Below are 142,712 nucleotides of genomic sequence, written 5' to 3' on the forward strand. Positions count from 1 at the left end.
GGGAACGGCTGCCTTTGGCTCTTCCGTGCCTGCATTTCAGGTCTTGTTCTGCGGCTCTTCTGTTCCACGCTGCCGGCCTTTCCCTCCTTATGTCTAGTTTTTGTCACGTGACTGTCTTCTTATTTGGGCAACTCCAGTCTTTCTGGGGAACATCGGTGTCCTGCGTGGAGGCCGGTGGGTGCGGTGCCACGCTGCGGCCGTGGCCTCAGAGGAGAGAGTGCTGTGCGTGGAGATGGCTCCAGGCTCTGCCCGCCCCCCCCGGCCTGGGAGGAGCTGTGCAGACGCCCTGCACTGCGCCTGCGTCCCAGGAGAGCCGCAGACGGGCTCCTGGCTGAGGTGTTCCCAACGCAGCCACCCGGGGCCTGCGGGGCGGGGACCGGCTGGACATGGGCCTGCAGAGGCCGCCGCGGTGGGCGGGCAGCTGGGGACACTGGGGGGGAGGGTCAGCAATGTGCTGCCGAGGACCCAGGCGGAGAGAGACCCGCGGGGCCGTGCCGCGGCCGTGAATCCTTACCCGAGTCACGCGACGCCGCCTCCAGCAGCCAGGCGTCCTCTGCACTTTGCGGTGGCCGTGAGGACAGGCGAGGATCGGTGGGCAGAGGGCGCTGACTTGGGGGCCGGGACCGTGACGGCGGCAAGCTTCGGGGGGGGGGGCGGGCCTTGTGCTGCCGTCCACACAGCCGGCCAGCTCGGGGCGTCAGAGTCCACACGGCCAGCCCAGCTCAGGGCGTCAGAGTCCACATGGCCAGCTCGGGGCGTCAGAGTCCACACGGCCAGCCCAGCTCGGGGCGTCAGAGTCCACACGGCCAGCCCAGCTCGGGGCGTCAGAGTCCACACGGCCAGCCCAGGAGCGTCAGAGTCCACACGGCCAGCCCAGGAGCGTCAGAGTCCACATGACCAGCTTGGGGCATCAGAGTCCACATGACCAGCTCGGGGCGTCAGAGTCCACACGGCCAGCCCAGCTCAGCTCGGGGCGTCAGAGTCCACATGGCCAGCCCAGCTCAGGGCATCAGAGTCCACATGACCAGCTCGGGGCGTCAGAGTCCACACGGCCAGCCCAGCTCAGCTCGGGGCGTCAGAGTCCACACGGCCAGCCCAGCTCGGGGCGTCAGAGTCCACACGGCCAGCCCAGCTCGGGGCGTCAGAGTCCACACGGCCAGCCCAGCTCGGGGCGTCAGAGTCCACACGGCCAGCTCAGGGCATCAGAGTCCACACGGCCAGCTCGGGACGTCAGAGTCCACATGGCCAGCTCGGGGCGTCAGAGTCCACATGGCCAGCTCGGGGCGTCAGAGTCCACACGGCCAGCTTGGGGCGTCAGAGTCCACATGGCCAGCTCGGGACGTCAGAGTCCACATGGCCAGCTCGGGACGTCAGAGTCCACATGGCCAGCTCGGGGCGTCAGAGTCCACATGGCCAGCTTGGGGCGTCAGAGTCCACACAACCAGCTCGGGACGTCAGAGTCCACATGGCCAGCTCGGGGCGTCAGAGTCCACACGGCCAGCCCAGCTCGGGGCGTCAGAGTCCACACGGCCAGCTCGGGGCGTCAGAGTCCACATGGCCAGCCCAGCTCAGGGCATCAGAGTCCACACGGCCAGCCCAGCTCGGGGGCATCTAGAGTCAGGTCTCTGAAAATGATCCACACAGAAACTGCCATTTCATTCAACAAATAGGTTGTTTTTTCTTCCTTTTTAGTGACTGAAAACCAAAACATTTTTTCAGTCCCCCTCCCTCCCTCTCTCACACACACACCTAATTCAAAATGAGCACCTTGCTGCTCTCTGACTAGTATTGTGTTAACTAAATGAACCACGAGGGCGGACTTACTTCACGGTCAGCCGAGTCCTCCAAGAGCCGATGGTTGAAGGCGTGAAGTCTGACAGGGTTGTGTTTAGAGGGTTCCTACGTTAGCCTCGAGGGGGAGCCCTCCTCGGCAGGTCTGTGGCTCTGGGAGTTCACGTGGGTCCCACAGCCCACACCAGCCCTGCTTCTACTGGAGTCCAGTCCACAGCACTGAAAGAGAGCAGTCCGGACACTCAGGCTGCCGAGGGAGTCAGGTGTGGTGTGAAGCAGCAAACAGCCAGTGTGTGCCCTGCCCCTTCCCGGGGCCAGTGTGTCCACCTGCTGCCCACGTCCCCACCCTGTGCCCAGTGTGTCCACCTGCTGCCCACATCCCCACCCCATGCCCTGTGTGTCCACCTGCTGTCCACGCCCTCACCCTGTGCCCAGTGTGTCCACCTGCTGTCCACGCCCTCACCCTGTGCCCAGTGTATCCACCTGCTGTCCACGTCCCCACCCTGTGCCCAGTGTGTCCACCTGCTGTCCACATCCTCACCCCATGCCCAGTGTGTCCACCTGCTGTCCACGTCCCCACCCCGTGCCCAGTGTGTTCACCTGCTGCCCATGTCCCCACCCTGTGCCCAGTGTGTCCACCTGCTGCCCACGTCCTCACCCCACGTCCAGTGTGTCCACCTGCTGTCCACGCCCTCACCCTGTGCCCAGTGTGTCCACCTGCTGCCCACATCCTCACCCCATGCCCAGTGTGTCCACCTGCTGCCCATGTCCTCACCCCATGCCCAGTGTGTCCACCTGCTGCCCATGTCCCCACCCCATGTCCAGTGTGTCCACCTGCTGCCCACGTCCTCACCCCATGTCCAGTGTGTCCACCTGCTGCCCACGTCCTCACCCCACGTCCAGTGTGTCCACCTGCTGCCCACGTCCCCACCCCACATCCAGTGTGTCCACCTGCTGCCCACGTCCCCACCCCATGTCCAGTGTGTCCACCTGCTGCCCACATCCTCACCCCATGCCCAGTGTGTCCACCTGCTGCCCACATTCCCACCCCGTGTCCAGTGTGTCCACCTGCTGCCCACATCCTCACCCTGTGCCCAGTGTGTCCACCTGCTGCCCACGTCCTCACCCCATGCCCAGTGTGTCCACCTGCTGCCCACATCCTCACCCTGTGCCCAGTGTGTCCACCTGCTGCCCACGTCCTCACCCCACGTCCAGTGTGTCCACCTCCTGCCCACATCTTCACCCCGTGCCCAGTGTGTCCACCTGCTGCCCATATCCTCACCCCCATGTCCAGCATGTCCACCTGCTGCCCACGTCCAGCGTGTCCACCTGCTGCGGTGGCCATTGTCACACTGCGTGCCTGTGCCCTCTCCTCCTGCAGTATTTGCTCCAGGGGTCTCATCTCTAAGTTGACTCTATCATCTCTTGCTTTTGAATGAACTTTGTGGTCTAAATAGAGAACCTGCTGGAGACCAAATTGTGTCCCCAAACATGTAGGTGGAAGACGACCCCAGGGGTTGGTGTTTGGAGATAACACCCATGGGAGTACTGAGGTCAGATGGAGTCAGAGGCCAAGGTTCCCGAAAGGAAGCAAGGCCTGGCCCCGCTTGCTGCCATGCTGTGTGTGCTGGGCCACCACACTGGGCCCAGGCCCCAGAACGTAGCATGATTGATACCAGGGTTTGATCCGGTCTGTTATACCTGCCAAGACCAAGACAGGCCAAGGAAAGAACAATGGCAGCATTTTCCTAGCAATGATAACGGCAGTGCTGGAGAGGATGATGCCGGTGGCGGTGCACACCGGAAATCTCAGCCCTCGGTCTGCGAGCAGAGGGCTGCCCGACGGAGCACAGTGAAAGTCCTGTGAGCAAGGACGATACCGTGTGGATCTGCCGCAACGCACGGACAATCGCGGATGGAGGTGATTCTACATCTGTCCAAAAGGCCTGAAGGGAAAGCTCTACACGTGTCCCGAGAGGCTGGGTAGGAAAGTCTGCAAGACTCAGTCTCCAAAACACCAGCACAACGGTCCAGAGTGAAAACCTGCTAGCCTTGAGCAAAAAAACGCAGCAGGCACAGTGCCCAGGACTTGTGTTCAAGTCCCAGTACTGGAACACACACACATACACACACACACACACACACACACACACACACACACGTTTCAAAAAGTCTGGAAAGGACTAAATACACTTTTGATAGCATATTTTAATCTAAGAAAAACGATTAAATTTGAAGTTCAAAAATAGAAAAGATTATCCAAAACATTTAGGATGGTAAGAGTTACCTAGACAATGCTGGCATGTGTTTAACCGTTGCATAGCTTAAACAAGCAAAAGGCTCATGAACTATCTGCACACACAACTAGACACCAGCATTCGTAACTGGCGGGAGACGCAGGCCAGGAAGGACTGTCTGCCAGAGTCTGAGCTGAGGCTTCACGGGCTGCTCCGGCTCCCGCCCATGCTCCACACAGGTCCTCGGGGCCAGCAGGCCGGGACTGCCCCCTGCCCCCAGGGTGAGCGTCCAGCTCCGGGTCCCCTCTCGCTGGAACATCAGGACGCCCTTAGCATGTCTCCTCTCCCCTGAGGCGGTAGGAAAGAGGGGAGCCACAACCATGGGCGGTGGGTGTTCAGGTCTGCGGCCGGTCCACCCCTCCACATCGCCTGCTGTGCCTTCGGCCGGAGCCCGTTCGTGGTCTGTGCGGGGTGGTCTTCCCTTCCCCGGGGCCCGGGGCGGGGCCACAGGAGCCTGGGACAGCCATGTGGAAGAGAGGAGCAGGCCGACACGGAGCTGAGCTGGTGGGCAGGGCTGGTGGCTGGAACCAGGCCTGTGTTTGAAGCGGGGCTCTGTGGCTGCGAGCTTCTGACAGCACGGGCGTGACGGCAAACTTTGCCACATGTGACTGGGGGCATGAGCCAGATTCCGAAACCCGACCAGGCAACACAAGACCCCAGGGACAGGCTGCGGTGTGTATTCAGGGCCGGCACAGACGCCTCGGAGACGGCATCTCCGCACGTGGGCCACCGGTGCTGGGCACCCGAGGGCTGCAGAGAGGCGGGGCGGCCCGAGTGCCGCTGGCGCCTTCTGCACCCTCTGCGCAGACCAAGAACCGAAGCACAGACGCTCCGTGCCCGGCGGCCCGTCCACAGCCAAGAACGGACACGATGCTGCACGCGACGGCGTTGCCAACGCCAGCCTCCGCGTCACAGGTTAAACGGTCCGTTTAAATATCTCCTTTCTACAGGGTGAATTTACATGTAAAGTACAAAGTGCAAATACTATGTGTTTTGGTTCTTATCTTTAATTGCGCTTTGGTGAGGGAGAGTCTCACATGTCTAGAAACTGCCAGGGGTAGGCACGCCATTCACCCTTGCTTCCGTGGCTGGAAAAAAAAAAGACAGACATATGAAGAAGGCTGCGTTCTTCACCTACCTGGAGAGCACGCCTGGCCCCAGTGCCCCGGCCCGAGGCCCCGCGCAGCCACAGCCCTCCTGGGAAGGGCTGGGGGCGGTACACACACTCAGGAGCCACAGAAAACACTGCGGAGACCAGGCAAGCTGCATTTTGCTGGGAAAACACCAGTGAGACTGTTTGGAGTTTAAGACCGAGTGGGGCACACATCCACAGTAATCGCCATCATCTGGTCTTCGGAGTGTGGTTGGGTAATTGCTTTCAGACCGGCCCTAGTTTCAAGTACAAGTGATTTGAGGTGGATTTGAAAAGCTAAAACCATAAACATTTGCTACACAAAGGAAAATGAGTCACACGTCTTTGCTAACGAAGCGGTTTTAAATTACAAGCAAGGTGTGTGCTGGAGGTCCCCACTTAAAAGCCACAGCCCGTGAAGAGGCCGGCGGGGGAGCCAGCCCAGGTCACACAGGTGTGGGGAGTGTAAACAGCCCGCTCCGGTGGTCCTCCAGGGAGCAGGCGCACCTGGCCGCCAGGGGCCAGGCCCACTCGCCATCACGCAGGCTGGGTGTGGATTCACAAGAGCAAACACACACGCGCACACACTGGGAAACCCAGAGCCCGGGCCTGATCTGCTCCCTCCTCAAAACCCAGGACGCTGTATGTCCCCAAATTCAGCACTCAGGAGTACTCCTTAAAATGCGGAGGTACCGGACATTTCAGACAACTGAAAACCAGGGCAGAACTTTAAAGATCTGAAAAATCAAGTTTGTGATTCCAGGTGGAATTGGAGGCCGGCCACACCCCTCCCCGGCCACGCCCCTCGCTGGCCCCTCCCTGGGCCTCTCCCCCCACAGCCCTTTCCCAGACCACGCCTCACCCCTCCCTCCCTGGCCACGCCCCTCCAAGCCACGCCCACAGGGCCTGCAGCAGCCTGCATTTCTGCGGCCTACCTGCTGCAGAAATGGGAAGGTAAGCCTGAACTATAGACACACTCACCTGTCTATTAGAAGCGCTGTCGGCGTTGGCTCTGGGGGCTAGCAGGAAAGAAATGATTAAACATTAAATACTCTTCACTTGATATATAATTTCAGACAAACATCAACTGGCGGGGTTAATCACATGAAGCCATACATAGTTGTAGACGCTATACATTATACATGAGCACACATCGGGGGCAGTGGGTTCGAACTCACCATAAACATTCTCTAGCAATTCAAATTTTCCAGTCCTTGTTTTTGCCTTAAATTAATCAATTAATTAATTTTCTGGGACTGGAATTCAGGGCCCGGACCCTGTCCCTGAGCTATTTTGCTCAAGGTTAGTGCTCTACCACTTGAGCCGCAGCTCCACCTCTGGCTTTTTTGGGGTGGTTAATTGGAAATAAAGCATATCCAAGACTTTCCTGCCTGGGCTGGCTTCAAACCATGATCCTCAGATCTCAGCTTTCTGAGTAGCTGGGATGACAGGCGTGAGCCATTGGCATCTGGCCTCTTAAATTATTTTTAAAGCATTTTGTTTTCAATATAAGCCATCAATTGATGAGTACAGACATCTTCATCAGAGCCACGTCTTCCATTGTGCTCCCTTGTCCACTGTTAGAAGAATGCTTCTCCATTCCTCAAATCCTGAGAATTCTGCCCACTCACCAGATGATGACCTTCCTGCACCTTCTCCAAGGAGAGTGGATTCTAGGGCGGAAGCTTCAGCCACACACTGGCACACAGTTCTTGAAATCTTTCAGGCTTTTATATTACCTCATGAAACACTGTTAGCAGAAGGGAACTGGAGCTGGAAGATGTGCTGTCGGTTCCGTGGTTCCAACCCCAGTATATTGGGATGTCCAGGTTTCAGTGCCAATGGGGACGGCATTGGTCAGCCCTGGTCCATCCGTGGCTGATGTCTATCTACTTACTACAAGTATACGGAGTGGAAGGGCTCCTATTGTCCACCTCCGTCTCCTCTGTGTGCTGAGAAAATGCAAACATTCTCCGAGGATCCTCGGACACCACCTCCACCTGCTCTAAGCCGATGGCTATTTGACCATGGACAGCTTGTGTCACTTTGTTTTATGGCTAACGCCAATCTCTTAAAATGTGGCTGCAAATTACAGATAATTCACAGTAAGAAAAGAATTGATATTCTTAAGTACAAGAACAACTTGCTATATCCATTTGAGAATCAGTGGGGGGAAATGATATGGAAATGCATGAAGGGCTGGCAAACGTCATCGGTCAGTCATCTCAAAACAAGGCTCAGCGCTGCCTCGCGAGCAGGAGTGTTTTACAGAGACACCAAGGCCAGGGAGGCCTGGCAGACTGCCCGGCCGCCTGCCAAGCAGTCGGGGTAGGCAGGTTCAACGTCGCGATGGAGACGTAATTACTCCCAGCTGCCCACAACACAAACCCGGCTGGAGGCGATTCACCTGTGAGATTGCAGCTAGCATGGCTGTCGGGTTGAAAAGATAATTTGATCAGAAATCGGCATTTCTGAGGTTCAGTTCTGCGTAATTGCTGCGGTTCCTCGCAATGCGCGCTTTTGGATAATTATGAAATCACGTAATCTTTTCTGAACCATTATTCCCCCAGGTCTTTATAAACTCATGCTTTCTTGTCTTTATAACTTCTTGATTGCTTTCAGATAATCATCTATTTTTTATATTTTATGAGAGTGATAATTTAGATGGTGCTTTCCAACATGTCTCAATTGCAATAGCTTGAAGATAAAATCTTTTGTAATTGCTTAAAATCAGTGTGACTAATTTGGAAGGTATCTATACTATGATTCCATTCCATATAGGAAATGCTGTCTGTATATATAGACATATGCATTAGAATACTTTTTGCAACTGAGAATGAAGGCATTTTCTATGCTCTTACTCATTTCCTATATCTGTCAGACTATAAATGCACCCTGAACCGTTAGAAAAAACAACAAAAACAGCAGAAACCAAAAAAAAAAAATTCCAAAAACCAGGAAACAAAGATCTAGTGACATTCTGAGTACCTGGAGTGTGCAAGCGAATGCATGCCGGAGGGAGGCGGGAGTTCTGACTTTTCAGTCTTTCAAACTGTCTGCATAGGAGAAAATAAGTCTAAATAGAATTGAGGGGGAAATGCGAGGGAAAACGTCAAAACCTTTATGGGAAAATGAAAAGGTTATGTGGTCAACTAAATGAGAACGAGGACACGGGAAGGCAGATCCCAGGCTCATTTCTGAGCGCGGTTCTCCTGTTTCCAGAGCATCGCTCGTGTTGGCTGGCGAGTGAGAGGTGCTGGTGCGGATCCGGGCTGTCTGAGGAGACGACAAGCCTCGGCGCATCCATTTGTCGAAGGACCTGCAGAAGGTCAGTGCGTCCTCCACAATGGAACATTCCCACACAGGACGGACACCAACCCTTGGGGGGACAGCCGCCCCCGGTCCAGGGCCTGCGCGGCCTGACTGGCCGCTGCCCGCGCGTGGCTGAGGGGTTCCTTGTCCTCCTTGTGTGAGCGCATTGTCTCCGTGGGGTGCGGGGTCCGGAACCCTCTTCCTGTGGCCGTGCCGTGCGTGTGACACGGATCCTGCCTGCCTGGGGCGGCGTCCGTCCCGCCTCCCCACGGCTATTTCCCCCGGGGGCGTCCGCTTCTTCTCGGCGTGTCCCCTCGGCCAGGTCGGCGCGGTCTTGGAAAGACGCCGTCACCTTGCTGGGGACACAGCGCACCGCTGGCCCCTGCATCTGACCGGGCAGAGCCCGTGCAAGCAGACTGTCCTCACACTGCCAGACCTCCACGAAGGCTGCCCTTCCGGGGCTTTCGCGTCCTCGGTGCTCCCGGGGGTGAGGCTGAACGGAGGCTGTGCCCGTGACAGCTGGCCGCGGGGCCTGCGCGGCTGCTCGGAGTGGGTGACCTGGGCTCTGGTGGATCTCCCTGGTGAGTTTGTGCTTGGACCTCCTATGCCGGAGGCTTCCGGGGCCCAGGCCAGGGCACAAAGCCTGTTCCCCTGTCCCGAGCTTTAGTGCTGCCTTGTGGGAGAGGGCATGTGGATGTGCAGCTGCTTCAAACACCGCAGCCAGGCTTTGCCTAACAAAAGGCTCAGCAGAGCCAGGGCGGGAGTGAGGATGGGCCTGCGGCGCTCGCTGCTTGGGAGGAGGAGCTTGGGAGTGTCAGGCTGCAGCCATTGGGAGAAAAAGGTTTCCAAAAGCCAGTCTTAGCCGAGAGCCGGGCCCTGTGCCATTTGCCTATCGTTCCAGCTACGGCAGGAGGTATAAGTCGCAGAAGCATGGTCTAGCCAGGCCAGGCCAAACAAGAGCCGATCTCACAGACTGGAGCAGCCTAAGAGCGGCACCCAGCTGTGCCCTCGCAACCTGGGAGCCTGGGGGCAGTCGAGACACGGCGCACGGTCACTTCTGCAGGCAGAAAGGTCCTGCAGCCACACGCACAGCCTAGAACCCCACGGTGACTGTTCAGACACAGCAGCCTACGAAGGCAACACACAGACAGAGCAGCCTACGGAAGACAACACACAGACACAGTCAGCACGCCAACACAACAGCCTACAAAGACAACACACAGACATAATCAACACACAGACAGAGTCAACACACAGACCCAGTCAGTCAGCACACAGACCCCGTCAGCACACAGGCCCCGTCAGTCAGCACACAGACCCCGTCAGTCAGCACACAGACCCCGTCAGCACACAGGCCCCGTCAGTCAGCACATAGACCCCGTCAGCACACAGACCCCGTCAGCACACAGGCCCCGTCAGTCAGCACACAGACCCCGTCAGTCAGCACACAGACCCCGTCAGTCAGCACACAGACCCCGTCAGTCAGCACACAGACCCCGTCAGCACACAGGCCCCGTCAGCACACAGACCCCGTCAGTCAGCACACAGACCCCGTCAGTCAGCACACAGACCCCGTCAGTCAGCACACAGACCCCGTCAGCACACAGACCCCGTCAGCACACAGACCCCGTCAGTCAGCACACAGACCCAGTCAGCACACAGACCCCGTCAGTCAGCACACAGACCCAGTCAGTCAGCACACAGACCCCGTCAGTCAGCACACAGACCCAGTCAGTCAGCACACAGACCCCGTCAGTCAGCACACAGACCCCGTCAGTCAGCACACAGACCCCGTCAGTCAGCACACAGACCCAGTCAGCACACAGACCCCGTCAGTCAGCACACAGACCCCGTCAGCACACAGGCCCCGTCAGTCAGCACACAGACCCCGTCAGTCAGCACACAGGCTCCGTCAGTCAGCACACAGACCCCGTCAGTCAGCACACAGACCCAGTCAGCACACAGGCCCCGTCAGTCAGCACACAGACCCCGTCAGCACACAGACCCCGTCAGTCAGCACACAGACCCCGTCAGTCAGCACACAGACCCCGTCAGTCAGCACACAGACCCCGTCAGTCAGCACACAGACCCCGTCAGCACACAGGCCCCGTCAGCACACAGGTCCCGTCAGCACACAGGCCGCGCCCGGCAGGTGGCGTGGGGCGGTGGCTCTTACTGGGGCGCTCCCTGGTGCCTGCCTCACCTGCCTCCTTGGAGGCGCCCAGGCAGCCCAGGAGCTCCAGCACAGAGATGGCCTTGTCGTTGTTCACATCGCAGTACTCAACAAACTTCTTCACACATTTCTTGGGCTTGGATTTCTTCCGAAGGAATCTCTTGAAAGGCTTGATTTCTTTCTTCCCGATGTCTCCGCTGGAGTTTTTATCGAGTAGCTTGAAGTACCAGTGTACCACGCGCTCTTCCAGGGTGTGGCTGGGGTCTGGTTCCGAGAGCCTGGAAGGAACACACCCGAGTCAAGACGGGGAGGCCCACGCCGGGGCCCGGGGCCCTGCCGGCTGCCTCTCCACGCCGGGGAGGCCCACGCTGGGGAGGCCCACGCCAGGGAGGCCCACGCCGGGGCCCAGGGCCCTGCCAGCCACCTCTCCACGCTGGGGAGGCCCACGCCAGGGAGGCCCACGCCGGGGCCCAGGGCCCTGCCAGCCACTTCTCCACGCCAGGGAGGCCCACGCTGGGGAGGCCCACGCCAGGGAGGCCCACGCCGGGGCCCGGGGCCCTGCCAGCCACCTCTCCACACTACCATCTGCATCTGCTGGAGATCTGCTTTCCAGGCTTACTGAGGAAAGGCTGTTTAGCAGCAGCGTTTCAAGTGGGTTTGGAGTAGTGAGGGTCAGGGAGGAGGCCTTGAGGACCAGTCCTGCATCCCAGACCCCACACAGCCAGCAGCGGGCTCGGCCACCGGCCGCCACCACTGACTGAGCTCCACGCGCGCGGAGTTTCTACACAGGAACACATTTATTGCTTTCAGACGAGAACTGTGCTTCCCAAAAACGTGATATGTAAATTTAAAATTTGGGTCGTTAAAAAAAATTAACTTAGTACCCAATTGTCCTGTTTCCCATTAACCTCACCTCATTTGACCCCACGTCGTCTTTTAGCAAAGATCCGAGGAGAGGAGGTTTCGTGCAAGACTTTAGTCTTTAGACCATTGGACAAGCAAGCGCTTGGGGACAGGACCGGGACCCGTGTGGAGTGCAGCAAGTCTGAACTCTGCACAGGGAAATTCTTTAGAGTGTACAGACCAATGACTGAGCAATAATGGTCTCCAGGGAACGCTGATGGCTGAGGTGCCACTGCCGTTTCCCCAGAGAGCCCCGTGCCCTGGCGTCCCGGGGGAGCCCCGTCCCCTGGCGTCCCGGGGGAGCCCCGTCCCCTGGCGTCCCGGGATCCCCGTCCCCTGGCGTCCCGGGGGAGCCCCGTCCCCTGGCGTCCCGGGGGAGCCCCGTGCCCTGGTGTCCCGGGGGCCCCGTCCCCTGGCGTCCCGGGGAGCCCCGTCCCCTGGTGTCCCGGGGGAGCCCCGTGCCCTGGTGTCCCGGGGGAGCCCCGTGCCCTGGCGTCCCGGGGGAGCCCCGTCCCCTGGCGTCCCGGGATCCCCGTCCCCTGGCGTCCTGGGGGAGCCCCGTCCCCTGGCGTCCCGGGGGAGCCCCGTGCCCTGGTGTCCCGGGGGCCCCGTCCCCTGGCGTCCCGGGGAGCCCCGTCCCCTGGCGTCCCGGGGAGCCCCGTCCCCTGGCGTCCCGGGAGCCCCGTCCCCTGGTGTCCCGGGGGAGCCCCGTGCCCTGGCGTCCCGGGGGAGCCCCGTCCCCTGGCGTCCCGGGGGAGCCCCGTCCCCTGGCGTCCCAGGGAAGCCCCATGCCCTGGTGTCCCGGGGAGCCCCGTCCCCTGGTGTCCTGGGGAGCCTCGTCCCCTGGTGTCCCGGGGAGCCCTGTCCCCTGGTGTCCCGGGGAGCCCCGTCCCCTGGTGTCCTGGGGAGCCTCATCCCCTGGTGTCTTGTGGGGAGCCCCATTTCCTGGTTCCGCTGGAGACAGAGGACTCTGAGTGCCCACTGGGTGCCAAACCCACAGGGCACCTGGGCTCCATCTCCTGTGCATGCAGGAAAGCCACGCTCACATGGAAAGCAATGTTATTGTCACGCATGCCCTGACCCACGTGCCTGAAGACAGGCCAGGCCATGCCCTTTGATGAATAGAAGCCTCCTTCTATTCACTTCCACTTGGTCTTCCCGTGGTCCTCCGGCTCCGTCCCGCGGTTCCCTCACAGGGCGCACGGAGCGGGGGGCTCCAGCTGGGGCCCGCGCCTTTCCTCCGGTCCCTCCTGCACCCCGCACGGTGCGTGCCGCCGGCCCCGCACAGCCCACGGCCTCCCAGCTTTCCAGGGCCTGCGGCTGCCGGGCTCCTCGCCGCTCACGGCTCCGCAGCACGCGTCGGCTTACCGGCCGGAGGAGGTGGATGGGTCCGAGACCGCGTGGACCATGTCTGTGGACAGCGCATCCAGGATGCTCGTCAGAAACTCGTGCTTTTTGGCACCAGGACAGCCTGAAAAAATGTGCATGTTTTCCCGTTATTCACAGATTCACAAGGGACACCGAGGAGGGGGGACAGACTCCCCCCGGGATGGGGGGAGGGCGTTGGTGTGTGGACGCTGGCACACTGGGAGCCCTTCACCAGGGCGCCCGCCCACAGGGCTGTGCAGCCCACGCCCGCAGTGCCGCCTAGGACGCTCAGACACGTGCACTCCGCGGAGGTGGCAGAGAAGATTCTAGAGAAGGACTGCTCCGGAACCACGTTGCCAAGTGAGTGTCCCAGTAAGACCTGGCCCCTGAGCTGTGCCCGCGGCCGGGCTTGGTGGGAAGCGGTGGTTCCGAGGCCGAGAGGTCAGGGGAGGCCACCCCGTGAAATCAGCCTGGCGCCTGCTTCACTGAGACCCCGAGTCACGTCCAGGGCCGTGTGCCCATACCCTGAGCAGCACCTCCACGGACACCGTCTTATCCACCCCTCCCGCAGCCCAAGGCTGCCCTTCTCTCTCCAGTGAGGACACAGAGCCTCGGATGGGGTCCAGAGCGTTAACTGACAAATCCCTAATGCACTGCAAACCCGTGGGCAAACCGGCACGCGCACACACACACCTCCCTCACAGCCAGGAGCCATCGCACCAACCCTTGAGCCCCGACTTCCCTCCCTCCTCCAGGGGCCCCGTGTTCTGGTAGCTTCCACAGTCTTTGCTTGGGGAGTCTTGTCTCTGCTCTCCATGCGTGTGCAGGCCCTGGGGTGCCTCGGGGGCTCCCAGCCCACATCGCCGAGCAGATGGGCGCTGGAAGTGGCACGCAAGACTCGCTTGCCCGATTTCATCCTGCGGCTGCAGCCCTGGCCCCTAGGCCTCCTGGCTCCCCAGCTGTGGGGATCTGACCCCTAAGATTAAGAGACGGGGCAGGAGCTCATGTGATAGTTTCTGAAGGTCCTCATTAACAAACTCCACGGGGGATGATCGGCACCTCTGGATACAGCGCGCTTTCCCACGGGGCTCTTCCAGCAGCTAGCCCGGCAGCACGGAGCGGAGGCCCGCCGTTGAAGCTGCATATCCCCCCAGAGAAACACGAGGGTCTGCCTTCCCATCCCCACACTCAGAGGAAGGAGGGGAGGGCCGGGGACGGAGCCGGAGCCGAGGCTGGGCACCCAGGGATCTTCCGGGGTCACCTGGGAGTCCCTGTCAGACGCCCCGGCCCAGGCCCCACCCGGACCCTCTTGCAGTGAGCCACGTTCTCCTTGGGCTTGCGTCTTCTGGGGAAGGCTCACGTGAGCTGCCGTGGGGACAGACATAAAATCTGTGCTGACACTTCTTTATGGAAAACAAAACCTTCACTGGGACGCCGACCACAGCATCTGCATGTCCAATCAGAACCAGAGGTGAGGAGCACAGAGAGGAGGGTCACGTGACACAGCTCCCATTGCTGACTTCTTACAAAATCTCCATTAACGCAATACCACAATGAGCCGACACCACCAGCACGGAATGGCGTGGAGCTAATGTCCTGCCTGGGGTGGCAGAAGTCTGACACGCTCCCCACTGACTGCAAACTACTCAGTAGAACCCGGAAGCCCAGACAGCCTCATCTACCTTGAGCAGAAGCGAAGGTTCCTTCACGAGCAACAGGGATGATTGTCATAACTGGTTTGGCAAAAATAACTGTCTCACAAAAACATTGTCAAGGACAGAAACGCGGGTGGTGCCAGGGACAGGGTCTGCTGGAGAGCCCGCCCCTTGGCGTGCATGGCCAAACGCACGTGAAGATCCTGTAGCGAAGGACATGCCCGGGCAGGAAGGGGACATGGGGCCCCGCTGGGCTCCCCCGGCAGTGAATACCAGCTCAGCCCACGGGCCGCCAGCCCATCTCCTGGCATTCACATCCAGACTAAGATGGGAAGTTACACTGTGCCATATTAGACGTCCACCCCACAGACCCCAGGGAGGGGAGGGTGGAGTCACACTGTCTGACGCACCCTGTACCTCCTAATGGGCCACACAGAGCTCAGGACAGCCGTGACCCAACCACAAAACAACGGGAGCTGTGTGGGTGTGAAGACCTGAGCAGTGGCTTAGAGAGGAGCAAAGGCCACACAGGAAGTCTCCACCACACATGATATACCATGCACCTCACACCACGCAGCTCACACCACGCAGCTCACACCACATACCATGCACCTCACACCACCCACCTCACACCACATATCATGCACCTCACACCACCCACCTCACACCACATATCATGCACCTCACACCACGCAGCTCACACCACACACCTCACACCACATACCATGCACCTCACACCACCCACCTCACACCATGCACCTCACACCACGCACCTCACACCACATATCATGCACCTCACACCACCCACCTCACACCACCCACCTCACCACGCAGTTCACACCACCCACCTCACACCATGCACCTCACACCACCCACCTCACACCACATACCATGCACCTCACACCACACACCTCACACCACCCACCTCACACCACATACCATGCACCTCACACCATGCAGCTCACACCACGCAGCTCACACCACACACCTCATACCACGCACCTCACACCACCCACCTCACACCACATATCATGCCCCTCACACCACGTACCTCACACCACCCACCTCACACCACGCAGCTCACACCACGCAGCTCACACCACACACCTCATACCACGCACCTCACACCACGCAGCTCACACCACACACCTCACACCACCCACCTCACACCACACACCTCACACCACCCACCTCACACCACACACCTCACACCACCCACCTCACACCATCTCACACCACCCACCTCACACCACCTCACACCACACACCTCACACCACGCACCTCACACCACCCACCTCACACCACATTCCATGCACCTCACACCACCCACCTCACACCATGTATCATGCACCTCACACCACGCACTTCACACCACCCACCTCACACCACGCAGCTCACACCACACACCTCACACCATGCACCTCACACCACCCACCTCACACCACACACCTCACACCACATACCATGCACCTCACACCACCCACCTCACACCATGTATCATGCACCTCACACCACGCACTTCACACCATGCACTTCACACCACACACCTCACACCACACACCTCACACCACCCACCTCACACCACACACCTCACACCATGCACCTCACACCACACACCTCACACCACACACCTCACACCACACACCTCACACCACCCACCTCACACCATCTCACACCACCCACCTCACACCACCTCACACCACCCACCTCACACCACCTCACACCACCCACCTCACACCACATATCATGTACCTCACACCACACACCTCACACCACACACCTCACACCACACACCTCACACCACCCACCTCACACCATGCACCTCACACCACATATCATGCACCTCACACCACCCACCTCACACCACCCACCTCACACCACGCAGCTCACACCACGCACCTCACACCACATATCATGCACCTCACACCATGCACCTCACACCACGCACCTCACACCATGCACCTCACACCACCCACCTCACACCACATACCATGCACCTCACACCACCCACCTCACACCATGTATCATGCACCTCACACCACGCACTTCACACCATGCACTTCACACCACACCTCACACCACACACCTCACACCACGCAGCTCACACCACACACCTCACACCATGCACCTCACACCACCCACCTCACACCACACACCTCACACCACCCACCTCACACCACACACCTCACACCATCTCACACCACCCACCTCACACCACCCACCTCACACCACCTCACACCACCCACCTCACACCACCTCACACCACCCACCTCACACCACCCACCTCACACCACGCACCTCACACCACCTACCTCACACCACCTCACACCACGCAGCTCACACCACACACCTCACATCACCCACCTCACACCGTGCTGCTCACACCACGCACCTCACACCAACCTCACACCACCCACCTCACACCACGCACCTCACACCACACACCTCACACCACCCACCTCACACCACGCACCTCACACCACACACCTCACACCACCCACCTCACACCACGCACCTCACACCACCTCACACCACCTCACACCACCCACCTCACACCATGTACCTTTCGCTATGCACCTCACACCACGCACCTCACACCATCTCACACCACCCACCTCACACCATGCACCTCACACCACGCACCTCACACCAACCTCACACCACGCAGCTCACACCACACACCTCACATCACCCACCTCACACCGTGCTGCTCACACCACGCACCTCACACCAACCTCACACCACCCACCTCACACCACGCACCTCACACCATCCACCTCACACCACACACCTCACACCACCCACCTCACACCACCCACCTCATACCACCCACCTCACACCACCCACCTCACACCACCCACCTCACATCACCCACCTCACACCGTGCTGCTCACACCACGCACCTCACACCATCCACCTCACACCACCCACCTCACACCACCTCACACCACCCACCTCACACCACGCACCTCACACCACACACCTCACACCATGTACCTTTCGCTATGCACCTCACACCACGCACCTCATACTGCCTCACTTAGCTCTGCAGGCCATGAAGACTCATCCTCCCTAAAGCACAGGCAAGGATGCTGGATGAAAAACAGCAACATAGAAGAGAAAACCTGGCATTTCAGTTTCCTTGAGTCTGAACTTCCTCCCACCACGTGACATTTTGTGCTCTGGGTGTCCAGGACTCTTCCCTGTGTGAGTGGAGGTGCTCCCTGTGTGAGTGGAGGTGCTCCCTGTGTGAGTGGAGGTGCTCCCTCTGTAGTGGAGGTGCTCCCTCTGTGAGTGGAGGTGCTCCCCGTGTGAGTGGAGGTGCTCCCCGTGTGAGTGGAGGTGCTCCCTGTGTGAGTGGAGGTGCTCCCTGTGTGAGTGGAGGTGTTCCCTCTGTGAGTGGAGGTGCTCCCCGTGTGAGTGGAGGTGCTCCCCGTGTGAGTGGAGGTGCTCCCCTGTGTGAGTGGAGGTGCTCCCTGTGTTAGTGGAGGTGCTCCCTGTGTTAGTGGATGTGTTCCCTCTGTGAGTGGAGGTGCTCCCTGTGTGAGTGGAGGTGCTCCCTGTGTGAGTGGAGGTGCTCCCTGTGTGAGTGGAGGTGCTCCCTCTGTGAGTGGAGGTGCTCCCTGTGTGAGTGGAGGTGCTCCCTGTGTGAGTGGAGGTGCTCCCTCTGTGAGTGGAGGTGCTCCCTGTGTGAGTGGAGGTGCTCCCTCTGTGAGTGGAGGTGCTCCCTGTGAGTGGAGGTGCTCCCTGTGTGAGTGGAGGTGCTCCCTGCGTGAGTGGAGGTGCTCCCTCTGTAGTGGAGGTGCTCCCTGTGTGAGTGGAGGTGCTCCCTGTGTGAGTGGAGGTGCTCCCTGTGTGAGTGGAGGTGTTCCCTCTGTGAGTGGAGGTGCTCCCCGTGTGAGTGGAGGTGCTCCCTGTGTGAGTGGAGGTGTTCCCTCTGTGAGTGGAGGTGCTCCCTGTGTGAGTGGAGGTGTTCCCTCTGTGAGTGGAGGTGCTCCCCGTGTGAGTGGAGGTGCTCCCTGTGTGAGTGGAGGTGCTCCCCGTGTGAGTGGAGGTGCTCCCCTGTGTGAGTGGAGGTGCTCCCTGTGTTAGTGGAGGTGCTCCCTGTGTTAGTGGATGTGTTCCCTCTGTGAGTGGAGGTGCTCCCTGTGTGAGTGGAGGTGCTCCCTGTGTGAGTGGAGGTGCTCCCTGTGTGAGTGGAGGTGCTCCCTGTGTGAGTGGAGGTGCTCCCTCTGTGAGTGGAGGTGCTCCCTGTGTGAGTGGAGGTGCTCCCTGTGTGAGTGGAGGTGCTCCCTCTGTGAGTGGAGGTGCTCCCTGTGTGAGTGGAGGTGCTCCCTGTGTGAGTGGAGGTGCTCCCTGTGTGAGTGGAGGTGCTCCCTGTGTGAGTGGAGGTGCTCCCTCTGTGAGTGGAGGTGCTCCCTGTGTGAGTGGAGGTGCTCCCTGTGTGAGTGGAGGTGCTCCCTGTGTTAGTGGATGTGTTCCCTCTGTGAGTGGAGGTGCTCCCTCTGTGAGTGGAGGTGCTCCCTTGTGTGAGTGGAGGTGCTCCCTTGGCATCAAACCCCTCCTCCACACGGAGCCCCTCCCCCCGGCAGCAAACTCCGGGCAGGAAGACCTCTGCGGCACAGCCGTGCCCAGTGGTCCAAGCGGAGGGCAGAGGCGCTCAGAGGGGAGGGTCTGTTGGCAGTAGCTGCTGGGAACCCCACCCATGGCAAGTTCCGGAAGCCACCCAACATGTGGGGGGGTGAGGATGCGCGTGTGTGCGGGGGTGCGGCGCGGGCAGGGCGGTTACACGCTAGACCCCACTGCTCTTGCGTTCCATCAGACCACCGCTTGAGTTCCAGCTCTGCCCCCAGAGCCCTGAAGTCTCCTCCAACTGTTCCCAGCGCGGGAGCAGACGCCGGGCTCACCTGGGAATGTGGGGCTTGCTTATCCTTTGAGGCCACAGAACGTCCGGAGCATTCTCTACGCTCCTAGATTTGTAGCTGGGCGTTCCACGGAAAGGCTGACTTTTCTCTCCAGGGGACCTGGATGCTGTTGCTTGTTTTTCACGAGGCGGCCCTTCGTTTTCAACAAACGGGCAGCCCAGCTCCCTGGACAGGTCTGCCTGGATGCCACCAGCCTGGATGTAAGAGTGTGGCTGTGTCCCAGATTCCACGGACCAGCTCTGTGCCTGGCACTTACTCCATGGGGAGCGAGGCTGAGGCCCCAGGTAGCCCAGGCCACGGGGCCATGCGTCAGGCGTCATGACCCCAGCATCCTGACAAGCACCGGCTCCACGGACCCTGAGCATGGGCAGGGAGTGGGTGCCGGCACTGCGGGGCTCTGAGGACTGGGCTGTGTCTGTGTGCCGCCCAGGGCACGGGGGACTGGGAAGGCCAAGGTCCTCCAGACCTGAGGCGCTCTGATCACAGGCGGATCCTGGCACTGCCCCTATCCCAGGCCCACACATTGTTGTTGGGGAGACTACTGGACCCGTCTCTGCAGGGACTCAGTCGCACACTGCTGCATCCGTCCTCCAACAACGCCTTCACCACTGTGGCAGGAAAGCCAGAGGCAGCTGGTGGAGGAGGCCTGTGGTGGCCATTCAGGGAACAGCAGGGCTTGGCCCTCCTCCGGGCCCATGCCATCAATGCTGGGGAACTCCAGAGCCTGTTGTCCTGGGTCTGGGCTGGCCTCTTGGTGGAGGGGGGAAGGGTGGTGCAGAGGGTGGTGTGGATGCACCAGTCTCATTTGCTGCCCAGGGCCGTGTGGCAGGCCCGTCTCCACCGAGCACACAGCCCCTTGGAAGTAAGCCCTCCTGAGATCTAAGCTGCTGCTGTCCTGCTCAGGGCTGAAGGTGCCACGGGCAGAGGGGAATCTGCTCCCGGGCATTGCTGTCCAGTGCATCTGCCCTGCCAAGCGATGGCAGGTCTCACAGTAAACGGACACTCGGCATCCTACCTGCCCGCACCTCTGCGTCCAGAGGGACAAAGCCCCAGCAGGAGCCCTGGAGGAGGGAGGGTTAACATGGGAGCAAGAGGCACAAATCGCTGCGTGCACACTGGCATCTGAGCCTCCTTCAGTGAGACGCAGATGGGGTGAATGTGTGTGTGTGGCATGTGTGTGGCATCTGTGTGTGTATGGCTGTGTCTGCATGCATGGTGCATTTGTGTGAGTGTATGTGTCTACATGTGTACATTGATCTCTGTGTGTGGATGTGTGTGCATGCATGTGTGTGCGAGTGTGTGTGTGTCTGTGCTGTCCTGAACCTTCAAGGGATGGTCTCTGCTTCCTGGGCATCATCCCCATCGCTAAGATGCCAGGACAGACAGCACCAGCTGCTGTGTAAAACACCTGCACGTCTCCCAGAGCCAAGCGGGCTCCTGGGAGCATTCAGAGGAACAAGGTTACAGAGCAGAGAGGGCGGCTGACTGATGATGGAAAGACAGGTCACAGCCCGGGGACCTTGCGGCCCCTCCTGACGTAGGACGGCCCCTCCTGACGTAGGACGGCCCCTCCTGATGTAGGATGGCCCCTCCTGACGTAGGACGGCCCCTCCTGATGTAGGACGGCCCCTCCTGACGTAGGACGGCCCCTCCTGACGTAGGAAGGCCTATGTGTTGGAAGGTAAGTAGCCACCCAGAAGCCATGAAGTGGATGACAGTATGCGTGCGTTCTGGTACTGTAAACAATCTAGTGCAAAGTCAACAAATGACGCTAAGGCAGTCCCGGAGCGCAGGCTTCTGAGCCCCTTGATGCCCACTCTCTTCCTCTCTGCCTTGGGAAGATTTCTCCAATGTGGAGATTATTGTTGCATTTGAATAACCCACCTTATCCTGGCCAAACGGATGAGTGGTTACTATCTAACAACATGAGTGCCCAGGCAAGTTGACTCACAGTAGCATGCAGAGATAGTAAACGGTGCCCAAAGCTGTGACTTTCCAGCCAGGACGGAAGGTTCCCAGGAGGGCCAAGTCCTTCCTTCCCGAGGGGCCTGGTGACGCCACCCTTCCACTGCCCAGACAGCTGAGAGGGACACAAGGTGGCCGACCCCCCAGCAATGAGGACATGGAGCTTGGTAAGTATGCTAACAAAACCAGCAAGAACATGGACAGGACGGATTCATGGGACAAGGACTTAAAACTCCAAGCTCACCTACAGGAAACCCTTCTCCCACAACACATCTCAGGGGCCCTCTGACCACGCAGCTCAGGGGCCCTCTGACCACGCAGCTCAGGAGTCCTCTGACCACGCATCATCTCAGGAGTCCTCTGATCACGCAGCTCAGGAGCCCTCTGACCATGCAGCTCAGCATCTCAGGAGCCCTCTGACCATGCATCTCAGCATCTCAGGAGCCCTCTGACCACGCAGCTCAGGAGCCCTCTGACCACGCAGCTCAGGGGCCCTCTGACCATGCAGCTCAGGAGCCCTCTGACCACGCATCTCAGGAGTCCTCTGACCACGCAGCTCAGGAGCCCTCTGACCACGCAGCTCAGGAGTCCTCTGACCACGCAGCTCAGGAGTCCTCTGACCACGCATCTCAGCATCTCAGGAGTCCTCTGACCACGCAGCTCAGGAGCCCTCTAACCACGCATCTCAGGAGCCCTCTGACCACACATCATCTCAGGAGTCCTCTGACCACGCAGCTCAGGAGTCCTCTGACCACGCAGCTCAGGAGCCCTCTGACCACGCAGCTCAGGAGTCCTCTGACCACGCAGCTCAGGAGTCCTCTGACCACGCAGCTCAGCATCTCAGGAGTCCTCTGACCACGCATCTCAGGAGTCCTCTGACCACGCAGCTCAGGAGTCCTCTGACCACGCATCTCAGCATCTCAGGAGTCCTCTGACCACGCATCTCAGCATCTCAGGAGCCCTCTGACCATGCAGCTCAGGAGTCCTCTGACCACGCAGCTCAGCATCTCAGGAGTCCTCTGACCACACATCTCAGGAGCCCTCTGACCACACATCATCTCAGGAGTCCTCTGACCACGCATCTCAGGAGCCCTCTGACCACGCAGCTCAGGAGTCCTCTGACCACACATCTCAGGAGTCCTCTGACCACGCATCTCAGGGGCCCTCTGACCACGCATCTCAGGGGCCCTCTGACCACGCAGCTCAGGAGTCCTCTGACCACGCAGCTCAGGAGTCCTCTGACCACGCAGCTCAGGAGTCCTCTGACCACGCAGCTCAGGAGTCCTCTGACCACGCATCTAAGCATCTCAGGAGTCCTCTGACCACGCATCTCAGCATCTCAGGAGCCCTCTGACCATGCAGCTCAGGAGTCCTCTGACCACGCAGCTCAGCATCTCAGGAGTCCTCTGACCACGCATCTCAGGAGCCCTCTGACCACACATCATCTCAGGAGTCCTCTGACCACGCATCTCAGGAGCCCTCTGACCACGCAGCTCAGCATCTCAGGAGTCCTCTGACCACGCAGCTCAGCATCTCAGGAGTCCTCTGACCACGCAGCTCAGCATCTCAGGAGTCCTCTGACCATGCAGCTCAGGAGCCCTCTGACCACGCATCATCTCAGGAGCCCTCTGACCACGCAGCTCAGGAGCCCTCTGACCACGCAGCTCAGGAGTCCTCTGACCACGCAGCTCAGGAGTCCTCTGACCACGCAGCTCAGGAGTCCTCTGACCACGCATCTCAGGAGTCCTCTGACCACGCATCTCAGCATCTCAGGAGTCCTCTGACCACGCAGCTCAGGAGTCCTCTGACCACGCATCTCAGGAGTCCTCTGACCACACATCTCAGGAGTCCTCTGACCACGCAGCTCAGGAGTCCTCTGACCACGCAGCTCAGGAGTCCTCTGACCACGCAGCTCAGCATCTCAGGAGTCCTCTGACCACGCAGCTCAGCATCTCAGGAGTCCTCTGACCACGCATCTCAGCAGCTCAGGAGTCCTCTGACCACGCAGCTCAGGAGTCCTCTGACCACGCATCTCAGCATCTCAGGAGTCCTCTGACCACGCAGCTCAGGAGTCCTCTGACCACGCAGCTCAGGAAGTTAATTAGCAGCTAAGGGGCAGGTGGTTGAACCTTCTCTGAGAGAGGACTGGCCATTTTCCTGAAAGACTGCCCTTGATTTGACAAGTGAGAAGAGAACCAGGAAAAAACAAACCCAATCACGCTGGTAGGGATGAAACATTCTAGCTGCTTGCGGAGCCCGCCGTTGCTATCAACAGGGTCTAAGCACTTTCTCGCCATCAGAGGTCACCTGGCACAGCCTTCCTGTGTGGGTACTCTGGCCTTGGAATGACCAATTAAGTTCCTCCAGAATTAAGCCGCCAGGGAGAAAAATGACTCCATTTTATCACTGGCGATCATCTTCTCTAGCTCCGTCGCCACTTCCAGAGGCAGCCCTGTGCCCGCCCAGGCTTGCTCTGCTCTGTGCTTTGGCAAAGCTGCAGCTCACGCAGCCCCGGGACAGCCCAGCCTCCTGCCAAACACTGCACCGGGCACCACGTCCCCCACGGATGTGAGGGAAATCCACACAGAAAAATCTGGAGGAGAGTGAGTAAGAATTCCACCAAGACGTTTACAGAAATCAGGGGACTTTCAATGTACACCAGTATCCCTCCTCTCGGCTTTCCAGCTGCTCTGAGGTTGGTTTCTCACCCACAGTCTTCAGTCATGGGGATGTGGCTGGCATCTCTGCCAGGGTCCCAGAGCCGGGGTAGCAGACTTCCGCAGCCTGTGTGCTGCCACGAACCCGCACCATAGAATCTCACCCACAAAACCCGCAAAGCACAGCTGGCTACGACAGGGAGGACATGGTGTGGTGGATGCTGACGCGAGTGCTGGGCTCAAATCCCTGGAGCACCAGAGGTACGCGTTCAAAAGAACGGCTCAACAGAGGCTGAAGAAGAGGCAGCGGAAGCCAGCGTCCACATTGCTTCATTTGGGGAGGGGAGGGCAGCACGAGGATGGGCAGCTTGTAGGAAAGCACAGATGCAAACGAGGCCGGTCCTCACAGCCACGCCACTCAGCACCGCCACGCCAGTTCACAGCCACGCCACCCACCACAGCCACGCCGGCTCACCACGGCCACGCCAGATCATCTTAGCCATGCCACTCAGCACCGCCACGCCAGTTCACAGCCACGCCACCCACCACAGCCACGCCGGCTTACCACGGCCATGCCACTCAGGCTCACCACGGCCACACCAGATCACCTTAGCCACACCAGATCACCACAGCCACCAGCCACGCTTGCTCACCACAGCCATACCAGATCACCACAGCCATACCAGATCACCTTAGCCACGCCAGATCACCATGGCCATACCACTCACCACAGCCACACCAGATCACCTTAGTCACGCCAGCTCACCATGGCCACGCTGGCTCACCACGGCCATACGGGCTCACCGTGGCCATACAGGCTCACCGTGGCCACGCCAGCTCACCACGGCCATGCCGGCTTGCTATGTGTGGGTCCCCTGCTCTCCTGACTTAGGGCTGTGTCCTGTGCAAGGGCAGCAGGGGTGATATGACTAATGAAACAGTCGCTCCACTTGACAGGCTGGAATGAGGCTGGGGTATGGCAACTAGGGCTCGGTCAACTACAACTGCATCTGAGAACAAGGATGAGTAAACAAACCCCTGCTCAGGACAGGCAAGCATGGGGTAAGAACAATGGTACTGCTTTCCCCTAACGTTTCTTGACATCGTTTTGACCAACACTGCTCAGAGCTGGCATGGGCGCCCGTGGAGGTGCGGCCGGCGGCCGGTGCATCTCACTGTGCCTGGTCTTTGCCCGTACTCCGGCTCAGCAAAGGAACAAGAATCCCCGGATGAGGTGGTGAGCGCCTGGGCTCTGCGACGCACAGTCAGAAGGAGGAGACAGCTGAGCTCAGAGGTGCAGGGCCAGCCTGTGACACAGCAAAACCCCGTCTCCATAACGAGAACCAGATGCACCCTGAAGTGTACCCACCTGCCAGCCTCTGCTGCTGCATGCAGTCTCCTCTGAAACCACTAAGCAGAGCTAAGATCCTGTCACTCTCCTGAACTTGAGGTTCAGCACTGAGCCCATCTCCTCTCTGCACGGCTGAGGGTCTGGTGACCCTCCCCACACTAGACACCCTTGTATTTATGAATGACAGGTGCTGCGGGTGCTCAGCATGAAGAAAACCATGTGACTAGCCAATCAGCCAATCAGAGGCACGATGAGGAGATGAGGCAGGTTCACTCGTACTGCGCCTCAGAGGGCGTCTGCGCCGAGAGCTCGAGGCCCCTTCTCACCTCCGAGGGGACCCTGGGCGACATGGGAGAGCCAGGGGGCAGTGGCGGGGACCGTGTCCCTGAGGAGGCAGATCCTGAAGACAGCAGGAGAGCCTCGGGGTAGGGAGGAGGCCACGGAGAAGGACGTAGCCCTGCTCAGACAGACCACAGTGCTGCTGCAAGAGGCTGCTCAGACACAAAAGACCTGGACATGAGGGGCCAGGATGCTGGAGAGAGAGATGCTGGGATGCTGGAGACAGAGACTGAAATGCTGGAGACAGAGGCCGGGATGCTGGAGAGAGAGATGCTGGGATGCTGGAGAGAGAGAGGCTGGGATGCTGGAGAGAGAGATGCTGGGATGCTGGAGACAGAGGCTGGGATGCTGGAGACAGACAGAGGCCGGGATGCTGGAGAGAGAGACCGGGATGCTGGAGAGAGAGGTGCTGGGATGCTGGAGAGAGAGATGCTGGGATGCTGGAGAGAGAGAGGCTGGGATGCTGGAGACAGAGGCTGGGATGCTGGAGAGAGAGTCTGGGATGCTGGAGACAGAGGCCGGGATGCTGGAGACAGAGGCTGGGATGCTGGAGAGAGAGATGCTGGGATGCTGGAGAGAGAGAGGCTGGGATGCTGGAGAGAGAGATGCTGGGATGCTGGAGAGAGAGAGGCTGGGATGCTGGAGAGAGAGAGGCTGGGATGCTGGAGAGAGAGATGCTGGGATGCTGGAGAGAGAGATGCTGGGATGCTGGAGAGAGAGAGGCTGGGATGCTGGAGAGAGAGATGCTGGGATGCTGGAGAGAGAGATGCTGGGATGCTGGAGCGAGAGAGACCGGGATGCTGGAGACAGAGAGGCTGGGATGCTGGAGAGAGAGAGGCTGGGATGCTGGAGACAGAGGCTGGGATGCTGGAGAGAGAGTCTGGGATGCTGGAGACAGAGGCTGGGATGCTGGAGAGAGAGGCTGGGATGCTGGAGAGAGAGGCTGGGATGCTGGAGACAGAGGCTGGGATGCTGGAGAGAGAGTCTGGGATGCTGGAGACAGAGGCTGGGATGCTGGAGACAGAGGCTGGGATGCTGGAGACAGAGATGCTGGGATGCTGGAGACAGAGATGCTGGGATGCTGGAGCGAGAGAGGCCAGGATGCTGGAGGGAGCAGAGCTGAAGAATTATCTACAATACTAACTAGAAAGTAATCAAGAGAGACCAGACCTTCGTAAGAAGGCACACTTTCAGAGGAACTGCTGCTCAATGTCTTCTGTCGGGATGTCTCTCTGCAGGTTTTCTACTTTTCTCAAGACACAGCGCAGCCTCCAGAGAGCTCCAGAGCCGCTCTCACTGCAGAGCTCTGGAGCAGAGCCTGGCTTGTGCTCCATAGGCTCATTGTTGGCTGACCAAGACTGAGTGATCGCTTCCTGTCAACCGGTCTGGCTAGAACACCTGCTGCCTGTCCAGTGTGGGCTGAGGATGAACGTTCAGCCCTGCAGCACTTTTAAAAGAACACAACACTGAACGTGACCGTTCTGTGGGGTCTACACAGGCACCGCATGGGCCAGGAAGGGCCTGGTGTGCCAAGAGAAGATGGGGGCTGAACCCTCAGCCCTACACGGCTGAGCTATGCGCCTGTTGCTGTTTATTTATGGAAATAACATTCTCCTCCTCCCGGGGGAATGGTCTGTGTCCTGGAGCTAAAACTGCCTTGGGCTTTTCTTTCCTAATAAGGCAAATTATCCCCAATAACGCAAGCGATGAGGTGGCCATAACAGCACTCTCCCAAGATGTTTGTGCGCGTGGGGTAAGCTGACCCGGCTCCAGGGCCTGCAGCCTGGCCGTCGCTTGGGGATGGTGCAAAGGCCCATCTGCTGTGACCCCACAGGAGGCCCGTGCTGCCCGCCAGCCCTTCCTCCTCCCGCTGAGGGAGATTAGAGCTGTGTGGGCAAACAGGGAGAGAAAGCCCGGGAGGAGGCGACCCCCAGCCCAGGGAACCAGGAAAGCAGAGCTGCCGGAGCCCGCAGCCCCCTGCCCGGGGCCCTGGGACAGCAGAGACTCTGCGGGACCCATGGCCTTCCTCTCTGGGGAGAGTTAAGATAACAAGTCTGAGCAAGCAAAGCCCTGGACGGCGGGTGAAGACCTGGGCAGGGGAGAGCCGGGCCGCCCCTGGCATGAGGGTGTGACTCGACCAGATGCCAGAGCAGCCGCCTGGACAAAAGGTCCATAAAAGAGGAACCCCACCCAGGAGCCTGGAGCCTCTGGGGCTGCGGGTCACCAGGGCCAGTGTCTGGTTCTCTTAGACCAAGCCGTCTGGGCACGGCCCCCTCGCCCGGGAAGCAGGTGCACGGCCTCGCCTGGCCTCACGTGGCCTCACGTGGCTGGAAGGCGCCCCTCTGGGCCACCTGGCGTCTCTAACGCTCCACGAAACTTCGCCTCTGCTCTGCTCCTACTCTGGCTCAGAATTCTCCCCTTCAGAGAAACCCTGTCTGTCATAAAGCTCCTTCTTCCCCTGGCTGTTGGTGTCTTTTCTTCCAGTTTCTGTCACACGAGACACTTGGTACAGGGACCGCATCCCTCTGGTAGGAGGCTGACAGTGGTAGAGGGCGGGCTGGGTGCGGTGCCCTCTGGGTAGACCCGGCCGAGTGCCTTCCAGACCCATGGGGGTCCTGACCTCACAGCCCCGTGTGGCTGGCGCTGGGCATCTGCCGCTGCCCCGCCAGCAGAGCGACATGGCTCCAGGCTCACCCTCGCTCCGGAGGGCGGCGTGTGAACAGTCTCGTGTGCTGATAGGTGGGGCCAACGCGGTACTCACCCTGCAGCTGCCGGCCTCTGTACGCGTCCCTGGCCTTGGCTGGGTGTGCCCGGGCTGTGCTGTCACACTTGGGCTGCTCGTACCTGCGGGAGGGGCGGGGAGAGGGGAGGGAAGAGAAAGCGGCTGCCTGAGACCTGGAGACGCATTTGCATCCCCTCCCTGTGCGTCCTGACTCCAGGCCCCAGCAGGAGCACCGGCTTCCACCCAGGACTCAGCGCAGCCCCAGCACCGCCTGCACCTCTCAGTTTACCCCACTCTGTCCCCCTTGACCATGCCAACAAATCCATTCTCCCGACGAGCCCGGGGTCCCGCCTGGGTGGGGGTGACCCACAGGGAGGGGCCAAGGGTGGGCGGGAGCCAGGCCAGGCCGGACCCTCGGCACTGAGTGGGTGTCTGAGCTTCCGGGCGCCGCTCCAGCCCTGGCCGTTCTGATGCTAAAAGCGAGCAGCTGGTTGGAACTTCTGGAAGCATACCACCCTTCTCACAGGGCACCTGTGGCACACACACGTCTCAGAGACACATTTGTTTTTGGAGTTCAATCTGGTCTTGGACCCGTGATCTCCCTTCCTGAACCTTCCGTGTGCTGGGATTACAGGTCTGTGCCACCACGCCAGCCTGAGACAGAGTTTCACACTTAATCTTCTGACTTGGAAGGTACCTTATGACCATGTGGGTTTTGTTCCAAATGGGCCTGACGTAGCTCCAGAATGCTAGCACTGGTTCTGAACATCTAAAATCTATATTTAAGAATTCCGTCCCTTCTAAGGAGTGGTGTGAGATGTCATCTGCAGAAGACACGCTCAACGTCTTAGGGACTGAATCCAGTCTCTGAATCCAGTCTCTGGCATGCATCATCCCTCCTCCTAACAGTGTCTGTTTAAATGTCCTTCTAAGGGTCAAGGGAACCCCCAGCCTGACTGCCCACCGGACAAGGGCTAGCTGCCATGGGGAAGCGTATGTCAAGGTGCACACGGCCCACGTGAAGGAGCAGGGGTCGGAGAAAGGTGCTGCCCGGTCGGAGCGGGGTCGGACAAGGGCGCTGCCCGGTCGGAGGGAGCAGCAGGTGCAGAGAGCCACCGTGCCTTCCAGAGGGGGAAGGGCTGCCTCTGTGTGGCCCCAACGAAGGGCTGGCAGCCGGCCTGGAGCTTGCTAGCCTGCTTCTCCTCTGGCCTCATCACTGGCCGGTGCCAAGTCCAGACCTGCCCTCCCCCCACCCCAGGCTGCACCAGGCCTGAGAGGAGGCCGTGTGGGGCCCCGCCTCCCGGCTCAGGCCCCGCCTCCCGGCTCAGGGCCCCGCCTCCCGGCTCAGGCCCCGCCTCCCGGCTCAGGCCCCGCCTCCAGGCTCGGGCCCCGCCTCCGGCTCTGGGCCCGCCTCCCGGCTCAGGGCCACGCCTCCCGGCTCAGGCCCCGCCTCCCGGCTCAGGCCCCGCCTCCCGGCTCAGGCCCCGCCTCCGGCTCAGGCCCCGCCTCCCGGCTCAGGCCCCGCCTCCGGCTCAGGCCCCGCCTCCCGGCTCAGGCCCCGCCTCCGGCTCAGGCCCCGCCTCCGGCTCAGGCCCCGCCTCCGGCTCAGGCCCCGCCTCCCGGCTCAGGGCCACGCCTCCCGGCTCAGGCCCCGCCTCCCGGCTCGGGGCCCCGCCTCCGGCTCAGGCCCCGGCTCAGGCCCCGCCTCCGGCTCAGGCCCCGCCTCCCGGCTCAGGCCCCGCCTCCCGGCTCAGGCCCCGCCTCCGGCTCGGGACCCGCCTCCCGGCTCAGGCCCCGCCTCCGGCTCAGGCCCCGCCTCAGGCCCCGCCTCCGGCTCAGACTCCGCCTCCCGGCTCAGGCCCCGCCTCCCAGCTCAGGCCCCGCCTCCGGCTCGGCCCCGCCTCCGGCTCAGGCCCCGCCTCCCGGCTCAGGGCCCGCCTCCCGGCTCAGGGCCCGCCTCCCGGCTCGGGGCCCCGCCTCCCGGCTCAGGGCCTGCCTCCCGGCTCGGGGCCCCGCCTCCCGGCTCAGGGCCTGCCTCCTGGCTCGGGGCCCCGCCTCCCGGCTCGGGCCCCGCCTCCGGCTCAGGCCCCGCCTCCGGCTCAGGCCCCGCCTCCGGCTCAGGCCCCGCCTCCCGGCTCAGGCCCCGCCTCCCAGCTCAGGCCCCGCCTCCCGGCTCAGGCCCCGCCTCCCGGCTCAGGGCCCCGCCTCCCGGCTCAGGCCCCGCCTCCCGGCTCAGGCCCCGCCTCCGGCTCAGGCCCCGCCTCCGGCTCAGGCCCCGCCTCCGGCTCAGGCCCCGCCTCCGGCTCAGGCCCCGCCTCCGGCTCAGGCCCCGCCTCCGGCTCAGGCCCCGCCTCCGGCTCAGGCCCCGCCTCCCGGCTCAGGGCCCCGCCTCCCGGCTCGGGCCCCGCCTCCCGGCTCGGGCCCCACCTCCCGGCTCGGGCCCCGCCTCCGGCTCAGGGCCCGGCTCAGGCCCCGCCTCCCGGCTCAGGCCCCGCCTCCGGCTCAGGCCCCGCCTCCGGCTCAGGCCCCGCCTCCGGCTCAGGCCCCGCCTCCCGGCTCAGGCCCCGCCTCCCGGCTCAGGCCCCGCCTCCCGGCTCAGGCCCCGGCTCAGGCCCCGCCTCCGGCTCAGGCCCCGCCTCCGGCTCAGGCCCCGCCTCCCGGCTCAGGCCCCGCCTCCCGGCTCAGGCCCCGCCTCCAGCTCAGGCCCCGCCTCCGGCTCAGGCCCCGCCTCCGGCTCGGCCCCCCCAGGACCACGGCAGGACCCCCATCTGCCCCCACAGCCATGAGCATGGCCACTTCTCTCAGTCTTGTGGTCCCAGCAGCATTTGGCTCTGGGAAGAACCAGCTTCGGTCTCTGTCTGGGACTCTGACTGGGGTCTCAGGCAAGACCGACCACCATTCTTCTGCGGGGGGCGCGAGGGGGCAGCACCCGTCGCCGCAGCCTCTACCGCGGCTGTCCCGGTAGCCACGGAGCGCACGCAAGCCACCGAGCCGCTCCCGCAGCTGCGCGGCTCAGGGAAGCGGGAAGGAGAGGGTGCAGCAGAGGGCACTGGAGGCCGCCCCACCAAGCGCCCGTCCTCCTGGGGCGGACACCGCAGGGGGACAGGGCTGGGAAGCCGTGGGGCGGAGCGGGGGGGGGGGCGGAGCGGGGGGGGGCGGAGGGGGGGGTGGAGCGGGGGGGGTGGAGCGGGGGGGGTGGAGCGGGGGGGGGTGGAGCAGGGGGGGGTGGAGCGGGGGGGTGGAGGGGGGGGGTGGAGCGGGGGGGGGTGGAGCAGGGGGGGGTGGAGCGGGGGGGGGGTGGAGGGGGGGGGTGGAGCGGGGGGATGGAGCGGGGGGGGGCGGAGCGGGGGGGGGGCGGAGCGGGGGGGGGCGGAGCGGGGGGTGGAGCGGGGGCGAGTGGGGGGGGCCGGAGCGGGGGTGGTGGAGGGGGGGACCAGAGTGGGGGGGGCCGGAGTGGGGAGGGGCTGGAGCGGCGTGGGGGGACAGAGGGGGGGTGGGGCGGAGGGGGGGTGGGGCGGAGGGGGGGTGGGGCGGAGGGGGGTGGGGCGGCACTGAACTGACACCAGCGCTTTCCACGATTGCCCAGCAGTGCGGCCTCTTAGATGGCAATCAAACTGATCTAATATTTAAGTTAAACCCGTTCCAGAGAAGGGTTTATCTACGAGCATATGATCCAAAGCCAGCCAATGGTTCATTATATAAATGGGTCGGGGGTCTCGCAGGAAAGGGTTTTAGTGTCTATGAGAGAGACGGGCCTGAGGAGCTCTGGGTGGGGAAGCTCTTACTGGCTGTCAAAGAAAGGACGTCTCTTCTTCTAAAACATGGTGTTATGCTGCAAACAGAGATCCTAACCTGGGTGCGTGGAAACCCAGGGCCACCAGGAGCAGCCCTGGCCAGGGGCAGGTTGAGGAATCTCAAACAGGAAGGGAGGCAAGGCTCATTGTAATGGTGACAACCTCCTGAGGTCTGGGAATGGCCCAGCCTCCCACTGCTGTGCCTCAGTGTGCCCGGAGGCCAGCAGAGAATGGGACAGAGTCAGCCACAGAGCCCGAGGAGCCCCACCAGACCACCGGGGCCTCCCCCAGCCCGAGGAGCCCCACCAGACCACCGGGGCCTCCCCCAGCCCGAGGAGCCCCACCAGACCACCGGGGCCTCCCCCAGCCCGAGGAGCCGCACCAGACCACTGGGGCCTCCCCCAGCCCAAGGAGCAGCACTGAACCACCCGGGCCTCCCCCAGCCCGAGGAGCCCCACCAGACCACCGGGGCCTCCCCCAGCCCAAGGAGCAGCACTGAACCACCCGGGGCCTCCCCCAGCCCGAGGAGCCCCACCAGACCACCGGGGCCTCCCCCAGCCCGAGGAGCCCCACGGACCACCCGGGCCTCCCCCCCAGCCCAAGAGTCCCAACAGACCATCCCGGGCCTCCCCCAGCCCGAGGAGCCGCACTGAACCACCCGGGCCTCCCCCAGCCTGAGGAGCCCCACGGGACCATCTGGGCCTCCCCCCCAGCCCTGGAGCATCTGCCAGCCAGCCCCCCTGTGGTGTGTGCAGCCTTGCAGTGCCGAAGGTCAGGGCATCTGAGGAGCCGGTTCTGTCTGATGTTCCTTCCCAAAGCTCAGGAAAGGGGCAGCTACTCCCTCCTGTGATCGGGAGCAGGGAAGGTGACCACCGTGGCCTCTCCTTTGGAGCATGAAACCCAAACCAATTCTTTGCTGGAGGAAATCAGGATGGGGAGAGGACAGGAGGGTTCGTTTTGTGTCTGCTGGGTTATAATGTAAAACGTCTCTCCGATTCCTCAGGGATAAAATTCTAAATGCTGACCTCAGATTTCATGGCCAGTTGAGGGGTTCTGGCCTTGACGGCTAAAGGATTTCATGGCCAGTTGAGGGGTTCTGGCCTTGACGGCTAAAGGATTTCATAGCCAGAGCCGAGAGGGCGTCTGCCAAGGATGCTTCACCTCCATCCCAAACGTGGCAGAGCCGGGGCTGCGGCTGGCAGGAGCTGGTGGGCAGCAAGTGCCGACGTAGCTGGGGAGGAGCGTGTGGGATGCCGGGGCCAAAGAAAGGCTCTGGTCCACCCACAGGGGCAAAAAGATGTCCAGGCTGAGCCCGGGAACGCCACACTGCAAGCTGTGCACGAGGCAGTTGAATCCAAGCCTGTCTAGCCGGCAGAGGGCCCTGTGCCAGCGTGCTGGTTCAGACAAGGTAGAGGCCACACCGGCCTTCCGGAACCCTGCATGGGGCTGTCGGACATGCACCCGGCGCCAGGCTGCACGGTATGGTTTCTAAAGCACAACTGCAGCCGGCACTAGCTGTGCTCAGGGGCATGGAGGGCAGCTGGCTGGACTTGACCTGGATGGGGCATGTCTTGTTTCCTGTTCTGGGGTCTACACAGCCCACTCCTCACTGAGAGCCATGATCTACACAGCCCACTCCTCACTGAGAGCCGTGATCTACACAGCCCACTCCCCACCCAGAGCCGTGATCTACACAGCCCAATCCTCACCCAGAGCCGTGATCTACACAGCCCACTCCTCACTGAGAGCCATGATCTACACAGCCCACTCCCTAACCAGAGCCATGATCTACACAGACCACTCCTTACTGAGAGCCAGGGTAAAACTTGAAACATTGGGGAACACAACTTAGGAAATACGGCCACGGCCATGTCCAGATGATTAGAGATGAAAGCAGAAATCAGCCTAAAACCTGGGAGAGATAATACGCTTGTCTATTAGTAGACTCCTCTCCTCACATTCAGGATAAAACAAAGAGCCATGCATGTGTCCTGTGTCGGGACAAGGCTGCCAGGCTGCTCAGACAACATCCTTGTAGTGCATTCTCGCTCTTTGAAAAAGATAATGTCAGAACACCAGCATTTCTATTCTATGCACAACTAGTCCGGGGTCATGTTCCTCTGCTTCTGAAACACTTGGCCTTTGTGGTCAAAGCCAGCAGCCTGAGAAGGACTGCGCCTGGCCCCCAGCGAGGCCTGGCCTTCTCCCTGCTGGGGGCTCTGTGGCTCTCCTCCCCATATTTGGCACCTGGCGACCCTCAGAAATGTGCTTTTCCTGACTTGTGGCTGGCCAGAGCTTCCAAGGCATCCTGGGCCCGCAAGCTGGGGCAGGGGGGGATTGTCCCAGAGCCAGGGGGCTTGCCCCAGGAGCCGGGGGGGGGCTCACCCCAGAAGTTGGGGGGGCTCATCTCAGAGTCAGGGGGCTTGTACCGAAGCCAGGGGAGGGGCTCATCCCGGAGCCACGGGGGGCTTGTACCGGAGTTGGGGGGGCTCACCCCGGGAACCAAGGGGGGCTTGCCCCAGGAGCTAGGGGGGGCCTCATTCTGGGAGTTGGGGGGGCTTTGCCCCGGAGCCTCTGTGGCCCCAGCCTGGCGGTGTCCCTGCTGGGGCAGGCTCTGTGACCCCCTCACCCCACAGCCCCCCTCGGTGTCCCAGGCACGTACCTGGTGGAGGTGCCGGGGATGGGCCGCCCCGTGTCCACCAGCACGCACCAGCAGTAGCCGGTGGACGGGTGGCACTGCACCGGCTTGTAGAGACCGCCGTGGGCGCACTCCGGGATCACCACGTTGTCATTCTTGGGGTGCTTGGCCTCCTCCAGGGCCGACTGCTGCTCCTGGTCACAGGAGGATGCTGGGAGAAGAGGGGGAGAGGAGGGGTCAGCGGGGGGCTGGGGGTTCAGTGGGGGGTGGAAAAACGAGCAATAAGCTTAAAATCCCACACGTGCATTCAGCATCATTTGTGTAGTTCGTTGTTGTAACGCTCCATTTCTGGCATCCGGTGTTTCTGTGGCTCTGCTGTTCTCCACCGGTGACCAGCACCTGTTCCCACCCATCACTGACCAACCCTGACAAGAATTCAAAGGCGCCATTCAGATGCAGACAGATTATCCTGTAATACAGTCGCCAGTTTGATTTCCCAACCAACACAGGCGTCTGTAACGTGCCAGCAAGCACTTCTTATCCCTCTGCTACCAAGGGCTGAGCGTGTGACCCAGGCCGTCACTGGAAATACGTCTGGGCTTCCTCTTTAAGACGCAACCCCCCTGGCTTATCGGCAGGAGAGACTACTTGGTAGGAACGGAGGCAGGGAGCGAAGGTGTTCCGTGGAGGAAGAGGCCTGTGGAGCGGAGCGGAGGCTGGCTGCGGCTGGTCAGCAGGACCGCCTTCTCCTGGCGTCCCAGCCCACGGCAAGCCCTGTTCTCTGCCACGTTTCCCTCCCAGTGACGCCCCCATTGCTCTTGCCATGTTCCCATCTGGCCTGGCCCAAGGACGGAGGCCCAGACTCCCAGCCTCCACGCCCAGGCCTTCCTTTCCACGCGGGACAGTCCGAGGACAGCCGGCTCCTCCGGCCAGGGGCTGCGCGGTAATGAGGAAGACCGTGACCGGCCTGGCAACGCTTCCTGGAATGTCTGCGCCTCCCTCCCTTCGGTCTCTCTGAACGACCCTCAACCTCTCATTTCCTTGAAGACTTTATTCTGGCCGCCCTGATGCTATCCTCACTGAGCTCTTACCCAGGGACGAGTTCTGGACATTTTAAATCTCAAAACTGGTCCAGGCCAAGAGAACGGGCCGCACAGATCCAGCCAGCTGGTCTCCCAAGGGAGGCCGCGAGCGAGCGCAGGCGTCCTGCAGGCCGCGGTGGCCCCAGACCTCCACCGGGAAGAGGACCTAGACAGCAACCTCACAGCATCACAGAATTGACCCAGCCAGACGAAAGGCCTAAATGTAAGACACAAAGCCTCACAGGCCTGGAAGTAACATTCCAGAACACCTAGACGCCGGGTGAGGGGATGGCTGGGCATGCACAGAGTCCCTGAAAGAACGGAGATGGGGACGGGAGGACGGGGACGGGGGAACGGGAGGACGGAGGACGGGGATGGGGACGGGAGGACGGGAGGATGGGGGGACGGGAGGATGGGGGGACAGGAGGACGGGGGACAGGAGGACGGGGTACAGGAGGACGGGGGGACGGGGATGGGAGGACGGGAGGACGGGAGGACGGGGGACGGGAGGACGGAGGATGGGAGGACAGGTGGATGGGAGGACAGGGGATGGGAGGACAGGGGGACAGGAGGATGGGAGGACGGGGGGATGGGGGGACGGGGGACAGGAGGATGGGGATGGAAGGACGGGAGGACAGGAGGATGGGAGGACAGGGACGGGGGGACGGGAGGACGGGAGGACGGGGGGACGGGAGGATGGGGGGACGGGGACGGGAGGATGAGAGGACAGGAGGATGGGGGGACGGGGGACGGGGTGACGGGAGGACGGGAGGACGAGAGGACAGGAGGATGGGGGGACGGGGGACAGGAGGACGGGGATGGGAGGACAGGAGGACAGGAGGACAGGGGGACGGGGGGATGGGAGGACAGATGCACACTCATCATCACACACAGACACACACTCATCATCCCACACACAGACGCACTCATCATCCCACACACAGACACACACTCATCATCCCACACACAGACGCACTCATCATCCCCACACACAGACACACACTCATCATCACACACACAGACAGATGCACACTCATCATCCCACACACAGACACACTCATCATCCCACACAGACACACACTCATCATCACACACAGACGCACACTCATCATCACACACAGATGCACACTCATCATCCCACACACAGATGCACACTCATCCCACACGGATACACACTCACCATCCCACACACAGATGCACACTCATCCACACACAGATGCACACTCATCCACACACAGACGCACACTCATCATCCCGCACAGACACATGCTGCATGGTGTCTCCTGCGCGGTGTCCACAGACACCCCAACTCACAGCCGCATCTCCGCATGGACCCTCTCCATCCTCCAATGGCCCTGGCTGGCCCTGGCGTTGGGAGGCCATTCACCAACTACACCAGTGATCACCAGCCTAAGCAACATGGCAGGCAGTGTGAAGCCTCCTCCTCCTCCTCCTCCTCCTCCCCCCCTTGTCCTCCTCCTCCTCCTCCTCCTCCCCCCTTGTCCTCCTCCTCCCCCCCTTGTCCTCCTCCTCCTCCTCCTCCTCCCCCCTTGTCCTCCTCCTCCTCCCCCTTGTCCTCCTCCTCCTCCTCCCCCCTCCCCCCTTGTCCTCCTCATCCTCCTCCTTCTCCCCCTTGTCCTCCTCCTCCTCCCCCTTGTCCTCCTCCTCCTCCTCCTTCTCCCCCTTGTCCTCCTCCTCCTCCTCCTTCTCCCCCTTGTCCTCCTCCTCCTCCTCCTTCTCCCCCTTGTCCTCCTCCTCCTCCTCCTTCTCCCCCTTGTCCTCCTCCTCCTCCTCCCCCCTCCCCCCTTGTCCTCCTCCTCCTCCTCCTTCTTCCCCTTGTCCTCCTCCTCCCCCCTTGTCCTCCTCCTCCTCCTCCTTCTCCCCCCTTGTCCTCCTCCTCCTCCCCCTTGTCCTCCTCCTCCTCCTCCTTCTCCCCCTTGTCCTCGTCCTCCTTCCTTCTCCTCCTCCCTCCTCCTCCTCCCCCCCTTGTCCTCCTCCTCCTCCTCCTCCTCCCCCCTTGTCCTCCTCCTCCTCCCCCTTGTCCTCCTCCTCCTCCTCCCCCTCCCCCCCTTGTCCTCCTCATCCTCCTCCTTCTCCCCCTTGTCCTCCTCCTCCTCCCCCTTGTCCTCCTCCTCCTCCTCCTTCTCCCCCTTGTCCTCCTCCTCCTCCTCCTTCTCCCCCTTGTCCTCCTCCTCCTCCTCCTCCCCCTCCCCCCTTGTCCTCCTCCTCCTCCTCCCCCTCCCCCCTTGTCCTCCTCCTCCTCCTCCTTCTCCCCCTTGTCCTCCTCCTCCCCCCTTGTCCTCCTCCTCCTCCTCCTTCTCCCCCTTGTCCTCCTCCTCCTCCTCCTTCTCCCCCTTGTCCTCCTCCTCCCCCCTTGTCCTCCTCCTCCTCCTCCTCCTCCCCCTTGTCCTCCTCCTCCTCCTCCTTCTCCCCCTTGTCCTCCTCCTCCTTCCTTCTCCTCCTCCTCCTCCCCTTTGTCCTCCTCCTCCTCCTCCTCTTCTTCCTCCTCCTCCTCCTCTCCTCCTACAACTAAGTCTTCACTCCATCACTTCCACAAGAGGGCAAGCACATGACAAGAAGCCGCAGGAAACTTTAAAGGGTGTAAAGGAGGGAAAGCACACATGGGAAAGAGAAGACCCCACGTGTGTACCGCGAGGCACAAGCGGGCTTCTTCAGTACTACGTTAACTGCCGATGCAACCTAGGACTTCTTCCAGCCTTTGGTGTACTGTGTCGGCACTTCAAAATGAAAGAAATAAATTTAAAGAACACAGCTTAGCACCTAGGAGAAAAAAATTAATCGATAATGCTTAAATTGGGAAACGTTCTTGAACGAATAAAGAGCTCTCTTCCCAGTGAGACATGGTGAAGGAATTACTCTATTCTTTTCTAGTTTTAAGTTCTAAAATAAAGTATCATTTTTGTCTTGAAGAGCCACATCATAACAGAAAACAAAATTATTTCCAAGTGTCCAAACAAAAGAGAAAAGTGCCTTTTAGTTGGAAGTTATCTTGGAAAGTTGCATTTCTTAGGCTGAGCTCAGGGGAGGGCGTGGCAGCTCAGGATTCACATCAACCACAGGAAGAAAGACCCTGACCGCGGACTCCGCGCCCACCCTGGGAGGGTCTGGGCCCGGTCCACGTGCCCGGACGCACCACCCAGCCAGCACACCACACACGCTGTACCAGATGTGATAAAAAGCTCATGATAAAGACTGGAAGCCGCTTTGATGCTTTCCCATTAACTGAGCGGCTGATGTGTGCCAAATGCGTGGGCGTGGAAATGGAAGGCCCGGCACCGCCCGCAGGGCTTCGAGTTTTGTTTCCTATGCCCGGCAGGGCTGGAGGCCGTGCTGGGGTCTGCCCCTCGCTGGAGGCTCGAGGCGTGCCCGGGGCACGCAGCTCTCCTGGCAGAGCCCAAAGGCCATTGCTGTGCTTTCATAAAAGACACGTCTCTGCTGTCAACTTGAACTGTACTTGTTTTTCATAAAAATGATTTAAAAACACTGCTGAAAATAACTCCATTGCATAATGTACCTGTGGCCATGAAACAATGCTTAGATTTGGGAGAAACTTCTACTTGCAGCCAGCATTTGATATGGGAAAACAAAGAACTTTTGTTCTAGCCCAGAAGGGGTTTGTATCCACGGCTGATAAATCCCGAGTGGCTGTGGCGGCTGCTCCTTGCTAGACAGGGACCGGTCAGGGCCCAAACCGCCCCGGGGCTGTGGGAGGAAGGCCAGGGGGCTGGCGGCAGGCTGAGCAGGTAGTGATGAGCAAGAGAGAGAAAGAGTGTGTGTATATGAGAGAGAGAGACGGAGACAGAGAGAGAGACGGAGCAAGAGAGTGAGAGTACAGTGGCCACATTGGACCTGCCGGCCATGGACTGAGTGTGGGCTTGGGGGGTGGGGGTGATGGTCATAACGAAGGCGGAGCTCGGGTTAGACGGGAAGAGGATGGACAGCAAGCCGGCAGGACGGGTCAGCTGGAGGCTGTGGCTGAGGACCCTGCCCCGCCCGCCAGGGCACGGCAGGGGAGCTCAGCCCTCCGGCCCGGGGCCACTTGGCGCAAGTCCCCCAAAGCAGACAGATACTTTCTATTCACCTGTTTAGGAAGAGGACACAAGCACTTTTTTCCCTAACTGAAGATGAGTTAAGCCAAGGTCACAGGCAGTGAATTATTCACCAGATGCCAGGTTGAATCTGAATTTCAGATAAACAAGAAATGGTTTGGGGTATAAATACCCCCCGTGCAGAATCTATATCTTAAATAAAAGCCAGTTTGCCAGTGTGCGCGTCTTCCGAGCCGCCGCAGCAGATGCAGCGCTGCCCTCTGCACGGTGGCCTGCCGGCCTTCCCCCGGCTAAGCAAGGCCGGGGGAGCTGTGGCTCCACGGCCAGCCCCTGCGTGGCGAGGGGAAGAGCCCCCTCTGCCCCCCTCTGCCCCCCCCACCCCCCCCCGCCCCCCCGTCCCCCTCTGCCCCCTCCACCCCCCCATCCCCCGCCCCCCGCCCCCTCCGCCCCCTCTGCCCCCTCCGCCCCCCGTCCCCCGCCCCCCGCCCCCTCTGCCCCCCGGCCCTCCCACCCCCCCGCCCCCTCCGCCCCCCCGCCCCCTCCGCCCCCCCGCCCCCCGCCCCCTCCGCCCCCCCGCCCCCTCCGCCCCCCCTGCCCTCCCGCCCCCCCGCCCTCCCGCCCCCCCCCGCCCTCCCGCCCCCCCGCCCTCCCACCCCCCCGCCCCCCCGCCCCCTCTGCCCCCCTCCGCCCCCCCGCCCTCCCGCCCCCCGCCCCCCCGCCCTCCCGCCCCCTCCGCCCCCCTGCCCCCTCTGCCCCCCCTGCCCCCTCTGCCCCCCCTGCCCCCCTGCCCCCTCTGCCCCCCCACCCTCTGCCCCCTCTGCCCCCCCTGCCCCCCCTGCCCCCTCTGTCCCCCCTGCCCCCTCTGCCCCCCCTGCCCCCCTGCCCCCTGCCCCCCCTGCCCCCTCTGTCCCCCCTGCCCCCCCGCCCTCTGCCCCCCTGCCCCCTGCCCCCTCTGCCCCCCCTGCCCCCCTGCCCCCTCTGCCCCCCCGCCCTCTGCCCCCTCTGCCCCCCCTGCCCCCTCTGCCCCCCCTGCCCTCTGCCCCCCCTGCCCTCTGTCCCCCCTGCCCCCTCTGCCCCCTCTGCCCCCCCTGCCCTCTGTCCCCCCTGCCCCCTCTGCCCCCTCTGCCCCCCCCGCCCTCTGCGCCCTCTGCCCCCCCTGCCCCCTCTGCCCCCCCCCCGCCCTCTGCACCCTCTGCCCCCCCTGCCCCCTCTGCCCCCCCGCCCTCTGCCCCCCCCGCCCTCTGCCCCCTCTGCCCCCCCGCCCTCTGCCCCCTCTGCCCTCCCTGCCCCCTCTGCCCCCTCTGCCCGTGGCACCGGCCTGGCAAGGCAGAGCCTCCAGCTCCCAGTCACCCAGGACCAGAAGCAGGAGCCGTGAGAGCCCTGTGCGCAATCCAAGCCTCTGGACAGCCAGCGACGCCCCCAGAGGAGGTTGGAGGAGGCCAGGACGGGCCAGGCGTGGAGTCCACACACAGACCTTTGCGCACAGCGCCGGGGATGGGGACAGAGGTTTGAGTGAAGCCCTGTCGGCCACTTAGGATTCTGAACTTGCTATTAAGAACCATGTGCAGCTGGACGCTGGCGGCTCACGCCTGTGTCCCAGCTCCTCAAGGGACTGAGATCTGAGGATCACGGTTCAAAGGCAGCCTAGGCAGCAATAGCCGTGAGACTCTTATCTCCAAATAACCAACAGAAAACCAGAAGTGGTGCTGTAGCTCAAATGGTAGAGCGCTCACCTTGAGCTGAAGAGCTGAGGGACAGCACCCAGGCCCTGAGTTCAAGCCCCATGACCAACAACCGCAAAAGAACCATGCTGCAGACGCATAGCATGGTCGATAGAATGAGCTCAGGATGCACAGCACTGGCCATGGAATGAGCTGCTGATGCACAGCACTCTGCTGATGGATTGAGCTGGATTCTCACATCAGACCTCATTGATTTGGGGGACAGGCACAAATCTCACTCTAGTGGGAGGTCAGGCCAGGCACCTTCTTCACATGGCTGAACAGTGTGTGCTGGCACACAGTGAAGCCGTCATTTGCTGCTTTTGTCCCCAATTTCTGTCATTTCTGTATTTGACATTCTTTACCCTGATTATTTAACCAGTTTGCTCAAATGTTGAAATCTGAAAAGTAAATATGACTGGGATTAAAGCTGCCTTCTACTATTAGGAAAGTTAGACAGACTTGGTTATGCATATTTTAAAGAAGGATAATTAATGCTTTAAAATAAAAATATTTTTACAGTCCACACTTATAAGGGACTATTAATTTATGGATCTGTTTACCTTTTCAAATGATCAAAACTTTATAACTTAGAGTCTGGTATTTTTCTGTTTTGGTAATGTTATGTGAGATAAACAGAATGGAAAGGAAAATGTTAGAAACAGAAAAGAAAATATAGTTTATTTTATTTCCCACTGAGGAATGCAATTTAGCCTGATTTAAGGCAGAAGTAGAAGATAATTATCTTTTGGCACTAATTTTAATATTTGCAATAAAACAAAAATGATGAACCCTGCATACAGCAGAAAACATTTCCACTGAGGGACCTCGCAGACCTTGGATACACCACACACACGCTGAGCACATCTTCCTGGACATAAAACAGACCCGTGTTTAATGGCCAAGGGAGGAAGACGGATTTCTCCCCGAGGAGGAAGGCAATTTGCACTGCTGACAAAACTGGGACTCCTATGTTTTCTCTAGTTCTCCCGCAGTCTAGAAAGACAATAAACACAAAGGCTGGCGTGCAGAGGAGGGGGGCCAGGCCAGGAGTGTCTCCCCAGGTCTGCAGAGCCCCGCCGGGGACCCCGTCCGGCCAGCGGGAGAGCTGCGCTCCGACTCTGCATCTCCAGCTTTGCATTCTGCGTCCTAAGTACACAGCTCAGGGAGACATCGCACGCAGGCTGCCCTCCATGTAATCCAGGAGGACGGAGCCCAGCCAGGCTGGCTGCACGGCATGCTGGTGACCACCGGCCAGCCAGGGCCAGGAAGCAGAGGGCCAGCTCCCGGCCAGGGCCAGGACGGCCTGTGATGGCCGGGCTGGCGAGGAGAGCCATGCCTGGAGAGGAACCAGAGACCCTGCAGCCCACCACCGCTGCAGAAGCTGCCAGCAGTGCAGGTGTCCCCTCCCCAGGCCTGCGTGTGACCACCTGCCCTGTGTGATCACCACCCTGTGTGTGACCACCTGCCCTGTGTGATCACCTCCCTGTGTGTAATCACCTCCCCTGTGTGTGATCACCTCCCTGTGTGTGACCACCTGCCCTGTGTGATCACCTCCCTGTGTGTGACCACCTCCCCTGCATGTGACCACCTCCCCTGCGTGTGACCACCTGCCCTGTGTGATCACCTCCCCTGCATGTGACCACCTCCCCTGCGTGTGACCACCTGCCCTGTGTGATCACCTCCCCTGCATGTGACCACCTCCCCTGCGTGTGACCACCTGCCCTGTGTGATCACCTCCCTGTGTGTGACCACCTGCCCTGTGTGATCACCTCCCCTGCGTGTGACCACCTCCCCTGCGTGTGACCACCTGCCCTGTGTGATCACCTCCCTGTGTGTGATCACCTCCCCTGTGTGATCACCTCCCTTGCGTGTGACCACCTCCCCTGCGTGTGACCACCTGCCCTGTGTGATCACCTCCCTGTGTGTGATCACCTCCCCTGTGTGATCACCTCCCCTGCGTGTGACCACCTGCCCTGTGTGATCACCTCCCTGTGTGTGATCACCTCCCTGTGTGTGATCACCTCCCTGTGTGATCACCTCCCTGTGTGATCACCTCCCCTGTGTGATCACCTCCCCTGCATGTGACCACCTCCCCTGCGTGTGACCACCTCCCCTGCGTGTGACCACCTCCCCTGCGTGTGACCACCTCCCTGTGTGTGATCACCTCCCCTGCGTGTGACCACCTGCCCTGTGTGATCACCTCCCCTGCATGTGACCACCTCCCCTGCGTGTGACCACCTCCCTGTGTGTGATCACCTCCCTGTGTGATCACCTCCTATGTGTGATCACCTCCCCTGCATGTGACCACCTCCCCTGCGTGTGACCACCTCCCCTGCATGTGATCACCTCCCTGTGTGTGACCACCTCCCCTGCGTGTGACCACCTCCCCTGCATGTGATCACCTCCCTGTGTGTGACCACCTGCCCTGTGTGATCACCTTCCTGTGTGTGATCACCTCCCCTGCGTGTGACCACCTGCCCTGTGTGATCACCTCCCTGTGTGTGACCACCTGCCCTGTGTGATCACCTCCCGTGTGTGATCACCTCCCTGTGTGTGACCACCTGCCCTGTGTGATCACCTCCCTGTGTGTGATCACCTCCCCTGTGTGATCACCTCCCCTGCGTGTGACCACCTGCCCTGTGTGATCACCTCCCCTGTGTGTGACCACCTGCCCTGTGTGATCACCTCCCCTGCATGTGACCACCTCCCCTGCGTGTGACCACCTGCCCTGTGTGATCACCTCCCTGTGTGTGATCACCTGCCCTGTGTGATCACCTCCCCTGCATGTGACCACCTCCCCTGCGTGTGACCACCTGCCCTGTGTGATCACCTCCCTGTGTGTGATCACCTCCCCTGTGTGATCACCTCCCCTGCGTGTGACCACCTGCCCTGTGTGTGATCCCCTACCCTGTGTGTGATCACCTCCCCTGTGTGTGATCACCTCCCCCTCCCCTGTGTGTGATCACCTCCCCTGTGTATGATCACCTCCCCTGTGTGATCACCTCCCTGAGATGCTCCACTGTGGTTATTATGACACATGCCTATGTATTCTTTGGATTTCAACTAGTCATACCATATTATCACAATGCAAATTTGCAAATTAAAGGGAAATGAGACTCAACTGGTGTCTGAAATTCCATGGATCGCAGTGGCCAGAGTGCGAATCCTGCGGGTGCTTGCCATTTCTGCGTGAACACTGAACACAGGATCAAGCTGCACCATTCTTCTTCCAGTTCCACCCCGGTGTGGGGCGCAGATCACATCACAAGGCGGGCAGCTGGAGTGCACTGGGGTTTCCCGAGCGCTCCGAGCGCCTGCCGGGCATGAGGTGAGTCAGCGCGGCCAAGCCAGGCCGGGCTCAGCCTGAGTCTGCATGGGTGAGGGAAGCCCAGCTACAAAGGCACCCTGTTCCTGAGCTGCGGGGTGGCCCGGGCCAGTGGGGCCAGCATGGGGCCAGCACGGGGCCAGCGTGGGGCCAGCGCGGGGCCAGCACGGGGCCAGTGGGGCCAGCGTGGGGCCAGCATGGAGCCAGCGTGGGCCAGCACGGGGCCAGCGTGGGGCCAGCGGGGCCAGCGTGGGGCCAGCATGGAGCCAGCGTGGGCCAGCACGGGGCCAGCGTGGGGCCAGTGGGGCCAGCGTGGGGCCAGCACGGGGCCAGCGGGGCTAGCACAGGGCCACCAGGGCCAGCACAGGGCCACCAGGGCCAGCACGGGGCCAGCACGGGGCCAGCGGGGCTAGCACAGGGCCAGCAGGGCCAGCACGGGGCCAGCACGGGGCCAGCGCGGGGCCAGCACGGGACCAGCGGGGCCAGCGGGGCCAGCACGGGGCCAGCGGGGCCAGCACGGGGCCAGCATGGGACCAGCAGGGCCAGCGGGGCCAGCACGGGGCCAGCATGGGGCCAGCGGGGCCAGCGCGGGGCCAGCGCGGGGCCAGCCCGGGCCGGCACGGGGCCAGCGCGGGGCTGGTGTGGGGCCGGCGCGGGGCCGGCGTGGGACACTCCCACACTAGCCGCTCAAGGTGCTCTAAAAAGGCACCTTTCCAGCGGCGGAATGCACAGACCTGTTTCTTTCCCAAATTAAGTTCAGGTGCTGCCTAGCTGCGGCTCCCACGAAAAGTGTCCTAGAGCCAGCAGCCCGCCTAGAGCACAGGCCCCTTGGCTCCCCGCCCCCAGGCGCGGGCAGAGCTACTCCGGTCTCCAACAGCACCCCAGACCCCCTTTACGCCATGCCTGCCCCTGGGTAACCCAGTCCTCCGAACTCTGATGGACCTCTGACCTTCTCCTAAGGGGGTGTGAAAACGCACCTCAAAGAAAACACAGGGACGGTAGGAGAGCGATGCTCGATGCTCGTGCTTCTAGGCCTCTGCCCTATTTCTCTTCTCTGTGGGAATTTCTTGTAGCCCCTGAGCCAACCTGCCTCAGCAACTGACCACCGAGCTCAGAAGTTCCACGAGATCACAGGAAACGTGCAGGCCAGCCACAGAGCACGAAAGCAAAGGTTACAGAAGAAGCTGGCTTCCTGAGACCACCCAACCCCCAGCGGACTCAGAGCAAGCCCACCGTCCACAGAACCAGGGGTCCAGTTCACCCGCATGAAGCCCTGACAAACATTGTTTTGTAGCAAACACAATATATACAAGTGGGAGGAATAAATTAGCCAAAAATATAGATGTATGGGAAATTAGGGTAAAGGCAAATTCTTACTAACAAAACATAACACACATTCACACTTCACCTCTAGAATTGTAGTTTGTGGCATCAACAGACTATTCCAAATAATGTAGAAAATTCAATAAAAGATACCAAATTGTAAACCTATTCTGTTGACTGAGAGATGACCCAGCCTGAGCTGGGTCACTGTGCACAGCACTTCCGGGACTCAGGACCAGGGTAAGGACACAGCAATGCGCTCAGGGGTTCAGAGTGACAGGGCACCTCTTTTACCTGAATTTTTATTGGTCTTGTTCTGCCGACTTTTCACTTGCTCTGTCCAAAGTGTTGGGTACCGAGACGCGATGTCTGTGAACGAGGTAGAAGGGTTATGTTACATCCCCAGTGCAAAGCTCCTTCTTCAGCTGACAGCTCAGCAGCTGGTCTAAAAGTCAACAAATTAATCTGGTAGAGAAACACACACCTCACTTTCTGAAGGAAAGGAGACCAAAGGAAACAATAATCCACTCCCTACTCCCATTTCTAATCTTAGCATCAGTTTTCCTCATTGGAAAGTGCAATGAAAAGCTGTTTGGATGCAGCTCCGTGTTGAAAGAGCTGGGTTCTACAGAAAGATGCTCAGATAAACCCTGCAAAACAAAGATAGTTACTCCCTTTTTTCCCAATGACTATTTATGACTTTCTCTCCTTCCTTTTTCTTTTATTACTGTCCTTTGGTAGTTGTACCTAGGAGTTGCCATTTAACATAGCACTTTATGAATACAATATACCTTGGTCCTTGTCACCCACCCCTGCTCATCCCCTCTGCCCCCATCTTAATTGGATTGCTGGCTGCATTCCCCCCAATTCTCTTCATCATCCACCTCCTCATTCATCTACCCCTCAGCCCTACCCTGCCCCTTTTCAATACTTGGTTCCTGGTGTTTTATTCTGCTGAACTTTGATTTTGTCTTTCCAAGGAAAGCAATACTTGAGTGAACTATTTGTTAAATGCACTAACACATGTGGCATGCGTCACAATCCTGTCCTGGGAATACAGGCTCCGAAGCCTGTTCGGGGGTCTGGGATGCGTCCTGGCTGTGGAATGGGGTGGGAGGGTGTGGAGTGGCGGAGGAGAGCGCACACAGTGCTCTACCGCGGTGACAGGAGCCACGCGCCCTCCACACCCCGATGCCTTTGCCGTGGGGATCCCCTGCAAATGCTCTCCAGACCATGACACCACTTGGCCTGAGCAGGGAACCAAGGCCCAAGACAACTACGACGGCAAAATGTAGGAAGTCTGTACTCATGCCCAGCACTGACAAGACGTGAACGGGGAGACGGCGTGGCTCCACACCCCCAGAATATGCCTTTATATCGCTCAAACTGGAATTCTCAACCCAGACATTTCTCCATGCAAATGAACAGGCAGTGCAGTACCACTGGAAACGCCAAAACAGCAAACTCGAGGGGCCACGATGCGGGGGACGGGGGTTCTGCCTTCATAATTAGACACAGGGCAGTGAGAAGGCCCTGCGGCCCGGCAGGTTCACACCTGCGTCGACACACTCCAGGAAGGTTTGTGCACACTTGTGGTTAAGAACCCGATATCTTGCTGGGCACCGGTGGCTCACACCTGTCATCCTAGCTACTCAGGAGGCTCAGATCTGAGGATCGAGGTTTGAAGCCAGCCCCAGCTAAGACTCTATTTCCAATTAACCAATAAAATGACCTGGAAATGAAGCCAAGTGCCAGTGGCTCACACCTGTCATCCTAGCTACTCAGGAGGCTGAGATCTGAGGATTGTGGTTCAAAGGCAGCCAGAGGAAGGAAAGTTTGTAAGATTCTGGCTCCAGAAAGCCTGAAGTGGAGCTGTGGCTCAAGTGGTAGAGTGCCAGGCTTGAGTGCAAAAGCTCAGGGATGGCGCCCAGGCCCCGAGTTCAAGCCCAGGGCTGACCAGATCCTCTCTCTACATGTGGGCCTCATGCTGGTCTTGAGCACTACACTTCATGACCTGACCTGACCTAAGTGCAATTTGGTGTCTTTTGGCCTAATGTTTTTTTCCTCTCACCTACTTCTGTAAACGCTTTCCACTTCCTTGCTGTGTGAGTTTAGGTAAGGGGTTTTCCTTTCTGTATTTTACATAACAGTGAGACCACATTGACTCTTCTTTGAATGTCTGAGCGCTGAGTGACGTCTTTGTCAGGATGGCCTGTCTCTACTCCTGGCCCCACGACTGTCCACCCTCCCCCCCTACCGCCCACCCTCCCCCCTGACCACACTCCCCCCGACCATCCACCCTCCCCCGACCATCCACCCTCCCCCCGACCGTCCACCCTCCCCCCTGACCACACTCCCCCCGACCATCCACCCTCCCCCCTGACCATCCACCCTCCCCCCTGACCGTCCACCCTCCCCCCGACCGTCCACCCTCCCCCCAGCCATCCACCCTCCCCCCAGCCATCCACCCTCCCCCCGACCATCCACCCTCCCTGACTGTCCACCTTCCCCCCCGACCATACACCCTCCCCCGACCGTCCACGCTCTCCTCCTGACCGTCCACCCTCCCCCCAACCATCCACCCCCCGACCGTCCACGCTCTCCCCGACCGTCCACCCTCTCCCCGACTGTCACCCTCCCCCCGACTGTCCACCCTCCCCCCCAACCGTCCACCCTCCTCCCCTCCATGCCCCGTCCCCCACCCTGGCTCACCTTCTTCGTCTCCTTGAGGCTGAGTCTCCAACGCTGGGGCTGCGGCATCATCTGAATTCAGAACGGAAAAGATTTGCAAGGAGACTACAATTATGAGAGTAAGCTAAGTAAGTGTGCATACAGGTGCTGGGAAAGCCCCCACGTAGCCAACCACCCAGTACCCAGGCTGGGGCTGCCCAGCCACCCAGGAATGAGCAAAGGCTGGGGCGGAGGGGCGGGACTGAGACCCCGCACCGAAGCCCTCCAAGCTCGACTGAGGCCCAGCACCAGCCCAGGAGGGAAATGCCGGGTCTGGTTCTGAGCACGGGGCCAGTGTTTGGCAGTAAGATGGTGATGGGCAAGAAAGAGCTGGAAAACCACGCGTAGGGAACCCCCAGAGGATGCAGGGTGGAGGGTGTGGAGGGGGGACCAGAGCAGCCACAGCCAGTGCATTGCATGTCCCTCCCCTGCGTGGCTGAGCGGGGCGATCCCAGGTGTGAGGGAGCCCCGGCCCGTGGGACAGCCCTGCCCCCTCCACGCCTGCACAGCTCCAGGTCCCAGGGAGCCGGGGAGGAGCCGGGGAGGAGCCGGGGAGGAGCCGGGGAGGAGCTGGGGAGGAGCTGGGGAGGAGCCGGGGAGGAGCCGGGGAGGAGCCGGGGAGGAGCCGGGGAGGAGCTGGGGAGCTGGGGAGGAGCCGGGGAGGAGCTGGGGAGGAGCTGGGGAGGAGCTGGGGAGGAGCCGGGGAGGAGCCAGGGAGGAGCTGGGGAGGAGCTGGGGAGGAGCTGGGGAGCCGGGGAGGAGCCGGGGAGGAGCTGGGGAGCCGGGGAGGAGCTGGGGAGGAGCTGGGGAGGAGCCAGGGAGGAGCCGGGGAGGAGCTGGGGAGGAGCTGGGGAGCTGGGGAGGAGCTGGGGAGGAGCTGGGGAGGAGCTGGGGAGCTGGGGAGGAGCTGGGGAGCTGGGGAGGAGCCGGGGAGGAGCCAGGGAGGAGCCGGGAAGCCGGGGAGGAGCTGGGAAGCCGGGGAGGAGCTGGGGAGGAGCTGGGGAGCTGGGGAGGAGCTGGGGAGGAGCTGGGGAGGAGCCGGGGAGGAGCTGGGGAGGAGCTGGGGAGGAGCCGGGGAGGAGCTGGGGAGGAGCCAGGGAGGAGCCGGGGAGGAGCTGGGGAGCCGGGGAGGAGCTGGGGAGGAGCTGGGGAGCTGGGGAGGAGCCGGGGAGGAGCTGGGGAGGAGCTGGGGAGGAGCCGGGGAGGAGCTGGGGAGCCGGGGAGGAGCTGGGGAAGAGCTGGGGAGGAGCTGGGGAGCTGGGGAGGAGCCGGGGAGGAGCTGGGGAGCTGGGGAGCCGGGGAGGAGCTGGGGAGGAGCTGGGGAGCTGGGGAGGAGCTGGGGAGGAGCTGGGGAGGAGCTGGGGAGCTGGGGAGGAGCTGGGGAGGAGCTGGGGAGGAGCTGGGGAGCTGGGGAGGAGCTGGGGAGGAGCTGGGGAGCCAGGGAGGAGCTGGGGAGGAGCTGGGGAGCTGGGGAGCTGGGGAGGAGCTGGGGAGCTGGGGAGGTGCTGGGGAGGAGCTGGGGAGGAGCTGGGGAGGAGCTGGGGAGGAGCTGGGAGGAGCTGGGGAGGAGCTGGGTAGGAGCTGGGAGGAGCTGGGCAGGAGCTGGGGAGCTGGGAGGAGCTGGGGAGGAGCTGGGAGGAGCTGGGGAGGAGCTGGGAGGAGCTGGGCAGGAGCTGGGGAGGAGCTGGGGAGCTGGGGAGGAGCTGGGGAGCTGGGGAGCTGGGAGGAGCTGGGGAGGAGCTGGGGAGCTGGGGAGCTGGGGAGGAGCTGGGAGGAGCCGGGGAGCTGGGGAGGAGCTGGGAGGAGCTGGGGAGGAGCTGGGGAGGAGCTGGGGAGGAGCTGGGCAGGAGCTGGGGAGCTGGCAGGAGCTGGGGAGGAGCTGGGGAGGAGCTGGGAGGAGCTGGGCAGGAGCTGGGGAGCTGGGAGGAGCTGGGGAGGAGCTGGGAGGAGCTGGGAGGAGCTGGCAGGAGCTGGGGAGGAGCTGGGGAGGAGCTGGGGAGCTGGGGAGGAGCTGGGGAGGAGCCGGGGAGGAGCTGGGGAGGAGCTGGCAGGACTTCCTTCAAATGTACAATTGTTATTTCATGTACGGTGCAGCAGGCCTGGCTCTGATGAAGGCTGAGGACTGAGCGTCCCAGGCATAAGAAGCCAGCGGGGTACCGGGCAGAGAGGAGGCTAGGTGCAGGGCCAGTACGGGAGCGGCTGGTCACCTCTCTGCCCACAGACCCCTGGGTGCAGGTGGACAGCCTGGTCTGGGTGGCAGGGCAGAGGCTGGGCCGCCAGAGGGTCACCGCCTGAAGGTCACCACGCAAGGGTCACCTCCCCCAAGGTCACCACCCAAGGATCACATTCCCCAAGGTCTCCCCCAAGGTCACTCCTACTCAAGATGACACAGCCCTCACCCGGCCCTCTGCGCCTCTGCTCCTGACTTCACTGTGGGAAGCGCTAGCACTGGTCCATCCCAAGTATGCCCTCTTCAAGAAACCACCGGCAGCCCTATGTCCTCGTGAGTGCTCCCCACACGGCCCACGCTGCCGAGTGCTCCCCACACGGCCCACGCTGCCGAGTGCTCCCCACACGGCCCACGCTGCTGAGTGCTCCCCACACGGCCCACGCTGCAGAGTGCTCTGCACACGGCCCACGCTGCAGAGTGCTCTGCACACGTCCCACGCTGCAGAGTGCTCCCCACACGGCCCACGCTGCCGAGTGCTCCCCACACGGCCCACGCTGCAGAGTGCTCTGCACACGGCCCACGCTGCAGAGTGCTCTGCACACGGCCCACGCTGCAGAGTGCTCCCCACACGGCCCACGCTGCAGAGTGCTCCGCACACGGCCCACGCTGCAGAGTGCTCCCCACACGGCCCACGCTGCAGAGTGCTCCCCACACGGCCCACGCTGCCCCAGTGCTCCCCACACAGCCCACGCTGCCAAGTGCTCTACACACGGCCCACGCTGCCGAGTGCTCCCCACACGGCCCACGCTGCAGAGTGCTCCCCACACAGCCCACGCTGCCAAGTGCTCTACACACGGCCCACGCTGCCGAGTGCTCCCCACACGGCCCACGCTGCCGAGTGCTCTGCACACGGCCCCCACACTGCCGAGTGCTCTGCACACGGCCCCCACACTGCCGAGTGCTCTGCACACGGCCCACGCTGCCTTTCTACCCCCACAGGGGCATTAAGAACGCACAGGTGCCCTTGGGAGTAGCAGGTCCTCCAGAGCCTCAGGCTACGCTTCTGGAATGGAGCCGAATAAAGCTCTGGTCTATTTAAATGTGTATTACTTCTCTGTACCATCGACTCAGTGTGCTATGAAAGATGTCCATGATTTTGGCACTAAAGCCTAATTTTGTTTCATCATGAAGTTAAGGTAAAGGTCCATAGCCACACTGCAGCCTACAGTCCCACGTGGAGCAAAGCTGCTGGCCCTCCCCACGCCCAACAGGTTCCTCCCACACTGCAGCTACCACCTGACAGCACCGACACACAGACAGCGTCACCTGACCGGTGGGCCCGGCTTCTGCAGCCCATGCCCACGCGCACCGGCAGAGCCAGGATGGACACGTGTGTGCAGAACGGATAAAGAACTCTCCGACTGTTTGAGCATCGTACATGTTCAAATTTTAACTCAAAAAGTTATTCCACAACAGAATTTGCATTAGCTTCTATATATCATCGTGCAAATTCATTTTGAGATAATTACCTGCTTTTCCTGTGCCTTCCCGTTGGGGTAATTTTTCATTTACAGAACCTAAAAGAGGACACGAAGAAATAGAATTATTTTTGCTTGTCAAATCGTTTTGAATAATTAAGAAATGTGACGGTCGGGCACCGGAGGCTCACGCCTGTCCCCAGCTGCTCCGGCTGAGATCTGAGGATCACTGCTTGAAGCCAGCCTGGGCAGGACAGTCCCAGTCTGAGACTCTTATCTTCAATAAATGACTCAGAGGGACAGTACCCAGGCCAGACTGGCACACAAGCACACAAATGTGCATGCATGCACACGTGTGTGCACACGCACACACACACACGAAATGTAACTATTTTATTCCATGTTGATTACTCCACAGCACTCTGCCTTCCTACTCGAATTGTGCAAGTCTGATAGTAGGACAGTACCTGTGGGGCAGTACCCCGGGAGCAGCGGCCTGGCCGCACAGCCCAGGGCAGAGAGGCTGCGCGTGCAGCACCCTTCAGCTGGACCCTCAGTGGACCTCAGGTGGACACAGGGCTGATTTTTCACCCAAAGATGTCAGGTGCACACAAATGAAAGCAAATGTAAACGACCCTTCAAAAATAAAAACATGGGCTGCTGGAGGGGGGCCGTGGGCATCAGTACAGCGGCGGAGCGGCCACTGGCATGCGTAAGGCCCTGGGCTCGAGCCCCAGCAGCAGAAGAAAACGGTTCCAGTTGCCTTTCAGAAAAGAACATTGCAGGGCTGACGCTTTGAAGAGGGCTATCGGTCACTTGGTGACCACGTGGTTTGTGAGGGAATTCTAGCGTTACACGAGAGGACGGATTGACATCAGGACTCCAGGCACCGCACCGAACTGGCATGGTCCCCACACGTGAGCAGCGAAGTAGGAAAAGCCCCGGGCAGATCTAACCGTGCTGGGCCAGGACCTCAGCAAACACCTTCCAAATCGGCGTGTATCCTTGTCTGAATGGGGCCCTCACTGCAGACCAACGGCCCTATTAACAGCCCAGCTTTATGCTATCTTAAAACTGTGTTTTGTTTCTTTTAGCATATTTAAATGCGAGGCCAACGTCCAAACACCGAGGATGGAGATGGTGTGGGGTCTGGGGGCGCTGCCAGAGCCCTGCCTCACACGCCGGGACGTGGGTCAGGCTGGGACATGACCCAGCCAGCCAGGGCGCCATGCAGTGGGCAGGCCAGCCCACGGGCTGGTCACCCACCACACAGGTGTGCACATGGGGACACATCTATGCATGAGTGTAGGAAGGAGCTGAATCTTCCAGATCGTACGCTCACCTCCGCGTGGGGTGCTTCCTAAGGCACGATGTGCTCTTGTCTCCAAGCTGTTCTGTTGGGTGAACCAGCGCAGAGCGCAGGCTCAGAGCAGTTTCACTGGTGACAAAACTCACCGAGGACCCAGCAGTAGACCTTCCGAATCACACTCCCTCCTCCCCCAGGGCCGCCTCTGTGCACACCTGGCTGGAAGGTCCCACATTTCACACTGATTTATACGTACGTATTGTGTTTTGCTACAATGAGTCAAAGCAGTTTGCTGCTTTGGACTGGAAATGGCAGTATTTCAGTAATAATTCTGAACCCAAGTATGTGGGTCTTCATTTGTGAGTGAAATAGAAATATGCTAAGTCGTAATTAGACTGCCCCCTTGGGAGAACTTTATGATTGAATTAAGATAATGTTTTATAATCTGAGGACACAGAAGTATAAACTGTCAACAGGAAATCTGATTAGAGATGGAGATAGGAAGGCAACACAGTTTCCCCCCTCCCCCCCCCCCCCCGTGGCATTTCTCTCATTGAACAACCAACTTGGCTTGCTCACGGCCCTTGAATTCAGCCAGCATTAACTAAATCCACACAAAATAACTGCAGCTTGTTCTTCGTGGGAAGAGAGAACTTCGCAATAGAGCAGAGTCCCTTCACCCAGGCCTGTGGCAAACGCTGTGCCGGTGGGTCTCTGTCTCCTGACCCAGCCAGCCTCCCCTGGAAGGTGCCAGAACTTCCTTTCCCAGCAGCCACAGCCTTCAAACCCAAGGACTATAGAACCAAAAATAGCTCTTGGCTCCCCAGAGTCCCCACACACACTGGGGTGCACCAGCCACGCATCAAGCTCTGGGAGGTATTGCTGCTGCGCAGGGTCCTCAGACCAGTGCCCCGAAGGGCAGAGCCAGGGGTCTCCACTGAAGGGTCAAGGGAAGGGTGGCTCTTCCCGCCACAGGAGTGTGCCAAGGAGGGCCCGGAATCCACACTGGAGAGCATGCGTGCTTCAGAAGGAAGAGGTAACACGCTCTCAGCCCGGTCATTCCAGGCACGAGGTTCAAAGCCAGCCACACCCAGCGAACACACAGGGCTGGGGACAGGCGGCCCACAGGGGGCCGTGTTCTTCGGGAAGAGCAATCACGCACCTGAAAAACAAACAGACGCTGGGGCGGGGGCAGCTGGGGTGCAGGTGGAGGCTCCACGGATGGAGCCCCAGGACTGACAGCCATGGGGGCGGGGAGGCTGGACCGCCTGCCTGTGTCCCTGGGGCCTTCCCAGAGCACCCCCTCATTCTGTAACAGCCCCCAGGCACGGGGTCACGGGGAAGATGGGCTGGGCTCTGGATGAACCTCCTCCTCTCTCTGTCTATCCTTCTCTGTCTCTCTTTCTCTCTCTCCCCCTCTCCCTCCCCCTCTCCCCCTCCCTCTTCCCCTTTACTCCTCTCCCTCTTCTTCCTTCCCTCTCTCTCCCCCTCTCTGTCCTCCTCTCCCTCTCCCCACCCCCTGCCCCCCTGCCCCTGTCCCCCTGCCCCTGACCCCCCGCCCCCCACCCTCCTGCCCCTGCCCCCCCGCCCCCCGCCCTCCTGCCCCCTGCCCCCTGCCTTCCTGCCCTCCGCCCTCCTGCCCCCTGCCCTCCTGCCCCCCGCCCCCCACCCTCCTGCCCCCTGCCCCCCGCCTTCCTGCCCCCTGCCCTCCACCCTCCTGCCCTCCTGCCCCCTGCCCCCTGCCCTCCTGCCCCCTGCCCCCTGCCCTCCGCCCTCCTGCCCCCCTGCCCCCCACCCCCACCCTCCACCCCCTGTCCCCTGCCCCCCTTTCCCCCTGCCCTCCTGCCCCTTGTCCCCCCTTTCCCCCTGCCCCCCTGCCCACCTCCTTTCCTCCTCTCCTGCTCCCCTGCTCTCCTGCTCTCCAGCATGAAAGGCCTCCAGGAAACACAAGGGAGATTGAATCTGAAGTGGACCCTCCTTAAGAACTCTGGTGAATACCACTCCTGCGGCTTTCCTATGGCCACCAGGCAGCTGGAGAGCGGAGGGGAGGACGCACCCACACGGTGCGCTTCCTGATGTTTGCCTGGGATTCCAGGCGTGACGCTAGACGTTTACACAGACAGAATACTCTTTTCCCTAGTCCATTCCTTGGCCCTAGATAATCAATGCAAACAATGAAGCGCAGTGTTAATGAGGAAAAGCACTGGGAGCGGAAAGGCCAGTGGGTGGTTCTGGAGGCAAGGCAGTATCCGGACACGGCGCAGATCTCACTGGTTCTGCACACAATTTTCTTAGAAAGCTTCTTGTACAGAAGACACTTTCCCTAGTGTCCTCACCACGGCCGCTCTGCTCTGCAGGGGAAGTGGAACTGGGGGAGCAGGGGAAGTGGAACTGGGGGAGAAAGGACCTTTCAGAGCGAGAGACCGGCAGCAGGCGGCTCAGCACCGCGCGCTTTCCTTCCTTTCTGTCACAAGTTCACAAAACAACTATCAGGTATCAGTGTTCTTTTTTTAGGTCTTGAACAACAAAGTAGTTTTGACACACAGTAAGTACATTTCACTTCTGCATAGCACAGAGCACATGCTTACGACAGACGGGCAGTCCACTGCGTAAGGAGCAACTTGCAGAGAGAGGCAGCAAGTTCTCAATGCCGACGCTTCAATACTTGCAGGAAAAGTGCGGGAAAATGTGTTGCCCTGTGTTTTTGTCACAGCTTTGTGCTATCCTGGTTGTGTATTACCACGTAGGGCTTTTGTGGGTCAGATCACTGTCTCCCCAGAAGGGCTGACGGGATGCCCAGGGAGGTGTCCACCCGGAGGCGTGGGCGGAACCCGAGCGCCCCGGCTGGGGGAGGGAGGGAAGCCAAGCATCAAAAATGTTCAGTCATTTGTGAATTTAGACCTACGAGGACGAAGATGAAGAATTAGATTTGACACAAACATCAGGAGAATTGGGGATTAGCAGGAGGGGAAGAAGGGTACTAATGATGAAGGAGATCAAAGCATGACACACACGTATATATGTACGTATGAATTGGCATCATAAGACCCACCATTGTTTGCAGAAGGGGGAGGGGATGTACTGGAGGTAAACTTGTCTAAGATATACTGAATGTGTCTATGGAATTATCACTAGGAAATCCCATTAGTATGGCAGCAATTACCATATTAATGTCTAATTAAAAAATTTATCATATGTAGCCCTTTTTAGCAAAATACTAAGGGAGACACCATTTTATAGATTAGTATCCTGCCTATTTCACTTTTTTTTGGTACACCAAGTGGTCCTATGAGTAATAAGACAACTCCAACAAGCCACATAGAAACTGGCCTAGGAAGCACAGTCCACGTGTCCTTTGGATGTCTGTACAAAATTAACATTTTCACACTCTGGCCAAAGAAAACGTGTCACGTCCACTGGTAACTTCAGCCTCTGTGGTTACATTTTAAAATGAAGATGGCCAAATCATCGTAACCTTCCACAGTTCAGATGAGGTGTCTTCTTCTTGTGAGCCACCTAGATCTGTGTTTTCTCCCTTAAAATCAACCTCAAATAGTACATGTGATGCTTTGTCCAGTGACCCGGTCCCTTCTCACCGCCACCCGGCGTCCACCGTCCTCCAGAATGGAACGGACATCCACAAGACCACTGCAAGGGGGACCAGCACACGGGTCTGCGTGGAGGCAGAGGCAGAGGAGACCTACCCGGGCATCTGGGCGTCTTGTGGGCCACGGCAGTGCCGCTGATGGGCCTCCCGTTGGGTGTGACACACCAGCAATATCCTGTGTAGCTGTGGCACTGGACCTGTGGAGAAAGAACAGGCCGGAGTGGCCACGCTGCCACGCGCAAGCAGACTGGAGGCCTGCGGCCACCTGGAGTGGCCACGCTGCCACGTGCAAGCTGACTACAGGCCTGCGGCCACCTGGAGTGGCCACGCTGCCACGTGCAAGCCGACTACAGGCCTGCGGCCACCCGGAGTGGCCACGCTGCCACGTAAGCCGACTACAGGCCTGCGGCCACCCGGAGTGGCCACGCTGCCACGCAAGCCAACTACAGGCCTGCGGCCACCCGGAGTGGCCACGCTGCCACGTGCAAGCCGACTACAGGCCTGCGGCCACCCGGAGTGGCCACGCTGCCACATAAGCCGACTACAGGCCTGCGGCCACCCAGAGTGGCCACGCTGCCACGCAAGCCGACTACAGGCCTGCGGCCACCCGGAGTGGCCACGCTGCCACGCGCAAGCAGACTGGAGGCCTGCGGTCACCTGGCAGCTCTGAGAGCTGCATCTGGACATGCGATCAAGGCCACATCCACACTCGCTCCTCAAGTACAGAAGGGACGGAGCCACGTGCAGCACCAGGCTGGCCATCCCAGAGGGCTCGGCCTCCACCATACAGCCTGGAAACGTGAATGGGAGGCCCAGCCTTTCCACTGGCCTGTGGCAGACTCAGGGAGAGGGGATGGGCCTCCACAGCCAGGGGCGGTCTGCCTCCACGGAGCCCCTCGATGACCACAGGGAGGGGCCTCGCGCAGCCGCCCCTCCTCACCCTCCCAGGTGAGGGCTCAGGACTCCCTGGCACTGCCCCAGGCCGGGAGTCAGGTGGACGTGTGGCTGGCCAGCCAGTCTACAGCGGGGCTATTCCCCCAGAGCTGCCCACTCACCAGAAGCCGCAGGGCCGACTCTCACCAAACAGAGCCAAAGGACAACCGCAGCTGCCATCCACCCAGCCGCGGCCCCTTCCGTGGGCCGCGTCACCATGCTGGCTCCTGGCCCTGACCTCACGCTCTCGGCACATGTTCCTAATTAGACCTCAGCTCTGTGTCGGGCCAACAGATCCAACTACCCAGGGGAGAAACGGCTCTGAGCCTCGCACCCAGCACCGTGGAGGGCATGCCCGCAGTGTGCCTGGAGCCTCGAACCCCTGTCACCAGCCGTGTGTGACACACAGGGGCACGAGAGTTTTGTTCCCATGTCACACCAGGAGAATCCCGTGGGATGTGACAGCTGATTCCTCCTCCCAACCCACACCCCAGCACACCCACACCCCAGCACACCCACACGCCAGCACACCCACACCCCAGCACATACCAAACCCCAGCACACCCACACCCCAGCACACACACACCCCAGCACACCCACACCCCAGCACACACCAAACCCCAGCACACCCACACCCAGCACACCCACACCCCAGCACACCCACACCCCAGCACACCCACACCCCAGCACACCCACACCCCAGCACACACCAAACCCCAGCACACCCACACCCCAGCACACACCAAACCCCAGCACACCCACACCCCAGCACACCCACACCCCAGCACACCCACACCCCAGCACACCCACACCCCAGCACACCCCAGCGCACCCCACACCCCAGCACACCCCAGCACACACACACCCCAGCACACACACACCCCAGCACACCCACACCCCAGCACACCCACACCCCAGCACACCCACACCCCAGCACACCCCAGCACACCCCACACCCCAGCACACCCCAGCACACACACACCCCAGCACACCCACACCCCAGCACACCCACACCCCAGCACACCCACACCCCAGCACACCCACACCCCAGCACACCCACACCCCAGCACACCCACACCCCAGCACACCCACACCCTAGCACACCCACACCCTAGCACACCCCAGCGCACCCACACCCCAGCACACCCCAGCACACACACACCCCAGCACACACACACCCCAGCACACCCCAGCACACACACACCCCAGCACACACACACCCCAGCACACCCACACCCCAGCACACCCACACCCCAGCACACCCACACCCCAGCACACCCACACCCAGCACACCCACACCCCAGCACACCCACACCCCAGCACACCCACACCCTAGCACACCCACACCCCAGCACACCCACACCCCAGCACACCCACACCCCAGCACACCCGCGCCCCATGCGTTGGCCCGCGCCCCAGCGCACCCACGCCCCATGTGTTGGCCCGCGCCCCAGCACGCCCGCGCCCCAGCGCACCCATGCCCCATGCGTTGGCCCATGCCCCAGTGCACCCACGCACCCGCGCCCCCGCACCCCATGTGTTAGCCCGTGCCCCAGTGCACCCACGCCCCATGCGTTGGCCCACGCCCCAGTGCACCCGCGCCCCCGTGCCCCCGCGCCCCATGCATTAGCCCGTGCCCCAGTGCACCCACGCACCCGCGCCCCCGCGCCCCATGCATTAGCCTGTGCCCCAGTGCACCCACGCCCCATGCGTTGTGTGCCCGGGCCCCAGCACCACGCCTGCGAGGTGAGTCACCTGACTATAGGTGCCGTCATCATTGCACTCAGGGATGAACACCTGCTGGAATTCCTTCCGGGCTTGCTCCTGGGTGTACTTCCTCTCCGCCACACACCTGGACACATCTGTGGGGCAGAATGGGCAGGGCCGTCACAAGCCAGGAGGCTGAGGGGACAGACATCTGGAGACGCATAGGTATGAAGTACAGAGGAGGGGACAGGGAGGCCGGAGGGGACAGGGAGGCCGGTGAAGTCTGGGGAGGCCAGAGAGGGACGGGGAAGCTGAGGGGGGAGTGGAGGACAGGAAGGCAGGAGGGGGCCAGGGAGGCCGGAGGGGACAGGGAGGCCGGAAGGAGGCAGGGAGGCTGGAGGGGGACCAGGAGGCTGGAAGGGCTTCTCAGCAGGAAGCGCGTCCTGGAACGCAGCCTTGCTGTGTCCTGACAGGGACTGGGTGTGGAGGGACTGGGGCCATCTGCTCACTTCCAGATTCTGAAGCATCTCACAGAGTGACTTCCCTAGCAAGATATGGGTCCAGGCCACGAATGAGAGGGAAACTGAGGTGTGGGAAAGACTCCAGAGCACAGCTGTGGAAGCAGGCTCTGACTGAAAAGGAGAGGCCAGCTCCAGCCAGGGCAGCTCCGCTGGGGGCCAGGACACCCCCTGGCACCCAGACACAGGTGAGTGGGGGCAGAGGACAGTCACACGCGGCCTGGGGAGGGATGGAGGAGGCACAGGTGGAGGACAGTCATGGAGGACAGTCACACGCGGCCTGGGGAGGGATGGAGGAGGCACAGGCGGAGGACAGTCATGGAGGACAGTCACACGCGGCCTGGGGAGGGATGGAGGGGGCACAGGTGGAGGACAGTCATGGAGGACAGTCACACGCGGCCTGGGGAGGGATGGAGGACAGTCATGGAGGACAGTCACACGCGGCCTGGGGAGGGATGGAGGACAGTCATGGAGGACAGTCACACGCGGCCTGGGGGAGGTGGAGGACAGTCATGGAGGACAGTCATGGAGGACAGTCATGGAGGACAGTCATGGAGGACAGTCACACGCGGCCTGGGGAGGGATGGAGGACAGTCATGGAGGACAGTCACACACGGCCTGGGGAGGGATGGAGGACAGTCATGGAGGACAGTCATGGAGGACAGTCACACGCGGCCTGGGGGAGGTGGAGGACAGTCATGGAGGACAGTCAGTCACACGCGGCCTGGGGAGGGATGGAGGAGGTACAGGTGGAGGACAGTCATGGAGGACAGTCATGGAGGACAGTCACACGCGGCCTGGGGGAGGTGGAGGACAGTCATGGAGGACAGTCATGGAGGACAGTCACACGCGGCCTGGGGAGGGATGGAGGGGGCACAGGTGGAGGACAGTCATGGAGGACAGTCACACGCGGCCTGGGCGGCTGGAGCGGGCATGGGCTGTCCGTGGCTGTGCCACCGTGCGACCTCCCACCCCGTGCCCTGTGGCTGAGACCCTGTGGGAAGGAAATCACCCCCAGCGTCCTCTCAGAATCTCTCCCGGGCATCCCCAGATCATACTACACTCCAGCCGCTTCCAACTCCACCCGGAGGCTGACAGTCCAGGTGATGAGAGGAGACAATACAAGCACAGGCCTGGACCCTAACTGTCTGCGAGCCGGTGTTAACACCGTGTTGCAGTCAGCGAGGGCTGTGCTGCTGGCTCCTGGGAAAGCCCCCCACGCCCTTCCCAACACAAACGCACTGGATCTCCCTCTGAAAAGACTGGAACAATCTCCCTCTGAAAAGAAAAGACTAGAGCAGACGAAGGCAGCAGCGTCAATGACACCAGTGCACCAGCAAAGCGGATTCTCTCGTTTGCACAGCGGAGACCAGACGGGATGTTATGTGAGGACAAGAGGCGTGTGCCCACCTTCAGCTCAGACACCAGCCAAGGCCTGAGAGCGGGGGCGTGACGCTGCCAGGCCGATCTCCCAGCCCAGGATGGCGGGCGTCCCAGCGTTGGGAGCTTCGCCAGGCCTACCGGCCCAGGCTCCGTGCTCCAGGAACCCTCGTAGGCCGTCCGCCCCCCTGCTCTGCCAGTGGCCCAGTGACCGCCTGGTGGTCACACCTGCAGGCGACGCCAAAACGCCACAGGCACCAGCCAGGACTGCAGGGCTCTGCCGGGCTTGCGTGCTGCTGCCTGCCCCCGGACGGGCTCCGCAGGGGCGGGCCTGGGCCTCCCCGGGGGCACCCACGGGGCACAGCAGGGGCGGGCCTGGGCCTCCCCGGGGGCACCCACGGGGCACAGCAGGGGCGGGCCTGGGCCTCCCCGGGGGCACCCACGGGGCACAGCAGGGGCGGGCCTGGGCCTCCCCGGGGGCACCCACGGGGCACAGCAGGGGCGGGCCTGGGCCTCCCCGGGGGCACCCACGGGGCACAGCAGGGGCCACCGCAGGCCCCGGCAGCTGACCACGGGGCACACCAGGGGCCACCGCAGGCCCCGGCAGCCCTCCACCTAGCCCGTGCCGCTGTCCGGTCTGGACCGGGCTTGCAGTTATAAGCAGCCTTGGTGAGGGAGGACCAGGCTCGGCTGGACAAGTTCTTGTTTCTTCAGGACAACTGTGGCTTGGTTCTCTGACGGAAAGGCGACGGGAGCAGGGGCTCACAGCATCAACTGGGAGCCACGGAACCACTATTCCTCATGCTCAAACCACCATGGAACGTGCTAGAAAAGCATCAGCCTCCCTAACTTCCGGACTTCATTCTGGATTGAGATTCTCTCAGACTTCACATTTGCCAGGAATTAGTTTGTTCTCAAAGCTTCAGCTCTCTGTGCTGAACCGAATATTGAATCCAAGTCACGGAATTTGAAGTCCTCTCCCACGGCAGTTAGTCATGCCAGACCAGGGAAGGTCGCCTGTGCTCTGTCCCGTGTGTCAGACCCCAGCACCCTGGGTGGTCTGGGGCCACCTGTCGCCCAGAGTCCACGCAGGACCCCTCTCCCACCCATCACAGGACAGCGGCCAGCAGGCCCGTGCGTCCCTTCCCTCAGAAAGAACCGTGTGGTTCTGAGGGATGTTGCAAAATCACACTGCAAGATCGCAAACTGCCTAAGCTTTCGGTCGCCTTTAAAAGAATGAAGAGAAACATTCTCTGGCCAAAACCCTGTCACCGTGTTGGCCGCATGACTGCGGTCACCGTCCCCACTCTTCACGCTCCGTGTGGTTGAAGAAGTCAAGCACACACACCTCTTGACCGGTGGCTGTGCTGAGATTTCACGAGCGCTGAGATTTCAAAGCCTGAGCAAAACCAGTGTGCGCAGCTCGGTAGCATCTGGGGCGCTGGCCGTGCGGGGACAGCCAGTCTGGCTCCGGGAGGTTCCCTCCACGCAGCCACGCTCGGCAGGCGGCTGCTCCCACGCGGGGACGCCTGCCCACACAGCTCGCACAGGGAGAGTCTCACCGTCCGTGGCCCTGTCCTCACGGCACACTACGTCAGTCATTTTAAACGGGGACACGCGTGATGGGGGACGGCTTTTTGAACTCTGCGTGCAGAGGAATGCTGCAGAGGAACAGGGATGACGGGGGAGGGGAAGGCTGCTCCCACAGAGAACCGCATCGCCAAGGTGACCCCACGCCCAGCGGTCTCCAGGGGCAGCGCCTCCTCCCTGGGGACCCCGTGTGCAGCAGAGCAGCGGCGCCCGGGATGCGCCCGGGGGACCCGGCGTGGTGCTCACGGGTCGCCGTCCATCCACACCCGCACCGGCGCCTCCGTGCTGCCCAGCAGGCGGCGTTGGGGAGCTGCCGCAGCCCTCGGCATTCCGCCCGCGCAGAGAACACGGGCGTGACGGGAAGGTCCCGGTGGACGCGGACGCCGCCTCTGCGTCCCCACGGCCGCTCCAAGGTCAGCACTGCCACGGTGGCCCCAGAACTCAGAGGTCAGGAGCGGCTTCGCGGTCATCTTCTGCCAGGCCAGAGCTTGTGGGTGAGCCGGGATGGGCACAGAGCTGGCTGGAGACCGCATGGCACCGGACAAAGCAATCCTGCTCCTCGTGGGGCCACAGCCCGGCGCTCGCGAGGCCGCCTTTCACTGTGTGCTGGCAGCAAACGAAGGCAGATGCTATAATTCATCGCCCACTTGTTACTCTGAGAAAAATGAGGTCTTCTCGCGTAAACACAGTTCCCTGTCGTCCATGAGGCCAGAGGCGTGACAAGAGACCAGCAGCGCAGGGGCTCCTCCCCAGGCAGGGGCGCCCCGCTCTCCCCAGACGGGACCCTCCTCCCCAGCCCCACCCCGTCCCAGAACCTCAGTGATTACCTGAGCTTCCCGTGACAACAAAGAGGTCACGGCGGGAGGGAATGAATTCCCCCTCTCAATGCAGAGAGGCAGACAAGTCATAAACAGGACATCACGGAGGTGGGAGTTTGGTTGTTTGGTTGGCCCCTTGTGGGGGAGTAAGCAGGGTGGAGCCACCTCAGTGATGGGCTGACCCTTCAGCTGTCAGTCCTGCAGCAGGGAGGTCGGTCACCGGCGTTCGTGGCGGCTACCAGCGGCGCTGGGCACACTGAGGTGATGCTGCTGTCACCAAGTCCTTTTCTGTGTGGGCGACCGTTCTGATGAGAACATCTTCGGGGAGTAGGAACTCTGAGTTCACCGGCTCTGGCTCCTGTCTCCACGTGGTGAGCCAGGCACAGCACAGCACTTCAGCCAGCTCAGAGAGGCCAGCACCAGCCAGCATCAGGGCCACGGGCAGAGGGCAGGGACCAGGATCCCAGAGCCTCCCCACCGAGTCTGGGTGGAAGGCCGGGAGTGGGGTGCTCTCTGAGGACAGAGACGCCGTCGGTGTGGACGCGGCTATGTCGTTCTGGGGTTCACACCAAATGGAGGCTGAGGCCCCACTCCTGGGTCCCGAGGATCACGGGCTCACTCAGCTGTGGGAAGGGGCACACAGCATGGCACACGCCGGGTCTCCAGGCCTGAGGCTCTGCTCAGCCCGCCCGGATCCGGCACTGGCACGGCTGTGCGTGGAGAGCAGGAGAGTTCCACACGTGCTCTGCCACCCCCCGCTTCTGGCCTCCGACTCCAGGGACGCGGCCTTTGCCGGCTGTCCTGATGACTCTGTTCAAAGCAGTCCCAAGGTCTGCTGGCATGTGACCTTTGAAGTTGTTTCTCCTTTTTTCTTTTTTATGCAACGCCAGCCCCCTGGTCTCAGATCAAAAGAAAAAGTATTAACGCATTTGCTGAGTTCTGAAAACACAAAGTCCACAAATGTCTCCGAACTATGGGAAGAATCTGCTGGGGCTCCAGTCAGTGAGCGCTTATGCCAGAGCTGAACACATGAAATGTTGCGTGTGTCGTCCATTTTAATTCAACATTGTGGGCATTTTAACTGTTGTGTCCAAACCGGAACATCCAAAAGAGAGCCACACGTGTCTGTCACCCACACGTGTGTGAAAATGTCCCCAGGGCAGCCAGCAGCCGCTGTGCCCTGAGAAGGGACAGGGCCAAGGCCACCAAGAAAGCACTGAGGGACTGGCCCCACTGGGCCCCTGGGAGCCAGTCCCGACCTAGGTCTGACCATAGAACTTGCAGAAGCTACGCTCTTGGAAAACAGAAGATCCCAGCACAGATCATCCAGGGCTGCCAAGCCCCAGCCTGGGCCTCAGGCACGGGCTTGGTCCCCACAAGCCGCCTTTGCCAGGGTGGATGTATGTGCAGTGGTGGTGAGTGCTGTTGAATGCAGAAAGGCTTCGTGCTGTACAGCAGCCTGAAGGAGCTCTGCTGTCTTCATACCCCACACCAAGACCCGGGCAGGGAAAACAGTGGGAAACTGGGAGCCCCTTTCTGGGTCAATCGGGCTAACCTGGGACCTCTGGGGCCCCAAGGCTGGGCTGCCAGCGGCACAGGACACCCGGGCTAACCTGGGACCTCTGGGGCCCCAAGGCTGGGCTGCCAGCGGCACAGGACACCCGGCTTTGGTTGACACTGTGATGAGGGCTCTGCTCTGTCCTTCAGCCAGCTCAAAGCCCGCTACGCAGGCACTGCTGTGGCACGGAACACCCTGGAAGCTGGTGGGCACTGGTGCTGTAGATTCTCTGTTGTGTTTTTCTTCTGTGTGAGTTTTCTGGTGGTATCAGCTTTTACACTCAGGGACGTGCACACGCGAGGCGGGTGCTCTGCCATGTGAGCCACGCACCCAGCACCATTTTTGCTTTCTTGTTTGGGGGCTGGGATGCCACCGCAGCCAGCTTGTTCGTTCAGACGGGAGTCTTTCTCTTTTCCACATACTGGCCTTACACCACAATCCTCTGCTTCATAGGTGTGGGCCGCCAAGCTGTAATCCTGGTTTAGGTTAAACTTACTGTAGTGAAGTACATTTCATGTTTGACTTCTTCTTCCCGATCCTATTTTGAGGGGAAAAAAGGCGAGCCTGCACCTGGGCTTGCGGCCCGCGGGACCTGCGCCTGGTGCTGCCCAGAGGGAGCGCACGGCCGATGGGACCTGTGTCCGGTGCCCAGGACCTGCGCCTGGTGCCCAGGACCTGCGCCTGGTGCCCAGGACCTGCGCCTGGTGCCCAGGACTTGCGCCTGGTGCCCAGGACCTGCGCCTGGTGCCCACAACTTGCGTCTGGTGCCCAGGACCTGCGCCTGGTGCCCAGGACTTGCGCCTGGTGCCCAGGACCTGCGCCTGGTGCCCAGGACCTGTGCCCGGTGCCCATGACTTGCGCCCGGTGCCCAGGACCTGCGCCCGGTGCCCAGGACCTGCGCCTGGTGCCCAGGACCTGCGCCCAGTTCCCAGCACGGCCAGCGGGACCTGCGCCCGGTGCTGCCCAGAGAGAGCACGCAGCCGATGGGACCTGCGCCCAGTGCCCAGCGCGGCCGGCGGGACCTGCGCCCAGTGCCCAGCGTGGCCGGCGGGACCTGCGCCCAGTGCCCAGCGCGGCCGGCGGGACCTGCGCCCAGTGCCCAGCGCGGCCGGTGGGACCTGCGCCCGGTGCTGCCCAGAGGGAGCATGGCAGACACCGCGTACGGAGGCGATGGGATCTCTACTTCCAGTCTACATGCTAAGACTTGCTAGCTGGTGGCTTCTAGAAACTTCTCTCAAGAGCACATTCTGACACGTTTGTATGTTCCTAAAGCTTCCTTTCCCTCCGTGCCGTAGGGGAGTAAACAGGCAGGGCAGGATCGTGTCTGGGGCGCTGTCAACCCACGCTGCCCCAGGGCCGCCCTTCCCGGCAGAAGGGCACAGCCGCACTCTGGTGATGTCCTGCAGCCCAGGCCCAAGCTGCTCGTGGAGCAGGTGCTGGAGAGCTCCTTCCTATCCAGGACTCAGGAGCCCCAGGGGCCCGCGGCAGGTGGCTGGACAGGCCCCTGACCAGGGCCCTCGGATGACACCCCCACCCTAGACCCCAGCAGAGCCATCCCTGGCCTCTCCGGGCAAATAAGCAATATCTGGGGTGGGGTGCCTGGGAGGGGGGACTGGTGGCTGGGGTTCAGGTACGGCTGCAGCTTCCCACGGGGGGAGGGCAGACCCGGGCCTGGCACTCCATCCCCTGCCTCCCGCCCCCCTCTCCACCAGCTCCTCCTATGGCCCCACGGGAGACCCTGAGATTGGGTTCCACCAGGGACCGCGGGGCCTGGGGTCCTGAGAGAAGGTCACGCCAGCACACGGCATTTAAAGCAGCCTCTGGGGGATCATCTCCCCGTGTCTTCCTTCCCCACCCAGGGTTCCGGCCAGGATAACTGCCACACCTCCGCCCAGACCCAGATGGCAGGAAGAGTCTCAGCCTGAGGCCGGGCCTGTGTTCGCGTGTGCAGCCACGCTGTGGGTGGGGCTCAGCACGGCAAAGCCAGGGGCCTGACGCCTCCTCTGTCCTCACCAGCCTCTTCTCTGGGGAAGCACGCATTTTCTGTTTCGGTTATATCATTTTGGGTTGTATCATTCAACCCAGACCTGGATCCTCCGGCTCAGCTTCCCAGGGGCCGGGAATACAGGCACATACCCCCACACCAACCTAGCCAGTAAACACTTCCTAATCACATCAGAGTGAGATCTTGAGGCCACTGAACCCAGGTGTGTTTACTTAGAATGCTGCATTTGAAAAGAACAAATATCTCCAGGACCTTCCTGATTATAGGGCTGAAGCAGTGTGCTCTGGTGGTGGTCTTTAGGGTTGTTATATTGTTTAGTTAGAAATAACTAATCAGTGCAGAAAATCTTCTCAAAGGGGGTTTTAATCTGTGGTCTCGTTTCTGAGAGAACAAGAGAGAGTTTCCCAGTGAAACGCTGCTTGTGCTGTGAACAGAATAGGAGGGTCAGCTCCTCCATTAACAATGGGAAGCATTTCAAAGTTTTCCTCTACCCATGAGTGTTAATTTGATTCCTAATCTGGAGAAGCGCACCCTCAACGGCTTGCGCACAGTGAACTCGAGCAATTGTAGAATCTCCATTTGCTAAAAAGAGGAATGAGAAAAGAGGGAGAAAACCAAGAATCAACTCTAGCTCCCGTAGAGGTAGAGATCAGGAAGACTGGGGTGAGACCAGCCTGGGCAAGCAGTTCATAAAACCCCATCTCAAAAGAAAAGGCCAGGCTGGTGGCACATGCCTGTCACCTCAGCTATGGTAGGAACTGTAAATAGGTGGGTCAGAGTCCAGCCCAGTCCAGGTATAAAAGTAGTTTCAGCAAAAAAAGGCTGGAGGCATGCATGGCTCAGTGGTAGAGCACCCACCCACCTTGCAAACATGAAGACCTGAGTTCAAACCCCAGTACTGCTACTGGAAAAAAAAGAATTAGCAATTAAATTTTTGAGGATGATTATTCAGTTTCTGAAGATAAAGCTGAAGAACATGGACAAAACACTACGAAAAAGAAGCATTAAACAACTTTTAACCATAACTGCTTTGGATATCATAGAAACTACTCTTCAAATGATAGACTCCAAGAGAAAAATGACAAGTGTTAACACTTGTGATAGATAAGCTAGCCTGCACACGCACTACATGTAAATACATGTACACTGGACATGCACACACACAGTACACACACATCTACATACGCACTCACATATGTATGCAACATGGATGTACACTTGTACACACCACACGTGCACACACTATACATGCACACGTACACGCATGCACACGCTATACATGCACGCGCACACATGCATGCGCTGCATTGCTTGCACAGGACACACACGAGGTGCACCCACTGTACTGTGGCTGGCCTCCGGCCGCCGGGCCAGGCCCGGCCGCCGCTCACCTTTGCAGTTCCCGCGGTAGGCGATCTCTAGCTGGGGGTCCTTGCACTTGGCGCGCTGGAACTCACAGCGGGACAGGAAGGTCCTCCCGTCGGACGCGCACAGTGGCCGCTGCTGGGAGCCCGTGCAGTCCACGCTGCAGTCTCTGCCTTTGTCTTGATCCACTCTCAGGAACTTGGGGAGGAAAAGAAGAAGCCAGACAAAGTGAAGGCCTGTCCCGCCCTGCCACGGAGACGGAGATTCCCTGACGCCCCCCAAGGCCAGGGCGGGCCGGGAGGGGTGCAGCCACTCGGTGCTCGTGGCGGGAAAGAAGCATCTCCCAGGTCTCTCTGGGAAGTCTGGGCAGCGCGGGGTAACCTCTGGCCTTCTGTTCGTGTCTGGCGTGAACTCGGGGTAACCTCTGGCCCTCTGTTCGTGTCTGGCGTGAACTCGGGGTAACCTCTGGCCCTCTGTTCGTGTCTGGCATGAACTCGGGGTAACCTCTGGCCCTCTGTTCGTGTCTGGCGTGAACTCGGGGTAACCTCTGGCCCTCTGTGTCTGGCGTGAACTCGGGGTAACCTCTGGCCCTCTGTGTCTGGCGTGAACTCGGGGTAACCTCTGGCCCTCTGTTCGTGTCTGGCGTGAACTCGGGGTAACCTCTGGCCCTCTGTTCGTGTCTGGCGTGAACTGGCGCGTGTGCCTCCATCTGTGGGAGGGGTTTCTGCCCTCTCTGCTTTCCCTCTGTGGAGCGTGTGAGTCCGTGCCAGGGGAAGCCCCCGGGGCGCCCTCCTCCCCTGCCCTGCTCAGAGGATGCTGCCAGGAACGGGCTCCCCCCACGCCGCAGACCCCAGAGCCGGCGGCCAGCGGGGCACGGGGCGCGGCGGCCAGCGGGGCACGGGGCGCGGCGGCCAGCGGGGCACGGGGCGCGGCGGCCAGCGGGGCACGGGGCGCGGCGGCCAGCGGGGCACGGGGCGCGGCGGTGGCACGCGGTGTGTGCAGACACACCCCACCTCCCGTTTCTGACCCCCCCCTTTCCTCTCTCACGGCCTGAACCCCGGCTCCGAGCTCGCTGCCTCCCAGGGTCTTAGTTACAGGCCGAGAGGCCCCTGCCTGCTCCTGGCCTCAGCCCTGCCCCACTCTGCGTGCCCCACGCCCTTCCTCCTGTCCGCCTGAGCACGCTGGACAAGCCGCGGAAGTGACTTCCACCAGGCACCGAGCCCGGCACTGTCACAGGCGGGGCGTGGACGCTCACCCTTCCCGGGCATTTGTGGTCTGATGTACACACGATCAGGATGTGTCAGAGAAGCATGGGAAAGAAAAGGAAAGAAAAGGCACCTCCGGGTGAGTGCAGCCTTGCTACCCACAACACTGTACCCTCGTCTTCTGAGGCCACAGACAGGCTCCTCTCCCTTCCAGAGCTCAGCAGCCTCCCTCCGTCCAGAGCATGAGCCAGGGTGGGCGTGACAGAGCCCCCAGGGTAGGGGTGATGGAGCCCCTAGGATGGAAGTGATAGAGCCCTCAGGGTGGAGGTGATGGAGCCCCCAGGATGGAGGTGACAGAGCCCTCAAGGTAGAGGTGATGGAGCCCTCAGGGTGGAGGTGATAGAGCCCTCAAGGTAGAGGTGATGGAGCCCCCAGGGTGGGTCACAGGGGCACCATTTCAGAAAGCACTCCCAGACAAAAAATGGTTCTTTCTCAAATTGTTCGATTTCAAGCAGTTTTGAGAAGTTGGTTCACCTGCTGTGATGACTCACGTGCATCTCAATCATGAGCAGAGAAAACACATTGCCGCCAAACCCTGCCTTTACCCCGGTGCACAGAGCAAGCACATGGCGTTCACCAAGCCACCCAGGCCACCCTGCCCCAGAGCGTTTTCATGTTCTACCAGGGAGGGCACCCAGGGAATGTGGACGTGAGGACCTGGAGGGACAGTGGCCCTTAGGAGTGGGCGGTCCTCGGGGTGCACTGGGGGTGGTCCTCGGGGTGCACTGGGGGTGGTCCTCGGGGTGCACTGGGGGTGGTCCTCGGGGTGCACTGGGGGTGGTCCTCGCGGTGCACTGGGGGTGGTACTCGGTGCACTGGGGTCCAGTCTGCACCCTGCTGGCCCTACACAGTGGTGGCATTTCTGTTTGCAGCATGGTGAATTTCGATGGATGGACTGGCTCTCAAAGCATGGCTGGAGGAGGAGGAGGAGCAAGTGGCCCGTCTCAGTAGGGGGCGGCAGCCAGCCCCCTCCTAGATGAAATATGAAATTCCTGAAGCCTGTGGTGCTGGTGTGGGAGCAGCGGCACCGGACCCTGGCTGAGGACAGTTATCGCCTCTACGTTTTTATTTGAAAAAAAAAAAATCTAGCTTTCAGGCATTTGGATTCTGACAGCAAAGCTTGATCCTTTAATGGTGCCGTGCTCACAATGGAAGTGTGCACTCCCAGAAATGAGAAAGCACAGCCTTTATGCACGTGTTTCCTTTCTCCCGCTTAGTATCAATTACATTCCCAGGGGACAGCGCATAGACAAAATTATGCTTTAGAACTATGTTGCATTTTTTAATAAACAGAGCTAATGAAGAAAAATATAATAGTCTTGTTCTGTGGCGTTCACTCTTTATTAAAAGAATTTCATTTAGAGTCCTCAAACTGAGTCACAGTAAGGAAGCACTTTGCCAAATTTGGAATTAAGTCAATTGGACCACAAGAGACTTTCACTTTTTTAAAAAGCCTTTGCATTGCAATTGCATGTTCCCGCTCTCTTATTTTTACAGGCGGCTGTGTTTGCACAGGTGTGAGCAGAGCAGGTGTAAGGAAGGCACACACAGGCCTGCACATCTGTGGAGAATGTAAGCGGAGCACAATGGATCAAAGACAGGGTCTACGCTTTTCCCTAATAAACGCCTACATCTAAGCCAAAAGAATACTATTTAAGTAAAGCCCAACCAGTTAAGAAACCCTCGAAAACACTCTCCGAATCAGCGTGGATGGCATTCTCTGGTCACGGCCTCCGTACACACCCGCGTGACAGCAGACTTGAACACCAGGAAAACTGCTGAGGTGTGAAAGTGGCTGGCGGCAAGTTTCCCGGAGCCGGCCGTCTCCAAGCACGGCAAACTCGGGGCCACGGCGGGGTGGGCAGCTACGCAGAGGGGCTGGTGTCTACGGGGCCCCCCAGGGAGCAGGGCTGACGGGAAGAGGGTGCTGTGACACAGCACGGGTGCTCTGCTTGGGGGGGCTGGTCTCCACTCCAAAGGCCGGACCTCCCTGCCTCGGGGGAGCATGGCGGACACTCTCGCCGGGACTTCACCCCAGACAGAGAACCATGTGTCCCTGTCCCTGATGGAAGGACCTGAGCTGGTCCTGTGGGCTCTGCCCGGCTGTGCCCTTCCCGAGGCTAAGCCCGGCTCCTCCCCTGCCCAGGCCGGCACCCCGAGAGGATGGCTGGAAGTGCCTTGCTCAGGGCTCGGGGAGCGCCAGGTGCACATCCGCACCCAGCCCCTCGGGGCTCCGGAAGGCTCCGTGCCCAGCCCCTCTGGGCTCCGGAAGGCTCCGTGCCAGCCCTGCAGAGGTCCATGTGGAGCAGGACGGGCTGAGGCCGAGGCCTGGCTGGTGACCGGTGCTTCCTGAGGACAGAGACCAACCGAGGACCCCAAGCAGAGCCCCGAGGCCTCCCACATGGCAGAGAAGGCCCGGAATACGGGCACCAGTGAGCAGCCACACACCGCGGGCTGATCCCAGAGGCAAAGCGGGCATGTGTGCGCCTCCCTGCTCCAGCAGGAGGAGAGAAAGCCGGCTTTCCCAGCATGCCCGAACGATGAAGAGATGGAGGAACCCGCGGCTCAGCCCCTGCCCGGGCGGCTGGGACGGGCGGCACCGCGGGGACGGACGGCAGGAAGTGGGCTCAGCTGTGAGCCTCACCGAGAGCGTGGCACACAGCCTGGGCACAGCAGGACCCCAGGGAGAAGCACAACTGCATGTTCACATGTGGACCGACCTGGGCAGAACGGGACAGAGCTACAGCTTCGCTCTCTCCTCTCTCCCTCCCCCTCTCTCTCTTCTCTCCTCTCCCCTTTCATTCCTGTCTCCTCTCCCTCCTCTCCCCCCATGGCTCTCTCATCTCTCTCCTCCCCCCTCCCCCCTTTCCCTGTCTATCTCTGCCTTTATTGCTTATTCAAGTGGACATAGAACCTTTTATAGGTGTTTTATAGGCACGTGCCGACCTTCACGGCCCCGAGCAGCCCTTGTGACCACCCCCAGCTTCTCAGCTCATTCGACACCTCTGTCCTAGCGGACCTGAGCTGCCCGCCGCTGGCCATGGGCAGGCTGGCAGCCTCTTGCTCTGTGATTTTCTTCTTCTTTCCCAGAACATTTCTTTTTTATTTTCCTTCCCTGTCTCCACTTCAACATTAATTTCAGTGATGAAAATGGATATCTTTGCTTCTCATTAGTACTTCTTAGAGAAAGGCGGTTCTTGGACTAGTCATTGTTCCCAATTCATGTTTATTTGAGTCTCAGTAGGAACTTTGTTATTCTAAATTCTCCCTAGTCAGATTTCATGTGGATGATGTGTCTTTAATTCTAGACTGACCTTTGACAGGAAATCATGACCTTTCTCAGCACGCACTTATCGCTCGGGGTCAGAGGTGAGGTATGTGTAAAGTGGGTCAGACAAGCAGGCCGGTGAGCTGGCCAGCATGCTGGAAGGGGACAGGGGCCATGGGGCGGGGCCTCAGCCCTCAGAGGACGCTCAACTCTCATGCTGGAGTAGGGAAGCTGTGGAGACGCTGTGAAGGCTCAGGGTCTACACCGGGCCCAGCTGGCATTTGCTCCATCAGTGTCATGTCCAGAAGGGTCGGGTTAGTGTGGACGTGAGGCCCACTCCTGGTCCCTCGAGGACTGTACCCGAGAATGCAGGGTGGAGGGGGCAGGGGTGAGGGCAGGCGGGGCACAGGACAGAGCCAGTGGGAGGCAGGCGTGAGGGCAGGCGGGGCACGGTGCTGGGCTGGTGGGAGGCAGGGGTGAGGACAGGCAGGGCACCATGCTGGGCTGGTGGGAGGCAGGGGTGAGGGCAGGCGGGGCACGGTGCTGGGCTGGTGGGAGGCAGGGGTGAGGACAGGCAGGGCACCATGCTGGGCTGGTGGGAGGCAGGCATGAGGGCAGGCGGGGCACCGTGCTGGGCTGGTGGGAGGCAGGGGTGAGGACAGGCAGGGCACCGTGCTGGGCTGGTGGGAGGCAGGGGTGAGGGCAGGCGGGGCACCGTGCTGGGCTGGTGGGAGGCAGGGGTGAGGGCAGGCGGGGCACGGTGCTGGGCTGGTGGGAGGCAGGGGTGAGGGCAGGCGGGGCACGGTGCTGGGCTGGTGGGAGGCAGGGGTGAGGGTGGGCGGGGTGGTCAGTCACTAACACCAGCAGCCTGGCAGAGGCACATGGTGTTAACCGGAACATTCACCGCCTCCCCTCTGTGTGCGCCTCTTCCCAGCCTCCTGGGTTTCACCTCCCAGATCCTCCCACACCGCCCAATCGCCCCGGGGGCTACAGAGGCCCAGGCTACGCCTCCTGTGCCACCCGCCACCACACCAGCCTCCCCTCCACACACCGGCACATTTCACACCTGAGGGCACAGTGGGCAGGGGAGAGGGGAGAGGGCACAGTGGGCAGGGGAGAGGGGAGAGGACACAGTGGGCAGGGGAGAGGGGAGATGGGAGAGGGCACAGTGGGCAGGGGAGAGGGGAGAGGACTCAGCAGGCAGGGGAGAGGACTCAGCGGGCAGGGGAGAGGGGAGAGGGCACAGTGGGCAGGGGAGAGGGCACAGCGGGCAGGGGAGAGGGGAGAGGACTCAGTGGGCAGGGGAGAGGGGAGAGGACTCAGTGGGCAGGGGAGAGGGGAGAGGGCACAGCGGGCAGGGGAGAGGGCACAGTGGGCAGGGTAGAGGACTTAGCGGGCAGGGGAGAGGGCACAGTGGGCAGGGGAGAGGGGAGAGGGTTAGGGTTAGGGGAGAGGGGGGAGGGGAGAGGGGCCCATCTGGGGTCCGCTCTTCACCGGTTGCTAGGCTGGGACACAGCGCCAGAGAAATGTCAGACTCAGACATCAGAACCAAATGTGGAGAACAGGAACATCTCGAGGACAGAGGTGGGTCAAGGAAGAGGCCTTAAAACCGGTCCTGAAGATCAGCAGGAAGCAGCTTCCGCCTTCAGCCACAGCCAGCGGCCGTGCCAGCTCACGGCCCACGAGGGCTGAAGGCCCGGGTGTCCGCGGAGACGCTACCTGGCCCCGGAGGGCCCTCGTGTGCACGTGTGCAAGGGGCCTGTCCCCGGAGGGCCCTCGTGTGCACATGTGCAAGGGGCCTGTGGCGCGGGGGCTGTGGGCCGTCCGTCGCTAGCTGGTGTTACACGATCCCCAACAGCTGCCTGGCAAAGAACCAGCTGGGGCACCGCCACCCAGCCATCTCGCCCACGCCCCCAGGACCCAGTCCTGCTGGCCCGAGACACGCGCTGATCAGTGCAGTCTGTAGGGGACGCAATGCCTTGAAGCCACAGAACATTCCAGAGCAGCCCGGCCGGCCGCTGGACAGCCTCGGAGCCCCACCCGGCCTCGCTTTCCGGGAACTTGAGTGGCAGTCTTGGTGAGATGGCACCCGGCACTTGCCCACACGGCTTTCCTAAGGCTCATTCCAAAGCGTTCGGAGCAAATTGCAGTAAAATACAGGTTAGGAAATATTAGCTGGGCCCGAAGGCGGGCGAGGAGCTGAAAGCCGACACACAGGGAGCTCAGGGCCAGACCGCACCGAGAGGCTGCGTGACGCAGCGGAGGCATCTCCAGCCAGGGCGGCCAAGGCCGGGCGGAGCGGGAGACAGGCGCGGACGGGGCCGCGGGGGCCGCGGGGGACACGGAGCCCACGGAGCCCACGGAGCCCACGGAGCCCCTGCCCGCCCCCGCCCCGCCCGCCCCCCGCCCGCCCCCGCCCCGCCCACCCCTAGAGCCTGTCCACAGGAGAGGGAGGCCCGGCAAAGGCTCACGCGTCCACACGTTAACCCTTCCACACTTCAGAGCACGGACCGGCAAGGACAGAGGCCTGGCAGCACACAGCCCTGCGCCCCTCCCCCGCACCTGCACCCCCCCTCACCTGCACCCCCCCTCACCTGCATCCCCCTCCCACACCTGCATCCCCCTCCCGCACCTGCATCCCCCCTCCTGCACCTGCATCCCCCCTCACCTGCGTCCCCCTCCTGCACCTGCATCCCCCCTCACCGGCGTCCCCCTCCCGCACCTGCATCCCCCCTCCCGCACCTGCATCCCCCCTCACCGGCGTCCCCCTCCCGCACCTGCGTCCCCCCTCCCGCACCTGCATCCCCCCTCACCTGCGTTCCCCTCCCGCACCTGTGTCCCTCTCACCTGCGTCCCCCTCCCGCACCTGTGTCCCCCCTCACCTGCATCCCCCCTCACCTGCATCCCCCCTCACCTGCGTCCCCCCTCACCTGCGTCCCCCCTCACCTGCGTCCCCTCCCGCACCTGCGTCCCCCCTCACCTGCGTCCCCTCCCTCACCTGCGTCCCTCTCACCTGCGTCCCCTCCCGCACCTGCGTCCCCTCCCGCACCTGTGTCCCCCCACACCTGCGTTCCCCTCCCGCACCTGTGTCCCTCTCACCTGCGTCCCCCTCCCGCACCTGTGTCCCTCTCACCTGCGTCCCCCTCCCGCACCTGTGTCCCCCCCACCTGTGTCCCCCCTCACCTGCATCCCCCCTCACCTGCATCCCCTCCCACACCTGCGTCCCCCCTCACCTGCGTCCCCTCCCGCACCTGTGTCCCTCTCACCTGCGTCCCCTCCCGCACCTGCGTCCCCCCACACCTGCGTCCCCTCCCGCACCTGTGTCCCTCTCACCTGCGTCCCCCTCCCGCACCTGTGTACCCCCCCATTGGCTTCCCCCCCACCTGTCCCTCCCACCAGGCGTTTGTTATGTGCTCAGTGCTTCCTGGGAGAAGCACACTCCTGACAGTGGAAGGAGCCAGGGCCACAGCCCTCCACGGCCGCCCCCTCCCACGTGCTCCTGGCCCCTCTGCCAAAGGACACCCGCGTCCCGTCCCCCACACCGCCGTCCCCCACCATCCCCCACACCGCCGTCCCCCACCATCCCCCACACCACTGTCCCCCACAGGCAGCCATCCCCCACACCGCCATCCCCCACACCGCCATCCCCCACACCACCGTCCCCCACCATCCCCCACACCACCGTCCCCCACACCGCCGTCCCCCACACCGCCATCCCCCACACCGCCATCCCCCACACCACCGTCCCCCACAGGCAGCCATCAGTGTCCCAGAGCTCCAGGCAGCGCCATCGCCCAATCTATCCAGCATCATGCATGGACCCAAACCCCACAGTCCAGCCAAGAAGCCCCAGCCATGGATCTGCATTATGTTGAATTCACTGTGGTAATGTCATTCTGAATTCTGTCTCCCAATGGCTACATTTCAAGTTCTCTACGGCCCCCTCTGGCAGAGCCTTCTCTGCTACCTACGATTGTCACCTAGAAACAGGAGACCAGGCCGCCGGGCCCGCCAGCTCCCCAAACGCTTTCCCCGCACCCAGAAGGCCACGGTGGCAACCACACAGTGGCTCTGTGGCTAACAAAACAAGGCCAAAATCCTGAGAAAAGAGCGACTTCAAAAGAATCATCTTGAAATTCATAGTTTAAATTATAGAGAAAGGAGAAATACCCGAAGGACAGGAAGAAAAGGGATGGAGGCTGAGGAAGGGACAGGGAGGAATGCTCAAGGTAGAGTGAGAAGAACAAGAAGAACAGGATGCCCAGGACGGGGGACGGGTCTGCTGGGAGCTCTAGGGCACGGGGCACAGGGCCGGGGCCCAGGGGGTGAGGACGGGGGACAGGGCCGGGGCCCAGGGGGTGAGGACGGGGGACAGGGCCGGGGCCCAGGGGGTGAGGACGGGGCACAGGGCCGGGGCCCAGGGGGTGAGGACGGGGCACAGGGCCGGGGCCCAGGGGGTGAGGACGGGGGACAGGGCCAGGGCCCAGGGGGTGAGGACGGGGCCCAGGGCCGGGGCCCAGGGGGTGAGGACGGGGCCCAGGGCCAGGGCCCAGGGGGTGAGGACGGGGGATGGGGGACGGGGACAGGGCACATTACATCGGTAATGAATCCAGTGATGTGGGAAAGAGGAGGGGAGAGCCCTCCACTGTCTATCTTCGGTGACGACAGCGTCTGACGTGGTGTTCGTCGACTGAAGCATGTTGTTCACAGGCCCCCGCCTTCCACAGCCCTGCTCCTCTGCCCTGTGCTACTTCCTGACCAAGAGCTCCCTTGACAGCTGGAGAGGAGGCTGCCTGCCTGCCTGCCCGGTGCAGCTCCGTGACGTCGTGCCCAGATCTCCACCGATGGCCCTCACCCCTCAAGCCAAACGACAAGAACCTTCCAGGGGTCAGGGACAGCTGGCTCAGAACAGCTCCGCCGGCCCAGGAGCAGCCCCGCGGAACACCTTCCCGTGGCTGTACTGTGAAGCAGCAGAGTTCAAAGGAGCTGCTGTGCAGATTCGGATTTGGGGTCTGAAGTGCAATGCCTCAGAAATTATTGTCAAAAGCCCCTGGGTGGCAAAAACCTGTTCAGCTGGCAACAGCAGTAAGGACAGATACAAGCAGGCGGTCTGACGGCGTAAGTGGTCAGATGACAGCTTAGTCATCATCCTGAAAAATAACAGGTCTCCCTGGCCACTTGTCAAAAGCTGATCGTACCATACTGTGTTTTCTCCACCTGATCTTTTGACAGGTCAAGTTATAATTTTGAGTTGCGAATCGTGACTGAGCCTACTCTCCTCCCAAAGGGGTCTGTTCCAAAGCCCTGTGGCTGTCCGAGCACCATTCTCCCGACACAAAGTTTTCCTGTCTCTCACTTCAAAGGGTTGTACCCCATCCACACGGTTACCCACTGCAGTCCAAGGCTACCCCATACCACACGCCCTGCCAGGACGGGAGAGCAACAGGCAGTTCATCACAACATGGACCACGTTCAAGCTAACGGTCCACGGAAGACTTAGCCACGCAGGCCCCCGCGACCCAGTCCTTGTGTACGGGTGTCTGTCCTGTCCGGCAGTCCTCGTGGTTTATGGAGGACCCAGGAAAAGTCAGTGTTAGGGCCCTCAGAGTCACAGAGCCAAACACAACCTACACATTTCCACCCAAGTGGAAAACAAGGGAGAGGTTGTTCTGATTAAATAAATTCATCAAGTTTCAGAACTGGGCTGGAAATACTGAGCTGTGCAAATGGGCTTCAAGGTGGAAAGTCAGGCCTCTAATGTGAGCAGCAAACCTGAACGGATAAAGAGAAGACCTTAGTGGAGCGCCAACCACGTTCACACACTGAGAATGACTTCCCAACGCACGTCAGACTCCCCCTGCCTTTGTGAGACCTACTTCTTTCACTTGTTTCTATACTGACATTAGAATTTTAATGCTGAAAACAAAAAAAAAAAAAAAACAAAGGAAACTGAAACCTGGAACCATGAAATTGCTCTAAAAAGCATTATTTCTGGGAGTGGAGTGACCTACAGAAGCATTGTTTTGAGGAGCTGAAGGACTTTCTTCCTGAAAACAAGGCCTGTCAGGCCTGTGTCCACTGAAATTGCATTAGTAACAGGAACTACTTCTCTTCCATTGAAAACATATCATGTCAGCATGGAGGTATTACAATCATTCTTATTTTCTGCTTCTTTCCCACTGGCTAGAATTGAAGCATGAATATTTTCTTTGATAAAAGAACATAAAATGAACATCTTACTTGTAAATCGATGTTTAGCAAATAATGATAAATTTGAAATACTGGACTATGTTAGAAACCTTTTAGTTCTATGAAAATGCAGCACTTTTAGCTGAGTGTAAAAGTTAAGTGAAAATAGTCAAATTTTCCAGAAGCCTTTTTTTGCTGCACAAAAAAAATAAAGAAAACAAAAAAAAATATAGAAACAACCTTTTCTTAGGCTTTGATGTGCAGGCAGGAGGATCCTGCCTTAATATATCTAATATAAAAGATCACCTGCCAAGTGTGCTAATGGAGATTAAAGACATACCTTTCAAAGGGAAAGGAGCAATCCCTTTGGGTCTCCAAGGACAAGGGTCCTGGGCCGCATGGCATTGTGTCCTGAATTTAAAGTCAAGGTTCCCACTTACATAGCTATAGGCTACATCTCTTGGCAAGAGAAGTAAATGGAAAGAACACTACAGTTACATAAACTCTGTCTTTTCTACACCTGTGTCCAACAAGATCAGGAACTCCCAGGGCACACAGGCAGATATTTTAACTAGAACATCAAGTTCACGTTTTGGCTGGGGTTTCTGCTTGCATTTTACTGCTACTGATATCAATGGTGTCGATCTTTGGGATGCCTGGGGTTCCCCTGGGAGCTCTGCAGAGCCGCCCGGGAGGAGCCTGGGGAGTGACTGACCAGGAGAGCAGAGGACCTTCCCTTCCCCTCCCCGCTGCATGGTCCGGTCTGTGGAGTGACCCTCGCAGTGTCTTCCCCTCTCCATTTACACGCACAAATTGACCTGTGACTTTGATGAAAACCAACATCCCTTTCCACTCGGCCCCGACTGCCTCCTGCCTCTTCCAACAATTCACCGATCCCAACTGCATGAATATAAATCAAAGTGACAAATTCCTCGGGAACATGAGAGGGGTCCTGATAGGAGAAATGGTTTTATTAATTGCAAATGTTGGACAGCACAATCCAGAAAATTCTCTCACAATGCGGTTGGCATGTCCAGAAATCCACAGGCCACAGCCCAGCAGCTCTGCCACTCATGTGACCCAAGAGCCACTGCCCGGTCTCTTGTGGACTGAGACCCACTGCCCATCCCACGTGGACCGAGACCCACTGCCCATCCCACGTGGACCGAGACCCACTGCCCATCCCACGTGGACTGAGGCCCACTGCCCATCTCTCGTGGACTGAGGCCCACTCAAGCTCTCTTTGATGCCACCCACAGTGACAGCTGAAATTGCCAAAGCAAGAGAGTAGAGAATGATCCAGACTCTGCGACCGGGTGACCCCACTGCACACAGCACCGGCTTCCTGCAGAGCTGAGAGGCAGAGCTCGCACAGCCTGGGTCTGGAAGGACCGCTCGATATCCCATGACCTTCCTTCCCCATGCCAGGGCCGCTCACCAGCACTTCCAAGGCCACCGTGAGTCACCAGAGGCACGGAGGAGAGGAAGAACCACGGGAAGCGTGGACACCCGGCAGGTAAGTGGGGCACACGGTGGCCGAAGTTCCCCATCCGGGGGGATGGTACCACTACCCAACCCCATGCAGAATCAAGCCCAGACACCAGGACCGGAGAGTGCAGGGAGCCTGGGCAGGCAGTTACCGCCTGGTCTCGGCTCTCTTCCAAGAGAAGGCAGGTCTGCAGGGCTGAGGTCTGACCCCAGCTCTCATTCTACTGAAAAGCTGTACGGCTTGGCCTCAAGTTGGAAAGCGCAGTATTTTCTTTGTCCAACGTGTGGAACATGATAGAATGTGAACCCGCTAAACACAGCCGCGAGGTTTGCTCAGACCGGGCTCCGGGACGCCACCCCTGCTACCCGATGACTCACGGTGGGTTTGGAAGAGCTCGCAACCCTGGCCTTGAGAAGAGAGGCTGTGGGGCCAGCCTTGAAGCTGGATGGGAACGGCTCTTCCGGAGCTGAGGCTCTGCCAAGCCAGGCTTCCGACCCCAGCTGCACCCAGATGGCTCATTTCTATGATGGGCGAAGAAGGGAAGACACCACACAGCTCCTCCCCAGTGTTTCTCTCTTGTGCTCCATTGCACAAAAGCTGACTGCGACATTTCTGTGAAGCAAGTAGAACCCGAACCGAGGGAAATCACAACAGGGGTCAGTCTGCCCCACTGTCGGACAGACACTGGGCTTCTGAGCCTGGAGACACCTAGCACTTTCTTTCCCAGTTCTGGGGACTGGGTGGGTTTTTTCAATGGCTTAGGGAAGGATATCGGGGCTCTAGAACTCTCTCACTCATTCCTGTGCTCTCTCCCACAGAGGCTGGGGTAGTAGGACTGAAAGTTCCCACAGTAAGAAATCAAGGATCAGTCACAGGCAATATGCCGCCGGCACGCACGCACGCACGCACGCACCACGCATGGGCATTGGCAACAAGCTAAGAGGAGCTACCGTCCGCTGGTAATTCTTTATTGGTGATTGCTTTGAATTATTCATAATATTATAGGATAAATCTGTTCCACAGGGTAAGTTTGAATTGGATAAGAAGCCATGTGAGCCTATAAAGAAGGCTTTAGAAATTGATTACTAATACATAAACTGCTAGCATTAAAAAATGGTGGCTTTGTTGATACACAATCCATCTGCCATTCTCTTGCCAAAGCAAATGGTTCAATGGCCTTTTGTTCCTTCACAGGTGCACAACACATCTCCAGTCAAGGCAGAATATTTTCATCAAAGATGAAAAGCCACAAAGATGACTAACCTGACTTCGGCCCCTATGAATTTGCTCACTGTGCGTGTCCATACAGAGATAGGGCCGGTGTGACCATCCCCTCCCACCCAGAGCCGTGATCAGAGGCGTCTGTGATGGGGGCTGCCAGTGCTGCCTGCAGTCTAACTATACAACAAAGCCAGCCACATTTCATTTATCTGTCAGCCGATGCACATTCAGCCAATCCCAAGTTTATCTGCTGTAAATAAGTGCCACCATGAAGATGCACACACGTGGTTTTGGTGTGGGCTTTTGCTTCATATTCTCGTAGGCATTAATCTAGGAATAGATTGTGAGGTAATACATATTCGGTCTGTTTTCCAGAACAGGTGCATAATTCTACACCTCTCTCTGAAGAATGGAGGACTTTCCCACATTGCTGTCAGTGTTGGTTACTGACTTCTTTCCAGTGGGCTTGACGGAAGTTCAGCTTCTCACATACAACAGCCACGTGCCACGACGGACAGGCTCCTTCATGACCGGGTCCAGGGATCAGCCAGAGGCACCTCTTTGTACTCCACAGGGAAGAGGTGAGGAGCGGAGCTAAGAACTCCAGGGCCTGAGTCAGCAGACACAGCGAGAAGCCTTGCTGAGTGATCAGCATCGGGTGGCATGATGCTGGAGCCGGATGCTGGAGCCTGGGTTACGGCTGAGCTTCTCCCCGGAGCACGGGCAGTGGCAGCCCCAGCTGCTCCTCCCACACGCATAGCCATCTGGTCCTAGTTGACACCAAGAATTGAAAAACACAGGCCCGCAGGAAAATGAAACCGCGCACAGTGTAGCTTTGAAAGCTAACCAACCTTAATTGGGACTCAAAAGTATTCTCATTTAGCTCAGCTCTGGTCAAAGGTTTGGAGTCCTTGGCTTATTGTACGATGGTCTGTAATGGACCCAGACTCTTAGATCAAAAACCAAGGAAAATAAACTTGCTGATTCTGAACTTTAAGTGGTGACTTACTCTGACCAGTTCCAAATGGCCCATAACTGCAGAAATCCTGGTGATTTGTATGCATCAGAGGCTTCAAAATACTGATACTTGTGGCCCAACAGTCCCATATCCAAACAGATCTGAAGTTAAAATCAGTAATGCACTTGAACACTCAGACACAATGTTCCTCAGTGCACTATTATTTTAATAGCCAAACATATATGAAGTAAGCTAAATCTCCAGCAAAGAAGATTGCCTTAACAAGTTACTATAATTTCACACATTATAAACATACGTAAAAATGTAGGAAATATTTGTCATATGTTTTTAGATAATATTCTGAAAATGCAAATGTAGAGTATATGATCCTGACTTTCTATACACTGAACCTGGATGCACTCACACATGCACAAGCAGGCATGCACATATGCATGTACGTATGGCACAGATGAAGCTGCAAAGTTCTCAGGACAGAATCGTGAAATCAGTGTTTTTAGTGGGATCCCAGACGGGGGCTCCTGTGGACCCCAAGGTTTTACTCCCATCCCCTTGTTTAAAGCCATTCCTTTCTGTGTCTCTTTTTAAGAAATCAGGGACTACTCAAACCCTGGGGACGATGTGGCAACATGGCCACCACACTGGACATGGGTCAGTAGCCCCGTGGGAAAACTGTGTCCTCCATCAGAACGGTAGCGAAGCAGCTCTGCCAGCCCCCACAGAGCTGTCTGGCCGGGGGTCAGGTGACCTTGCCCAGCTGAGCACGGCTACTTGCCCACTGTGAAAAGAGCACCACAGCCAGTCCAAGTCCTGGCCTTGCCGTGTCGGAGGTCTCGCACAACCCTAGAATCCAGCCGGGCCTGCTCCTCTGCGGCCAGCAGAGGAAGACCTGAGTCAGAACCAAGTGCACTGTAACCCTCCGCTACACCTGCAAACTACGCGTGTGCACTGACCCATCCACTCCTGCACACATGCATGTGCCCCAAGCCCCGCCCACTCCTGCACACACGCAGTGTGCACCGAGCCTGCCCACTCCTGCACACACCCAGTGTGCACCAAGCCCCGCCCACTCCTGCACACACGCAGTGTGCACCGAGTCCACCCACTCCTGCACACACAGTGTGCACCGAGCCTGCCCACTCCTGCACACACCCAGTGTGCACCGAGCCCACCCAGTCCTGTACACGCAGTGTGCACCGAGCCTGCCCAGTCCTGCACACACACAGTGTGCCCCAAGCCCCGCCCACTCCTGCACACAGTGTGCACCGAGCCCGCCCACTCCTGCACACAGTGTGCACAGAGCCTGCCCAGTCCTACACACACCCAGTGTGCACCGAGCCTGCCCACTCCTGCACACACCCAGTGTGCACCGAGTCCACCCACTCCTGCACACACAGTGTGCACCAAGCCTGCCCAGTCCTGTACACACAGTGTGCCCCAAACCCCACCCACTCCTGCACACACAGTGTGCACCGAGCCCGCCCAGTCCTGTACACGCAGTGTGCACCGAGCCTGCCCACTCCTGCACACACCCAGTGTGCACCAAGCCCGCCCAGTCCTGCACACACCCAGTGTGCCCCAAGCCCCACCCACTCCTGCACACACACAGTGCGCACCGAGCCTGCCCAGTCCTGTACACGCAGTGTGCACCGAGCCTGCCCACTCCTGCACACACGCAGTGTGCACCGAGCCTGCCCACTCCTGCACACACCCAGTGTGCACCAAGCCCACCCACTCCTGCACACAGGCAGTGTGCACCGAGCCCGCCCACTCCTGCACACACGCAGTGTGCACCAAGCCCGCCCAGTCCTGCACACACCCAGTGTGCACCGAGCCTGCCCAGTCCTGCACACACCCAGTGTGCACCAAGCCTGCCCACTCCTGCACACACCCAGTGTGCACCGAGCCTGCCCACTCCTGCACACACCCAGTGTGCACCAAGCCCGCCCAGTCCTGCACACACAGTGTGCACCGAGCCCGCCCACTCCTGCACACACGCAGTGTGCACCAAGCCCGCCCAGTCCTGCATACACCCAGTGTGCACCAAGCCTGCCCACTCCTGCACACACGCAGTGTGCACCGAGCCTGCCCACTCCTGCACACACAGTGTGCACCAAGCCTGCCCACTCCTGCACACACCCAGTGTGCACCAAGCCCACCCACTCCTGCACACAGGCAGTGTGCACCGAGCCCGCCCACTCCTGCACACACCCAGTGTGCACCAAGCCCGCCCACTCCTGCACACACCCAGTGTGCACCAAGCCTGCCCACTCCTGCACACACCCAGTGTGCACCGAGCCCGCCCACTCCTGCACACACCCAGTGTGCACCAAGCCCCGCCCAGTCCTGCACACACCCAGTGTGCACCAAGCCCCGCCCAGTCCTGTACACGGAGTGTGCACCAAGCCTGCCCACTCCTGCACACACCCAGTGTGCACCGAGCCTGCCAAGTCCTGCACACACCCAGTGTGCACCAAGCCTGCCCACTCCTGCACACACCCAGTGTGCACCAAGCCTGCCCACTCCTGCACACACCCAGTGTGCACCGAGCCCGCCCAGTCCTGCACACACAGTGTGCACCGAGCCCGCCCACTCCTGCACACACGCAGTGTGCACCAAGCCCGCCCAGTCCTGCACACACCCAGTGTGCACCAAGCCTGCCCACTCCTGCACACACGCAGTGTGCACCGAGCCTGCCCACTCCTGCACACACAGTGTGCACCAAGCCTGCCCACTCCTGCACACACCCAGTGTGCACCAAGCCCACCCACTCCTGCACACAGGCAGTGTGCACCGAGCCCGCCCACTCCTGCACACACCCAGTGTGCACCAAGCCCGCCCACTCCTGCACACACCCAGTGTGCACCAAGCCTGCCCACTCCTGCACACACCCAGTGTGCACCGAGCCCGCCCACTCCTGCACACACCCAGTGTGCACCAAGCCCCGCCCAGTCCTGCACACACCCAGTGTGCACCAAGCCCCGCCCAGTCCTGTACACGGAGTGTGCACCAAGCCTGCCCACTCCTGCACACACCCAGTGTGCACCGAGCCTGCCAAGTCCTGCACACACCCAGTGTGCACCAAGCCTGCCCACTCCTGCACACACCCAGTGTGCACCAAGCCTGCCCACTCCTGCACACACCCAGTGTGCACCGAGCCCGCCCAGTCCTGCACACAGGCAGTGTGCACCGAGCCCACCCACTCCTGCACACACCCAGTGTGCACCGAGCCCGCCCACTCCTGCACACAGGCAGTGTGCACCGAGCCCGCCCACTCCTGCACACACGCAGTGTGCACCGAGCCCGCCCACTCCTGCACACATGGGTGTGCTGAAAGACAACCCATCTCCCATTCTGTCTGCCCAACCCAACCAAGGCCGAGGCCATCTTTGGAGGCAGCCGCTGGTTGTGTCCATCCATGTCCCCTAAACTCCTCAACTTCCCCGCTCCCAGCAGATACCATCCCAGCAACCTGGGGGGAGGCGGTCAAGACTGTGGTTCAAGGCCAGCCCAGGCAAGCAGCTGGGGAGCCTTGTCCCAACAAGAGCGACTGTGAGGTGGTGGTGCCCGCTTCTCCAGGGTGCAGAGCCTACGGGTGAGTCACGCACAAGCAACAAGAGCTGGGCATGGCTGGGTAAAGGGCACTTACCTACCAAGCGTAAGAACCTAAGTTCAAATCCTAATGTGGCCCAAAAATAAAATAAAAGATAATGAAGATGGACATAAGACCGAGCAGTGAGCAGCCCCGGGGGCAGGGAGGGGCAGAGGCACTATGGAAAATAACACAGCGGCCCTGCAAGGTCCCACCATCCACCCTCTGTGTGTATATCTGAAGGAACTAAGTCAGGGTGTGAAGAGATTTGCTCATCCACAGAGCCCGGGGACGGATAACCACGGTTACATTCCGGCAGGAAGTGTGGTGTCCATCCATGAGCAACTGAGCAGTCGGTCTCTGCACACTGGGGAGAGAAATCTGGCACACACTACAGCATGGATGAGCCTGCGGGAAATGACACTACATGAACTAAGCCAGGGATTAAAAAAAAACACAAGCGCTGTGTGGAGACACGGAGGGTCAGTGTCATGGTGTAGTCTGGGGTTTACAAGCTGAAAAAGCTCTGAGTATTAGTGGCTTAAAAGTATCAATATGTTTACCAGTACTGCATGGTAAACCAAAACATGATTAAGAGCTAAAACATTTTCAAGACAGTAAATTCTTTGCATGCTTTGCTTCAGTTTTGGGAATCTTTAATAAATGGTTTGTGTGCACAGAGACCATGGTATTCTTTTTAAATTTAGCAGATATTCAACTTGTAAGTAATAAACCCTCAGCTTCTACCAGTTTATTTCCCTTCTTTGTTTTATGCTTTTGCAAAAAAAAAAAAAAAAAAAAAAAAGATACTGCGGTGCCTAAAAATGACAAAGGCGAGAATGCAGGACACAGATTTCCAGCTCTTTGGCATTTGTGGCTTTAGACGTATCAAACACAGCCTCATTACGAAATAAAATGTCAGGGGGGGGAAATCTTATGCGACACTGGAATAGAAATCCTTTTAAAAGTTTGTTTGTCCTTGTTTAAACATAGAACAGTATAATGTCAAAAGAGAGATGGAGTTTAAAATATCATGTTTGTTGCAAAACAGCTTAAATGACTGGCTTTTGTATGAAAAAGTACAGATCTTACTGGGGAGGACAGGAGGCTCTGATGGGTGGCGGTGGTCCCGGGAACAGGGGAGCAGCAGGAGGGCCCTCTGTGTCCACGGGGGAAAGACCAGCCCAGGGGCAGCTCCGAGGTCAGCAGAGAACAAGGCTGAGAGCAAGCCATCCTCAGGGTGGATAGGTGGGGACTGAAGTTTGAAAACCACTGAGTGACAGCCGGTGCTCTGGGCACCACAGCAGGCTAGGCTGGGCTCCGGGGCGGCCCCAGCCCGCCCGCCCCCTCCCCCGCCCCCTCCCCCGCCCCCTCCCCCGCCCCCTCCCCCGCCCCACCCCCTCCCCCGCCCCGCCCCCTCCCCCGCCCCCTCCCCCGCCCCGCCCCCTCCCCCGCCCCTGCCCCCTCCCCCCCCCCCCCCCCCCCCCCCCCCCCCCGCCAGCCCTGGGGGGAGATGGAGCTCTGTGGGTACCAGGCCTGCCAGCACCTCCTCCTGGCATGTGCTCTCCCCTTGCTTTGGAGCTAATTCACTGGCGGGTCCTGGTTGAGCCAAGGAAGGTAAAAGAAGCATTTTAATCGAAGAGTAACCATGAAGAGGATGCATTTGCAGTGTAAGGACAGACAATAATAACTGAGAGGGAGGTCGATTTACAAGCTTTTGACTAGTTTAATAACATGCTCAGTAAATCTTTTAACACAACAGATATTACTTTGTACCTAAGAAAATCTAAGTCAGAATAGTCCCTAATAGCCATTTCAAAAGGAGAATAAAATCTTTGACCAACAAGGTGAAAAACTGCATGACTCAATAAGCTCTCTAACCTGAGAAGACAATTCACTGAGACACATTTCACATGCCCTAAGCTTCACCAGGAAGAAACTGCCGTTTTAAGCGCATTTGATCTGGTCCTTGGCCTCTTTGCAGGCAGTGTGACTTCCAGAGACACCGTCCTGAAGGATCACAGCCCCTCCCCTGCCATACCCAAGCCGCTGGCAGGCCTGGAAGCCGGGGTCCTGGGAGATGCGTGTGGTCCCACGTCCCACGGCTCTGTGAGCCATGCTGGAGAAAGGAGCCTCCCCAGGCCACTGCAGCCTCTGGAAGCGAAGACGCCGAGGCCGGCGCAGGATTTACAGCCCCACCACACCAGGCCAGGCACCAGCCCCTGGCCAGTCGACACGTCCGGGGAAGGACAGTGCTGGGTCTTGGCCTCTCTCCCCACCCTGCTTCCTTCCCACACAAAGCTGACATGGAAATAAACACACTGCAGGTGCGTCCCCGATGGAGGAAGAATCCGTCCTCTGGGATGAGCGCAGAACGCCAAGACCACGTGTATGCACAAATACTATGACAAATATGCTTTGTTCTGGAGGCTTCTGGTAAGGAATGGCCGCTGGGCGGCGCGGTGGGGGGAGGTGGGGGGGGTCTCATACCGATCCAGCAGACAGTGGCCTAACCATTAACCGCCCCCTCACCAAATCCTCCCAGAACAGCTTTTTAACCCTTCTCCAGCCGCCAGTGGTGAAGGCAGCCACACACGGGGCCTGGGGAGAGCGAAGCAGGGCTTCGGGACGCCCCGCCTCCGGAGCACCTCCACCACGGCCCCCTGCAGCCCGGCCGTCCACAAAGCCGGGCACGTGGCCGAAGAAGTCCGAGGCAGAGCAGTGAGTTCCTCTTTATAAGTCACAGCGGAATACAGTCATTTGTCGGCACCCACGGCCCAGCGCTCCCTGGGGCGATTCCTCCAAAATTCCTTCCCGGCGAGAGCTGGTCCACCAGGTGGAGTGCTGCGTCCCTACAGAGACCTTCTTCCTGTGCAGATGAGAAATGTGGGTGGCGGGGCAGAAGTTTCTCTGGCAGAGAGGGAAAAACCTGGTAGGTTCCCACTGCCGATCTCTCCGAAGGAAGCCATTTGCTCTTGAGTGTGTCTGTCCTGTGGTCTGGACAGCCCCCGGCCACCCCAGACTCTGCCCCCCAGGCTGGCTGGAGCAGAGCTCGGGGCCACATCTGTTGAGGTGGCGCTGGGCCTTGGACTCGTGCAGAGGAGGCTTCGGACATGGCATCCGGTTTGGAATTTCCATTGGCTCACAACGGCTTTTACTCTTCTTCCTCAAGACTTGAAAACACGGTTGCTCCTGAAGAAGTTCTTCTGCGAAGCTAACTGGCACAATTGGAGGGGATCTGCAAACCATCACAGGTAGCTGGGTGACCTGTGCCCGCACTCCACCGCTCCATGAGTGGAGGGTCACTCTGCCACGCAGGGGCCTGCGGCGTGCTTGCACGTGGCAGCTCTAGGTCACTCACAGGCACCCGCAAGCAGTAAAAGCCACGGTGGCCCGGGTGAGCGGTACAGAGACGCCACGGGGCCCGCCAGGCCCACGTCCGCCCTCGCTCTCACCACCCACTGCGCACAGCCGGCGGTGGGCTGGCGCCGCACCCAAGGGTCGCACTAGGAACTGAGCCCACTCCAAGCGCACCCTGACCACCACCCTCAGGCGGGCGCTCCTGAGACTCGCTGTCCTTGCCAGCAGCTCCGCTGCCTGGTTCACAAAGCCCTGAGGAGCCTCGGTGTCAGCCCCCGACTCCAGAGCCAGGGTCTCCCATCACCCTGACTCTGTCTCATCAGAACCCCACTCTAGACGGACACCTGCCTTCTGTCCACTCCTTTCCACGGGGCGCTGTGGGACACCATTGCAGGTTGTCTCTTCATAGGAGACGTATTTCTGTCTGTCCCCCTGTCTGTCTGTGACCCCTCAGTGGTGACCATCACCCACACCATACACAGGGTGTCACGTAGGTTCCTGCACTGCTGTGTGAAGACAGGAGGGAGAGAGAGAAAGAAAGAAAACCCGCTTCTCTGGGATGACTTAGGGAGTCACCAGACACTGGACAGACAAGCCTGGCACATTAAAAGAAAGAAGGTTAAAGTAGAAAGAAATAGAGAAAGAGAGAGAGAGAGAAAGAAAGAAAGAAAGAAAGAAAGAAAGAAAGAAAGAAAGAAAGAAAGAAAGAAAGAAAGAAAAGAAAGAAAGAAAGAAAAAGAAAGAAAGAAGGAAGGAAGGAAAGAAGGATATCTGAATGGGAAGCCTCGGTTTCTCTTAATTCCTTCCGATTTTCAGATATAGGAACTATAAATGGTTTCTAAGCCATGAACCAGTGAAATCAATAGGAATGAGCATCTTGTGTAAGAGCCCATCCACATGCCATCTGACAACACCATGACTGAGAAGACGCTGGGCATCCGGTGACCATGTGCTGTAAGAATGCATCCAGAGAGACGGACGCTGAAGTCTATCCTCCCGAGGTATTACTTCCCTGAGGCTGCTAGAAGGCATGATGGACAGACCACAGGGAGGCCCTGCTCAGCCCTGAGGCTGACGCTGGTTCGCTACAGTTACTGTTGGTCAGGGTTGAAGCCCATCGTAAAAATGGCACGTCTGAGAACTTCTACTGAAGAACCCGGAATGCATTATTAATGTAGGAAATGAGCTCATCCCACACGTGGCTCCAACAATCCACTAAACCGATCGGCTTTGTAGCAGAAAAACAGCCTCCTATTTAGCAAGCCTAGGGCCCCAGTGGACAGCCCCACCTCACTCCCTCCCTGACTTTATTTTAAAACCAAAATTCTACTTCAATGACATAACACTCTTATCTGATATTAGGGGAGCCATACTGATTTAACATGCATAGCCCAGACACCAGGCTTAAAAGTGTCTTTTTTTTAATTCTCCAATTTAGAAATTTACATTCTGTGTCAAATCTTTAATGCCTGGAATGGTGAACCCACACTAGTGGCAGGGCTTGGGCTAATACACCATCAAAGAACCCTAAATCCCACCTCAGGCTCCTTCCCTGGAGGAGGAGGGAGGGGGGAGGAGGGCGGGCTACCCGGCCTGGGGGTGCTAGGCAGGGTGTAAAAGGCCTGAGCCAGGCCAGCAGCACAGAAAAGAACGGATGGCCACACCTGGGATTACATCTCTGATGAAAAGGAAGATCGGCTTTTGGCAGCTCCTTCCAAAAGATAAATGTTTTCAGAGTGAAGAGCTGATCTGATGGCCGCTGGCATCCGCCCTGGAAGGAGGGGTGTGCTCAGACTCAGCCTCACTCCCTCTCCTCGCCCTCAGGCACTTCCAGAACACGCCCAGCGGGGCTGGGATCCACAGCCACCTGGCGGGGATGTCAGGAGGGCAGGGGAAATAGCATCTGCGGGGCACGGAGCTCTGCGGGGCACGGAGCTCTGCCACGGCAGGGCTGCCGCCCCGGGGAGGGCACATGCGAGGCCTGTGACCCCACTGGGCACCACGGCGACCGTTCACGTCTCCACAAGATGCACGTGGCCTGCAGAGCGCAGAGGAGCAGTCGCCAGCACGCAGAGCCAGCCGCACACCCTGCCAGCCTCCCCCGGTCACATTCCCACTCAGCATCAACCCACCACAGTGGCCAAATCGCGCACAGAAAGGCTGGGGTGGTGGCCTGAGTGAATGGGATTCATCCCACACCTGACCTGCTGAAAGGGAGCCCTGGACACCTGGCCCCGGGGGCTGGAAGGGACAGGACACTGGACACTTCCATGACTCACAGTGTGACAATGAAGCCCAAGTGCAGATCTGCTTTAAGGTGAAGAAAATACCTGCTATGACATAATCCCAGCTACTCAGGAGGCAGAGATCTGAAGATTCCAGTTCAAAGTCAGCTGAGGCAGAAAAATCTTCAATTCCAGCAAAAAGCAGGTGGTGTGACTCAAGTGAGGAGCTGCAGGTGTGACTGAATTCCAACTCTCAGTACTAGTGCATGTGCACACACGTGTGCACGCGTGCACACACACACAGTTAAAGAAGAGCCGCTAGCATTATCCCTACTGACAGAATTTCCAAATTAGCAAGTTATTTAGCCAACCGTGCATGAGCACTCACCAGGCAATGGTGTTTACTAACGACAACCCCTTTTAAAACACTGCCTGGCACCACAGGGCTGTGTGGTCAAAGGACAGGATGGTAAGCCCTGGTCAGACTGCAAACGAAGTCCTGGCGGGAAGCAGGCCCGTGGGGCTGCTACGCCTCAGCCCGTGAGGGATGCGGGACCTGCACCGTGGCCACAGCCGCTCGGCAACACCGGGCAGATCCCGGTCCCAGCCGTGCACAGCCCTCCACCGGGCAAGGCCCACCTCAGAAGGGAGGCCTGTGCACTCACTGCACACCTGACTGCACAAGTCAGCTCTGCGGGGCGGCCAGTGTGACCAAGCTCTGAACGCGACCCGGCTCCCAGCCCCCCCCCCCCCCCGCTATTCCCACGTGACCCGGCTCCCAGCCTGACCCCATTCCCGCAGCACCCCTGACGGCAGGGGCAGGCACACAATGCAGCAGGGCCCAGACCAGCCTGGCCCTACGCGGCAGTGAGAAGACTCAGCAGGCCACAACCAAGCCTGGTGCGTTTCTTCTGAGACAGCAGAAACATGGACAGACGCGCTCCAAGGGAGAGGACAAGCCCTGGGTAGCAGGGCTTGGACACTGGACTTGGGTTTTGTGCTGTACGCAGCTGGAGAAATCATAGCCCACTGCAGGAATGAAACCAGAAAAGACGCAGTGAAGTCTGTGTAGCGGACACAGAGGAATCACTTGGGATCGGCAGTCTTGCCCGGGAAATCGGAATTACCCTCCTGTTCCTGGCAACAAGTATGGTGCCCCGGTGCCCCGGGGCTGTCATTCCTGGAGCCACCTGTGAGCACCGAGCGGGCTGCCGGGAAGGACCGCCTCGGGGCTGCTCCAGCCCTGCGCCCGTCCAGCTCTGGTGGCCGTCTGGGGGAGCAGCCCCCCATCACAACACAGCCCTGGGTGTCACCAACTCATCCCAGCCCTGGCCTGCCTGTGGAGACCCCTCCCACAGTGGGCGGGACCTGTGGGGAGATCCAGGCAGGAAGCACCCCATCTATCTGTATTTTTTGACTCTCAAAAGGCAAGTGGACTCTGACTGCAGCCACCGTCCACGTGTAGTAATCCACTTGTTCTTGGGGCTGGTGTCTTGGTCCCTGTACAGGTAAAACACTCAGTGTGAGCAAGATCAACTTGTAACTACACTTCCCCTTGTTCTACCAAGAGATGATGAAATTCTTCTCTAAGAACCGACGACAATGTTAGAGATCCAGAACAGCTTCATGGTGCGGGTCCGGTGGAGCCCCTCGCCGAGCCTCACCGGGTCCCTCGGAGACTCCTCAGCAGCCTTCTGAACCATCGCCCACCCACGCTACCTCATCGTAGGAGGGTGCCCACTTCTGCCCTAGGCCGAGAGGCTAGCTCACAGCAGGGCCCAGCAGGGCCCAGCAGGCCAACACGGGAGCTGGAAGGACTCACTGGACAGCCCACAGAGAAACTTCTGCCAGGAAGTTCTGCCCGGCATAGACACAAAGAATCTCATCCTGGCATTTCAGCAGTGCTAATGAAATAATAGTAAACTGGCGATCGGAAAAAGCAAAAGGATGCAACTGTGTTAGCACAAAAGAGAACACTGAAGCAAGTAACGATATCAGTAAAGGAAGAGCGGAGTGCACACTGTGCGAACATTATTTCTTCTCTTAAATGCCAGTTTAATTATGAATAAACCAGAGTGTCATGTACAATAAGATCTGTATATAATTATGTCTTCTCAACGGGAAATCTTTCTGACACTGCCTCTGTGTGTTAAAAATCTATCACCAGTTGGCCGGATACTGTAGTTTCCATCTGTTGTCAGGTTGGGAGCGATGGGAAGAAGTATTAAAGAACAACACTGACCACTACGCATTGAACCCATCAACTGCTTTGTGGCGCTGAAACCCCTTTATTCAATTACTTCAAGAAAATTGTTTATTTGAATAACTGAAAAGCGATTTCCATGTATAGTTTTTATCAATGTGAGTTAACAGATTACTTGGTGCTGTTTATCATTGTAAAACCACCTAAGAATGTCTCAGCTTTCATTTTTGTAGTTATTTGCTGTTAGCCTATATGGTATGCGGGTTCAACAACTGGTTCCAAATTCCTGAATTTTCCTTGTGTGTGTGGGAGCTGGACGTTGCTATCCACGTGGTAACTCAAGCTCTAAAGACCTACGAGGATCAGACGTGGAAACTTGCCCATAACTGAGCCATGTAGAGAACAGTATGGCTTTGGTCTGCTGATGAACTCAAACATGGAAAATAGGTATTTCTCAAATCTTTGCCAACTTCACAGTCCTCATGGGAATTCATGATGTCAGCTTCACGTCTTCTGTGGAGCACATGCCTTTCACTAAAGAGACAGGCCTACCTCCAGCTGGACACAGAGCTTCCAGTTCTCATGAAGGCCCAGCCAGCCTGCTCTGCCTCGAGATTGGCCCTGGGATCACGAGACAGTCGCTCGCTCTCTTCTGAGCCACCACAGCCCACCCACACCCACACTCACGTACAGCCCACCCACACCCACGCTCACGCACAGCCCACCCACACCCACACTCACGCACAGCCCACCCACACCCACCGCACAACCCACCCACACCCACGCTCACGCACAGCACACCCACACCCACGCTCACGCACAGCACACCCACACCCACCGCACAACCCACCCACACCCACGCTCACGCACAGCCCACCCACACCCACGCTCACGCACAGCACACCCACACCCACCGCACAACCCACCCACACCCACACTCACGCACAGCACACCCACACCCACGCTCACCGCACAGCACACCCACACCCACACCCACCGCACAGCCACCCACACCCACACTCACGCACAGCACACCCACACCCACACCCACCGCATAGCCCACCCACACCCACACCCACGCACAGCCCACCCACACCCACCGCACAACCCACCCACACCCACGCTCACGCACAGCCCACCCACACCCACTGCACAGCACACCCACACCCACGCTCACTGCACACCCACACCCACGCTCACCGCACAGCCCACCCACACCCACCGCACAGCACACCCACACCCACGCTCACGCACACCCACACCCACACCCACAGCATAGCCCACCCACACCCACCGCACAGCACACCCACACCCACCGCACAGCACACCCACGCACAGCACACCCACACCCACCGCACAGCACACCCACACCCACGCTCACGCACAGCCCACCCACACCCACCGCATAGCCCACCCACACCCACCGCACAGCACACCCACACCCACCGCACAGCCCACCCACACCCACGCTCACGCACAGCCCACCCACACCCACGCTCACGCACAGCCCACCCACACCCACGCTCACTGCACACCCACACCCACACTCACGCACAGCCCACCCACACCCACGCTCACTGCACACCCACACCCACGCTCACGCACAGCCCACCCACACCCACTGCACAGCACAACCACACCCACGCTCACTGCACAATCTTCTGAAGCTTAAAGTGTATAGTTTGCTCATGACCTGAATTTCAAATCTAAGTCAAAACTGAAGTGATATTTTCCCAAATGATTTGGTTATTAGACATCAGATAAGTGGGCTTCTGACTTGGAAAGGACTCCTCACCTGACTCGTCTGTCCTCCAGTGGGGCATGAGCTAGTCTTTGCTAGTCTTCCCAGAGCAGCAAACGCATTCAGACTTGTACAGTGCAAGAAGTGGAGATGCCATCACTCCCCTAAACATCCGACATGAGTCAGAGGAGCATCTGGAGAGGACGGTGCGTGTGCTCCAGGCCTCCGCTGCCCAGACGGGGGAGCCAGGCTCTGCTCCTCCAGGTGAGGGCGGCCAGCAGCAGGGCCCGGCCTAGACTGGCTCTCCACTGAAGTCTCCTAAACCTGAATGTGGAAACTTATCGTTTCCCCATCATTTCCCCCTTTTACAGAGTAAATAAATACAAACAGGAATGGAAATAACCACACATCCCCTCAGACCAACAACAGCCATTTACTACAGACCCACCCTACTTGGAAACTGATGGTTCTGAATGGAAGTCCTGGGGCTGGAGGTGTGGCTGACGTGGTAGAGCACCAGCCCAAGAGTGAATACAAGTCTTGGTCTCAGGGGAAAAAGGGAAGGGGAGGGGAGAGGAAAAAGGAGAGAGAAGAGGAGAATGGAAGGGGAGGGGAAGGGAAGGGAAAGGAACAGGGAGGGGAAGGGAAGGGGGAAGGGGAGGGGGAGGGGCAAGGGAAAGGGGACGGGGAGAGGAAGGGGGAAGGGAAAGGGGAAGGGGAAGAGTAGAGGGAGGGGAGGAGGAGGGCAAGGGGAAGGGACAGGAAAGGGAGGGGAAGGGAAGGGAGGGGAAGGGAAGGAGGGAAGAAGAGGGAGGAGGAGAGGAAGAGGAGGGGGAGGCAAAGGAGGGGGAGAGGAGAGGGGGAGGGGAGGGGAAGGAAAGGGGAGAGGAGAGGGCTAGAAGGGAAAAGGGAGGGGGAGGGGAGAGAGGAGAAAAGGGCAGGGCAGGGCAGGGGAAGTCCTCTCTGGTCTGTGACCAGAAAAGACGGGGAGGGGTCCTGACCAGTGTTTCTGAGTGTGAGGATGTGGCCGGCACTGGCCCTCTGGAGGAAGGGGAACACCCCGTCTGAGAGCACTTGTGCCCAGGCCTGTCTGCGGACAGGGAGGCCGCCTCCTCTCATGAGCACTTCGAGCGGACTAGAGGAGGGCGGGTGTGCGGAGGGGCGCTTTCTGGGTATGGACACAGCTCCACTTAGTGAGATCTGAGATGAGTCAGGTAGCTCTCGCCCCAAAGCTTACACTCTCCAGGAAGGGCGAAGGGGCCACGTTGTTTCTCAAGGACACACACACACACTCTGGATCCTACGGTTGGCCTGTCAAAATTCATGTTTGGTTCTCTGTCTGTGGGAAAGTTGAAGAACTGTAATCACTCTGCTAACCAAATGTCTGTTTACTCTTTGAACAGCATAATTATGTATAAGCAAAACAAATTACCCTAGCAAGTATCCCCTAGTCTCAGTCATTTGCAAAAAGAAAAGCCACGCGTGGGCATGGTTTGGCCTGGAACATGTCAACGTCTTCGAGGGACGAAAGCCTGGATCCCGAAGACCTGAAGACCACCCTGGACCGACTGGAACCGGGAGGTCACACAAGGCCTGACCGTGCCATTTCTGAAGAATGGCTTTGGTGGGAAGGAGCTAATTACCAGGCAAAGCAGACTCTCGGTGCTGGCTGGACGTGATGTCATGCTGAGTGTACTGCCGTGAGCTGCCGCTGTGCTGTGCCCACAAAGCACCTCTTACTGAGGAGAGTCGCAGCGCCTCCTCACCCCAGGCGCGGCAAATCCAACTCCAAAAAGGAGGACCAGTGTTCTTGTTTGTTCTGAGATGAGAACAAGGGAGTCAACAGGAGGCCACTCACACTTCCCGGCTCACACTTGCCATCCGCTGCGCGTCCTGCTCCACTCAGCAATCCTAGAGTCACAGTGCGCCACAAGGCAGGAGGTCTGCTCTGATAGAGCCAAGATCCGCACGTTGTGCAGTGACACCACAGATGATGAGCGGCAGCTCCAGTGTCTGCCACTCTTTTCTATGGACCAATGGCACCAAAAATGTCATGGACTGGAAACCAGTATGGACCAGCTGTTTTCAACAGCTACCTTTAATCCTCGGGACCCACTGAATGCACACTGATCTTTACCTCCGAGTTACAGACAAGGAAACTGAAGTCCAGAGCAGCCACTCACCCGCCTGGGCCACTCCCCACAGGGCGCAAGCCATCCACCGTGCACAGCCCAGACTCTGTGCCTCCGAGCCACTACGCCTTGCAGACAGGAGCTGGGTTTTTGGACAAGGACTCGGGGAACCAACGAGTTTCGGGGGAAAAAAAACCAAAACACCAAAATAACAGAAGGTGATTTGAAAAGAGATTCGCACCAGAGAAAAATCCAGGATACCTAGCATTCACCAGCAACCAGTCATCCAGATTTCAATCCTAGCTCCAGTGCTTTCCACCCTTACTCCATTCCTGATTTTCTAGACTGGAGGCAGGGCAGTAGAGAACATCCCACATATTTTGTAGCCTGAAACATTCCTCCATGCAAAAGAAACGCCGTCTTACACGCACGGTGATTCGAAGGCAGCGTGTTTTTGGAATGTGGGGAGGGAGGCAGCTCTTGCCGGTGTAAGATCAGCTCCATGGACCCCACCTGTAGCTGGCTGGTTCCAGGGCAAGCCAGGAGATGCTGGAGCAACATGGAGAGAGGCAAGGGGTTTAAACCCAGAGGATTCCGGAAGATCATAGGAGAAAAGACAAAGCCGACTGAATTTTACACTGGTCTGAGTACTGAGTGGCACGTGTGCGCGCGCGCAGGTGCACAGGCACACAGGCAGCAGGGTAAGACCTCCACCCCGCTCTGTCAGGAAAGCCAAGGTACCTGCACGCGGTAGCTGCGAAGACCTCCACCCCGCTCTGACCCGACATGGGGCTCCTCACTGGGCTCCCAATGACCCTCAGTGCGCTTGCGCTTCAAGTGTGGGTGAGACGGATCCCCAGGCCTGTGCTTCCCACTGTCCCCGCGTGCCTCTGCCCCCTCCCCCCCACGCAGCCCTCCTCCAGGACCCCGGGGAGGTAAAAGACAGACAGACAGAGAGCGTGAGAACTTCCAGGCCGCAGCTGCAGTTCTAATCTGGCCCCAGAAGAATCTTAGGTATGAGCACCGTGATGAGCGCCGTGGGCAGCGCAGCCCCTCGGCCCGCGCGCTCTTCTCCTGGACCCACACCCGGGAAGCGCGGCCGCAGGGCCGTGCTCGCACCACCCTCCTGTGCCTCTAACACTTGCTCAGAACACACTTGCCAGGGATGTTTTCCTTTCTGCAGATTGCATTCATTATGGCAGCGGCGCGCGGTTCGCCAGCGCCGGGCGCTGCAGAGCAGCCGCAGTCGGCTCAGCCTCTGGCACCGGACCCCGGAGGGCCACACCGCAGCCGGGAGAGACCAACGCGGGTGGGGTCCTGCCCGGGGGAGGCCCGCGGGCGGGGGACCGGAGGGAAGCGCTGCGCCCCGCGTCCTGAGCCCCCGCGCCCCCGAGCCCCCGAGCCCCCGCGCGCCCTGTCCCCGCGCCCCGCGCCCCCGCGCCCCGCGCGACCTGTCCCCGCGCCCAGCGCCCCCGCGCGCCCTGTCCCCGCGCCCCGCGCGCCCTGTCCCCGCGCCCCGAGCTCCCGCGCGCCCTGTCCCCGCGCCCCGAGCTCCCGCGCGCCCTGTCCCCGCGCCCCCGCGCCCCGAGCCCCCGCGCCCGTAGGCCCCCGCGCCCCTCGCAGGCTCACTAGCCGGGTCCCAAAAGGCGCCCCCGCGGAGGGGGCCGCGGGCCGAGGCGCCCTGGCCCCGCGCGGCCACAGCCCGGGCTCAGGCCGGGTCGGCCTGGCGGGGGGCGGCGGTCTCGGGCTCCACGCCCAGGGCGCCGGGTCGGGATGGCCCTGGGCCGGGGGCCGGCTCCCCCGGGGCTCCAGAGCCACCTGTCCCCGGGCCTCGGGGCCCCGCGTGGGACTTACCGTGAGCGCCGAGAACTTCTGCGCGGGCGCCGGCGGCAGCAGCCCGGCCAGCAGCGGCAGCCAGCAGAGCTGAGGCGGCAGCATGGTGGGCGCCGGCCGCGCGTGGGCCCCGCCGCGCTCCCCGCCCGGCGACGCCCGCGCCCCGCGCCCCGCGCCCCGCGCCCCGCGCCCGGCAAGGCGACGGCGGAGCCCGCGGAGGATGCGACGCCTCGCCTGGCCTCGCCTCGCCTCTCCTCTCCCTCAGCTCCAGGCACCCAGCCCCGCGCGGCAGGGCTGCTGTCAAATACTCTCGGCTTCCCGGTCCGCCCGCCCTCGGCGCGGCCCCGCCCGCCCCCGGCCACACCTCCCCGCCGCTCCAGCGCCGCCGCCCAGGCCGCGCAGAGGCGCTGCAGCCCGGCCCCTTCCTACACACATCCCCGCGAGCACACGGAGGGCGCACCGCGCCGTGCGCACCGCCTGCAGGGGAGAGCCCGCCCGCACACCCACTGCACCCCCCCCCGGCTCCACCCCACCCCCGGGGCCCTGCATCAGCCACCGGGCTACAGCAGGAGTCCGCGGCCGGCCTGGCTCGGGGCCCGACGGTCAGGCCGCCCTGCAGACCAGACCCTGGCCCGCTGAGGCCGGCCGGCCCCGGGCTCTTCAGCCTGGCAGCTGCGCTCAGCCACACATTGCAGCACTGGACGCCAGGCAGCCTCTGCCCAGGTCAATCCACGGCTGGCCGCTGCACAGCACCTGGGCGAAGCAGGTCCGGTGTGCCCAGGTCAGAGGGTCCCCAGGCCAGCACCGTGCAGGGGGACATGGGGTGAGCTCACACCCAGGCCCCGGTAACCCCCACTGCGGACAACACTGTGGACAACCTCACAGGAAAGGCCTTCATTCGGCTGCGTGCAGAAAGCCTCAAGAAGAACGAGTTGATTGGCTTGGGGGGATGAGGAGAGTTCAGAACATCTCCCCACACACACATCCCCCCCCCAGTCCTTCTCAGGGTCAGGGTCTGCAAGGCAGGCAGGCAGATGGGGAGGGAGGGAGGGAGGGAGGGAGGAAGGCGGCCTCAGAGTGAGCCTGGGGGCGCTGGCTTGCGGCGGGGAAGCAGGTGGGCAAGCAGCTGCAAACGATTAACTCAATCAGGAGCGTTATTAAGAGACTTAAATAAAAATTAAAAATAAAACAAATACCACATGGTGCTAATTCCGAGACTATTCCAAGATGGAAAAGGTCACCTCCAAGGGTGACAAGCCTCCTCTCAAAATGTATTTGCTAACGTGGGTTTTCTTCAGCTTTCTCTCTTTTGAGAAGTGCAAACCATTGGCTGACATTGTTGAAATGAGACGCTTTTCTCTAGAAACCCAGCAGTCTGGACCCCACCCCACCCCCCAAGCCTGGGCACCCCCCCCAAGCCTGGGTACCCCCACCCCCAAGCCTGGGCACCCCCCCAAGCCTGGGCACCCCCCCAAGCCTGGGCACCCCCACCCCCTGGCACCCCCACCCCCTGGCACCCCCACCCCCTGGCACCCCCACCCCCTGGCACCCCCACCCCCTGGCACCCCCACCCCCTGGCACCCCCACCCCCTGGCACCCCCACCCCCTGGCACCCCCTGGCACCCCCTGGCACCCCCACCCCCTGGCACCCCCACCCCCTGGCACCACACACGGAAAGGGAAGGCTTCTTCCCTCACCTTGTGCAGAAAGGACAGAAAGCAAGAGGTCAAATGTCCCCTGGGCCAGAGCTAGGGTAGAATCCAGATGGCAGAGCTACCACGGGCGATCTGCTTCTCTCCCTCTGGAGACACGGACGGCAGAAGCAAGCCCCTCCGCGTTTTGAGCCCAGGAATCTCACCACATTCCTCATGTGTCGAGCCCGGAATCCTTGGGGATTTCAGAAATCTCGGTGTTGCATATTTGTCCGAGACACTGACAGATGAGGCGGAGTTGGAGGTTCTGTAAAGATCCAGAGGTGTTTGCACAGACTGAAGGCCAAACTTCACTTTCTTGAAGATCCTACAAGTGGAGTGGAGTGCCACAACCAGTTTCCACTTTTGTGGAGAAAAGTAATATTAAACATTTAAAGTGTTATTTAAATATTGTGTGCAACACTGGGACATGGCTGTGTGTCCGTCTGCTATGCACAGGTCTCTGAGGATGTCACCCGGGCAGAAAGCCAGAGAAAGGACCCCTCAGAGAGGACCCTAAGTAACCTCGCTGTTCCCAGACAGGAAGCAACCAACCCAGGCTTTCCACATGCACAGATAAGCTGTTCCTCGCAGAGAGAAGTTTCTTCTCTTCGAAGCGTGTTTTCATTTAAATTACAAGTGACACATGCCCCCCTCTTACAATGTAGCTTATGGATCCAGAATTTAAACTTCTGACATCAAAGTAAAACGAGAGAAACTTCGTCATCACCACACCAAGAGAAATTCCACCCAGTATACTGACTAGTCTCACCCTGTTCCCTCTTTAGCCACTGGTGCTAGCTTAGTGTCTATTTACTGTAAAATGCTACATCCGCACCGTGATTTCCATTCCAGTTACACACATGCCATAACTTAACTATGACTGCTGGCTTCTTTGTCCTTAGCTAGAACACTTCCTGTTGACCATTTTCCAGCGGTATAAAATCCAAGTTTAACCAAACGTGGCTGTGTTGCTCAGTGACTCTCCAAGCCCACCTCAGCTGTAATTCTGCCAGGTGAGACAGGACCGGCACCAGCACCCTGGGGGAGTGTGCACAAAGCACTTCGCCAACCTCCTGTCCCTGTGCTATTTTCTCCAAATTTCCATTTTATCCTGAGAGGTTCACCTCAGTTCCCTGGGATAAATTCTATGTTCCTGTCCCTCTAGACTGCCTCCCGCCCCTGGGCAGGCGGGCTGTCAGCTTCCAAGCCTCTGTCCCTGTCTGGTGTCCGTCTTGTTTTACTTTGTTCCTCTCGGGTGACAAGCGGGCCTGTGGTCGGGTCCTGCAGCTCAGACTGCTGCAGCGCCACCACACTCAGCACCACGCCCGGTCCACTGCAGAGCGACCTACTCCGTGATGGGACTCAGCGCATCCGTCCACGGAGCCGAGGAAAGGTCCAGCGTGGCGCAGACAGCAGGAGGGCCAGGTGAACCTGACAACTCTGGCCTTAGCTCACTGATCTAAACTGCCTTTGCGTTTTCCTCCTCTGAGCCTAATCAAAGAGTCCCTTCCTCCTTTCTTCCTAGGGGATTTGAGGGGGGCCTGTTTTTAAAATGAGGAGCACTCTGGGGAAGTAAGGACCACACAGAAACAATGTATCCCGACAGAAAGCAGTGTAAGAAGATACCCAATAAGGAAAGCTTTCAATTACCTTCAGCAACTCCCCCTCCTCCTCCTTCTCTTCCAGGTCATCTTGCAGGCAGGCAGGAATTCCATTCACCCCCTAGGGCCCTCCTCTTTCCCCTCTCCCTGGGCTCTAAGCTGAGCATTAAGATGTACCCTACAGAAGGAAAAGCCTTGAGGTATTTCAGATAAACAGCCTCCTGCCCAGGACAGGTGGCAATCCAAACGCTAGTGTGAGAAATGTCTCCTACTGTCCCCCGCGGGCTCCCCATCCAGGCAGCCATCCCCCACAATGACCCCCACCTCGGAACACTGCCGGCATCTCCTTAGGGCGCTTCCTCCTCAGAGCCAGGGTCCCTTGCTGTCTTCAGACCAGGAAGCCATGACTTTTGTCTTGGCTAGTTTTACTTCCATCCTGGGACAATCTCTGACTCCTTTCATCTTAAAGAAGAGGTTCAGCTACACGGCTTTTGGACTATTCTGTCCCTAGTTCTCCATGCCCAAAGAAAAAAAGATTTGTTAATTCCTGTGAAATAATTTAGCCAGGAGAGCAAACAGACCAGTGGATCTGCAGGTGGAAATCCCGCGAAGTCTGGGCACACACAACTACCTCCTGTACCTTCCACACGCCCGGTGCTTTCTATCGGGCCTTAACTTCTAGCATCCTGTGCCTTCTCCAGCTTGCAAAAGGAGCTTTCCTGTGCACGTGTGCTCACCATGCTGCAGGCTCACTTGGAGAGCAGTGCACGACACAGGTGAGCATGGGAGGGCCCTGGGGCCTGCGGGCCGGCCCCGCTGGGGTGCTGGCGGGAGGCAGGCAGAGCCTCCGGGCTCCACGCTCCTTGGTAAGACTTGTTTGTTTGGGCCTTGGAGCTCACACCCCCTGCTGTCTGGCTGTGACTCTTGTGCGTGTGCTCCAGCATCTCCAGAACATTCTCCACAGCAGTGCCAGCTCCGACCCCAGTCATCACCAGACACGCAGAGCAAGATGAGCTCTTCAGTTCCGTGTGACATACAAACACAACTAGGTATGTTTTCAAGTTGAGATGGAGTTAGGAGACCATGTGACCCTGGAGCTGTACCTGGGGGGGGCAGTTGCTAGTGGTGGGCTCCTGGGACCACAGACGCCTGCATTTTAATCAGTCAGCTGGGTGAACCTTGCAGCCCAGTCACCATTAACATCGTGCCTAATTGGGGTGCTGTGCCAGCGTAGAGCCCTGAGCTCCAGTGAGGGGGAGAGGACGGGGGTGGGGAGGGGAAGTGGACCAGGACATGGGAGGGGGAGAGGATGGGGGTGGGGAGGGGAAGTGGACCAGGACATGGGAGGGGGAGAGGATGGGGGTGGGGAGGGGAAGTGGACCAGGACATGGGAGGGGGAGAGGATGGGGGTGGGGAGGGGAAGTGGACCAGGACATGGGAGGGGGAGAGGATGGGGGTGGGACATTGGAAGGGGAGAGGATGGGGGCGGGACATCGGAGGGGGAGAGGAGAGGGTCCTCTGTGTCCTTCATAATTCCAAGCACCCACCTTGTATCCTGCTGGCTCCAGCTCAGCACCAGCCCTTGGATACACATCCAACATCTATTTTTACAGGGGAAAGCTGAGGTCAGGTGATTTGTAGCTGAGATAAATCACACACAAAAGCGCATGCCTGGAGCTCTCCTGTCCCACCAGGATTTGAAGTTCTGTACCTTGGTTCAAAGGGGTCATCCCCGGCTGGCCCACGTGTCCCGGCGAGCCAGGGGTCATCCCCGCTGGCCCACGTGTCCCGGCGAGCCAGGGGTCATCCCCGCTGGCCCTCGCGTCCCGGTGAGCCAGGGGTCATCCCCGCTGGCCCTCGCGTCCCGGTGAGCCAGGGGTCATCCCCGCTGGCCCTCGCGTCCCGGTGAGCCAGCACTCCACTCTCTCAGCCACCTTGTTCCTAGAGGAGCCCCCTGTGCCTACCGGGCTCGAAGGCCACACGCCTCTGTTTGTTTCCAGGTTGTCTAGGTGCCTGTCAAATGTGAGGCCTGGCTGGATTTGCCCTGAATTTAACATTCTGAAAATCTGTGACTAACATCTCTGCTGTCCTAGCTCCTTCTGTAGAGAGGCCCAGACGGAGCTGGGCTACTCAGATCAAAGCCCCTCCCCGCACACCATGGTCTCTGTGGCATGGGTCACAGCTGATGAGGCATCTGTATTTGGGACCTTGGCAAGTCGGCATCCGGCACAGTCCTTGGCAGGCATGGTCCTTCTACATCTACTGAATTGTATGAGGAGTCCTGGGGAGGAGGGCAGGTCATCAGACTAGTAAGGTATAATCGCAGAGGGTGCAGAACTGAAGAGAAAGGCGGAGGAAGGGGAGGAGGAGGGAGAGGGGAAGGGGAGGAAGGGGAGGAAGGGGAGGGAGAGGGGAAGGGGAGGAAGGGGAGGAAGGGGAAGGAGAGGGGAAGGGGAGGAAGGGGAGGAAGGGGAGGAGGAGGGAGAGGGGAAGGGGAGGAAGGGGAGGAAGGGGAAGGAGAGGGGAAGGGGAGGAAGGGGAGGAAGGGGAAGGAGAGGGGAAGGGGAGGAAGGGGAGGAGGAGGGAGAGGGGAAGGGGAGGAAGGGGAGGAGGAGGGAGAGGGGAAGGGGAGGAAGGGGAGGAGGAGGGAGAGGGGAAGGGGAGGAAGGGGAGGAGGAGGGAGAGGGGAAGGGGAGGAAAGGGGAGGAAGGGGAGGGAGAGGGGAAGGGGAGGAAGGGGAGGAAGGGGAGGAGGAGGGAGAGGGGAAGGGGAGGAAGGGGAGGAAGGGGAGGAGGAGGGAGAGGGGAAGGGGAGGAAGGGGAGGAGGAGGGAGAGGGGAAGGGGAGGAAGGGGAGGAAGGGGAGGAGGAGGGAGAGGGGAAGGGGAGGAAAGGGGAGGAAGGGGAGGGAGAGGGGAAGGGGAGGAAGGGGAGGAGGAGGGAGAGGGGAAGGGGAGGAAAGGGGAGGAAGGGGAGGGAGAGGGGAAGGGGAGGAAGGGGAGGAAGGGGAGGAGGAGGGAGAGGGGAAGGGGAGGAAGGGGAGGAAGGGGAGGAAGGGGAGGGAGAGGGGAAGGGGAGGAAGGGGAGGAAGGGGAGGAGGAGGGAGAGGGGAAGGGGAGGAAGGGGAGGAAGGGGAGGAGAAGAGGAGAGCTTCCGTCTGCAGAAAACAGCCGGCAGAGGTGGGGAGTGAGGGTCAGTCCCCAGGAAGATGTGTGTGTCCACCCTAGGATTACAGAACCGGCTTGTGCATGGTCCTGCATGGAGGGTCAGACCCACCGTGAACAGTCTCCTACTCCAGATAACACTGGGCCTTGGGCTGGGAAGAAGCAGCACGTTTCTGTAGGACGCAGGGTCCTCTAGAGAAACAGAACCAATAGTGTGCAGTCGGGGCAGGGGCACCGGCTCCTTCCAGACGTGGGGCCTGGCCGTCCTGAGCACTATGGCGGGCAGCAGAACTGGTGACTCACGCCTGTAGGTGTAGCTACTCTGGCGGCAGAGATCGAGAGAATCACTGTTCAAAGCCAGCTGGGCTGGCTTGGGAAAGGGGGGGATGAGCATGTTCTTGGAAGCATCTGCCTGCGGCCATGCGTTCATCAACCGCGTCGCAAGCAGCTACGCATTAAACCAGCGGCGATTTGGAGCCACTGCAGATCCATGCTTCAAGGAGACTCTGTCTTCAAAGCAAAGACCCAGCAAGGAAGAGAACACAGTCATCATAAGCCAGAGTGGGCAGCTCCGTCCACAAATTATCTATGTCTTTTGCTCTTTCTTCCTCCTGATATTTCCTGCTCCTTGATGGCCTCAAAACAGGGAGGACAGAGAAATTAAAAAGATTTCATCAGGGAGCCTTGCTGCAGATGCCCTGGGCACCTCCAGCTCAGCGGAAGGATGGCCGGACGAGGGTGCGACTACGTTCCAATTAGCTCGCAATTAATTACAGCGCCTCTTTCAGTTATTCCTGCCTTGATTTACAACTCATAGATAAGCTTAGCTGCAATATAGCAACAGAGCAGGAACATGTGCACCCGTGCATGAAAATGAAGGGCATGAGGCAGCTACAGTTCACACACAGGAGGGAAAGCACCCCGACCAGACACAGGGATCCTGCCAGGGCTGGGACAGGTTGTGCTGAGTGCGAAGACCCCTGGGGGGACGGGGAGAGTTGGGAGCACCAACATGGCTTACCTGACCCTCAGATGTGTATTTTATCATTCCTTCAACTGAACGCTTCGTGACAATTTATTGCTTACCTATCACTTACATTTCTCTCCAGGACCTGAATTTTGAGTTTCAAGTTCTGGTCTGCATCTTCACTCAAAGGGAGAACTTTAGGGCGTTCTCTGCCCGGCTTCTCCGTGGGCAGCGATGGGGCTGCAGTGCGCTTCAGAAGGAAGGTGGATGCCCACTTCGCTTTGGACACCCGGGGCTTGAGATGTGGAGCAGACAGAGGACTGGACACGGAGTCCAGGTCGAGGTCCAGGCTGGCAATGGTGGAGAGGCCTCCAGGCGGAGCTCACGCTGCTGGGGGACTTTAGAGCTCCAGAGAGAGCATCAAGGTTCGCCTGGGGAACAGCCGCTGCACCTCCTGGATGCCCACGTGTTGGCAGAGAGCTCTGTGCTGCGCAGGGGCTTAGACCCCCCCCTAGCATTTGCTCTCCTCCTCCTCCTGCCTCTCTTCCTTTCCTCCCCTTCTCCCCCCCCCCCCCAGGCTCCAGTGCATTCTTGGCTTTAAATAACAAAAGAGGTCTGAGATGTTTACTCTCCCTAACATATTAGCAGCTCTCCTTGGAGTTAAACAGACGCAGGCCCAGGCCCCGGACGCGACGCAAGCCTGCCGCTGCGGATATGAATAGCATTTCTGTTTCAGCCCAGCATAGCAAATGCACGTAGAAAAGGGCCACCCCAGCCGGCCAGGCACCGAGTGCCAGGGGCGTCATTTTACCTTTCATCAACAAATGAGAATTCTTGGCTCCTTTTGCATCTAGCCTGCCTCTTCTTCGGCCACCTGGGACACGTGCAGCTTTTGACATGCCTTAAAGTAAGTTTGCTTTGAAAATGGATGGTTGTTTCTGTGAGAAGGGATGGATTCATGAGCTCTGGCTGTGTGGCGGCCTGTGAGCTCCACACCCACCCGGGGGAGCCACAGAGCCCTCAGCTCTATCCGTACTGTGGCTGCCCATGGGTTTGCGGTTGTATTCTAGAATGATCTGCACATGCTGAAGGCTGGACCCACAACTGCTGGCTTCCTGGGGCTCTGCCGTGTCCCTGAGGGAGAGGCCAGCCTGGCCTGTGGCTCACCGCTCCCCTCCCCCACGCCCAAGCATGGGCTGCGGCCAGGGCCTGGGAGGCAGACGAGCCGCGCACTGCGCAGGCTTTGCAGGAAACTTCCTTGAGGCAGCACCCAGCGACTCTGTGTGTTCATGGTGAGCGTGTCCTCCGCATGGGTAACCTCTCTCTGGTCAAAAGGTAGACAGCAGGGAGCTGGAGGAAGAGGGGACGGGGTCTGGCGCACAGCGGCCCTGGATTTTCCTGTTGTGCATTTGGCATGAGGATACTTGAGTTCCCTTCACGTGGGGTGGGGGGGAGGGGTAAGAACCAGCAGCTTCCTCTGGACCCGGGTCCAGTGGGGGGGGGGAGGAGAGGGGTAAGAACCAGCAGCTTCCTCTGGACCCGGGTCCAGTGGGGGGGGGAGGGGTAAGAACCATCAGCTTCCTCTAGACCCGGGTCCAGTGGGGGGGGGGAGGAGAGGGGTAAGAACCAGCAGCTTCCTCTAGACCCGGGTCCAGCGGGGGGGGGGGAGGGGGGAGGAGAGGGGTAAGAACCAGCAGCTTCCTCTGGACCTGGGTCCAGCAGGGGGGGGAGGGGTAAGAACCAGCAGCTTCCTCTGGACCTGGGTCCAGTGGAGGGGGGAGGGGTAAGAACCAGCAGCTTCCTCTGGACCCGGGTCCAGTGGGGGGGGGAGGGGTAAGAACCAGCAGCTTCCTCTGGACCTGGGTCCAGCACCCACACACAGAGACCCGCCTGACGTGTGGCAAGCTGACGGCCTGGCTGGGCAGTGACACCACTGCCCGCCCAGCCTCGCCCTCCCCAGCAAAGGGGCGGGGCGGGGCCTCTTCCCACTCTCTGCCTTAGTCTTGTCTTTCATCTGGTATAAGGAAGCCTCCTGGTAAATTATGGTTATTTCAAGCCAACTTTCAAATTATTTGATAAGTATCTAATGAAGTTCTTGTTGCCAAAAACTGCTTGTAGTTTTATCATAAAGGTGCATTTCTTCTTTGCTGACGCTTACAATGTAATTATAGCTGGGATGGCTGAATGTGTTGCATAGGTGTCTGGCGCTCTGCCAGAAGTTTCCAGGGGGTCCCGGAGCTGCTCCAAATTATGAGCATGGCATGGAAGGAGGCTCCAGCCCTGCGCAGCAAGGGCCAGGTGGAAAGGAGGCAGGCGTCCGGCCTGGGGCTGCGCACCAAGCGCCAGGGCAGGGCCGCGCCTTCCCCTCGGCTGCAGCGCTGCCCCCTGCGTGCAGGGCCCCAGGCCGGAGGGCGGGCGCTGGCCTTGCTCGGGCGGCGTGCCAGGGATGCTCTGGCCACCGCGACAGGGGCCGCCGCGGGCCGGGGCCACAGGTGGAGGACGCTGTGTGTGGACCTGGCTGCTGAGAGGTGCAGCCTCCGTGCAGGCAGAGAACCGGGCGCCCTCGGGGAGGGGTGCTGGCCCAGGCCGTCTGCCTCTCTGGCCTCTCAGGCCCGTGGACCCTTCCCTTGTGCACCGCAGCTCAGTCTTGGGGAAAGGGCCACTGTCTGGGACAAGATGTCAACCGTGTCTGCCGTCAGTCTGCTATGAGGCTTCAAGTCCTGCAACAGAAGGGGCCTCCTGGACCTGGGGTTTGTTCAGGAACTGACACGCTCACACTTCTCTGAGTGCCCCTCGGCCCTGCGGGATGACCCACAAGGCCCTGACCCCGGCCCGGCAGAGGTGACCCTGCGGGATGACCCACAAGGCCCTGACCCCGGCCTGGCAGAGGTGGCCCTGCGGGGTCCAGCGCCCACCAAGAAGCAGGCAAAGAAACACCACCACCGTGAGGCACAGGCCGAGCACGTGCACTGCAGCCTCCGGCCCGGGCTCCACACCCGCTTTTCTTCTCTGCGCGGAAGCAGAGCCTGCTCATCCGTTATTACCCACACTCCTTTGCTGAGTCACAGCCGTCTGAAAACGTCTGGGCTGAAGCTACTCAGCCTTGTTTTTTGTTTTTTATCCAAAAGCAATGATTTTTTTTTTTATGACCATTACAGAGTGAACAAAACAGTGTTTTATTTCTGAGTCATGGGAGAAGGTATTTTAAAAAATGATCTCTGCTCTCCAACATTATTTTTAGGTGGCACAGCCAAATTATTTAGATATCATACGCTTCTGAAGAATGTCTGAGTTATTCATAAGCCTGCCCTGGCTCATTTCTGGATAGGGTCACTTTTTTTATATCTGCTGAAGGGTTAGTCTCTTCTTGTCATTTCTAGGCTCAAGCAAGGGCAATGCTGGAGGCGGCTTCCCCGCCCCACCGTATTCTTAATTAGTGGCAGAAACTAAAACTGAGCCGAGCCCCTCAAAGGTTCACTGATGGAGCCAGTTAAAGTTCTGTGCGCTGGGTGTCGGCGGCAGCTCACGCCTGTCATCCTAGCCACTCAGGAGGCGGAGATCTGAGGATCACAGTTCAAAGCCAGCCCGGGCATGAAAGTCCATGAGACTCTTATCTCCAATTAACCCCAGAAAACCGGAAATGGCACTGTGGCTCAAGTGGTAAAGCACTCACCTTGATCTGAAGAGCTGAGCGACAGCATCCAGGCCCTGAGTTCAAGACCCACGACCACCAAGAAAAAGAAAAACAAAACAAGGGCTTTGCTAAGAGCTGCAACTAGTGTCTAGTACAGACCAGGTGGGGCCACCGGACCTCCTGGAAGAAATCTGCCTGCAGCAGGCACAGGTCGCCTACGGGTGCTTTGGCGCATAAAGATGAGCTGAGGGAGGGAGCAAAGGCACAGAGTGAAGGGGCAGCCGAGTCAGCACGCAGCCGTCGGTCCCGGCACATCCTGGATTTCCTGCTGTGTCAGTTTGTCCTCAGAAACCGTGGACAGAACCAAGGCCTTCAAAGGCTCCTGGAGCAGCTCCTGTCTGCAAACATTGGGTCAACATGATGCCACTAACTGAGCTGAACACTTCTGAAAGGTTAAGGGGGGTGGCAGGGCACCATGACACACAACTGTAACCCAGCTGTCCTGCAGGCGGAGGGAAAGAAGATTCAGTTCAAGGTCACCTCAGTGAGATTTTGCCCCTTTCAACTCCACCTCAAAACCAAGCCAGGCACGGTAGAATACCCCTGTCATCCTAGCTACTCAAGGAGGAAACAACAGTCTGAGAAAAGCATTAAACCCCATCTGAAGACCAACCAAATGCAAACAAGGTCTGGGGCATGGCAGTGAAGTGTCTGCTTAAAGTTCCAAGTCCTGAGCTTGAACCCTGTACTGCCAAGATAACCAGATCAAAACAGCAAATTGTATATTATTTTACATTATGGTTCTTTTTTTTAATTAAAAAGGAAAAGAACAGAAAGATCCCTGGCCCCAGGCTGCAGCTCACCTTTCTACCCTGCATTCCGGAGGAGATACTGCCTTGCCTCCTCCCGTGCCAGCCTAGGTCTCCCGGGTCATGAGCAGGTGGGCCTCAAGGACTTGCTTGGGATGGTGGGCCTTCTGGTCTTCCTGGTCAACCCCTGGACAGCAGCTGGCCTCAGCCTCTGCCCACACGGGGAGGGGAGTATGGAGACAGCCGGCGTCTGGCTGGACCAGTGCTCACGCTGAGATGGGCCTGGCAAAAAGGAGTGTGGCCTTTCTTCCAGTGGAGAATCCTGGGATCTCCTGGGATGCTGGCCCACCTGGCTGCACCCCAGAATGCTGGAGACTGCACCCTCTACCACAGCTCATTCGCAGAAAGCCCCAGACACACAGGGTGGAGACCCCAAAAGAAACTGCTCCCGAATCCAAACCACCAGCGCAACAGCAGCATTCCTGAGGGACGTTAAAGCACTTAGACCAGAAATCAGACCTAGAACCTTACCGAAGACGTGTGTTTTCAGAAAGCTACCACAAAGGACCAGGACACAGCCATGTCCACAGTGAGGGAAACTGTTCCAAATACAAACACAAATCCACCCTAGGGATCCACACCTGGACAGATTTATATGTGAGGGGAGAAAATGTCAGGCTCTGGAGTTCCACAAAGCTCCTGGTGGTCAGGCCCACCATGTGAGGCTCAGGAGTAGAAGGGCCTATGCTGCCTGGCCGGGGCTGAAGGAGCCCCGCGATGCACGGTGTGGGTGTGGCCCCCCATCTTCTCTCTGCTGCTGCTCTTCCAGCCTGCCTGGGGCGTGGCTCTGTGCTCCTCACAGGACCGTGGCCTCCCCTGTGCAGATGAGGACACCTGCTGCACTGACAGCACTGCGTCTCCCAGGCCCAGTGTGACTGGACCAGGGCTTGAGGAAGGAGGTCAGGTCAGGAGTCCGGTGTCCTACAGTGCCGGTGTCCTACAGGAAGGAGAGTGGAGACTGGAGCTCAGGGGTTCACTGCACACGGGGCTCACTGCACAGAGGGCTCACTGCACGGGGCTCACTGCACATGGGTTCACTGCACACGGGGTTCAGTGCACGGGGCTCACTGCACACAGGGCTCACTGCACACAGGGTTCACTGCATGGGGCTCACTGCACACGGGGTTCACTGTACACAGGGCTCACTGCACGGGGCTCACTGCACATGGGTTCACTGCACGGGGCTCACTGCACACGGGGTTCACTGCATGGGGCTCACTGCACACGGGGTTCACTGCACACGGGGTTCACTGCACACGGGGTTCACTGCACGGGGTTCACTGCACACAGGGTTCACTGCACACGGGGTTCACTGCACACGGGGTTCACTGCACGGGGCTCACTGCATGGGGCTCACTGCACATGGGGCTCACTACACACGGGGTTCACTGTACATGGGGTTCACTGCACACGGGGTTCACTGCACGGGGCTCACTGCACAGAGGGTTCACTGCACACGGGGTTCACTGCACATGGAACTCACTGCACACAGGGCTCACTGCACATGGAGCTCACTGTACACAGGGCTCACTGTACACGGGGGCTGGGGGTTCACTGCACAAAGGGCTGGGGGCTCTCTTCACATAGGGGAAAGGCCACAGGAGAACACAGGAGGGTGTAGAGACGGATGTCCACAGTTGGGAAGAGGCCACCAGCAGAGCCCCACCAGCCAGGACCCAGCGTGGGACTGGAGAACCAGCGCCTGGGCTGAGGCTGTGCAGGCTGGCCGCCTCACAAGAGGGCGGCGGGCAGCACACTCACCTCAGACCTCAGCTCTGCAAGCTCCCGGCCCTGCCCGGGCCTTGCACCCTGTGTGACATGTGGCCGGTCCTATAGCTTCCAGATTCTTGCTACTCAAGCCTGGCTCTCGTGAAGGCCCGGGGAAGACGTGAAGTCCACCGTTCAGCACTGGGGGCCTCACTTTCCCACGGAGAAGCGGCAGGAAAGGGCATCCTTCTCCCTGTGCCTCTGCATGGAGTCAGCAAAGCTGAAACACTTGGCTACGGGAAGGGAGTGAGGCTTATCTTGGATGGAGCCAGAGAACCCAATCTCTTCTACAATGTACTCTGGGGCAACTTAAAACAGACATTTCACAGAGGATGCATTCTCTATGCTTAAGTGTAAGGCCAAAGCAGCAAAGGATGGAAGTGCCATCTGGGACCGGGCTGAGACTTGCCCCTGGAGCACCATGGGTGCTCTCACGATGGGAACACAGTGAGCGGGGGCAGTTGGAGCTGCGTGGAGGGTGCCGTGCTGTCCCGCAGGGAGACAGCAGGTCAGCCACGGGCTGCTGGGGAGGTCAGCAGCAGGGTCATGGTTCAGATGTCTCGCTCTCCTGGCCGACAATCAGACCACAGGGTAGCTAGGAGCATATTTTTAGCTTGCCTTATAAATAGTTGAATTAAATCCTTATTAAATATTATATGATTCATTTTGTAATTATGGTTTAGACTTGCGGATCTAAAGTTAGTTTCTAGATCTAAAAGAAAACTCACAAGCACACTCACAGGGTACCCAAGACCATGTCGCCTGGAGGGCAGAGCTCCTCATCCCAGACAGGGCCACAGCTGCCCCAGACCCAGCCCTGGGTGGAGCCAGCTCACCTCCAGGACACGCGCTGCCAGCGGCCCGTGCCTCCCAGCTCCGAGTCCTCATCTACCCACCACACGTCACCCATGCATCTGCTGATCAAACCCTCCCATGCCAGCAGGATGCCAGGAGTGCCTCTCTTCTACAACTTCTCAGGAGGAGGGCACGGCGCTTGGCAGCGGTCACAGAGGACCTCAGCAGAAGAGGCTGCGCCTCCTCCCTCCATCCGCACCCGCTGCACACCCAGCTTCCCACCACCGCCGCCGCCCAAGCAGCCAAAGCATCGTGATGAACCTGCTCCAGGAGCAGGCGTCCCCCCAAGCCTGAGAGGAGGACGGTCCACCTGCCGTGGACGGAGGGCTCCCTCCCACCAGAGCTCCAGGAAAGAAGGTGAACACTCATTCCACTGAAACAAAGCTGGGCACAGAGGAGATGCCTGCGTCCTGCCATTTCTGGGAGTTCTTACTTCTGTGGTCTCTGACAGCCTGCTCGGTGCTACTGCGCACCGTGGGCATTCTCCTTACACAGACTCCATGCCGTCTGCACAGGCCTCCGGGTGCGGCTGAGGACAACTAAGGAGAGAGAGGCTGCCTGGGTGGGCTGAGGTTCTGCCGGGCCTCTCCCTCCAGTGCTCAGGGACTCCCCCCCACACCCCCCAGCAACCCACGGGCCCAGGGCACTACCCGGACAAGGGGATCACCTTGGCCACCTACAGCAAAGGAGGCACTGGTGTCACTCGCCCAGAAGGGGGCCTGGGCTGGGCCTTACTTGGGTTGAAGAAGGAAAGACAGTCTGAGCAAGGCCCCTTTCATAAAAGGCTACATTGCTGGCACATGGAGGAGGGGAGGAGGGGGGTGGGGGAGGAGAAGAGGGGAGGGAAGGAGGGGGAGGGGAGCACTGGGAGGAGGGGGCAGGGCAGAGCCCGGTGTGTGATGTGGACCATGAAGCAGGACCAGCAGTGACAGACCATTCTCTCCTCCGGGGCTGAGGTAGGGCCTCCGCGTCCCTCCAGTGCACGCTCTCCACAGACAGGCCTCGGAGCTCACCTGTGGGGACCAGGACCCGCGGCCCCCAGGATGTGTGGGTGGCCAGTTCAGGGGGCCGGCCACCTTCCCAGGGTAAGCACGGCGGACCAGCGCTTAGTAGCCAGCCACACACTGGTGATCTTGGAAGAAAACAGGACACACTTTAAGGTACAGGCGGCCCTTGGCAGGCTGGCCCGGGCTGTGAGCTGACCCTCCTCCACACCTGTGTCCACGCAGAGCCTGTGTCCACGCAGAGCGAGGCCGGGGCCTCCACCACAGGGCGGGACACACGAGCTCCTTGGTCATCCCCGGGCGCTCATCCAAGGAGGACACGTGCCCGACCCAACACCCCGGGACAGCCAGGGGTGCCTGGTCTCAGAACCCCTCCTCCATCATCCTCCCTCCATCTCCCCTCCTCCTTCCCCATCCTCCTCCCCCATCATCCCCCCTCCATCCTCCTCCTCCCTCCACACCTCTACCCCCTCCTCCATTCCCCCTCCTCCACCCCCCTCCTCCATCCACCTCCAATCCCTCCTCCATCCACCTCCAATCCCTCCTCCATCCACCTCCAATCCCTCCTCCATCCACCTCCAATCCCTCCTCCATCCTCCCTTTTTCATCCCCCCCTCCTCCATCTCCCCCCTCCTCCATCCCCCTCCCAGTGGGCGCTGCTCGGGAGGGTCATGAGGCAGACGCACGGATGGACGCGCGGGGCGTGCGGAGAGCGGTAGACCAGTAGACCACGGCTGGGGTCAGCCAGACGTCCCCGACCTGTCTGGAGCAAGTCAGGGGCGGGGCCGAAGGCCGGGAGAGGAGGCGGTGGGAGTGGGCGGGGCTGGGGCGGTGGGAGGGGCGGGGCCAGGGCGAGGCAGAGCTGGGGCGGAGCCGGGAGGCGCTGGGAGTGGGCGGGGCCGGAGGTGGTGGGTGGGGCCGAGCAGGGCGGGGCCCAGGCAGTGGTAGTGGGCGGGGCTGGTGGAGGGGGCGGAGCCTGCGGGCGACCTGGTCCTGAACGCCTTAGGCCCCGTTTTACTCTGGGCTTCCCATCTTCCTTTTCTTTTCTTTTTTTTTTTGGAGTCTGAACTCTGGGCCTGGGCGCTGTCCCTCAGCTCTTCAGCTCAAGGCAAGCGCTCTGCCACTGAGCCACCTTCCCAGCCCCTCTTCCACTTTTCCTGAGGACAGCAGCGTCCAGTGTCCCGCGGGCCGGCCTGGGGCCCTTGGACGGTGACCCCTTGCTCCTCGCAGGGCCGGGGCGCCCCGCTGGCTTCTCCACGCCATCCGGGTCGTGCGTCCCCCGAGCCCCCCTCGCCGCGCCTCGGACTCCGCCCGGCTGGGCCGCGGGCCCCCCGGCCGCGGCGTGCGCTCGGGTCCATCTTCTTCCTCTCCGCCGGCTGAAGAGGCCATTTCCCCTCCATCCCGTGGGGGTCACCCTTTTCACGTCTCCTCTTCTTCCTCGGCGTGGTGCGGAGGTGTGCGGGTAAGGCCCGGCCACACCGCAGCCCTCGGGGCCATCTCTCTACGCCTACATTTTCACCGGATCCTACCTTTTTCTGCTCTGCACCGAATGAATCGGCCTAAAGACTCGGTGATGCCTTTCTTCAGCTCACGTTTTTCCTGTTGTGTTGTGTGATTTTCTCTAGCCTACGCTGTCCTCCCCACGGCCATCGGACCTCTACATGGAGCCCAGGCTTCTTAGCATTTTGTATGCCCGTATTTTTAGTTCTTGTTCGGGGAGAGACACTGCCTTTTATCTTCAAGTTTGTTAATTGAATCTTTCACTACCTTCATTCTATTACTTAGCCCTGTGGTGGAGTTTAGAATTTTCCTTTAATCACACATGTGGTTTCCAGAAATGTTTCCTTGTTTCCTCGTGCAGCTTTTGAGGATGTTTGGAGTTTATTCTTCTCAGTAATCGTCGCCATTGACAGAGGCCGCTGAGTCTTCCTGGCCCGCTGGCTTCCACTGGCTTCTGCGCCCAGAGCGCTTCTCTGGCGTGGTGGCCATGTGTAACCGGGGGCTGTGCTGTGCCCGGGACTCCGGCTGGTCATTTCGGACTGTGAGGCCCAGTGCCCTGCGTGCGGTGGGCTGCGTGCGGTGGGCTGCATGCGGTGGGCCGGCGGCGGGCGCTCACCGTCCCCCGCGGGCAGGCGGGCGCTCACCGTCCCCCGCGGGCAGGCGGGAGCTCACCATCTGGGATGGGTGCTTGCTGACCCACGGGCAGGCGGCGGGCGCTCACCGTCCCCCGCGGGCAGGCAGGCGGGCGCTCACCGTCCCCCGCGGGCAGGCATTGGGCGCTCACCGTCCCCCGCGGGCAGGCGGGCGCTCACCGTCCCCCGCGGGCAGGCGGGCGCTCACCGTCCCCCGCGGGCAGGCGGGTGCTCACCGTCCCCCGCGGGCAGGTGGCGGGCGCTCACCGTCCCCCGCGGGCAGGCAGGCGGGCGCTCACTGTCCCCCGCGGGCAGGCGGCAGGCCCTGGAATGGGCAGTGGGGATGATGTGCGAGCGGTGGGCTGAAGCAGCGTTTAGGTTAGCACACTAAGTACACAGCAGTCATCTGAGGCCTAAAGTACAGGTTTCCAAAGTTAGCCTCAGACTCAGATTCTTTCTTCAGAAGAAATCTCATCCAGAAAAGTAAACCAACTGAAGCGACAAAGCAGATTCTTCACTGGCCTGGATGCAGCTCCTGTGGAAGCACACTGCCCTGGTGGGGGGGCCTGGAGGACAGAGGAGCCTGAGAAGATGGAGCAACCACAGTGTGAGACCCACCAAGAGAGGTAGGCACTCAGAAGCCTTGGCTCGGACACACTACAGAGTGCACAGATACCATGGCGGGGGGCGTTCCCACAGCCAGGCCCCTCCTCCGAGAGTCTCTGCAGGCCGGTGGCTTCCACCCCTGGCCCATTGGCCTTCAGGGCCAGCACGGGTAGAAAGGGCAGGAGGATGGCCCTGGGGGGGTGCCTGGCCCGCAGAGCCCCAAAAGGCAGGGCTGCTCTCGGATTTCTGCGGCAGAGCCATGCCATTCTGTGCCTGGAGGCAGTGGTCACAGGACTTCACTGCGCAGAGCTGGCCCCACGCCCAGTTCCCGGCATGCCAGCCGAGCTCAGCGCCACACAGACCCAACCCGGAGATAGTGTGTGCAAGCATTCCAGGCAAGCCTAGAGCAAGAGACCTGTCGTGTTTTGTTATGTGTGTGTGGTGTGTGTCACACGCACACATTTGACAAGTCAAAACTAGACAGTAAAATACCTCAGGCCACCCAGCTGCACAAAGTCTAAAAACTCATCTGTGAAGTCCTCCATCAGATAATATTATGACTAGGGATACTAATAATAATAGGTGCAGGTGGAGGAAGGCATAAAACTTCTCCCATGCCCTTTTCTCCTCCCTTGGCTCACAGATCTGTTTGTGTCCACAGATCTGTTTGGTTCTGGGATCAAAGAGCTACACCATCTGAAGGCAGGTCTGCAAAGGTACACCTGGTTTTAAATCAAGTCCGTCTTTTCTCCAGGCCTCGCCCTCCTCGGAGAAAAAGAAAAGCCGTTGGACGGAGCTGGGCTCCCAATCAGGGCTGCAGATCAGCCCAGGTGTGCTGCAAGTCCAGCCAGGTTCTGGAAACCACTGCCAGGCTGTGGCAGAGCCTCGCTGCCAGCACTGTGCCCTTAACCAGCCTCCGAGGAGGTCTGATCAAGGGTGAGGAATCTTCCAGCAAGCCCCAGCGGGTGCTGGCAGGGGTCTCAGAAGCTCCAGCCAAGCGCAGGGTCTCCCCCCAGCTCAAAGCCAAGGGTGTGCTTTGTTCCTCCGGGCGCCCACGCGCACGTGTGTGTCCTCTGACCCCCCCCATGTGGGACTGTGGGATGACACACAGAGGGTTGGTAACAGCTCCTCCGCCGCCGGAGCCCAGCAGTTTCAAGGGCTGCATCCGCTTTCACCTGGGAGGGAACGGTGCGGGGGAGCTCGTGAGGCGGGCCGCTCCCCTGGCTGGCTTATCTTGGGGGCACACCTGGCCTGGCATGCACACAGAGACCCACCGGCTGCCGGGCCAAAGCCTGCAGGTGCGCGGCTTTGGGGATCCGCGGGACCCGCAGCCGGAGGCCGAGCCCACGGTCAGAGCGGGGTGATGATGTGTCTCAGCTACTTCCTCTTCCTCCCGGCACCAGCCCGCTCGCTCCTAGCTCTCCCAACATGAATCAAGACAATTGTCTGGCTTCCCAGTGATAGAATAGGAGTCCTTTCCCGGCAGGTTTGTCCGGGGGATAGAGGCTCCGCTCCCCCTTCAAGGACACAGACCTCTGCGTAGGGCCGCGGTGAGCACTGAACGGCGGAGCAGAACCACAGAGGGGTCAGGACAGAGCCATCTCCAAAGATGTCTTCGTGTGCACCAGGGCAACTCTGGTCACAGCTCCAGGTACAGTGTGGGCGCCAATGACCCCGAGATCTGTTCTCAGCAGCCGGGCTCTGCACAGAGACCCACACAGCACTCACGCAGCTGCCACGCCCACCCAGGGCGCACCGCTGCCGGCTCTGCACCTTCCATCGCCCGCCTCAGGGCCGTCTAGGCTGCTGGGGAATCCCTGTCATGTCACAAAATGATTGTTTGGCCTGCTGAAGGCAAATCAGGGAAAACCACGTCTTTTCACAGGGATATAGCTATTCAGGTTCGGATCTGTGGGCTCGGCTTTGTCTGCTCGTCAGAACACATGCTCAGTATGGCTGGCCCGGCCTGGCCCTCTGAGTGTGAGCGGGAGGCCCCACGGGAGCAGCGGCCGGCTCTGGGCAGAGCCACAGCCAGCTCACCCCCACACGCCAGCCCGGGGACACGGCTGCTGCGGCCCCGTTATTTGAGCATTTCAGGCTGTTTTCCACATAACTTTGGTTTGATTAAAACCCAAATGCATTTGGTGAACCACATTCCCCTTTAATTTTTCAGCAGATATTTATTTTAAGAGCAACATAAGCTATGCATTACTGATTTCCCCAGGGCTGCCTCCAAGCAGCCGCTGGGGCTGGGTCCCTGCTGGGTCCTGGGTTCTCCAGAGGACCCTGCTGAACACACCAGCTGCCCCCCCCCCCATGAAGAGTCCTCTGACTCAAGAAACCCATTTCCAGAGACCCAAGTGGACGGCCATAGATGGCTGTGGTGCAGACGTGTTTCAGCCCCGAGCAGCACTGAATGTGTTGTTATAACGTATAACCCGTGATTTGCCAGTGGTTTTGGACTTGGAAAAACATGTTTTCTCCACTCTGACTGACAGAAAGCTTGCGTCTGATGGATGCACTCCCAGAGGCTCTCTGCTGGTGGGTCTGAGCCCTGCACCAACCCCAGGCGCTGGGCGTTTTCCGGGCTAACTACCCAAGATCTGCTGAGGCGAGAAAGGAAGGAGACGGCACACACACAGAGCACCTTCAGGTGGGCGGGAGCTGCCTCGTAACGCAGGCAGTATGGTGTCACAGTGTCAGCTACCATCACTGTAGCTAAAAAGAAAGACTTACAAGGAGAAACGACAGCTTGAGTTGTGGTGTAGAGCTCCCAGGACAGGACCGGTGGCTGAGGCCTCGGCTCTGGCTCAAGCTGCTCCCCGCATGGTCCAGAATCCCAAGGGAAGAGGAAGAGCGCCGGTCCCACCAGCCCCTCCGCGGCCTTGACCCCATGACCCAACAACCTCCCAAACCCCACCTCTCCACCCTCGGAGGGAAAGCCTTTAGTGCCAGGACCCGGGGAAGACATTCAACACCCAAGCCACAGCCATTACCTCTGACTGCCGGTGGGTCACATGACAGCCCTCCCCCACTGCCTACACCTCTGTCCACCCTGCAGCCCTCCACCTCTGTCCACCTCTGTCCACCCTGCAGCCCTCCACCTCTGTCCACCTCTGTCCACCCTGCAGCCCTCCACCTCTGTCCACCTCTGTCCACCTCTGTCCACCCTGCAGCCCTCCACCTCTGTCCATCTCTGTCCACCTCTGTGCACACCGCAGCCCTCCACCTCTGTCTGTGGGCTCTCACCGTGTGAAGGACAGACTAGCAATCCCCAGGATGGCCTGAACTATCCCAGCATGGCTCAGAGGCCCACATCCAAATACCTTCCCCTCCAAGACTCAAGGGAAACACAGTAGTGAACCTTTGTAGAATTAAAATAGAAGTCACATGTGGCCAACATCAAGTGGCAGGCAAATCACCAAGGGAAGCCTCCTACTCCAAAAGGAGGGATGGGGAGATAGAGCAAGACAGAAACCCAGCCGGGCACACAGGAACTTTAAGTCCCATGTGGTGCATCCGAGGCCCAGCAGGGTTGGATGTGAGCTCCAAGGGCATGGGCCATGCTCGCTGGCTGGGCTGGGTGCAGCCCATGTGGTCTCTCCTGGGCTGGCTTTACCTGGTGAGAAGCTGCTGGTCCAGGGCAGCCTGGCTTCCCCCCAGCTCCACACATGCCCCATGAAGCTCCCTATGACAGCTCAGTGAAGTCTCCATGATGCAATAGCTCTCATACCCAGAACCCTGCAAAGCCAGGACCCATAGACAATGCCAGGTCTGCTGTCCGTGGACAATGCCAACATCTGCTGTCTGTGGACAATGCCAGGTCTGCTGTCCATGGACAATGCAATGTCTGCTGTCTGTGGACAATGCCAGGTCTGCTGTCCATGGACAATGCCAACATCTGCTGTCTGTGGACAATGCCAGGTCTGCTGTCCATGGACAATGCAATGTCTGCTGTCCGTGGACAATGCCAATGTCTGCTGTCCAGAAAGCTGTACCTAGGCCCACTTGGGCCATGGCTGCAGTGGCCTGGAAAATGTCACTAGCTGAATCCCAGGGTTGTGCTTGGTGTGCACGGTGGGGACCCAGCTATTCTTTCTCTGAAAAATTCTTCCTTCAGAAATCTTAGAAACAAGTGTGTCTGCTTCTCCATTTCAGCAAAAGATTGCAGTCTGATACATCTTTCCTATTGTTTCCATGCAAACAGCTTCTTTGTATTGGCACTAGCAACAGCAGCTTCCTTGGCTGTAACTTTACACACATGTAACACGCATGCATGTTCTTTTTCTGACTGCACATTCCCCAGTTCTTTTTGCTCCTCTCTTGACTGCTAATTCTCACTATCATTTGACTAAAAGCAGATAGTAATACCCAAGGTGCTGCCTGAATGCTGTGTTACTATGACATTTTCTTCACAAAGTAATGGAAAGCTCCTCACCTTTAAGCTTAATCACCCACAAAGTCTCAAGGCATGGACAAAATTCAGCCACATTCTTGACCATGGTGTAATAGAGATGCCTCTCAGCACTTCCCAGTAGAGTCTTAATTTCTGTCTGAAATCACCAGCATGGCCTTTATTGCCAATTCTGCCAGCATTCTGGACTTCTGAGGCCAGCCATTAAACTCTGTTCACAGCACTCTGGACTTTTTATAGTCTACTGACCCCAAGTCTTGTAAATAAAAGTCTCCTCCCACTCCTCCATGTAGTCAGTTACAGTCCTGGCCCCAATATCCTGTACCAGTCTGCTCTCTGACCATTCAAAATACCTGAGGTCATTCAGTTATGAAGGGAAAACACACAGTCAGCTTTGCCAGCTCCAGTCCAAGGTCAAAATACCTGAGGTCATTCAGTTATAAAGAGAAAATGCACATAGAATCAGCTTTGGACTCCAGTCCAAAGTTAAGGAGACTCATCATTTGGGGCCTGAGGAGCTATGTGTGACAGCCAATGGCTCAGCTCCTGAGCCAGAAGGCAGAGAACGGAGAGAGCTGAGTCTCACTACCCCTGTGACCAGTGGACACTGACGCCACCCCCCTAGGAGTCCCCTGACTCAGGACTTTCTTGTGGTGGGGAAGACACAATGGAAACGCACTGGCTTGCCCATGGGGTGTGCAAGAGCTGCATGGGCCAAGGCCCCCACTCCACCAAGTGGGGGGTGGAGTGGCCAGCCTACCGCCACGGCCAGCGGGGGAATGGCCAGCCTACCGCCACGGCCAGCAGCCCGGCTGTGCGGGACACCGCGCTCTGGAGGCACAGAGTGGCCGCTGTGGTCAGTGTGGGGTGAGGCAGGTGAGTAATCCCATGCTGAAATCGGAAGGATCTATGGTCACCGTGCCCTGCTCGTGTCAGCAGGCGACAGGCCCTCCGCGAAGCCAGGGCGCTCCGGGGACCTTTTCTCCCACTCTCCAGCCGTGTGGTTCGGGGCAGAGCACAGAGCCACAGATAAGGACACCAACAAAACCAGGGGTGCAGAGCACACCGAGGCTCTGCTGAGCTCGGCTTTTCCTGCAGAGGGTCGAGAAGGCTGGTCAGCAGCGGGTGAGGCACCGGAGCCCCACGGCGGTGCCGGGAGGCCACGTGCGCGACCGAGGGGCACACCTCACGCGGAAGCGTCACGTTTGTCCTCTCAGACTGTCGGCTGAGGCAGGGGAAAGCACAGAAAATATCCACAAGAACAAGCAGCTCTGACACAAGATGAGCCAGCCAGGGTTTCAAACAGGAGCCCAGACCCAGTCCTGCTGGAGCGGGGGGGGGGGGGGGGGGGGGCGTCAAGCGACTGAGGGGAGGGGAAGAAGCTAAAAACCGTGCCGTGGGAGGAGACGCTGGACAGGCCTGGGTTGTGGGGATGGCGTGGGGTTCTTGCCGGTCACCTGTGGGCTGGGTCCCACCGGTCTTCATTTAGTCCCGTGCCCTCCCTGTGGCTCGGGATACCAACTCCTTTAGAATTTTCTCTGGGGATTAAATGCATACCTCACTAAATCAACAGATTACTTAGCATCTCATGGTATGAAAATGCAGAACCAAAACAAACCAACACAAAACAACCCCCGAAGAGATCCTTTTCCTTCAAGGCTGCCTCTAGCCACGAGCGCATGCGCTAGGCCACCTCTGTGGGCACACTCTGGCTTTTAGCTGCAGCTACAGAAGGGTGATAAATGTCAGCTTTTACGAGGCCCTGAGAAGAAGATATATTAGCTTGGATATTCTAAATTGTCCCGTGTATGGACAGCATTAGGTCAGATGTTTGCAGGCATATAGAGAGCAGATTTTTAAAGATGGGAAACCATTCCTTGGACTGCCCCAGCCCATGGATGCTTCCAGAGAGAGATGGGCTTGGAGTCCAGGTCTGGAATCCAGCCCTCGCGTCCACGTGGCACCCGGCACTGCGAGCAGTCAGTTCTCAGACTGAATTGCTGTGTTCACAGCCATGCCACTTGGCAGGGGACGGGCCTTGTGCTAAGGGCCCAGGCGGAGGCTGGGGGGAGGGGGCCCTGAGGACCCAGAGTGCAGGTAGGGGAGGGGCTCAGTACCAGAGTGGAGGTGGGGGAGGGGCTCAGGACCAGAGTGGAGGTGGGGGAGGGGCTCAGGACCCAGAGTGGAGATGGGGGAGGGGCTCAGGACCAGAGTGGAGGTGGGGGAGGGGCTCAGGACCCAGAGTGGAGGTGGGGGAGGGGCTCAGGACCAGAGTGGAGGTGGGGGAGGGGCTCAGGACCAGAGTGGAGATGGGGGAGGGGCTCAGGACCAGAGTGGAGATGGGGGAGGGGCTCAGGACCAGAGTGGAGATGGGGGAGGGGCTCAGGACCCAGAGTGGAGGTGGGGGAGGGGCTCAGGACCAGAGTGGAGGTGGGGGAGGGGCTCAGGACCAGAGTGGAGATGGGGGAGGGGCTCGACCCAGAGTGGAGATGGGGGAGGGGCTCAGGACCAGAGTGGAGGTGGGGGAGGGGCTCAGGACCAGAGTGGAGGTGGGGGAGGGAGGGGGTGACAAGGACCAGCAAAGCGCCCAGCTCTAGTGGCGCATCTCCCGTCACCAGCCTGGTGGGATGCTGCTGTGTGCTCCACCGTGAGCCCCGCCGTGGCCGGCCGGGCCCAGACTTGAGCTTTGTGACCCCGTTCTTCCTCTTCAGGAGAAGCGGGAGTTCCCAGGGCCTCTGCCTGCCTCTCACTCTGGGATGAGCACTACGTCCCAACCTTCATGATTGTAGGAGAGACCTACACAGGGCTTCTACCATAACCCGCTCCTAACTCATTTCCAGACTGGCGTTCCCCAGATCTCACTTCTCCACTGCGTTTCCTTTGCAGAGAAAGATGATAAAAAATAGGGGCTAATCCTGTAGGAATCTGACTGCCCAGTTCAGACACGCCACAGGTTTGCACAGAGGTGGTGGCCGCTCTACCAGGAGGCTCTCTACTCAAGAGGACAGGTGTGTCAGCTCTGCCACGGGCACCGAGGCCTGACCTTGAGGTCAGGATGTCACCTCTGACCCTAGCAGCTATGTCAGATGCTAACTCCAGTTTCCAGGAAAAGTTATTGTTACCCAGGACCCTAAATGAAAAGAACAGAGGCAGCGTTATCTTCTTTGATGCTGTCAGCCTCTGATGAAAAGGAGGCTGCAGATACAGCCTTTCTGGGTAAATACGGCGCCATGCCGGAGGGAAATGAACTCTTGCGGAGTAAGTCAACACAGGTGTTCCTTAATTGCTGAGAAGCAGGTGTTGGTTTGTTGTCTTTGCCTTTACAATCACCCTTTTTGTTCAGCTCAGCTCAGATCTTAACACTCACGACAGCGTGGATCAAGGAGGAAATGTCACCTGGCACTGGAGAGGTATTAAATTTCCTTATCAATAACGGCCTGCTGTGCCCAGTTGATCCTGGCCGTGGGCACCTGTAAAGCAATAAAGATTGTTGGGAACTGCGTCCAGCCTGGAGTCTGCAGACTCCCCTCGGCTCTGGGGGGACAGTGCTCAGGGTCAGCCGCACGAGCCTCCCAGGCAGCAAATGCCACTTCCAAGAGGCCCCGAGGTGGCCCTGGGTCACAAACGAGCGCCCCCCCAAAGAGTAGCGCCTGCGTCCCTACGCGGGCACCCGCGCCTCTGTCAGCCTCACAGCCTCTGAAGAGGAGACACGTGGCCACGCGGAACGAGACGGGAGAAACCCACCGCAGAGATGGAGACTGCAGACGCACCCTGAACGCGAGGCACCAGGCTTTGGGGAGGGGCCGGTCTTTGATCTGTGGTCCAGACCAGGCCTGCTGCCATCCCAAGCCAGCATCCGGCCACAGCCCGGCTGCAGAACATTGTGACGTGGCCACAGGCCACGCCCTGCTCTTAATCCTCGGAGTGAGTGCACATGTGTGTGTGTGTGTGTGTGTGTGTGTGTGTGTGTGTGTGTGTGGTGTGTTTACTCAGATGTGCGAGTGTGGGCCTGGGTGCACGAAGGGGCGGCTGCCTGAGAGTATGCCATTTTAACCTGGGAGCTATGCAGCTCCCAGGGCCTGGGGACAGGAATCTGGGCCTGTCCTGGAGACACAGGAGCCCCTGGCAACGGGCCGGGCTGCGGGGCCGGGGGAGGCTGACAGCGTCCCACACTTAAGACACGCCTAAATATGCACACGTCCACATGTGTACCTGTGTGTGCACGCGCAGGTGCAGAGATCTGTGACGGTGTGCACGTGAACATACATGTGCAAGGAAGGAACTGTGTGCCCGTGTATGTGCAGACATGGGAGCATCCGTGTGTGGTGTGTATGGGTGTGCATGTCGTGCACGTGTTCCTGAGTGTGCACAAGGATGTGGGTGAGCACATGGATGCGGTTACACAACGGTGGGTGTGCATGTGTGAGTGTGTGCACGTGTGTGGACTGACATGAACACGTGTGTGTGTGTGTGTGTGTGTGTGTGTGTGTGTGTGTATGTGCCTTTGTCACCCAGAGACACTGCCCAATTTGACCTTGCTGGTTCTGGAACCTTCTTGGCCCTTTTCTGTAGCTCACGCCCTTACAGCGCTGACAAAGATTCCTCCCAGAGAGATCCACCCGCCCCAGCCCGCCCATCCCCAGGGGATACAGGGGGTCAGGTGGGTGATTCCTGTCCTCTCCCAGGCCGGCCAGGGCCTCGGCCAGTACGAACCAAAGGTGCCCCCTGGTGGCACATTGTGGTTCTGCACACAGTTTGGCGGGGAACAACCTGGCTCACGGTGGTGGACAGATTCGAGGCCCCACCTCCACGCCCCACCTCCACGCAGGTATCTACCTGAATTTTGTCCGGTATGGGGAACTGAACCCAAGGCCTTACGCATGCCAGGAAGGTGCTCGGGAACATGAGCCAGGCCCGCAGTCCTGTGCACTTCACGAAGGGCCGGCCTGCCCACGTTCCTGGCTCTCCCTCTCTCTTCTCTCCAGGCTCACTAACTTTGCCTAGGCCGGCGCTGAACTCGTGACCCACCTGCCCCCACCTCCCAGGGAACGGGGATTTACACGTGTGGCACTACACCCAGCCTCCCAGCATGCTCCGTGGGCGGCATCTCTACTTGAGAGCAGAGCAGGACACTCCTGGGCCACCATAGTGCCACAATTCAAAGGCAGAGTGTTTCCCATGACCAGCCCAGTGACTCGAGGCCGCTCAGTGCGCCTCGCTGCCTTGTCCTGGACGAACGTGTAACAACCACAGAACTGGACAAACCGCACACTGCGTTTCTCTGCGTAGCTGGGAACTGTGGCCACACAGACAGGTGCCGACACAATCCCGGGCGGGAGGAGCGCAGCAGCGCACGCGGAGCCCGCCGCACACCTTCAAGCCAGCTCGCCGGGCTCATCCCAGCCCAGAGCAGCTCAACCGGGGCCTCTTCCTCGGCAGGACGAGGCCTCCACAGCGCCAGCGCCCTCCGCCATGCCACACGGCACCCGAACACACCGCACCGTACCGCACCACACATCACACTGTACCGTACCGCACCACACACCACACCACACCACACACCGCACCGTACCGCACCACACACCACACTGTACCGTACCACACCACACACCACACCACACCACACCACACACCACACCACACCACACACCACACCACACTGTACCGCACCACACAGCACACTGTACCGTACCGCACCACACACCACACCACACCACACACCACACCACACCACACACCACACACCACACCACACCGCACCACACACCACACCGCACCACACCACACACCGCACCACACACCACACCGCACCACACACCACACTGCACCACACACCACACCGCACCATACCGCACCACACACCACACTGTACCGTACCACACCACACACCACACCACACCACACACCGCACCACACCGCACCACACACCACACCACACACCACACCACACCACACACACCACACCACACACCACACCACACACCACACTGTACCGTACCACACCACACACCACACCGTACCGCACCACACACCGCACCATACCGCACCACATACCACACTGTACCGTACCACACCACACACCACACACCACACCACACGCACCACACTGCACCACACACCACACACCACACCACACCACACCACACACCACACACCACACCACACCACACACCACACACCACACCACACCACACCACACACCACACCACACCACACACCACACACCACACCACACCACACCACACCACACACCACACCACACCACACACCACACCACACCACACCGCACCGTACCACACCGCACCACACACCACACCGTACCACACACCACACCGCACCACACACCACACACCACACCACACACCACACCACACACCACACCACACCATACACCACACACCACACACCACACACCACACACCACACCACACCACACACCACACCACACACCACACCACACCACACCGCACCGTACCACACCGCACCACACACCACACCGCACCACACCGCACCGTACCACACCACACCGCACCACACCGCACCGTACCACACCACACCGCACCGTACCACACCACACCGCACCACACACCACACTGTACCGTACCACACCGCACTGTACCACACCACACCGCATCACACTGCACCACACACCACACCGCACCGTACTGCACCACACCACACCGCACCACACACCACACCCCACACCACACTGTACCATACCGCACCACACCACACCGCATCACACCACACACCACACTGTACCATACCACACCACACACCACACCACACACCACACTGTACTGTACTGCACCATACCACACTGCACCACACCACACACACCACATACCACACCACACCACATTTCACCGCACCACACCACACACCACACCACCATAGCACAGGGCTGGGCTTCCTCCACACTGCTGCACCAAGGCCTTCCAATGGAGAGCTCCCCCCCCCCAGACCTTCCCCACCAACACCTTCCCCACCACACCTTCCCCCCACCAACACCTTCCCCACCAACACCTTCCCCCCACCAAGACCTTCCCCACCAACACCTTCCCTACCAACACCTTCCCCCCACCAACACCTTCCCCCACCCTAGACCTTCCCTACCAACACCTTCCCCACCAACACCTTCCCCACCAACACCTTCCCCACCAACACCTTCCCCACCAACACCTTCCCCCCACCAACACCTTCCCCACCAACACCTTCCCCCCACCAACACCTTCCCCACCAACACCTTCCCCCACCCTAGACCTTCCCTACCAACACCTTCCCCACCAACACCTTCCCCACCAACACCTTCCCCCCACCAACACCTTCCCCACCAACACCTTCCCCACCAACACCTTCCCCCCACCAACACCTTCCCCCCACCAACACCTTCCCCACCAACACCTTCCCCACCAACACCTTCCCCCCACCAACACCTTCCCCACCAACACCTTCCCCCCACCAACACCTTCCCCCCACCAACACCTTCCCCACCAACACCTTCCCCACCAACACCTTCCCCCCACCAACACCTTCCCTACCAACACCTTCCCTACCAACACCTTCCCCCCACCAACACCTTCCCCACCAACACCTTCCCCACCAACACCTTCCCCCCACCAACACCTTCCCCACCAACACCTTCCCCCCACCAACACCTTCCCCCCACCAACACCTTCCCCACCAACACCTTCCCCCCACCAACACCTTCCCTACCAACACCTTCCCCCACCCTAGACCTTCCCTACCAACACCTTCCCCACCAACACCTTCCCCCCACCAACACCTTCCCTACCAACACCTTCCCCCACCCTAGACCTTCCCTACCAACACCTTCCCCCCACCAACACCTTCCCCACCAACACCTTCCCTACCAACACCTTCCCCTCACCAAGACCTTCCCCACCAACACCTTCCCCACCAACACCTTCCTCACCAACACCTTCCCCCCACCAACACCTTCCCTACCAACACCTTCCTCACCAACACCTTCCCCCCACCAACACCTTCCCTACCAACACCTTCCTCACCAACCGAGACCTTCCCCACAAGGCCCTCCCACCGAGGCCCTCCCACCGAGGCCCTCCCACCCAGGCCCTCCCACCCAGGCCCTCCCACCAAGGCCCTCCCATGAGGCCCTCCCCACCAAGGCCCTCCCCACCAAGGCCCTCCCACCAAGGCCCTCCCACCGAGGCCCTCCCCACCGAGCCCTCCCACCAAGGCCCTCCCACCAAGGCCCTCCCACCAAGGCCCTCCCCACCAAGGCCCTCCCCACCGAGCCCTCCCACCAAGGCCCTCCCACCAAGGCCCTCCCACCAAGGCCCTCCCCACCAAGGCCCTCCCACCAAGGCCCTCCCACCGAGGCCCTCCCACCAAGGCCCTCCCCACCAAGGCCCTCCCCACCGAGCCCTCCCACCAAGGCCCTCCCACTGAGGCCCTCCCCACCGAGGCTCTCCCATGAGGCACACACGTCAGGCTGCAGGGAGGTGGAGACACAGCAGGACCTTGAAATTCCTGCGTTGAGGTTTTAACTCCAGAACCAGGAAGATGCTGCCCACCCACCCAGCTCCCAGGGCTCTCTGTCCGCGCTCCTGGAGGGGAGCCACTAGGCTGTGAGGGGCAAACAGAGGAAGGAGAGAAAACATCTCTCCACTTCCTCTTGGGGAAGAGCAAGGCCAGACAACAACCCACTCATGAATGACCAGGATTATGCAGGGAGGGGCAGAGATGGGTGAGCAGGGAGGGGGGGGAATGGAGGGGCAGGGCCAGCCATCAAGAGAAGGGACTGCATATGGATGGACAGGCTCACACCAGCAGGAGCATGTGGATGGACGGGCTCACACCAGCAGGAGCATGTGGATGGACGGGCTCACTCCAGCAGGAGCATGTGGATGGAGAGGCTCACTCCAGCAGGAGCATGTGGATGGACGGGCTCACTCCAGCAGGAGCATGTGGATGGACGGGCTCACTCCAGCAGGAGCATGTGGATGGACAGGCTCACTCCAGCAGGCGCTGGCCACTGTGCTGCCATGGGATAGCTACCCATGGAGAGCATATGTACCGCGCATACCACGGGGCTCCACGCGTGTCCACGCCATGGCAGTGGTTCTGAGCGCTGGGGTCTCACAGGCAGGCCCCCTCATCTCCTGTATGGCTGTCTTCTTCCCAGTCCTCGGCTCTGCCCTCAAATCCCCAGTGGGTGCACACACAGGGGCAGGAAGGGGCTCCGGCCCGATACCCCAAGGAGCCTGGGAGGTGGGCAATCGCTGGAGGAGCCGCGGCCGGCCGGGGTGGGGTGTGCTCCGGCCCTGTGCAAACGCCACAGGGCACCATGGCACCTCGGCCTCCTCCCAACAGAGTCCCCAGCTCGGTGTCCGCTCTCCCTGGAGTCCCAGACAGCTGGGCCCGGGGCACCTGCTCTCCCCGCCCCAGTGCGACCCCGCCAGGCCGAGGAGGCTCTGCGGACGAGGCTGCCTCCGGGAAAGGCGCCCACAGGAGACGACCCCATTGCAATGGATCCAGGACCCTTTGAGGGAGCTTTGCTACTCTCCTTGGCCATCCGGTGCCGGAGGTCGATGAGGAAGAGGCGCTGGAGGCTGGCTGGAAGAAATCAGGACAGGTCCCACCCACCACCTGTCACCACACCCCCTCGTCAGGGGTCAGAGGTCCCCGCTGCCACCCATCCATCACCCACCAGCTCACCCCACTGGGCCATGTGTGTACCCAGAAGCGTAGGAAGTGCCAGAAGTGTTGCCGCAGGGCACTCAGACGCAGAGCATGCAAATCACATTCAAGACGAAAAACAAACCTCACACTGCTCTGAGCGATGCCGGCAGACTTGGTCATCAATGCAGCTTCCGCAAGAACAGGCTTTGGCAGAGAGTGCCAACCAAGAGCAGGGTCTCGGCCTGCCCCGTGCTGGGTGAGCCCGGCCTGCGTCCACATGGCATGGAGGTGTGAGCGGTATAGGAAGGCTTCCGCTGGCCGGAGGCCGCAGTCACGCTGACTGTCATCTACTTGTGTGGGACATGAGCGAGGAGATGTTGAGATCCTTCACAGAAGAGGCCGACGGAGGTCCCTGCCCGCCCAGGGGCCGTGTGTGAGCAGAGCTGGGGCGGGGAGCTGGTGGAGCAGACGCTGGAGAGGAGTGGAAGCACATTTCAAACCACCAGGGGGCCTTGGAAGCCTTCTTGGCCTTGGAAGCCTTCTCGGCACAAACAAATGAATCTGAGGCGCAGGTGTGGACCGGGCGTTCTCAAAGTTTCTGCTGATTCTTAGGGACTGGAACCACTGGGGAAGGAGCCAGTCCTGAGCCCTGCACCAGAGAAGACTTAGTGACCACATGGGTACCACACCTGCTCCTCCTTCCACGTGTGTCCCCTCGGGAGCAGGCTGGCCGCTGGCTGTCCACCTGCATCCCCTCGGGAGCAGGCTGGCCGCTGGCTCTTCACCTGCGTCCCCTCGGGAACAGGCTGGCCGCTGTTCACCTGGGTCTCCTCGGGAGCAGGCTGGCCGCTGGCTGTTCACCTGCGTCCCCTCGGGAGCAGGCTGGCCGCTGGCTGTCCACCGCATTCCCCTCGGGAGCAGGCTGGCCGCTGCTGTTCCTTGCGCAGGCCTCTAGGACAGGCCGGGCTTGCTCAGTGCCCTCTGCGGTACAACACCCCCTGCGGGAGGATTTTGGTGCAGGCTGGTCTGAAGGCAGAACCGGCTGGAAGCCAGCAGCCAGCTGCTTGTGGCCCTGACTCACGGTGAGTCCGGGGAGCTGTACTCGTGAGGTGTCACAGAACAGAGCTTTTGTTCCCCTCAAATGCTGTGTAGATTGGCTTGTCTCCTCCCCGCAAGGCAGGAGGCACTTCGCGTTGATATGGAGCACAGGACGGAGAGGGTCACCGGCCCCCCGAGAGGAGGACCCACGGACACCACGCTCCAGCCCCCTCCACCCGGGGCAGCCAGTGCCTGACGCGTTCGTGAAGAGATGAGTGCGCATGGGCAGGCGGTGAGTGTCGCATGGGACTGCGCCGGGCCAGGGCCGCCCCGCGTCCCCAGGCTGCCCTCCCTGCCCAGCAGACAGCGCCCCAGCCGCTGTTTTCTCATTCCCCATGTCCCGAGGTCCGTTTTGGCTCCCGGAGGCCGTCCCAGTGTCCGCGGAAGGTGTTTCATGGGAAGGTGACGTGTCACCTCACCTTGATGACACGGCGGGTGGTCAGATGTCCCCGGAGACACGGATGCGCAAGGAGCCCGCAGCCCCGCCCCCGGGCGTCCCCTGGGCGCCGCCGCTCCGTGCCGGCCCCTGGGCTCACCCTGTGCACAGTGGGTGTTGCCCAGGGGAAGGCAGACCGCTTTCTACACCATCCAGTCCATGACACCAGGTCTGCTTCATGCCTGACACACAAAACCTGCTTTCATTACACAGAGAAAGCAATGCTCCACAACCTGTCCGCCCCGTCGGCGGCGACGCCTGGCGCTCATTTCCAGTGCGGCTGCAGCCTGAACTGTTGGGGTGGCGCGCAAAGCGGGCTTTGTGTGCTTCCTCTCCGACGGGAAGCGAAGGGTGGCTCCCAGAGTGCCTCAGCCGTGCGCACACTTGGAGCACACTCACACGGCGGCCTCGAGCACCAAGGCATTGTGGGGCACAGGCGGACAAAGGCCAGTGAGCAATTTCTGTCTCTCTTCTCCTGTCCCCCACCCTCTCCGTCCCCCTTCTCCCGCCACCTCCCCATCCTCTCTCTGTGCCTACATCCACAGATGGGTAGGAAGATGGTCTCGAGGAGCTGCTCAGACGCGGAGACCACGGCCCCAAGTGCTCTGAAACGTCAGTTGGAACGCACGTGTTTTCCTGAGTGAAGGACGCCGTGCTGCTGTGGGTGTTTGCAGGCAGGCCTCGAGCTGAGCACCAGGGAGGCGGCTCTGGGCTGGTCGTAGCCTCCAGGGCACCCTGGGAACACAGGGATTGGGGCGAGGGACTCGGGGATCCGGCTGGGAGCCCACACTGCCCTGCTCAGCCAGGCACCACATGCAAGCAAGAGCCAGGATGCATGGCAGGGCCCAGGGGGGCAGAGACTGAGCCTGAGGCCTGAGGCTGCACCCCCGCCCCGGGGAGGGGCTCCTGGGCCACTGCTGGAAGCCCGTGTGCTGTGGAGCAGTTAACCAGACACAAAACAGGAACAGGTGCCCCTAGCAACAAGAATGAGCCGGCTCCATGCCACCAGAGGGCGCTAGACTCCCTCCCGGCACTGAGTTATGCCACCCTGCCACTCTCCCTGCCACCCCACCCCCACCACCACCCCACCACACCCCACCCCACCAACCACCCCCCCACCCCACCCTCCACCTGCCAAGTGCCACCCCCCACCCCACCCCATCCCCACCCCCCACCCCACCCCCACCCCACCCCCACCCCACCCCACCCCCCACCCCACCACCCCCCACCCCACCCTCCACCCACCCCACCCTCCACCCGCCACCCCCACCCCACCCTCCACCCCCCACCCCACCCCCACCCCCCACCCCACCCCCACCCCACCCCCACCCCACCCCCACCCCCCACCCCACCCCCACCCCCCACCCCCACTCCACCCCCCACCCCACCCCCCACCCCCCACCCCCCACCCCCACTCCACCCCCCACCCCACCCCCACCCCCCACCCCACCCCCTACCCTCACCCCACCCCCCACCCCTATTCCACCTCCCACCCCTATCCCACCCTACCCCACCCCCACCCCTATCCCACTCCCCCACCCCCCACCCCCCCCACCCCACACCCTACCCGCCACACCCGCCACCCCACCCCCACCACCACCCCACCACACCCCACCCCACCAACCACCCCCCACCCCACCCTCCACCCGCCAAGTGCCACCCCCCACCCCACCCCACCCCCACCCCCCACCCCACCCCCACCCCACCCCCACCCCACCCCACCCCCCACCCCACCACACCCCACCCCACCAACCACCCCCCACCCCACCCTCCACCCGCCAAGTGCCACCCCCCCACCCCACCCCACGCCCACCCCCCACCCCACCCCCCACCCCACCCCACCCCCCACCCCCACTCCACCCCCCACCCCACCCCCACCCCCCACCCCACCCCCACCCCACCCCCACCCCACCCCCACCCCACCCCCACCCCACCCCCACCCCCACCCCACCCCCACCCCCCACCCCCCACCCCCACTCCACCCCCCACCCCACCCCCACCCCACCCCCACCCCACCCCCACCCCCACCCCCCACCCCCACTCCACCCCCCACCCCACCCCCACCCCCCACCCCACCCCCACCCCCCACCCCCACTCCACCCCCCACCCCACCCCCACCCCCCACCCCACCCCCACCCCCCACCCCACCCCCACCCCCCACCCCCACTCCACCCCCCACCCCACCCCCACCCCCCACCCCACCCCCACCCCCCACCCCCACTCCACCCCCCACCCCACCCCCACCCCCCACCCCACCCCACCCCACCCCACCCCATCCCCACCCCCACCCCCACTCCACCCCCCACCCCACCCCCCACCCCCCACCCCCCACCCCCCACCCCCACTCCACCCCCCACCCCACCCCCACCCCCACCCCACCCCACCCCCACCCCACCCCACCCCACCCCACCCCACCCCCACCCCCACCCCCACTCCACCCCCCACCCCACCCCCCACCCCCCACCCCCCACCCCCCACCCCCACTCCACCCCCCACCCCACCCCCACCCCCCACCCCACCCCACCCCACCCCCACCCCACCCCACCCCACCCCACCCCACCCCCACCCCCCACCCCCACTCCACCCCCCACCCCACCCCCCACCCCCCACCCCCCACCCCCCACCCCCACTCCACCCCCACCCCACCCCCACCCCCCACCCCACCCCCACCCCCCACCCCCCACCCCACCCCCTACCCCCACCCCACCCCCCACCCCCCACCCCCCACCCTCCACCCGCCAAGTGCCACCCCACCCCACCCCCACCCCCACCCCACCCCCCACCCCCCACCCCCCACCCCCCACCCCCACTCCACCCCCCACCCCACCCCCACCCCCCACCCCACCCCACCCCCACCCCACCCCACCCCACCCCACCCCACCCCCACCCCCCACCCCCACTCCACCCCCCACCCCACCCCCCACCCCCCACCCCCCACCCCCCACCCCCACTCCACCCCCCCCACCCCACCCCCCACCCCCACCCCCACCCCACCCGCCACCCCACCCCCCACCCCCTACCCATCACCCCCCTGACCCTGCACAGCATCAAGACACGCTAACTCCTGCTGACCCTGCACAGCGTCAGCACACGCTAACTCCCGCTGACCCCGCTGACCCTGCACAGCGTCAGCACACGCTAACTCCCGCTGACCCTGCACAGCATCAGCACACGCTAACTCCCGCTGACCCAAAGCAGAGCGCTCAGCATCTGGCGTGGGAATCCCAGTGAAGCGCAAAAGTACAACTCCAATTTTGTCTTTTAAAACCCACAGAATGTTCCAGAAACAACTGGCCTGAAGGGCCCGTTCACGCTCAGTGAAGTCACCTTGCTGGCGACAACATACCTGGTGACAGACCGCACATGCCGCAGAAACCCGTCACCCGTCCTGTGGACTTATGTCTGTCTGTCCTCTTACCTGCTGAGCCCACCAGGAGACTCTCACCTGAGGGGAAGGGCTAACTGTGAAAACTGCTCTACGCAAACAGCCCCGCCACGTGCCCCTTCGCAGAGTCCAGAACGTTCCTGAAGGATGAAAATCGGGCACTGTCTACAGAGCACTCTTCTCATCAGAATGCAGGCAGGGTGGGGTCACGAGGCACGCTTGCACGCAGCACACTGCTTGCACTTTTGAGTGTGTAAAATACAGCGGTGTAAAAGCAAGGCAGGAAGAAAACACACCAAACTCCCAAAACTCCCAGGTGGTGGCGTCCCAGTCACGAGAATCTCTCGGGTGGTGGCGTTCCAGTCACGAGATTCTTCTTCTCGGAGCCTTGCAAACGTTTACGTGACATTGTGTTTTATGATTAAAACTAAGTAGAATTCATTTTTAAGATGACACGTTAGACTATCCTGCGATGAAAATATTGAGTGTTGAGCCTTACACGTCGCAGCGCGCGCCAGCAAGTGTTCTCACCAGAAGCACAAAATACAAACAAAGCAAGGAGAGAAAGCCAGCAGGGCTGTGGCTGGGAGGGAGGCCCATCCCAGACCGGTGGCCCAGGCCTCCTCAGCGGTAGGCCGAGGGGCCTAGGAGGGCCAACCTTTCCTCAGTGTCCCAGCCGTCAAATAGGTACAAGAAAATGCCATACCGGGCAGACTCAGATGAGACCATCTGTGCCATTTAAACACCTGCAGTGTGGTGACACCAACAACACCCACCCTGCTGAATTTACCCCACCTCACACCAGCCCCTGCCCACAGCCCCGTCCCCTGCACAGCCCCGTCCCCTGCACAGCCCCGTCCCCTGCACAGCCCCGTCCCCTGCCCACAGCCCTGTCCCCTGCCCACAGCCCCGTCCCCTGCACAGCCCCGTCCCCTGCACAGCCCCGTCCCCTGCACAGCCCCGTCCCCTGCACAGCCCCGTCCCCTGCACAGCCCCGTCCCCTGCACAGCCCCGTCCCCTGCCCACAGCCCCGTCCCCTGCACAGCCCCGTCCGTCCCTGCGCCTGACTCTATGTCTCTAAGAATCCGGCTCTACCAGGAATCCCACATCAGTGGGGTTGGACAGCATTCGTCCTCTTGTGACTAGCAGGCTGCATATTTTTTAATTAAGAGATGTTTTGAATGTATTTCTGTGTGGGTATGAGAAAGACAAGAACAGGCGACCAGATCACAGGTGGGACAGGAGAGAAGATTCTGGGGACCGTTTCTGCTGCCCCTGTGGCGTGGGGTCCCTTCCCCAAAGGAGCCCACAAAGGCAGATGGCTTACTTAGTCCCTTCCTCCTGAGGCTGGAACTCTAGGACAGGAGAGGGGACCCCGGACAGAAGAAAGGAGGTCACTGCTCAGCCAAGGCCTTGGCTCTAGGCAGAACAGGAGAAACATGAGAGCCTGGCTCCCAGTATCCAACCCACGTGTGCCAGGAGAGCTCCCTGGAAGGACTGCATGTGCCACACGGGCCATGCTGCGGGGCCAGGGCTGCAGGAGGAGCCCCACGGGAGGAGCCCCACAGAGGAGCCCCACGGAGGATCCCATGGGAGGAGCCCCACGGGAGGAGCCCCACGGGAGGATCCCACGGGAGGATCCCACGGGAGGAGCCCCACAGAGGAGCCCCACGGAGGATCTCCACGGAGGATCCCATGGGAGAAGCCCCACGGAGGAGCCCCACGGAGGATCCCCACGGAGGATCCCATGGGAGGAGCCCCACGGAGGAGCCCCACGGAGGATCCCATGGGAGGAGCCCCACGGAGGAGCCCACGGGAGGATCCCACGGAGGAGCCCCACAGAGAAGCCCACGGGAGGATCCCACGGGAGGAGCCCACGGAGGAGCCCACGGAGGAGCCCACGGAGGAGCCCTACGGAGGAGCCCCACGGAGGATCCCATGGGAGGATCCCCACAGAGCCCCACGGAGGAGCCCCACAGGAGGAGCCCACGGAGGAGCCCCACGGGAGGAGCCCCACGGAGACCCACGGAGGATCCCACGGAGGAGCCCACAGAGGAGCCCCACGGAGGATCCCACGGAGGAGCCCCACGGAGGAGCCCACGGGAGGATCCCACGGAGGAGCCCCACGGAGGAGCCCCACGGAGGATCCCATGGGAGGAGCCCATGGAGGAGCCCACGGAGGAGCCCCACGGAGGAGCCCACGGGAGGAGCCCCACGGAGGAGCCCACGGGAGGAGCCCCATGGGAGGAGCCCCACGGGAGGAGCCCCACGGGGGGATCCCACGGGAGGAGCCCCACGGAGGAGCCCCACGGAGGATCCCATGGGAGGAGCCCCACGGAGCCCCACGGAGCCCCACGGAGGAGCCCCATGGAGGATCCCACGGGAGGAGCCCCACGGAGGAGCCCCATGGAGGAGCCCCACGGAGCCCCACGGAGCCCCACGGAGGAGCCCCACAGAGGAGCCCCACGGAGGATCCCATGGGAGGAGCCCCACGGGAGGAGCCCCACGGGAGGATCCCACGGGAGGAGCCCCACGGAGGAGCCCCACGGAGGATCCCACGGGAGGAGCCCCACGGGAGGAGCCCCACGGAGGATCCCACGGGAGGAGCCCCATGGAGGATCTCCACAGAGGAGCCACAATAGGGACCTTATGGTTATGTTTTCTTCACTATTCTTTGTGTTTGGAATCTTAATTCTGATTTAATTTCTTCCTTTCTGTCTAATTAAGAAAATTGGTCATTGTTTTTCCATTTACCAAATGTTAGTTATTGATTCAAGTCATACTTAAACCTGCACCACTTAAACCAAATGCTGTTTAGGCAGAACTACAAGTTGGTTGATGCATAAGTATACCAAGAGACAAACCAGTGCATTAACCAACACGCTAACCATCATTAACCATCAAGCCAATCAATACGCTAGCCAACATGCTATTGTTGACCATCGAACTAATCAATACACTAACCAACCTACTAACCATCAAACCAATCAATACCCTAACCAACACACCAACCAATAAATATATTAACCATCCAACTAACCAATACCCTTCTGTGGAACTGCTTGAAACAGTCCGTACCCTGACTTTTAAGCTAAACACTGAGTGGTCTCATACGGCCCTGCCCAACATAAAGCAGGGGTGGAAATTCATCTTTTCTTCCTAGCCAGAGTATTATGGGATGCAGGGCGGCTACTGTGCAGTGTAGCGCAGAGCGGATTCCCGCTCGCCTGACAATGTCTCTACACCATGCTGGCCAGCAGAAGCTACAGCGTTCCTCTGCTCTGTCATCAGGAAGCCACAAAGAGAGATTGAAATCAGGACATCACTCTCGTTCTCCGGGCCCACAGCTCTGCATGTTCACACCTTCAGAGCCACCATGTGAAGTGAATATTACTTTTTCTCTATTCTTGCAATCAGACTCCAAGAGTGTGTGTGGCCAGCGCTGCTCATGCACGTCCCAAAGAAGGGAGCAAGGGGCTTTGAGTCCACCCACACATGCGGGGCTCCGTCCACAGACCTGAGGCGGGACGGCGGTCTGCAGGGCTTGTCATGGGGACCCCACTGCAGCAAAAATAAGCACGGATCTCCAATTCAATTCCCTCCTCAGAGAGCGACAAGACTACATGGAAACACACAATCACAACCAGCGGTAGTCATGCTACATTCTGTTCAACAGGAAAGACACATGCACACACGTGTCCACATGATATGCATGCATATGTCACCACATGCAGGCCTACCTGTGTATGCAGGTAATGCAGGATGCTCACATGCATGCCCGTGTGTGCACACACATGCATGGATTAACTTACCACCCCCAGCCAGCTCAAAGGCCTGGAGCCCGTAACTCTCCTGCCTGTACCCGCAGGAAAGGAGCTGAGATTCAGCTCCCGCGGCAATAATCCCACGGGTGCCGAGGACAGAGAGAAAAGTGATCAAGATAAGGGTTTGTGTTTGCAATGAATAAGGCGTAGGCTTTTTTGTTTGTTTGTGGGGTTCTTTGCTCTTGGACACGTGGCTTTAATATGTAAAAGTTCATGACAGCTTTGCAAACCAAGTCACAGCAACGCGAGTCAAAACATCTGTGTCTGGAGGTGTGCGGTCATTTTAGGAGGGCCACAGTGTCCCACCACACGCAGTGTCCCCCCAGTGCATGTGACACACGCGGTGTCCCCCCAGTGCATGTGTCACACGCGGTGTCCCCCCAGTGCATGTGA

At 60.1% G+C, this 142,712-nt stretch overlaps 1 protein-coding gene across 2 annotated transcripts; it reads right to left on the reverse strand.

Moving 5' to 3' along the window:
- Positions 1-3,981: 3,981 nt before the first annotated feature.
- Positions 3,982-101,318, reverse strand: Smoc2 (SPARC related modular calcium binding 2). 2 transcript variants are annotated; one of them, XM_070010357.1, is made up of 13 exons: positions 101,227-101,318; positions 69,738-69,909; positions 60,526-60,632; positions 57,935-58,034; positions 52,976-53,023; positions 49,259-49,309; positions 46,841-46,915; positions 35,047-35,233; positions 28,630-28,712; positions 12,977-13,079; positions 10,736-10,983; positions 6,202-6,239; positions 3,982-5,176 (listed from the first exon to the last, which is right to left on the reverse strand). In XM_070010357.1, the coding sequence occupies exons 1-13, from the start codon at positions 101,308-101,310 to the stop codon at positions 5,159-5,161; spliced, it is 1,314 nt and encodes a 437-aa protein (XP_069866458.1). In that variant the 5' UTR covers positions 101,311-101,318; the 3' UTR covers positions 3,982-5,158. The 2 variants fall into 2 exon arrangements, with proteins under 2 accessions (XP_069866458.1, XP_069866457.1); XM_070010356.1 differs by having other exon boundaries at positions 49,259-49,342.
- Positions 101,319-142,712: the final 41,394 nt, after the last annotated feature.

The sequence above is a fragment of the Dipodomys merriami genome, unplaced genomic scaffold (assembly GCF_024711535.1).
Source record: "Dipodomys merriami isolate MVZ:Mamm:240054 unplaced genomic scaffold, mDipMer1.0.p SCAF_8, whole genome shotgun sequence".
Taxonomy (NCBI): Eukaryota; Metazoa; Chordata; class Mammalia; order Rodentia; family Heteromyidae; genus Dipodomys; species Dipodomys merriami.

What these genes read in the sequence shown, in the direction of transcription:
- Smoc2 (XM_070010356.1), bottom strand. Translation starts at nt 101,310, where the DNA reads ATGCTGCCGCCTCAGCTCTGCTGGCTGCCGCTGCTGGCCGGGCTGCTG. An exon ending in GGAAGGCACAGGAAAAGCAG is followed by an intron (nt 49,343 to 52,975) that starts GTAATTATCTCA and finishes TCATAATTGTAG; the next exon opens with TCTCCTTGCAAATCTTTTCC. An exon ending in CAAGACCAATAAAAATTCAG is followed by an intron (nt 35,234 to 46,840) that starts GTAAAAGAGGTG and finishes CTCTTCTCCCAG; the next exon opens with CATCCTCCTGTGACCAGGAG.